Source organism: Notechis scutatus, chromosome 3, assembly GCF_049901735.1.
Source record: "Notechis scutatus isolate UNSWTSFEM ecotype Mainland chromosome 3, rNotScu1.2, whole genome shotgun sequence".
NCBI classification, from domain to species: Eukaryota; Metazoa; Chordata; class Lepidosauria; order Squamata; family Elapidae; genus Notechis; species Notechis scutatus.
In genome coordinates this window covers 87,465,316-87,609,494 of record NC_142011.1, presented here as the reverse complement: position 1 = coordinate 87,609,494, position 144,179 = coordinate 87,465,316, and the positions used below count along the sequence as shown (strand labels likewise).

The following is a 144,179-nucleotide window of genomic DNA, read 5'->3' as shown; positions in this document are numbered from 1 at the left end:
CCTTGGCTTCACTCTTAACACCTCAGTTTTGTTGCCCGAGATATAGTAGAACTATATAGCCTCACAGCTATTAACCAAACTTAATGAGTGATTCTATCCTTAATGGGTGATTCTATCATTTCTACACATTCTGTGGGTTGGGTAAGGCTGTCTTATTTCCTGTGTTGAAATACGCTGGCCAAAAATTGAAAAACATCAGACTCTGCCTCACTGGTTTGCAAAGGGGATTTGTAAAGCCCCACGGCCTGTACTGCATTCCACTACATTGGGATGTAGAGAAAAGCCTTGAACAAATTGAACAAAGTTGAAAAACCCACATTATGTATCTGATATTAACACAGTAGAGAAAGTCCAGAAATGCTTCACAAGAAGAGTTCTCCTCTACTCGTTGCAGAATACCTTATGCCACCAGACTTGAAATTCTAGACCTAGAAGACCTAGAACTACGCTGCCTTCAGTCCAATCTAAGTATGGTATATAAAATCATACATTGCAATGTCCTACCTGTCAATGAATACTTCAGCTTCAACCACAACAATACAAGAGTAAATAATAGATACAAGCTCAAGGTTAATCACACGAAACTTGATTGCAGGAAATACGACTTCAGCAACAGAGTGGTCAATGTCTGGAATACTCTATCTGATTCTGTGGTTTCTTCCCCAAACCCCAAAAACTTTAACCTTAGACTGTCTACTATTGACCTCACTCCTTTCCTAAGAAGTCTGTAGGGGGTGTGCATAAGCGCACCAACGTGCCTACCGTTCCTGTCCTATTGTTTCTTTTATTTTTCTTATATGTATGTTGTATTCATAACTATGTTTATACTTATACCTATTATCTTGTAAGCAATTGACAAATCAAATGAACTAAAAATAAATAAAAATAAATTAACTATTTTCATCATATCCCAAATGTTAGCCAGAAACAGAGTAAAGGATTAGTTGTTTTGGAGCACTAGTTTTTAACAAGTTACTGGTAATAAGAGGTGTGCCGGAAAAGAGCAGTATTTTAATAATGGCCTTGGTTACCTTTTAATGAAAGAGTCAGTTTGGTGTAATGGTGAAGGTGTTGGTTAGAAACCAGATATGGTGAGTTCTAGGCCTCCCTTAGACATGAAACCCCTGGATGACTTTGGCTCATTCACTCTCTCCAGCCCAACCCATCCCACAGGGTTGTTGTTGCGGGAAAAATAGCAGGTAATGGTATTAGGTAGGTTTTCCACCTTGCATTGAGGAGGGATAAAAATCTTATTTGTATGGTTCATTGCACAGTCAACCAGCTATTGAGACTGGAGTTGGCATTTTATTCACCTATGAAGCCCTTATCAAGGATAGGCAGATGATGTTGCTTGATGTTATTAAAGGTATCATTACATGATGTAAGCTATTCCAAGTAAAGTTTCCTTTTGCAACTGACTGGTGGTGATGATGATGATTTCTATTATTCCCCTGAAGATAAATGGACTTTACATTTAAAATATTAACTTGCTCACATCCAGAGAATTGGTACTGAAAAATTATCCACTTTTATTAGAAGAGAGAATAATCACTAGCATCATGGCATAAATATGTATTGCATGAAAAACAACTTCTTTGTTTGTTTGTTCTAGCCTGACCTGAACCTTGCAATATTCAACATCATTGAATGATCCTGCATTCTAATGTTGTGGCAGAGAGTGACAAGTCTTTCAACACACCTATATTCTTTTTTTCATTTTTTAAAATGAACTGAATACTTTCCCTGATTAAAAGAGTTCAGAAAAACAGCTATAAGTTTGCAACTTTTCCTCCATTCTCTCCTTGCTAACGAATTAATACTTATTTTTTGCAGTAAAGGTGGTATTAAACCAAAAGCCTTCCTGTTGCTTTCTATTTTAAGTAGTTAGATTGTTATGATAATTTATTTGTTCTAGATTTCTTATTTCAGATTTAACTAACACAATCCTGTTTCCTTGGCAGGGAATTTGTCTAATGCTTCATGTTCTAAAATCTCTAGCATGATCAAAAGCAGAAACAGTGTCATTTGTAAGAGTGCTGTGTGTCTAGTGCTAGCCACACAGTTAGTTATTGGACACAGATCATACTCACACATCATCTACAAAGCAGGGATAGGGCATTTGTTGCAGGTATATCCCTGAAGGCACATCAACATGGGTCTGGGTTTTGATGATCCCTTGCTCAATCATATCTTGCAGATAAGCAAACCCTCCCCAGATGTAGTGCAGATCATCCACTGGGTCAGCTCTTGGGCCAGGATCCCAGTACCTGTAGTTACAAAGCACAGATTTAGCCTTCAGACTAGTGGGGATTGTGATAGGGTGAAAGTATCAGTTATCAGACTCTGAGGGACAAACTATATGCTATGTTAATGGTTTGGTTGCCTCTCATCTGCAGTATCTTTTCTTCCTTTCACAAAAGCCAAGAGTGGCCCAATCCTGGTTGTGATGTTGTGGGAGAACCAAAAAATTCCAACCATTTTCTTGGACTGCAGTCCTAGTTTTTGCACACTGTGTTTGCAAGACAAAAGACAGGCATGAAAAAGCTTTCTGAACATCTAACTGATATCCTGGGTTTCCTGTTAGAACAGACTGATTCAAGGTAGAATTGGTTTAAAAACCAGATCCAAATTCTGTCACATTGGTTGCCTGTGATAGAAAAAAGCATGCCCTTAAGAAAAAACTGTCAGATTAATGGAGTTGTAATCCACTTCTTGTAGGTTGAATGTTACGGTATCTTACGGTATCTCTGGACACCTGCATAACTGGATAGAAGCATTCCTGTCAAACAGACAACAAATGGTCAAAATTGGGAGCGCTCTATCAAATTCTGTACCTGTCAACAGTGATGTCCCCCAAGGCAGTGTTCTAGGACCAGCTCTCTTCATACTCTACATAAATGACCTCTGTGATCATATCAAGAGCAACTGCGTTCTCTTCGCTGATGATGTAAAGCTATTCAACACCACAGACAATACTGCTACCCTTCAAAAAGACCTCAACTATGTATCAGAATGGTCAAACAAATGGCAACTTCAAATCTCAACAAATAAATGCTCTGTCTTACATATTGGCAAAAAAAATCAGAAAATAAAATACAGGCTGAATAGTCAAGACCTTGTTGATGATCCAAACTCTGTCAAGGATCTTGGAGTACTCATCTATAATGATCTAAATGCTAGAGCCCACTGTAACTACATAGCCAAAAAAGCGTTAAGAGTTGTTAACCTAATCTTACGTAGCTTTTTCTCTGGTAATATCACACTAATAACTAGAGCATACAAAACATTTGCGAGACCAAGACCCGAATACAGCTCATCAGTCTGGAACCCACATTACGTATCTGATATTAACACAGTTGAGAAAGTCCAGAAATATTTCACAAGAAGAGTTCTCCACTCCTCTTACTTGTTGCAGAATACCTTATGCACCAGACTTGAAATTCTAGACCTAGAAAACCTAGAACTACGCCGCCTTCGGTCCGATCTAAGTATAGTATATAAAATCATACATTGCAATGTCCTACCTGTCAATGAATACTTCAGCTTCAACCACAACAACACAAGAGTAAACAATAGATATAAGCTCAAGGTTAATCGTACCAAACTTGATTGCAGGAAGTACGACTTCAGCAACAGAGTAGTCTATGTCTGAAATATTCTACTTGACTCTGTGGTTCCTTCCCCAAACCCCAAAAACTTTAACCTTAGACTGTCTACTATTGACCTCACCCCTTTCCTAAGAGGTCTGTAGGGGGCGTGCATAAGCGTACCAACATGCCTACCGTCCCTGTCCTACTGTTTCCTTTATTTTTTTTTATTTTTCTTATATGTATCCATGTATTCATAACTATGTTTTTACTTATACCTATTATCTTGTAAGCAATTGACAAACCAAATAAAGAAATAAATAATGTTTTTTTCAACTTTCCAGTTTTGTCGACCATCCAGCGATTTCCCAATGGCCTTCCATCAGAATCTTTATCAGTTTAGCTTTTGACAAAAACAGCCAAGTGCTATCATCTTTGATTCAGTCCAATTAGACTTTATGGGCTGAAGAGTTTAGAAGTAATGGTTTAGATGCAATTTTCCTTTATCATTTACATAATAATCGCAGAATCAATCAGTGTTCTGACAAGCAAAGGGGCTACCATAAATCAAATCTCACAGATAAAATCATCAGATCAGCTTTTGTTGGAACACAGGAGGAATCTTGTGGCAACTTAAAGGCTATAAATATATCCTGTGCTCAACTTTCGCAGAAGCAATTTTCATGTCTATATGCTCAAGGACTTTAAAGCTCAATTGTTTAAAAGTCAGGTGGAAGCACTGAGAGTTCAGATAAGTTTATTCCCAAGTAACTCCCAGGCATAGGGTTGAATTTGTGTTCTAATAAAAAGGCATTATGCTTTGTCATGGTACGTGTGCTTTCTCATTCTCTCTCTCTAAGTGGTTGTATATGCACTCATGATAACATTTTATATTTACCAGCATACCATTGTTTGAGATACCTAAAGGTTACACTTTGGCCTGTAGTTAATAATTATATATATAATCCATTTACATTTACCAGCCTTCTTTCCTGTAAATATGATAAATTGCAGTTCTCGTTAGACCCCTTTGATGACTGGGGACATCCAACAGATATACAGGATGCCCTGTTGGGGAGAGCTTCTTTTGGCAATTCTGATTTATTTTGTCTCTCCAGTCACTGGTATCTCATGAGGCTCTGCTTGCATGCCTAAAGATTAGAAGCTGTCCTTACCTATCTTGGATTTTGTTTGTTTTTTCCACAGCATCAATATCCATGCGTATCTTGTATTTCACGTGAGGTGGCAGTTGAGTGGCCCTTGCATCCACATCAAGAAAGACAACAGCAGCCCAGAATTTGTTTTCCTCCAGAAGAGAGCGAGCACGAAGAATCAACTCAGTTTCATCAGCTAGGCCTTCAAACTTATCAAGGGTCAAGCACTGTGATAACAGAGACATAAGAGATACTTGAATGAGATAACAGTAGCATTCTACATGTATGTAAATCAAAATTTATTTATGATTTGGACACCAATATTGGTAGTTGTCTATATACAATTGAGGCCAACATTTCTGTTGCTAAGCAAGGCAGTTGCTAAATGAGTTTTAACCCATTTTACGACCGTTCTTGCCACAGTTGTTAAAAGTGAATCGCTGCAGTTGTGTTACGTTCGTAACACAGTTGTTAAGTGAATTCTGGCTTCCCGTCGATTTTGCTTGTCAGAAGGTTGCAAAAGGTGATCATGTGACCCCAGGACACTGCAACTGTCATAAATACGAGTCAGTTGCCAAGTGGCTGAATTTTGACTATATGACCATGGAGATGCTGTCATGTGAAAAATGATCATAAGTCACTTTTTTCAGGGCTGTTGAAACTGTGAGCGATCACTAAATGACCTGTTGTAATTCAAGGACAATCTGTGCTGTTGCTTAGTAGAGAAATGGGCAGCGTACAAATTTAACGAATAAATAACAAATAACAGAGAAACCTGTTCCTGCCAAAGTCTGCAGAACTTTGGTCAAAATTGATCAGTCTACATATCAACAATGCATGTGAATAAAGCCGAAGTGGTGGATTTTGTAAAATAGGAGGTGTTAAGCTGAGATTTGCATTCGGATCAGTATAATATAATGAAAATAATTTGAAATTTGCATAATCTGGGTGGACTATTATTCTTTCTATCCAGGTTGACTGTCCTTTTGCCCTGACTATAAGGCTTCAGAACCAATATACATGAGCAGTGAGCGAGTCGGACAATAACCGGTCTATCCATTCAATTAACAGAATCAATTCCGCTGATTAGTGGGATGATCAGTAGGTTTATTGCCATAGTTTCCTTCTACAATGATGTTAAAACATTACAGTATTTATACAGAGCAACCTCTGATCCCATACAGGAGTTTCTATTCCATGTTCCTTCTTGGCACCAAGTGCAAAAAAGAAATCTCTTTGAAATAGTTGTTACAGCAATGGATTCTTGCATGGGGCATGGATTGGAGTAGATAATTGCCAAATTTCTTTCAAATGTTTCTTTGGACAATAAAAAGGTAAAATTAAAAAAAAAACAATAACTGGGAAGGCTTTCTAGTTGTTGAGGGGCATAAGAAAGTTAAGAATTCATTCCAGCTCAGTTTGACTGTTGATGATGACATGGCTACTTCCACATTTTTTTTACCACAACGTAGAAGTGATTTGCTACAGCCATTGCTTTCTTCCAGGCTTTATTTTTAACTTTTCACTTTGCTATAGCTTTGAAATAAATGTACAGTGTTTCTGTATAATAAGAGTATGATGAAAAGATTTTTTTTCAAGAAAATTATTAATTCAGAGGAAAAATATTTAATACTTTGGCTGGGAAACAAAGCATGTATGCTAAATCATTTAATACCTCTAATGCTTTAAATCCACAGATGCACAGAATTTGTTGATTCTATTTTGATAACTTCCCGAATTAATATATAAATTGGAACACAATCATCTCCAGAAGAAACTATGCAGTTGTCTGAATTTTGAAATGCAGTATACAGTTGATAAGATTCTGTATTAAATGTGAGTTTGCTTCTTTCAGTTAGCCAAATGGTGTAGAAACTTGCCAGACCAGACTTACTTAACAGAAGCAGAGCTGAGATAGATCAGATTTATTTTCTCAGACTTTCCCTAATCCCATTCTCGGGTTAAAATGCATTATAAAATTGTAATTGAAAGAGGAGAGACCAAAAGCTGTCATAAGCATATTCCACTTCTGAGGTTTATAATAACTACCGTCCTTTAGTGCAGAGGCTGAATGGAGCAATTGTCTCTGGAAGATCAGTCAATAAAGAAGTGTCTCGCCAGCCAGATAACAACCCCCAAAGAAAAACAAAGTTGAAACCATCACAATAAATGAGGGTGGTGGGTAGGTGGAAAGCTAATGTGAACCTATCACCTGGAAAATAAGCCTGGGAGAGCAAAACAAAATTAGCTCAAAGGAGGGGAAAGTGATGGCCATAAACAGCAGGGAGAAAGAACACTGCACACACAGCAATGGGTACACAATTGTGAGAGCAGACTGGGAAACCCTTTTTCTTCTTTGTTTACAGTTTACAGACCAATAAAACAAAGTTTAAAATATAGGGAAATCAAACCTAAAACAATTAAGAACAAGAAGAGGAAGGAATGGAAGAGAATAGACATAAGCAATCAAGAGATGATAGCTGACCTACGAAGAAGGTCAAATCCAATTATCTTAAGAGATCATATCTTAATTTGCACACCATAAATGAGAATTGGCAAATTCCTCTTTCAAAATTCTTCATTTACCTTAGACTAGCATTAAAGTTACCTGACTGAAATTGGTATACAGGTAATCCTCAACTTATGACCACAACTGAGCCCAACATTTTTTGTTGCTAGGTGAGACATTTGTGAAGTGAATTTTGTCCCATTTTATGACATTTCTTGCCACATTTGTTAAGTGTATCACTGTAGTTGTTTAGTAACACAGTTGTTAAATGAATCTGTCTTCCCCATTGACTGTGCTTATTGGAATGGAATGGAATGAAATGGAATGGAATGGAATGGAATAGAATAGAATAGAATAGAATAGAATAGAATAGAATAGAATAGAATAGAATTCTTTATTGGTCAAGTGTGACTGGACACACAAGGAATTTGTTTTTGGTGCATAAGCTCTCAGTGTACATAAAGAAAAAACAAAATACATTCATAAGATACAAGAAGGCGGCAAAAGATGATCGCATGACCCCTGAGACACTGTAACTGTCATAAATATGAGTCAGTTACCAAGTATCTGAATTTGAATCACGTGACCATGGGGATACTGCAATAGTTGTAAATGTGAAAAACGGTCATGAATCACTTGTTTCTGTGCTGTTGTAACTTTCATCACTAAACAAACTGTTGTAAGTGGAGGACTACCTGTAATTCTGTATTCCTTTATCTTCCAACCTATGTGGGAATAATTGACAATAATTCTGCTCAACTCTGAAATCCCGCCACTCATGAAAGGCATGGGAAATAAAAAGGCATTGATGGATGAAAATGAAGATTGAGATTGCATAATTAATTTAAATATGCATGTGTGGAAATCAGAATTGGGACTGAACTGCATTGAGCTTACAACATTTCATTTGATGACCATTCAAAGTTATAACAGCACTAAAGATTATGGCTGTTTTTCACACTTACAACCATTGTAGCATCCCCATGGTCAAAATTCAGACTCTTGGCAACTGATTTATATTTAAGATAGTTGCAGTGTCCTAGGGCGATGTGATCACCCTTTTGCGACCTTCTGACAAGCAAAGTCAATGGGGAAGCCAAATTCACTTAACAACCATGTTACTAACTTAATAACTGCGCTGATTCGTGTAACTGTGGCAAGAATGATGTAAAATGTGACAAAACTCATGCAATGACTGTCCTGCTTAGCAATGGAAATGTTGGACCCAATTGTGGTCGTAACTCAAGACTACTTTATCAGACGTTGTTGCTTTGATCCCATCTTTTAACACTATCTGCTTCTTCGACCTTGCTATCAGACCTGGCCAAAGTCTCCTGTCAGCATCTGTCTCCTGACACAAGCACTATGTACTTTGCTGAAAGTTAGGGCAGCAGACTTCATGAGTGACATAATATTTAACCAAGCTCCAATGTATTCCTATTTTGGTATAGAGAGAAGGTTAAGTGCCAGAGCAGGGAACTGGGGAAACGATGAAGTCACCAAATATCTGTATGTATCTTGTGCTTCCTAACTCCAAAATGAAGGAATGTTTATCAGATTCTCAATGTTGGCAGCTATTGTAAGGAGATGACATTTTGTTTCTAAACTGACTGGGAAGAAATGTATTTAATTACTTCACTTCACTAAATGCCACAAAGCTAGTTTGTTTGATCTTATCAGCTTGATGGCCTCTTGCAGGCCAACAACCAATAATTATGTACATCAAAGTCCTCACAGGCAACTTGTTATTTAAGAGACAGATTTCTCTGAAATGTAAAGTCTCCTTTGTTTAGCCGTGTCATCTGAAGAACTGTTATCTATTCTAGTAAAAGAGAGAAGAGGGGAGGTCTGCAAGAGGATCAGGTTGCTGATGATATATCAAAATAAACTCTGGCATTTTAAATAGCATGTCAAGTAAGAACTGTATGATTTTTGTCATGGATGCAATAAGAGAAATGTATTTAAATCAAGAATATGCTACCTGTAACAAAAGTAAAGATGCCCTTAAGGTGACCTTGCTTTTTCTGTTGGCTTCATAGATACAACTCTGCAGTTTTCTCAGATGTATAGAAGTGATTTCTCCCATTGTTGTCTTCTAGGGTTTTTTTAAGCTTCCCAGTCTAGCTTACAACCCTAGCATTCCCATTCCATAGCAAGGCAGTATTCCCAAATCCATCTATGCTTACCTTCTGAACTTACTGTATGTGGAAGACAGTCTTGAAGGTACCTGAAGATATCTAATTATTAGAGCTAAAGGTCAAACTTACATGATTTTGTCACTAAATGATGCTTTTTCTTTTCGCATTCAGTAGTCTAGACTAGAAAATTAAGGCGAAAGGTTGCTTATCTCAATTCCTTGAAGGTTTGTTTTATGGGGAAAAAAACATGTATCCCTAAGCTGGTTTTGTTCTGTAGCGAAAATATCCTCCAGGTAAGTTTTCTAAGCAAGATATAAAAGGTATAAAACAGGGAAAGTTCTAATCTTGATACTGAAACCAGAAAGCTTTAGTATTTTATTATCAAGGTAACCTACCTTGTTTTTTTTCTTACACCACACATTTAATGCTAATATGCCTCCTCCTGCCCCGCCCCTAAAAAATCCGTGGAGTCAATTCAGTACTCTCAAGCACTCACTTTATATACACTTGGTAGAAAATCCAGGTTCAAATTAAATGAATATTATTTATTATTACAGGTGTGTGTGTGTCTGTGTTTGTGTCTGTGTGTATACATACATACATACATACATACATAAAAATCCAAAGATCTGAGTTTTATTATTCCTCAACAGTACAGAATTCCATGTTTACAGCATATGTGTTATGTATGTATTAAAAGGCAGTGGCTCAACACTAGTGCATTGCCACTAGTACAGTTGAGATATTTGATAAAATAATATAAAATGCAAGTGTTAGCATTACCAAACTGACCATTTACAAACAACTGCTCACTTTTCTCTAATTAGACCTCTGAAGTCTGCCTCACCTAGAGACCCCAGTTCAAAAGATGCCGAGTCATCACTGATGCTTGTCCAACTGCTTTTTCAAGCCCCAGGGAAGTAATTGACCCATTGTTTCAATGAGCAATCATCCTGCCCTTAGCCAAAAGGTTCATGTTTGTGCTATCCTTTTGCCAAATACATAACATCACTCTGCAAATCCAAGCACAGCCAAATGTAAATATTTATCTGAAAGACTATTGTGATTCCTTCATCACATTTTGTACCTCTTCAACTGAAGTATAAAATGGCACCGTTCCAAAATGTTATGAGAGGATATTCTCAGGGTAGCGAGTCATTCTGGAATTAAGATTTAGTTCAGTTTCCTGAGCCCTCCCACTCAAATGACACGGGCATCATATTTTTTAAATCTAAACCATGCTCCTAGACAAGATGTATTTGTAATGAGGTCATCTGAACTCTTTACTTCTCCTTTACTTCTCTTTACTCCCACCTGTGCGGTTGGAGATCTAAATTGCTTTTTATATATATGGCCTCGAAACCTGGAAAAACCTTTTCCAAAGAAAAACATATGGCAGGGAAAAAACCCCACTGCAACTTGAATTTGATTAAAGTAGTGCATAATGCCTGAAAAATGGCAAACCGCTGATTCAATATTCATTTTTAAATTAATTATTCAATTGTAACCATTGTTTTCATGATGAAGGCAGTCTGCTCTAAAATTATAAATAAAGATATTGGCATTAATACAATCCTCTATTGTATGTTGACTGGGGAGTTTGGAGAGCTCAAGTCAACACATCTTAAAATCTGAAAAACACTGATCTAAGATAATTTGCCCCAGTCTGAACATTTTCCACATTAGTGGATTTCAATTCCCAGAATTGTCCAGCCAGAATGAGTCATTAATGGGAATTCTGGGAACTGAAATCTATAAATGTGGTGCCTGGATAAGAGAGGGCTATACTTTGAAGATTACCTGAACAGCAGTAACTAGTAACAGAACTAGTAGTTGCAGTTTACTTTAAGAGAATCTGGACAAAAATTACTTGCTATACATTCCGCAATCAGATAAAGGCTCTGAGAATAATAAATCAGAAAAAATGTCTACCTCCAGGTATTGGTAAGCCATATAAAAAGTCTGATTGGCCATACTGAAAATATTCCTCCAATCAAAGTTCCTCATACCATCCTTTCTTTTCTCTGGGGGTCCGTTATAGAGAAAATTGATAGCATCTTCCACAGTTAGACCTTCATCACCAAATTGTTCATTTAAGAAACTTTTCACAGTAGGATTTTGCAAAGTGTCCTGTAGGTAAAAAAATATCAGCTTTAATTTCACAATCCAGCTGTGAAAGCGCATTGATTGCTTTTAATTGGAAGATGAATAGCACCTTTTCCAGATTTTACTTATTATGTAAACATAACATCAGGAGTAAATGGCATTTCCAGGGAAATGTTTGACCCCTTACACACCTGCTGGTTGCCCACTTTAAATGCTGTGCCTCAAAGCCAGTTCCCCTCCCAGTAGGACTTCTAGTTTCAGAGCAATTAAACACAGGGTAGCACATTTATTGCTAAAGGAAGCAGTAAAGATCTCCCTGCTGGCTACTTGCTTAGTCCCACCCTTCATGGATTAAGATGAATGGCAACAGTAAAGTGGCATTAATAGAATTTTGTTTCGGTCCTGGAACTGGAATTGCAACAACTCTAAATTATCAAGTATGGTCAATAAAAATCAATCATTAAGAACAGAAGCTCTTTTAGAAAAAAATACATGTTTTTGTTTTAAAGACCAGCATTTTAGATTTTAATTTATACCTCTCTGGGTGCTTTTTTCACCATGTGGGTTAGAAATCTTGTCCTTAGCTACTTTTGCTGACTGAGATAGTGCAAATTCAGAATTGGACAGCCCCAATTTTGGAAGGTTACTCTAGAAATTTGGTAGGTACTGTACATCCTGATAAATGCCTAGACTGAAAAAGAAGACTATTTGCATTTTATTAATATTCACACAGAGAGACCTTCACTTGGTACTTGTACTGGATTATTTTTTTTAGTGAAGATTTTCCATGCATGCAGTTTGGACTTTCTTGGTTCCTGGATTTCAAATGATTTTCAAACTTAGGAAAAAATAAAATAGACTTGCCCATTTGCCAACTGGTACATAAGTTATTGCAAAAAAAAAACACCTCAAAACAATCTAGTAATTTCTACTAGTGCAGCAATTCATTCCACTCAGTATATTCAGGAAGGAAAGTCTTGGTCATATGAAATAATCTTCCATGAAATGAATGAGTGTGAAGTGAACTATTATACAACCACCTGTTTAGAATCTTTGTATTACTAAAATATGTTTACAGAGAACAAGTATTTCAAAATCTAGTAATATTGCTAATCTTTCCAGTTCTAATATCAACTGAATTGAAGACACCATGGCTACACTAACCCCCTTTTGATTCCAGGGATGCATCATGGAAGCAGAAAGTTGAAAATAAGGTAGAACGTTCCTGTTTAGTCCAGAATTCGCAATCCAGAATGCAGAAGGAACAATCCATCCTTCTTCCAAAGGTGACTTCTGATCTCTTCAATTTTTAACCTACAATAAATTCTAGACTTGTTATCTGCAGCAGTGTTTCTCAATCAGTTTTAAGATGCATGGCTTTCAACTCCTACCCCATGGCTGGCTGGGGAATTCTGGCACTTGAAATCCATCGATCTTAAAGTTGTCAAGGTTGACAAACACTACTCTAGAATAACAGAGAACAAATCTGCTACATCTTTTCAGTGAGCATTTAATGAGAAGTGATCAATCTGGAGAGCACATGGACCAATGTTTATAGATCCTTAGATGCATTTGTTCTCAAAAGTTTTTTTTCAACTTTAATAATCCATGCTGAATTATTGTACTTTAGTTGCCTTTCCAGGCTAAGCAAAGTATCTACTCACTCGGATCATGTTCATCTGTACACCGTCATTGAAAAAATTCCACAGTTGAGGTCCCATTTCTTTCCATGCTTTAGTCAAGAATGTCAAGCGCTCAAGTTGTTCAAATGTGGAATTTGCCTGAAGAATTTAAAATATATTGAATGAGGAAAAGGAATATTTCGCAAATCAATCTTGTAAACAAAAGTGAGATTCTTTGAAATGAGATGAGTCCTCTACAGCTTCCCATGTTTGGAAGTACAAGTCAGTAAGTATTCTTTGAAATTTCTCCTGAAATTATCTGAACATTATGAGCCACTGAATTAGGAAGAATTAGGAAGGAAAATGTGTTTTCTTTACACCCCTAACTATTCATATCTCTCTCTCTCTCTCTCTCTCTCTCTCTCTCTCTCTCCCTCCTTCCTTCCTCCTCCTCTCTCTCTCTTCCTTCCCCTCTCCCTCCCTCTCTGTGTGTGTTTAAAGCAAGCAGTAGTAGAAAATGCTTTGACAATGAAATGTATTTTGGTGATAATAACTTAATTGCTTAGTTCAATAGATCTTTCTACTAAATTACTTTAAGATGGGAGGGAGATGGGCAGTCTAGAAACCTGAAATATAAACAAACAAACACAAAAATAATGTCCATAGAAATAATTAGAAAAGGATGAAGGAAGGGGGAAAAACTCTTACATTCTTCAGTATCTTCTGTACCGCAGGTGAATCAGGAGCAAAGAGGATTTTCCCCATCAGCAATGGTTTCATAGTTATCCAAATTACTTTGGTTAAAGTGTTTGATTCCATGGTTTGTATCAGCTGATTACAAAAGAGTGCTGTTAGAAGAGGATAAGGGGGAAAAAAACACAACTTACATTATATAATACTGAGCTACTCTCATTATTTAATGCATCCCGCAGAGTCTATTCTCCTGAAAGAATCTTTTCATATTACTAAAAGAAAATCACACTCCCTAGGGACTGAACAGACTGAGCAGAACAACTTGTTCTGTATTTGTATATCTGCCATGTTCCTGGTTACAAAAACAAGAATAAAAGTTGGGGAAGAGGAATACTACATTTATTGAGAGCACTGTACAGCAGACACGTTTTTCTTCCCTCTCGCTTTTTTTCTGTTCTTTTATATCTAACTCTTGAAATCTTGAAAGCTGGAATAGTAAACTCAAATTGGCCATGGCCAGGGCTATTTTTGTTTTGTTTTTAAAGTAAGAGAGAGAAATGAAGGGAAAATATGTTGGTTACTTTTTCCTAGGTTTTTTTTTATTTGTGCAAACTTTAAAAGAGAGTTCTGTCAATGAAGTGAATAAAAACTTTAATATTTACATAGCATTAAAACAAAAATAGAATAATCACACATCATACATTTCTGTAATCAAAACATTCTGCATTTCAAGACAGACTGGACTTCATTATAATAAAATGTGTTCTTATACAGAAATAATGTGAAGCATAATATCATATGACAAATGTTTTTCATGATTAGCTTTGGAGTCTCCAGCTCATATACATGTGACACACCCACAAAAGCAAAAGCTTTTTGTTCATTCCTATAGACCTGTATACGTTTCTGTAAAAAACTGGCCCTCACAATAACTTTGGGATACCTCAAATTCTATCTTCAAATATTCATTAAAAACTTCACCTTACTATTGGATCAATCCTATTTGCTCAAATTCTTTACAGATCAAGACCCTGAGAACAGAAAGAATTTAAGACAACTAGCTAGTTTGCTGATTATACAAAAATAAGTTATTCCTGAATTGCTCATAATTGTGAAGGTTATTGAAAAATAATAAAATCACATAAATTGCTGCTAACATCAAATGCAAAAGATGCCATTTAATGCAACTTATTTATAAGTTCATATGTAAAGGCCATCTACATTTCATACAATACTGAATAAACAGAGGAAGTTCAGTGAAAGCAAACCAAGCAGACCATTCTCATTAAATAGCACTTAATATAATGACAAATAGCATTTGGGGTTTTTTTGTATCTCACCTTTATTATTTTTACAAATAATTCAGTAGCTTAGGAATTCCATTCCCAGTTATTTAAACATAGGCGTGAGCTTTTTAGATCAAGCATTTTTTAACAAAAGAATTTTCTGCAAGAACCATTTTGCCAGTTCTACAGAAATCTTTTTTAATGGCTGGAAGTTCTACCACTGCCCACATCTGAGTCTTTGGTAGCTCTCTTTGAAGCACCTGGTGGTTCTCAAACTACCAGTCTCAGAGAAGACAGCACCTTTGCACTACCAGCAAAGATACACAGCTGTCAGATCCCTATCTTAATGGTTGCAGCTGCTTTTTGCCTTAACTCAGATGAAACACTAATTGTTCAGGCCAAACAGTCTAAATGGCTAATAGGGTAGGGACACTATTACTGTCTAGGGCTAGGCCAATCCATCAATCTCACATGAAGTCACAATCCAAATGGGAGACTTACTGGTTGAGTTGTCATAAAAATAAACGGATTCCTTTTCTTTAGCATCAATTCCAAGGAAGGCCTTGTAATTATTATCTTCATACCAGTTTAAAGATAGTATTCTGGATCCACCACCCTCTGGGTAACCACAGAACAGGTTGGATAAAATACTCAGCAACTGTGGTAAAGATGCTGGCTCTTCCTCTTGAAGAAGTGGCTGGAGTGTTGACAAAAGCACCCGAGTGCTTGGCCTGTGAATTAACTGGCACAAAAAAAGGCATCTTAATGATTTTTAAATGAAGAACCACTGCAGCCTCTGTGGATCAAAGAACGCTACTGTAAATATAGATAAGGAAATCTGCCCCCTTCTTGGTCAGAGGCTAAAAAGAAAATAAATAAACATGGTATTCTTATGGTGCTCCATTTTAACTGGTTCTACCATTAGGCAAAAGCATCTGACTGTGTTTTCTATAATTAATTATTAATTATTGTTGTGCCAAAAATTAGCAATGAGATAGGTTTTTAATTGCCTCAATGGGTGGGTGGGGAGAGTTAGAAGATTTTGCCAGCATAACATAAAGTAGCCGATAACGGTATCATTAGAAGAAAACACAAGCATTGCCACACTGTTTGTTATTTTAGTCATTTTAATCTTAGGAAAATTTCTGTCTCCGGGGCCAGAATAGCGTGGCCAGACCTGGGTAACATGTAGCTTCTACATTGGTCTTGAATAAGCCCATTTACTCTAATGACCAGATTGTACCCAACACAATCATCGCCTCCAACCAGATACCTTTTAGAGAAATTGAACTACAATATTTAAATTTTAAAACCATGCTCACTTACCTTTTGTACTGCTTGAGATATATTAGAAAATATTCGTCTCCAGAGCGCTAGGTCAGCACCTTGTGCATTATTGTCCCAAACAGTGGGAAGCTGCAATGGGAAGACAGATATGCTGGTGAGTCATTAATAGAACTTCACTCACGATAGACCATGGATGTTTGCTCCCAAGTCTAAAGACTCCAGCTTTGGAGTGATGGGATTGTAAAACCAGTTCAAATACAGTAACGGCAATAGTATCAAAAATAGCTGGGTATAAAGGTATGCATCTATCATCTTTGTTGTATGGAGTATTGGGTATTATATTTCAGAGGAAATATAAGTTCATGTTGACGAAGTATTTCTAAGAAGTGTTTGTGATGATATAAGAAGAGACGTAATCAAGGATGAGTGGGTAATAAATGGATGTTGGTTGAATACAAAGTGTGTAACCAGTACTAGGGAAGGTCACTGAGGTTTCATACAGAGAATAAATGTTGATCGCATTGCATATAACAAAGGAAGAATGAATAGGTCAAAGGGAAGGTGAAGATCAAGAAAGGCCTCATTGAATGAGGTTGATGAGATCCTTAGGAAAAGGGAGTTGAGAGGACTAAAAACAAAAGGCAATATACTGAGATAACTCAGTATGACTCAATGTGAATTAGATTTAACTGTTTCCTTTCCCCCTCCTGTTCTTTCAGGCCTTTAATTTTAGGGGCATGCTTTTTATTTTTCCTTTGCTACCCTTGCATAACATTGCTTACCCCAGAAGATAATATTTTGATGAGTTGCTATATTGTTCATGTTGTAGGACATACCCTGAAATCTTAATGGTCTTTGGGTGGTTTAGACAGAACCAAATCTTGGATTAGAGAAAAATAAAGCCATCTTGGGTTAGTAGCTTAAAGCTAACAGGGCTGCTTGAATGAAAAATCTGGACCAGGTTATCTTATGCATGTAAGAAAAGACCTTGAGGGCTCTTTCAATATATTCCTTCTGGACTAATCAGACCGGTCTCCCAGTTCCAAACATAGAATCCCTGGGAATAAGTTATCCTATTTAAGGTGAGCATGTGATATCATACCCTGTTTCTCCAACAATATGGCCTCCCCAATAGGAAGTCCTAGCATGTTTTATAGGCATGAAATGAAATTAAGCCCCTCCTCCCAAATTAAGGCCTATATTAAAACATGTGAAATGGGGGGAATGGTGGGGGCTTGCCGTTAGGAAGTACTTTTGTTGCACACCCAAATATGGTGCTGCCTGCGTTGACCCCAATATGAAGTGCCCCACCAACGCCGAGGTCAACATCCAAGCCATCACTGCTTGCCCACCCGAAGATGCAAGGGGGGAATTAAGTCACCCCGAAAAGACGGCCTAGCCATTTTTTCGGGGCTCAAAAAAAAATAAGACCCGGCCTTATTATATGAGAAACACGGTAGCTTTTCATGAGTAGTATTTTCTAAGTCATCGTTAGAAAAATATATGACACCTAAAAGCATACAATGCTTCAGGTAATATTCCGTGACATGGTACTCTCAACGTTTGTTGACACCATAAACCACAACAGTATACTTCTTTACACAATCCACTCACACAGTCATCCTTTTTATGTAAAGCAATAATGTTGTTGGTGTAACACAAAGGGCTTGAAACAACTTTGCTGATGACCAAGCATTTGTAGAACTCTGAAAGAATGCAGTTTTCTTTCCTGGGTGGTGAACTGAAGTGTACAAGACAAGTTGGAATGCATGGGCTGCGCTTCAGACTGTGGGAAACATATAATTCAAGTATGAAGATGATTCACTCCCTTTACCTTTTAGGTATCATCCTTCTGGCTTGTCGAAATTATTTCAGAAAACTTCACTCAGTGGGATAACACATACCGCAGATTACAGGACAGGCCTTTCTTGTTCATGGTCTGTCTATCACTTATATGAGAAAGTCCAGTGAAACAAGGAAATTGTAATCTGAGTAATTTTACAAGGCAAACAAGGGATTTTAAGAATTAATCTAAGCCACACTGCATTGCTCTCTGTTTATTTCCTTGTGCTACCACAACTTTCCATCAGTGATTTGGATTAGTTAAAATATTTAGCCATCCTTTTAGAATCTAGATCAGGCTGGATCGGATTCTTCATCTGACTTGCATTTCAACTTTTAACAGTCCTTGAGGTTTTCCCATTCTTTTGCCCAGAAAAGGCAAACACAGGTAGTCCTTGACTTACGACCACAATTGAGCCCAACATTTTTTGTTGCTAAGTGAGACATTTGTTAAGTGAATTTTGCCCCATTTTACGACCTTTCTTGCCACAGATGTTAAGTGAATGGCTGCGGTTGATAAGTTAGCAACAGGGTTGTTAAGTCAATCTGGCTTCTCCATTGACTTGGCTTGTTGGAAAGTTGCAAAAAGGGATCACAAGATGACACAACATTGCAACCGTCATAAATGTGAGTCAGTTGCCAGGGGTCTGAATTTTGATCACATGACCATGGGGATGCCTTAACGGCCGTAAGTGTGAAAAATGATCGTGTCACTTTTTTCAGAGTCGCTGTAACTTCGAACAGTCACTAAATGAAGTGTTGTAAGTCAAGGATTACCCGTAATAAATATATATTTATTAAAACTGCTCATACAATAAATGATGTGCCATTCTAGGTCTGCAACCTCCTGTGTCATCAGCTGAGTCTTCTTTCTGAGTCCATATAGGCTCCTATAAAGCCTTAGCAAGACCACACCAAGAGTACTACGTCCAATTTTGGTCACCACATTATGAAAAAGATGTTGAGACTCTAGAAAAAGTGCAGAGAAGAGCAACCAGGATGATTGGGGGACTGGAGGCTAAAACATATGAAGAAAGGTTGCAGGAACTGGGCTTGGCTAGTCTAGTAAAGAGAAGACCAGGGGAGACATGATAGAGGTCTTCCAATATTTGAGGGGCTGCCACAGAGAGGAGGGGGTCAAGCTATTTTCTAAAGCGCCTGTAGGCCAGACAAGGAACAATGGATAGAAACTGAACAAGGAGAGATTTAACCTGGAAATAAGGAGAAACTTTCTGACAGTGAGAACAATGAACCAATGGAACAGCTTGCCCTCAGAAGTTGTGGGAGCGCCATCACTTGAGACTTTCAAGAAAACATTGGACTGCCATTTGTCAGCAATGGTGTAGGGTCTCCCGCTTGGGTGGGGGGTTGGACTAGATGACCTATAAGGTCCCTTCCAACTCTAATTATCTGTTACATATGCCTAGGTTTGCATTGCCACTAATAAATGAGGTGAAAATAGTTTAAAAATTGCCCATATGGGACATTAAACCAAAAATACGAAGGGATGTTGCACCCTTTACTGGCCTTTACTGATAAAAAGAGAACGTTGTGGCACACAGTGCTATTAAGTACTGATAAAACGAATGCTTTATATTATAAGAAAAGAAGAAAAGACCACAATAAACATTTGCTATTTTGAGCCAGATTCTCCAGCTAACATCAATTTCCTCCTTAGTATCTTGATCTTAATCTTATGATTGCTTCATAAAATATAATCAAAAGCCTTAAAGCGGGGGTCCCCAACCGCCAGTCCATGGACTGGCATTGGTCCGCAGCATGCAACAACTGGGCCACGCAAACAAGTGAAGCCCCATCTGCAGGATGCAGGCAGAACACAAGTCACAACCCCTCTGGTCCTTGGAAAAACCTTTCTCCATGGAACTGTTCCCTGGTGCCCAAAAGGTTGGGAACCACTGTCTTAAAGCATCCTTATGCAAAATTCATATTACAGACACAGTATATGAGATTTCTATTCAGGTTATAAACATTGAAGTTCAATGTATCTGGAAACCAACACAGAAGAGAAGGTTATCTCTACCTGGATGTCATTTGGCCATAAACTGGAAGTCTCCAAGCCTCGTGTTTGCTGCTTCTCACTAAGAGCTCCAGGCTAATGGAGCTCTTTCTTTTCATGGCTTTTACATGCAGTTTTGACATACTTCCTGGACATTCCCTTCCCTTTAATCTTTGTCAGTCAATACAACCACTGACCATGAAGGCCGGGGAAACAGAGTTTGAAAACCAAATGCACCTAATGAAGGTATTAGTTTGTGGACAGCTGCTCTACATTATGAACAGTAAGGACAGGAAACCAATGCAGAACTCATTTTGTTGTTAAGAATTTGGGACAGAATGAAAGTCTTAAATCAAAAGACATGACTTTGGTCAGCTAATGATTCTAAAAAAAACAAGGTACAGATAGTTGTCATGCCCCTGTCAGAATCTGATTTGGAGAGGGAGGCCGAGCAGCTGACAGGGAGTGGGAGTGTGGCTCCGTTGGCTGTGAAAGAAACTGGGGAAGGGCAAAGTCCGGCTGGGCAGAAAAGGGGAGAGGTAGAGTAAGGGAGGGGGAATTCGGAGGAAGATCCAGGCCCACCCTCTCTTCATCCTAGGGCATGCAGGGAGGAACAGAAAAGGGAGCAACATACGGGGGAGGAAAGACCCCTGATTCCTTTCATTAGCTGCAGCTGGGAACGCAGTGTTTAAAAAGGGAAGTTGCACACAGCAAATTATCTGGTATTGTCAAGGCTTATCTGGTTCCTGGTGTCTTCCCAACTGTGTGTAGTTTTGTTGGCCTTTCAAGTCTGCAATTCCTTCTCCTGCCCTGTCAAGTTAATTACTGCAGCATGGTTTGTGTGGATTTTTATTTACAGTTTGTATGTACTTTGCTTTCGGATTGAATTTCGTCCACTTAAAGACTGTTCTTGGGAGAGTTTTTTCTCCAGACGAAGGTAACCTGGACACTGGGGGCAAAGTTGGAGGTACTAAAGGGAGTCTTCTTACTTATGTGACTGTGTTGCCTTTGTGCCACGCCCCGGGTCATCACAATACTCCTCAACTTATGACTGGTGGTTTAGCAACTGTTTGAAGCTACACCCAGGCTTCCAGGCTTGATGACAAAATCAAGTCCTTACCAAATCTCACCGGTGTGTCCAGACAATTCTGTTCTTTGGGGAAATGCTGTGCCAGAGGGCAAGCACCATCACAACAAAAAAGACTGTTTCCCTGGGTCCTGTGACATGACAGTCTCTAATGCAGGGCTGTCAAACTCCTGGCCCGTAGGCTGGATGCATCACACGCTGGCCATGCCCATGCCAGGTTTAGTGAAGGGGAAAAAAGTCCCAATGCCTCATGTGATGCCGCCATAATGACGTGAGTTTGACACCCCTGCTCTAATGGATGGGATCTGGAACATGCCTGTCCTGCTGGATCTAACAGGATAGACATACAGTTGGGGAGAGATGATCCTTTCTAGTAACATGGCCCCAATCCATGAACGGCTTTAGTGCCAGCACCACACACTGAAGCCAGAAGCAGAGTGGCAGCCAATACATCTCATGGAGCAGAGGTGTGACATGTACCGAACAACAGTATATTTTGGACCAATTGAAGATTGTGAATACTCTTCAAAGTCAGCCCCATGTAAAGCTCTTTGCAGTAGTCAAGCCCAACCAGGGAAGTGAACAAGGCATGATGACTTTAAGCACTGCTTCCCAGTCTAGGAAAGGGATAAATTACCCCACAACATAGAGCTTTGCAAAGGCCATCCTAGCCAAGCCTGCCACCTGCTCTTCAAGCGTGTTCAGGAGAACCACACAAATTCCTTCACAAATGGACAGATACCCCCCCCCTCTCTCCTTTCAGCAATGATCCTTTTTCAATTCAGATTTCGTTTCCTAAGGCAAAGTTGTAAAATGCAGCAACTCTCAACTGGGTTGCAGGTCAAAAGGCCTCTGAAGGAGCTAAGTGCCGCTAAGGGCATCATTCCATCCTGACAGCAAGCTGACATGAAAGCCAAGGAAGGCTTCTCCTGCACCAAAAATGTTTCAGCTGTCAGAAACCTAACACAAAAAAAAACCTGACAGCTTTAGGGAAAAAGGCATGCTGGTGTTTCGCACCAATTGTATACAGTAGAAGGGCCTGCAACCGAAAGTGCCCTGGGGCATTTAGGGTACTTCATCTGAACTTTCTACAGATACAATAGAAGAATAGAGAGACTGTGAGACTTGCTCTGGAAAGTTTCCAATCATAGGGTTAACTTAAAGGCAAAAGCTGATTCAAATATATCCTGGAATACTGCTGGGGGTCTCTTGCAGGCCCTTCTCCTCCTCCTCTTTCATTGCACCTTGACAGAGCCAGCCTGGCTTATTGCCTCTGCCCACATTATCCATTCCTGGTACTAGTCTGTGGTACCCTCCTGGAAGAAATCTAAAGAATGTGCTGACTCTGACAAGTATGAATGGTCCCTTCCCTCCTTCAGCTCTTCTTTTCTCGGCCAGACAAAACTCTCTTATTCTCTAATGAATGTGTCATGTAGCATCCACCATTTGACTCATGCTCCAAATCTTCCCCCCTTCATTCCTGGTATCTTTAATTTTAAAAAAAAAATTTTTTTTTCAAGGAAAAGATGTATTAGTGATTCTCCAGTTCACCCTCAATACATCTCATTATCTTCTGACTATAAATTGCTTCTCTTTTTGACCCCTAAACCACATGAATTCTTATCCATCGATCCATTTGTTCCGATGATACAACTTTTCTTTTTCCTTTGTATCCTGTGTTTTATTTTTATTTTTTTTTAATGTCCAGCAGCTCTTAAAACATGTTTTATATATCCCTTCCACTTATTTTGCTGGATTTGTGAAGAAAGGAGGGGAAAATCCACATCAGCTACGAATAATTTATCAGGTGTACTTATGGGGTGATCTAGGTGTAAGTTAGAGTGGTGAATGTAGCTACTTTTTCTGCATGAACCTGTAGAAGTATTCTTTTAATTAAAAAAAAACAAAAAGGCAGAGGAACTAGATCAGGAATAAGCAAATGAAATCCATTCTCAAAAACATCTAGAATACTTTATCCATCCAATTTATTTCTCCCCAATAATTTGAAGAATTAAAGTCCTTCTTTGAGGCAAACCAGTGTTATACAACTCTGTATTTATACAACATCTTAGATTGGACTAAAGTGAATGGATAGTTTGTGGCTCAGCATGTTGTGGGATCAACCAATTTATTTTCTTCGATCAAGAATATTAAGGAATTATATTTTGTTGATCCAAATTTAAACTTTAGTATGTTGTACAAACTGGAATTGCAGTGGAAGATTTTTAGACATTTCTTTTCTGGAAAGGTTTAAGAAACTTTTATGTTTCTCTATCCTAAATGATCTTTGAGCTATTCTATATCATGGCCCTTTCCAGCTTGATGCCTTCCAAATGTGTTGGACCAATTCTCAAAACTGCTTGCCAACCCAGATACAGAAGGTGAAGTCAGACATTTCCGGAAGGTTTGAAAATGAAGGCGGCAGCCATGCCTTTATTAAAATAATTAGAAATCCTAGATGCACATGGTACTCAGTCAAATCACTATGAACATAGAAATTGGAAGGAAGAAGAAAGTTTGGAGATATTGGCATGGAAAGGAAAAATATGCAAGAAGAAGGCTTGATATCTCTTTCTACTACACCTTAGAGTAAAACTTCTATCACTTTACGGGAAGAAGTGAGTTTAATGCATCAAGTGAATCACAATGCATCTAATTTAGTCCTCTGGACTCCCTCATCCTGGTATTCTTAGGATGCTTCCATCATCCATTGCAAGCCAATATATCTGTTTGAGCAAAGCTTCTGCCCTCATCTATGCGCAGACAAAGGGGAAAAAAGTGCCAATGAGGACTTTGTAGTGATTGTCCCACTTCTTTCCCTGCCTTATTCATCATCATCATCATCTTCTTCTTTTAGGAACATATGCTGTTATTGAGATAAGCCTTTAAGCTTCCTGTACAAAGGAAGCAAATAAATATTTCCTTTATTCTACTCATTAGGGTATTGGGTTAAAAAGTACCGTGAATGAAGATGCAGCTCAGGCTGTTCAAATTGTATTTATAAGATTAAATCACATATACACCACAGCAGGGGTCTCCAACCTTGGCAACTTTAAGACTTGTGGACTTCAACTCCCAGAGTTCCTCAGCCAGCAAAGCTGGCTGAGGAACTCTGGGAGTTGAAGTCCACAAGTCTTAAAGTTGCCAAGGTTGGAGACCCCTGCACCACAGAATTTGCAACAAATGCAACTAAGGAGTGTTTTAGTTATGACAGCATATTTCTCTAAACATTTTTTTAAAACTTCAGCAAACTTTGGGATTCCACACCTGTGCTATATGCCTCTGTTACATAGCCTCTCTGGCAATGCAAGGATCCAAATTCAGAGAAATGTGCACTATTAATATTACGAGAAAAAGTTGCCATGAGTGCCACAACATGAGTGCCTCCCAAAGCCTTTTCCCTTATGGCTGAAAGGTAGGTAGATTCCATTTGTTTCTTCATGAGTGATGGAATAAAATATAGTCCTCCAATCTCATTTTTCTCTCTGTTCTTCAATTGAGGTTTCTCTGGCATAGCTGCCAGGACTCTATAGTTCCTGATTATGCCTCTGACCCTGTCACACAATAACTATATCATGATTTTATTTAGTCACCTAAGAAAAATGTACTTTGTTGAACTTGGTATAAACAAAAGAACCATACCCCATTGTAATTCTCACTAGTAAAAAGATAAGCCTTTGGCTGGAACTTACCAAATGGAAAAGCTTAAAGAAGTCCACATTTGCATATAAAGAGTCTTCAATTTTTTGCAAGTTCTCCTGGGAAAGGGCACACATTGCACTATGCACAGCCTGAAAGCTACTTGGACTCCGGAAGATAATAAAGCGATTCAGCAAGGTCTGGCTGCAAGCTATATCTTTCAAAGTCAAGTCTGGGACACCAAAGGCAAACTGTGGACAAAGCACAAATTGTTAGTCACCCATTATTTTATTACGATATCATCTAAGAATGCCTTGGGAAGTCTCTGTGGAGGGCAGAGGCATTGTTGGAAATGCACGTTATATTGGAGGCCAATGTGTTCTTTGCAACATAGCAATAGCACTTAGATTTATATACTGCTTTTTAGTGCTTTACAGCCGTTGTGAACTAAGCAGTTCACAGAGTCAGCCTATTGCCCCCAACTATCCGGGTCCTCATTTTACCCACCTCAGAAGGATGGAAGGCTGAGTCAACCTTGAGCCTGGTGGGATTTGAAATGTCAAATTGTAGGCAGCTGGTTGTCAGCAGAAGTAGTTTGCAGCACTGCACTCTAACCACTGTACCACCGAGGCTCTTAACATGCTAGTGTCCCATTTTTAAAAAATTTAACTAAATATTTTAAAATACATAAAAAGGGAGCTTGGAAAGATGAGAAGATTGTGTTGGCAGGGATATGGTCACAAACTGCAGCACAAGCAGGTGAGAGGAGATAGAAGTCCAATCAAGAGACATTGTTCAACATTTTACCTGAGGGGTTGCCCATTTCCAAGAATCTCTGTCTGTCCAAACACATCTAGCAGATTGGCCATGCTGTAGATTCTGTTAGCCAAAGAGTATCGGCTGGCAGGGACTAGAAGATGGGCTTTTTCTGCAGTGGCCCCTGCTTTGTGGAACATCTCTTGGGAGATTAGAATGGCTCAACCCTGCTAGCCTTTCTTAAGATCATAAAACCTGGCTACATTCCTGAGTCTGGGGTGCTGAATGTGTTAAGGGCTCAGTGTCCTAGCTGTATTGCTAATTAACCAAATATCTCTGCTGCTATGTATATTTATTTTGGATGTTTCCATTGTTTTTATTCTTTTAAAATGTTTTTAGTATTGTATTTTTTTTTTAAATTGTAAGATGCCCAGAGTCTTTGACTGAGGTGGGTGGCTATAGAAATTGAATAAATAGATCATAGATAGATAGATAGATAGATAGATAGATAGATAGATAGATAGTTGTAGATATATAGATACATAGATATAGATATATAGAGACAGAGAGAGAGAGAGACAGAGAGAGAGAGAGACAGAGACACAGACAGAGACAGAGACAGAGAGAGAGAGAAACCCATAATTAAGAACGGGCTTATTATAGTAAAATCAAGTTAAATACATAGTGATTCAAGTTAATTACACAGTACTTGGGAATAGAACTTGTTCTTAAACTGGGGACTACTTGTGCCTTAGAACAACTTTTTCTCTCATCTTGAAGTAGATAATACTTTATTGGTAGTTTGTTGCTCCAATTGACCCAGATTCACCTATGTGGGAGCACTTGGTAAAATTACCATGCAGTTTAAGTCAATGTGAGAAATGGAATCTTGTCCAACACTGTTCATTTTTTACTTTTTTCAGAAATTAAGATTGTATCCTATCTCACATTTCTACAAGAAAATAGAATATGTGGCAGAATGATACTGTTCAGAGAAATTAATATCGTAATATTCTCACTTCTGATAAAGAAATAAAGCATCACATTCTTGTCAGCAGAAACAGATGCTTGAAAGAAATTACTAATGCAGTTACCACCAGAAGCTAGAATAGTACCTGTGTAACTGCCACAGTTGTCTTGCAAGCAAGTATTTTAGATTCCTACCAGTATCAAGAAATGAAGTTGCAACCAGGAAAAAATCTTTTTATTAGTTGGATGGGAGACAAACCGGAAATCCCAAAGTAGTAGACTGGACTAGGATGTCTAAAATACTTCCCAGAAGAAGTAAGGAATCATAATCCATAATAGTTGCCAAGAAAATGCTGACACAATCAGGATGTGTTCAAGCCATTGTAGAATTACTAGGTTATCTTGAGAATCTTTATTTTGTGATTTGTAGATGTTGTGGTACATTTCAAAACATTTTGTGGTACAAAAGTGGAAACAAAAGCATCAGTCTAAATACTACTCTATGGATATTCTTCATGGAACCAGGGCCAATAGAGGATTTAATATTAAAAAAAAACCTTAGTGAAACAGAGTATTAATATTGATTTGATGAAAGAGGTTACTAATTATTAAATGTCACTTCTACAGAGAATTTTAAATGAAGTCCCAATTCAAAAATGTTCTTCTTCAACTACCCATCTGGTTTTCTTTGCAGCCCAGCTTTTCCTATGAGTCAGAAACAGCCCCGTTATCTCTCTTGTAACCTGAAAGCAGCAGTTGGGAAATAAATTCCAGTAATTTTATCGGCGTGCCATTGTTCAGCAAGCACTTTTGAGAGGTGAAACAAAATATTTTCTCAGTTAGTTGGCCTCCAGATTAGGATGAGCTTTTATGTGTGAGTGTGTGTCATTTCCTGCGCTCCCAGGGTGCTTACGAGGTCAGCTCTTCAGCTGTGTGCAGTTCTCTACAGAAGACTGAAATACTTGTAAACAGCATTGCTGGGACTATCCATTCTTTTTCATAGTTTCCTTAGAATGACATTGGAAGAGGAAACAGGATATATTATTAGCCGTGGCAAAGAAGCATCAGAAAGTCCCATGACAATGGCAAAGTCTATTCTGTGGAGGAGCCATGCAGTTTGGCTTAACCGACCACAATTAAGATACTATTTTTCAAGCAGAAAGAGATTTGCAAAGCATACATGTTCCCAGATGGAATCTCAGTATATGTCAGTCAGTTGAAAAAAATAATCAGTGGGTTAAATAAGTTTGAGCATAAAGAAGAATACCCCCTCATACAACATCCAGCAGAGAAGCCAAAGTCAGAAATCACAAAGAAAAGTTTTTCTCCAGCCACATCTTAATATGAGCATCATCTATTCCTGTCAGAATTTGCCTAATCAATTATTAGATCTAGCAGGAAGAAACTGCTGTATTTTGGGAAGGTTTGGAGGGTTAAGGCACTGCCTAGCACTGCTTCTCTGTAGTAATGCCAGTGTTGTGGAAGATATTGTCTATCCTGATCTATAATCTGTATTAATAGCAGATATGGGATTTTATTCTAACAAGAACTGATAAACACTCTTCCCTACAGGTAGTCAACTTACGGCCACGATTGAGCCCAACATTTCTGTTGTCAAGTCAGACATTTGTTAAGTGAGTTTTGCCCCATTTTACAACCTTTCTTGTCCCAATTGTTAAGTGAATCACTACTGTTGATTAGTTAGTAACCCAGTTGTTAAGTGAAACTGACTTTCCCATTAACTTTGCTTGTCAGAAGGTTGCAGAAGGAGATCACATAACCTTGGGACACAGTAATGGTCATAAATAGGAATCAGTTGCTGAATTTTGATCACATGATCGTGGGGATGTGTTGTAGTTAGCCGGCAGCAGGTGCAGATGGCTGAGGAGAGCGAGGACTCAGATGAGGGGCCAGGACCATTAGGGAGTGGACTGCTGCCTTCAGAGATTGTGGGGGCTGGCAGCAGTGATGAGGAGGTTCCCGAGGAGCCTGTGTTTAGTGCACGCGCGCACAGAATTGCTTGTAGGAAAGAGCAGCTACAACAGCACAGGTGACTCGGGAGTAAGGCTGCCCCTCCTTCAAGAAGATAAAAGCCAGCTGTGAAAGGAACGTACTTTGCAGAAGGCAAAGACGTTTTGAAACTCCAGCCTCATGGATATTCCAGTATCCTGAATTTGTATTTGAAGATTCTTGTATTGCAAATTATTTCTTGTCTGTTATCTTTTGGTAAGTCTTGCACAGTTTGGCAAGGCTTGTGCTTATCACAGCTAATTATTTTGTAAAAGCATTACAAGCTTTCTGTTCTTTTTGAATTGTATTTGATTTGTTGAAAAAAGGGCGTGGGTCAGAACAGGATGCTGCAAAGTTGTAACCATGAAAAATGGACATAAGTCACTTTTATTAGTGCCGTTATAACTTTGAACAGTCAGTAAATGAACTGTTGTAAGCATAGCCCAGCATTTAAATACGGTAGGTTTCTCGAAGGATAACTGAGACTAAGTTCTTCATAAGAGGGAGATTGGATTTCATTGAAACTGTCTTACATGGATCACTGTTTCAAAGATTTTCAAAATATATTTAAAGATGATCAGAGGGACTCAAATGGGTATTTTTTTTCAAGGCGACTTAGCCATGTACCTACTTGTATTATTTTTTTAGAATGAGAAATCAAATGTGATTTACTGGACCAGTTTAGGCTGGCATAAATTGCTACTAACATTCCTGTTACACAGACCTTTTTTCCCCACTTCTGCACAAATAAAAGAGCTGCTAGGGAGTTTCCTACAGCACCGGTCAGAATCCAATCAACTGAACAGTTCAACAAAAGTCACACAAACCATCTATAATTTGGAAACAGAGTGAAAGGCAGGCTCATTAATTCCATCTCCTGCTGGCCATAAATAACCACACGCATTTCCCACTTCTGAGCATTATATAACAACAACAACAACAACAACAAAAAAGAAAAAATTATAAAGAGGAATTGTGCCATTCAGCCAGTGTCTTTCTCTTCTCCTCAGTAAGAAAGGCTTTAGTTCCACAGATCTGTTTCAGCAGACCTCAATTATTTGCACCGCATTCCTTTCCCAGTTCTGCAGCCACACAAGAGCCAATGCCTGAGTTACACACAAGTCAGCTATGAAGATAAGACGGGTGCAGAATAACCAGGGGCTGCAATTCTCTAGTAAAAGAATTAAAAAGAAGAAAACAAAATAGCTATTGTTTTGGTGTGAATTCAAGACAGGAGATCTATCTTTCAAGGGCCCAATCAATTCACCTGAGACAATGTCCCAGCAATGCCCTTTCACCTCTGCCCTGCTGACATGAAGAGCGGGGATTGTGAATTCTAGCATTCCTCCTACTGAAAGATTTGGGATCCATTCAGGGCCAGATCAAGGCATTTTACTGCTTGAGCTGAAAGACACGATAGCGCCTCCTTTCCCATTCAATTGTCCATCTGGTCAGCTCTTCCATCATGCCAACAACTGGTTTATGAGACCTTTCAACACACAAATAACTTTGTTCTCCAAGAGAAAGGAATGGTCTGGGCCATGATGTAATGGTGTTTGGGAATGACCTTGGAAGACCGGGGCGGGGGGGGGCACAGCCAGGGTAATGGTTGGATAGGGGACAACATAACCCACATCAGGAATGTGGGCATAGCAAACATCTCAAAAGGGAACCTCCCTAGTTTCTTGGTTTGTAAAGGTATCCGGAAGAAATGTACCTTCTAACCTGCAAGATTCTTTAATAAATCAGAACTTGTTCGTCTGGTTGTGCTTCCTGTCCTGTCTATCTCACAAGACTGACACAAACCTGGACTTCAAAAATTCAAAAGACCATTAGACCCCAAAGTCAGTGTTTTATATATCTTTTTTTTCCTGCCACCCTAGAGGTCCTCTCAGTTTTTGCAGACCAAACCACGTTACCTCTAAGAATGGACAGTCAATAGGCAGGCAGTGTTTGGAGTGCTTCTGCTCTAGTGCTTCTGCACTCTATTTAAGGAATCATCTGGTTCTGCTTGCATTCACAGTTCTGTTGAAAAAGAGCAGCATACCAGAAATTTTTGTGGAAAAAATATTTCCACAAAACAAAACAGAAACATTAAAATTTCCAGTAGCTTTAATGCATCTGTGAAAGCAAACTTCTCAGAACCTCCTTACTCAGGGGGAAAAAATGGGTGGAAACCTCTTGTTTCATTGCTTTGCCTTCCATCCAACTTCATCCCTTAACGAAAACAAATTAAAAGGAGTGGAAGTAGAATCATTCCTGACCCAGGAGGTTTCTCCCCATCAAAACATCGCTAAGGACTGATCAGAAATCTGGATGCAAAACTACAGAGTGAAGCAGGTTTCAAAGCATCCTACCTTTGATTAGGATTGTGTTATATTTGTTCTGGACAACTCCTAGCCAAGGTGTGGTTAAAAACATTTTCTCTCTTTGTTCCTCACTTAAAGCAGGTGGTATTCAATGTATTAGATTGTTGCCTAATTTTGTTTTCTATTACAGCAGGACTGTCAAACTTGCGGCCCGCAGACTGGATACGTCACGCACTGGCCACGCCCATGCCCAGTTTAGTGAAGGGGGAAAAAGTCCCGCTACGTCATGTGACGATGCCATAATGATGCGAGTTTGACACCTCTATATTACAGTATTATGCTTTAAGTTCTATTTGTTAGCAAAAATATTGTTGGATCCAAACAGTGGGAAAAAGCTGTAAATACCTGAACCCTTATAACACAGAAGCTTCCCGTTTTTCAGAAACTCGTCAACTCACTTGTTCAGGTCGCACTACGGCATTAATTAGGTGGTAGACCACGGTATCAGGAAGGCCTGCATCTTCAAGCAGAAACTTGGTTAAATTCTCTCTGTCTTTTAAGATATCCTGGATTCGTATTCCTCTTCCTAAGCAAAAAAAATAGTAAGAAAAATAGTAAAAAAAAATTGTAAGGAAAATATTTAAAAAAAATAGTAAGAAAAATAGTAAAAAAAAATAGTAAGAAAAAAATAGTAAGAAAAAATAGTTAGGCGTTGGTAGAGCAAAATCTATTTTTAAGCAAACCACAACGTCACACAAATTCACTTGCTCCTCATCCCATTCCTAGCTTTATGAAAGATGAAGTTAATGTCACTGGGCTATCTAACAGGATTGTGAATTGTCTGAGGAATGTGAAATTATGTATGAGAAAATCTTTCAACTCTATTTTAAAAAAACATTATAAATACAAAAAAAGTGATTCGACCTACACCAGCATTATATACATAACAATGAGAAACCACAGCTGTGTGTTGTTTAGCTGGTATTGACCTTCATGTGCATTGAGTTCTTTCCAGGAACCTAAGATGTCATAATGTATTGGTGTAGTATATGTGTGGATTCAAGCTGTGGGGCCTTTTGTAATTTACAGATGGACATTTTGTCAATGTGCTGATTTTCTAAGTGCCGTCCAATATTTTTTGGTATGGTATATTTGGTATGTCACATTAAAAAACCTTGATGAGGACTTAGAACAGTGTAGACAGAGCATAAGGATAAAGAATTAGCCTTTTCAAATCTGATGTATTGATCTATTGTTGCAAGAATTCCAAGCTGCGATAAAAACATAATTCAAGATACCAGAATGAGGAATACCAAGTGGCCCGTAGCAATAGCTCCAGAAACATATGAGTTATATATGAAGATTATTACATGTTATTAATGTGCAGTAAATCCCTTAGCAAAAGGTATTTATGGGCTATATAAAGAAGCAATAAAAGGCCAAAGGTAGCTGGAGTTTAATACAGGTAGTCCTCGATTTACAACAGTTCATTTAGTGACCATTCAAAGTTACAATTGCACTGAAAAAAAGTGACTTATGAATGTTTTCCACATTTATGACCATTGCAGCACCCCCCCGATCACGTGATCAAATTTCAGATGCTTGGCAATTGACTCATATTTATATATGGTTGCAACGTCCAGGGGTCTGACAAGCAAAGTCAATGGGAAATCCAGATTCACTTAACAGCAGCGTTACTAACTTGACAACTGTGACAAGAAAGGTCATCAAACGGGGCAAAATTCATTTAACAAACATCTCACTTAGCCACAAAAATGTGGGGCTCAATTATGATCGTAAGTCGAAGACTACCTGCAATGGAACATTCCAGAGGTTTGGGAAACACTCTTCAAAAAGAATTCCCTTCATTTAACAAGCAAGCAGCATTGAAGGCTTCAAGGACAATATCTGAATGCGAAATGACAGTTGTATTGCACATTACACAAAAAGCTTGGCATTTGGAACACAACTTATTTATTTTTCTGCACGCTGAAAAGAGTTGGCATGCTCAAAAGATGCAGACCAGAGATTTCAAAGGATGACCCAAAAGTTTCAAAGGCCTGGTGCTGTGAACTTCAAAGCTCAAGTGTTTTGTTGTTCCTGGTTACTGGGCCAGGGTGGGTGGGTTTCAGCTACTTAAGAATAAATAGTTCTGGAATCTCTTTCTCCAGTTTATTTGCCCAAAGAAAGTTGCAGTCACTTTAGATCCTGCCTTGTAGGGAGCCTTGAATCCTTCCAATTAGTTTCTCATGACCAAAGCTAGATTAATCATTATGCTAAATAAAGTAGATCTCTCATTAATCAAATGGAAGCGCCTGCTGTGGCTTAATTATTTGAAGTTTCCCTCTGTTTGTTCCTTTGAATAACTTAACCACAATTCAAAACTTAACCACTGCTTAACCACTGGGGAAAAAGAAATGTCCTTAAACTCATATAGAAGGTGATGACTGATAAGAAGCCATTCGTTTTCATCATTTGCCAGTGGCAAAGCTGACTGATTGCTATCATAAATTAAACATTACAGACCAAACAATTCTTATTCCTATATTCCAGTATTTCCCCGCGTTTAAAGTTGACATTACAAGAAGCATCACTTAATTCTGAGAGTAGCCCTGGTTTTTAGCTTTAAATTCCCTTTACCTCTTCATCTAAATGAAACAGTGGTTGTAGGTAGCCTCACAGAGGGCTAAGTTTGGTTTTAAACAGGCCAAATTTAATTATATCCCCATGCATTTTTAGAAATCTTCCAGAAACCTTGGGTTGCTTGTATGTTGGAGATATTTAAAGTATTTTCTTTTTTTCCCCTTTTGATATGGATCCATTTGTTTTGTTGCCAGCAGTCAACCTACCTGGTATGATTTTAGTTCTCAAGGGAGTTTTCCTCTCCTGTTTAATGTAATTCTCTGGTATTTGGGAGGGGCTGGGGGGGGGGCAGGAAAGAGAACAGAATTGACAGTTACCTGTAATCTTTTCAGGGTTGGTCCTCATTGTTTCCATAAACTGGGTCATGGTTCGTAGTTCTTCCCAGAATCTACCCAAGTCTCTTTCGTTGATTTCAAGCAATACCTCTTGAATGTCTTGATATACTCTTGCTAAACTGAAATGGACAATAGTAGAAAATTGCTTAAGACTATTCCCCATAGCTATCTTGTAGAAATCAGCCATTTTGCAGAGCACTGGGAGAATAAGGCTAAGGTAAAATTTGTTTTTTCCCCCTCCATATTTGCTTTTTGGAACTCATTGAAAATTCCTATTTATTTATATTTCATATTTCTAAACCACCCTTCTCCTTCAGTCAGTTTGCTCTCTGTTCATAAGTGGTGGCTTGTCCTATCTGTGTTAGTGGCAGTGTTCTTAGTGGTTAGATTAGATTAGTGGTTGGTTAGATTATTGTTTGGTGCATTTCTTAATAAGAATGAAAGAGAAATGAAGAAAAGGTTAGTAAGAAGCAAATAGAGGAATTTCATTGTAAATGGTTAAAAAACAAAACAAAATTAACACATTGAAATAGATGAAATGGACATGCTAAAGTCTGGAAATCAATGAACAAATAAATAATATTGGATATTATCTATTTAAATAATATTTAGATGAAGGACAGATCTTACATGGATGTCAGACTGCCACAGGTGAATCTTTTCTCCTCCTGCCTAAAAGACAAGGAGATCCTTTACTTACTTACATGGAATTATTATAGTTGGAGACGACACCTGGAGATTCTCCACGGGTGGGGCTTTTGAAACATGGGTTGTTCATGTTACAAAAGATGCCCTGTAACCACGGCAGAGTTCCTGCAGAAGGCATGGCTTTATTTGGAAAGTGACCTTCATATAAGAAACAAACACATGACATGAAACAGTAGCATTGAGAATCAAAGCCACTTGCAGTGAAAGTATTTTATTTATACAAACAATTTTTGCTTTGGGAGGGGGTGGGGATAAGATATAAACATATTCAATTTGACTGAAACTTAAATTTGACTTAGATATACATGGTGTAACATTTCAGTTACGAAGAATTTGAATACAGAAGTTAAATCTGTAACTAAATTGCTGACATAAACTCAGATGGCTAGAAATGGCTCAGCTTTTGGATGGGGTTGGAGTATTGACTGTTTACCTCTTCTCTTACAAGAGCCCAGCAAGCAAATCCATAAGTGGGGATGAGTGTAGATGCTGTTGAATAACTTTGTTTTTTCGGGACAAGATTTCTCACTACCCATTCACCAGTACCCCATGTAAACTTCAACATCTTGTGCGCTATCTCCCATTCAGGTATACCTCGTCTTACGACCATCACTGAGCCCAAAATTTCTGTTGCCAAGCGAGATAGTTCCTAGGTGAGTTTTGCCCCATTTTATGACTTTTCTTGCCACAGTTGTTAACTGCAATTGTTAAGTTAGCAACATGTTTCTTAAATGACTCTGGCTTCCCCATTGATTTTGCTTCTCCAAAGGTCACAACACGTGATCACATGACCCTGGAATATGACAATGTGACCATGGGGATGCTGCAAGAGTCATAAGTATGAAAAACAGTCATAAGTCACTTTTTTTAGTGCCATTGTAACTTCAGAGAGTCACTAACAGAGGTGGTATTCAGCAGGTTCTGACCAGTTCTAGAGAACCGGTAGCAGAAATTTTGAGTAGTTCGGAGAACCGGCAAATACCGCCTCTGACTGGACATTTTACATTATCCTTCCCATGCCATGCCCACCAAGCCACGCCCACAGAACCGGTAGTAAAAAAAATTGAATCCCACCACTGGTCACTAAGCAAATGATTGTAAGTCAAGGACTACCTGTATTAGAGCTGGAAAAAAAAAAAACAAAAACAGGATACCACTAGACAGGATCAAAGAGATATTTAAATTCTTTGTTGTACTCTGGTGATCATTTAATTTTAGAGTTTTGCAGTTCAGATATGATAATTCTAATTTGTAAATTCTTTAGACTGCATCATGTGGGGTCCTTGGTGCCCTCTGAGCATGGTTGTTTTGTTGCAGGTGTTTCATTACCAAACTATGATGTAATAGCATCATCAAGAATATATCATTCACGCTTCTCTACTCCAACTGATAGCAGTTATGCAACCATGGACTGAGAGAAGTCTGTCTGATGCAGACATGCTGACCTGCTTTCATTTCATCATCACTGCTGAGCAAGTGGTTTTATTCCTTGTATTTTTTTACTATAATAAGAGAGTTCGACTGTACATACATGAAGCTATACTATTATCTTTATTTTATTGCATTTATATTTGGAACACAAAAAAGTATAGGTGGTGCTTCCTCCAATTTTTCCTCATAACAACAAATGTGTGAATTAGATTGGACTGAGAGATAGTAACTGTCCCAAAGTTATCCCATGAGGGTGGACTAGAACCCATATGTCCCTTACATTGGACCTCAGTTATTTTATTTTAATCATGTTATCACTATAACAAGCCTGTGAGGAAGGCTGGGTTTAACTGCAACAGAAGAATAGCAGTCTAATGTCTTTCTAGCCATTTCTTTGTAACTGCTGCTTTTTCAGCTAAAAGTTTTTTTTTCTTCAGTGTGCATTGCAAACACAAGGGCATGCATATACATGTATTAGGGGACTGGTGGTGGGTGGGATGATTTTTTGGGCTTTCCATAACCTAGAGGAGCTGCAAGAGGGACATTTCTGCAGCAATATAGCTTTTGCACTTCTCTGTTTATCAGTTGCAGAAAGAGCACAGATTGAGACTTCTAGTTTTCTGTATCTTGTTCTCTGCATTGTGAAGAAAACAGAAAGTTAAGGTAAGCTTCAAATGGACTTGGGAAGAAGTGAGGAGTGAACCATGGCATGGCCAAGTTAAGGCCGGAAGTAAAGTATGATCTAAATCGGGAATATCTTTATGTTAGCATCTTCATGAATCCCCCAAGCAGCAACAAATCAAGCAGGGAAATGCTTTCTGGATGATGTCATCTCATATCCTTTTTCCATCTGGAGAGTCAAGGGCTGGTCAACCCTTGATTTCCCTTTCCCCTCAAATTTAAATTTGAGATTGAGAATAGCAGAAGCATTGACCTTCTACTTCCTTCTTAACTGACAGTACCAGATTCTGTTCGGTAGTAGTAGTAGTAAAGTAGAAAGAAACCAAACATCCTCTGAATACCCAGTTACTTTTGATTTGATTTAAATTTCACCAAGGAGGAGCCTATCCTTCCTTTAAAAAATGAATATAAATAATGTACTCTTACATTCATGTTTGTGGTAGACTGGAGTAACTTTCCTCAGCCATACTAAGACAAGAAATAAAGAAACCGGCCATAGAAGTTCAACCAGCAGACGAAGCTGAAAAGAAAAGGGGAAAAAAAAACACAAATTAGATGCATCAATTCCATACGCTGTTTTAGAAATGGCATTCATTCCATCTGACTAAGGTTTAGATCATCCACCAAAAGGAAGACATGTCCAGCTTTTTGTTCTCATGTTCTCTGTCTGGAAAACATAGCCTTAAAATCAAATATTGGCTGGCTTTTTAAGTATCTTATTTGGTGTTTTATTTTGGACTGTTTTTATAATGTCAGTCATTTAAGCTTTCATGTTTTCAATGCTAAAATCCTACACATTTCCAAATAAGTATGTGTAGGACAATGATGGCGAACCTCTTGGGCGTGGCATGTCAAAAATTCAGAAAATGTCTAACTTGACTCTACTAGTATATTACCCCCCACAAAAGAAACAATTCTCTATTTCTCTCCCCTCTCCCAATTTAGGCTGAACAGTGGCACTCAGAGGCAGTGGCAAGGCTGGGCCTAAAGTAGAAAGCTGGACCTTAACTTCGGCCCTACTGCCACCACGCTGCCACTCAAAAAGGCCACCTTCCACCATTCCCCAAAATACGCAAGCTATGAGGAATGGCGCTATTGCCCTCATGGCCCAGCACTCCCCAGGATCTGTTGTGCACTTCTTATCTTCAGGCAATGTTCTCTTTCTATTGATCGGCCCTTGAGGCCTACATGAGGCTGCTTTGGATTGCCTGAGGCCTTCGTTCTTGAAGTGACTTCAGAGAATGCTCTTTTGCAACTTCTGCAGCCTCCAAAAACCATGTGAAAGCACTGCCCATTCTTCCACCATTTTCAGAGGCTCCAGAGGCCTTGCAAGAGCGTGACCCTCTCACATGATTTCTGGAGGATACGGAGGCTGCCCATTCCTCATTCTTGCAGGGCTTCCACAGCCTCGGAAAATTGTGCACGCTTTCAAGAATAGCGACAGTTGTGTGTGGGTGAATGCTGGCATGTCACCCAAAATGTTATGGCATGTCACCTTTGACTTGTGTCGTAATCTGACCATCATTGGCAAAGCACCAAGTTGGGCATTCAGGGCATTTATTCTCCAATAACCATGAAGTTGAAGACAGTGACAATAAACATGCATAGGATGGCACTATTTATGTTTGGTTCCTTCAGCATTCTGTGTTCCAGAGTTGAAAATAACAATCTCGTATTTTAAAATGTTCTGCCGTTAATTTTCAGAGTAGGGTGGCTTATTACATTTGACTTAAAGGAAACCTAAGAAAGAGCATTAACATTGGCCTCAGGCTTTAATTTTCTCCACCCAACCCTTTAAAAAGCTTCTGGGTGTTTGGACTGTGGGACGGTGGTAGAAATATATGTAGATTGATTGAAAAAGTGGAAATGTCCAGTGTTATGTATTAGATAGATAGATAGATAGATAGATAGATAGATGATAGATAGATAGATAGATAGATAGATAGATAGATAGATAGATAGATAGATAGATAGATAGATAGATAGATAGATAGATAGATAGATAGATAGATAGATAGATAGATAGATAGAATCTAATTCTAAGCCTCCCTTCAAAATCAATTTCTTGGCTGTTGTAAATTGTCATATTACATAGTGTGTGTGTGTGTGTGTGTGTGTGTGTGTGTGTGTGCGTGTGTGTGTTAAGCCCTGCCAAATTGAAACTTAGCTTTAGATGATCCTAACTGTTAACTCCAACTGTTTTGGAGGGAAAATTAAAACATTCATATTTGGAGGGCTTTTTCGAGTATTATGATTGGTTAAGGCGTTGTGGGCCTAGAGTATAAATTACAGGCATTTGCCTACTGTTCCTTAGTTCCAGTTTTGAGTCAATAAATGTTGTTGCAACTATGCTGGTCTGCTTCTTGCCTACTGAAGCCCACTAGTACACAATATCCAGGATAATAAAAGAGCAGAGTTTTCAACTTGCCTCTCTTCAAAATTAATTTCTTGGCTGTTGTAAATTGTCATATTACAAATCCAGTAGATCAGAACAGCTTCAGTAGTAGTTAAAGGTACTGTCCTGACTAGTCTTATCTATGCCAAGGAAATATAATAACTAGCGAATTAGTTCTTCCATTAACTCCATCCCAATTTTAATCATTGTTCTATCACCAGTTTGTATTCAAAATTGAAGTGGGGTTTCTCTGTACCAACAAGGTGTGTAAAATTGCATAGCCTCATGGCCTCTTTTAAAAGTGAATTGGTGAAATGCTGTGTCTCTAAGGTATGGCCTCAGGTACGGGTATATCCAAAAGTATAGTCCCAACCCTCTTCCCTCTGGCTTGCCATTATTTATTTTCCAGATAGGATTTGCTAGTTCCATCATTCACTGCTTTGTTTGCTGTTTAAACATTGTTATTGTTTTTAAAGTTTTAATCTGTTTCATTTTATAGCTTTAATACAGTTTTATATGTTGTTTTAACTTTGATTGGGAGCTGCCCAGAAGATGGGGCAGCTATATAAATGTTTTAAATCAATCACTCAATCAAAAATAATATTTTGTCATTTAGTCCAAAACATGAATTCTTTTCCTTCTCCCAAGCCACTTTTCTCTTCCCTTCCCTCCAGTAAAAGTACAATAAACCACTGTAATGCACTTCTGCAGAGTATGAAATGTACAGTGCATTGAAAATATCCAAATATCCAAAGACTTTGTCAATTTCAAGATGAGTTTAATTCCTTCAAATCCTACAGTTTAATCTATAGCCTTCAAATGATCTGGTCTGGTATGCTTTGGACTAGAGACACTTGCATAACAAACTCCTGCTCTTTGAAGAACCACACCAGATGAAAAGATTGAAATCTTTGGACAGTTGCTTCCTGCAGGAAAAGTCCACTGGCTATTTTTATCTTCCAGCCATGTGTTCTATTAGAGTCAGTGTATAACAGGGCGTCAAGAGGAAATGAATCTCTCTAGAATTTTCTACATTGATGCACTGAAGTTGGGTAGGTTCAGCCTTCTTTCTCAGGGAGGCCTTCTGTAACAAATTAATTTAGTACATCAACTATTCCAAACTTCAAATTAAAATATTTCATCAGAACAGATTAATCACAAAAGCACATCTCATTTTACCTTTAAAACTTATGGAATACAGTCCTCAACTTACCACCACAACTGAGCTCAAAATTTATGTGGCCAAGTGAGAAATTTGTTAAATGAGTTTTGCCTCACAACTTTTCTTGTCACATTTGTTAAGTGAATCACTGCAGTTGTTAAATTAGTAAAACAATTGTTAAGTGAATCTGGTTTCCCCACTGACTTTACTTGTCAGAAGGTCACAGAAAGTGAGTACTCTGCAACTGTCATAAATGTGAGTCAGTTGTCAAGCATCCAAATGTAAATCATGTGACCATGGGAACTGTGTTCAACTGTCATAAGTGTGAAAAATGTCATAAGTCACTTTATTTCAGTGCCACTGTCACTTTGGTCAGTAAGTGAACTATTGTAAGTCGAGGACTACCTGTATGAAGGGTATTTGAATCTAATTATGCTTCTTTAAAAGAGTTTGAAGCATACATATCTGTTTTATCTTTTGTAGATATGCATTAAGTACTTACTTTTTGCCGTTTGCGGAGTATCCAGTTTTTCCATAGAAGAAGTCTAACCTTTCTGAAGAAACTCATTCTGAGGCAGTGACCACATCGCAAGGTTGAGGACCAAAAATCATTTGATGTCTGGAGACCAAAAATATGTTGCTATTATCTTCTCACATAAGCCTCTGAATCCTAAAAATAAATGAATTGATTAGCAGAGATTCCTATGTGGGTATGAAGCTGCTGAATTGAAATTTTTAAATGTGTTGCATATCTGCATCTGGACCCAGTCACAAAACTATAGGGTTTCAGAAGTGACTTGGTCTGTTTTTCCCCTCCATGAATTGCAAAATAGTTTATGCTATGTTTGGGGTAGGATTATTTTGTTCATCTGCCAGATGACCGCCCCCCCCTGCACCTCAGATGGACTACCTTCAACATGAGTTTGAGAGCAGCAGATTGCAGAATAATCAACTGGTTAGTAGGTTAACCTTCTTTTATGTTACAGTTTTCATTATGTACTAGGAAGGCCACTTACAGATCAACAAGGGAGAAGGAGAGAGAGAGAGAGAACAAAAGTATAAATATGCATATATTTTGCAACAATATTTTACAGGTACAGTTATACATGTCAAGATATTTGCTATAATTGAAATAGAAATACGCTTATCTCACCTTGTGGGAATGACTATGGCCAAGTAACCATATCTGCTCCATCTATTGTCAAGGTGTAAGATGCTGATGGGCGCATCAAGTGTTTTGCTTTCTTGATCCCTTTACGGTTTTTAAACTGGACTGTTTAATGTTTGAAACTGTGGCTCTTCAAAAATTATTGGCCTGCAACTTCCTGTCCACTGAGATTGATGATTGATGGAGTCCAACAAAATTCAGAAGGCAAATGATCCTCACTCCCTAAAATTTAGGGTACATTCAGTCAGGGGACTATCCTGTGTAAAGAAGTATATAACCATCTTATGGCATACCCTAAATGCGTCTCAGGAGACTAGTTGGTGTAATATACTCATCAAGGCAATGTTACAGCGATTTTCTAGGTAACCTCTAAGGCTCCCACATAAATTAATGTGTATGTTTGGAGTACAACTTGGCTTTGGTTGCATTTATCACATACTGTCAAACGTATGCCAAAATGGATTGGTAGTGTCCTTGCTGATACTTGGAAATTCTGCATTTGCCATAGGTATGGCTGATTACCTAATTTACATATTATCTGTAATATCAGGAAGCCTTATGTGAAAGCTTTGACTGACCAAAGCCATGATAGGCAGCAAAAAGTCATAGAGTATGGTGACAAGCATTATGTTGTTATGGAAGATTGTGACTTCTATGTACATGGAGTAAATATCGAAGAGCCTGAAGGAATAGCTTAGGTTGGCTTGGATAAGGGGGAAAGGAAAGGAAAAAGTGATTATGAACAAAGAGAAAAGGAAACAATAGATTTGAAAGAGGACAGCCTTATGGAATTATGACTGCAAAAGTTGTACTACAAGTGAAAAGGCTAAAATATATGGCAGAACTGATCGTAAGTATGAAAGTAAGATTCCTTAGGTTGGTGACATTTGAATGTCATACTCCAATGAATAGCAATAAAGGAAAAATCAGAGATGAACTTTGTGAGTATATAAATGCAGGTATGTACTAAAACTCATCGCTAGCAATATTTTCTCACTTTTTTAATGATAGCATTGCCATACAATGAAACCATCATAATAATTGTGTACCTGATGTCCATCTATAGGATTGTTACAGTATTTTTAGATTTTTTTTTCTTTGAAATTTCCAAAGACAAATTATAGATCATTAGACCATGGAAAAATGTATCCTCTTCCTGAACATCTTCCTAAGGATTGCATATCCAACAAAGAATAAATGCACTTTTGAAATGTAGATCTAAACAAATTAGAACATAATCCTTGCGTAATCCTCCACATGGCCATTCAAAATTAAATTCCACTCAGTGAAATGTTATTTACTTCCAGTAAGTGTGCGTGTAATTGCAATCCTATAGGCTGCAGTTTTATATACATTTACCTCTGGTATTCTATGCAGTTTTAAATTATTATACATAGGAATGCATTGTTAGCTAACTCAGAAATAAAGATTATTTTAGAAAGCTTCTTTTATGACAGGCTGTACCAACATCTGACTTGTGGATTACATTAAGTATAATCTTCTCTAATTAAATTATAAATCCCATTTGAAGACATGGGAACTGACTTGTTGCTATTCTTAACTACTCTTAACTAAGTTTGTGACCTACTTTTGCTTTGGGTAGGATTTCTACAATCAGCAGGCCATGGATCTTTTTAACTATCAAAACTGTAAACAAAACAAAAACAAGTGTGCTCCCTTTAAATTCCAGATATTGGCTAGTTACACAGTGGTAGAGATCTTGGCATTTTAAGGATGCTAACTATATTTTTGAAAAGGTATAAAACATTAATTGTACTTATATGTGCAAGCTTCCAAAATATTTACTGCAGCTATCACAATCCAATATCTAAATAGGATCAGTTTGCAATATTAGTTTTTAGAACCTGAGCGTGAACTAAATTTGTTCCAATGCAATATACAGTACAGAGACTCCAGTAAACATTTTTTCTATCACTGGAAGGGTGATTGGCTGTATGCATCAAAAATGTTATTCTGTTATGTCTGTGTCCATGTTTCATCTTTCCTGCTTAAATGTTTGCTTTAATAGAACACTTGAGATTTATCAAAATCATAGTTTGCACCATATTGTAGCCAGGATATTGTGGTGAGAAAAGAATTTTCCAGATGAGGGCCAACTCAAATCAAGCTGAGATTGGCAATTCTCATTAAGTTTGTTCAATCTAGTTTGTCACCTCAGTAGCAGAGTTTGTTGCAATCAAATGAATAACAAAACATTGAGATGAGGGAAGGAAAGGGAGAAGGAATGCATGAGCCAAATGCTTCCTGTTAATGCTCCAAACCAGTCAGCGAAGGGAGCTGTTCCCTCTTATTCTATATGTCAGCCTCTTAGCTTCCATTTTGAAATGATTATATGGACTATGATTTGGCTAAAATAGTGGCGTAGGGGACTGAAGGGTCTTATCAGATTCATTCCTGCATGCCATCACTGTCTCTTAGCCAGAGATCCTACACACGACATAGCAGGAATAACCTGAACTTTAAAAGCTGCATTGTTTGCACTGCTTCATCCATCCCAATGTATTCCAGGTGCTAAAAGTGTCATTCAATAAGGAGAAATAGTACATGTTGAGAAAGTGTATAAGTGTGCACACTGCATACAAATATTGTTACGATATGTTCTAGGATTGGTTATGGTTAGGTTTTGTTAACAGTTTTCTAGGTGGTTAAAAATGCAATGTCTCCTTTACGAAAAAGATAATTCGTGAGGCCCTAGCTAGAAGAAAGTTTTATATTAGATTGGACAGCTGAAGCAACACCAGCAGCATACATGACATTTATGAACTGGAATGTTAAGAGTCATTTTGTTTTCATGACCTAAGGGCACTATTTGTTGATAGTTATCCTGAAGATGTAGCTATCCAGCCAAATATGCCCGAGGATATGTATATATTAAGCACATGTATTTACTCTTCATTTAGGAGAAATATATACATTTTTAAATGATCAGCCACCATGATTAGTACACGTAAAGTTTCTCAATAGATAAGGTGTATTGGCCCAGGCCATCTGTGTTTCTAAGTCTGATGTGAGGAACTTTTCAAGATTTAAGTAAAGAAAAAATACTTTAAGGCCTACTGGAGGTAAAAGAATATTGGGAATTGTTCTTTGTATCATTCACTTGATATTTTACGAGAAATAAATGTGTATTTGTAGAATTGCTAAACATTTCATAAGCTAGGTAGGAAAATGTTGTAAAGGACTGGTGAGAAACACATTAGTAACATCAAAGATGAGATAATGAAGACAATTCTCTTATTGCAATGTTATTTGGAATTATATTCCCAAAATCAAGAATACTGTTGAACAACACTTCTATAGAGAACTACACCTCTATAAAATAATCAATTACCTCCAGACTATTACATACAATAGTTACCAATGGTGCCTCATACCTTGCATTTTAATTGATTAGTTATATTTGTTTATGCAAGCATCCTTTTAATTGGCTGCCAAAAAAAATCTTATGAATTGGTTTTGAAAAGTCTGTACCTTGCATTTACAATGATTATGTAATGCAAAATACTAGGTAATGCAAAAAATTGTTTTTAAATAAATCACTGCAATTTAAGTAGGGATATCTTCTATTTCACTGCAGAATTATCTAGAGGTTTAAAATTTCTGAGGTTTGTATCCAAATATATTCAATCTGATACTTGCCACATTACAAAACCAGCAACATTCCCACACTAAGACTTTTTTTAAAAGAGCAAAGGTTGCATCATTTAAGAATAACACTGAAAAAAAATCTTTGGCTTACCTCGTTTGCAGTGGTATCTACCACAAAAACATTGCACGGCTATGAGAATTGCAAGAGTTTCTGAAAGGAACTCCAGAGGAATGCCTTATCTCAGGAACAGTGAACACTTACCAAAGCTCAGTTGTAAGGAGATTTTTTTTTTAATCCTTCAATTTAATGTGGGGCAGCTTTGTTTTCAGAATGTAAGCCCCATCGCACGAAGGGAAAATTCTGCATTTAATACAACTGAAATTTATCAACTGATCTGCATGTCTGAAATGGTCAGAGTTCTTAAGTCCGTAGCAAAATCAAGCAGACATTGCAAATAATCGGGACAGCAACTGAAGATTTTAACTATTCATGGAAATACTTGATGCTGCTGTCTATATTTCAACAACGTGTAAATATTAGGATGTACTTAGAGTACAGAATAATGGAGTTGGAAGGGACCTTGGAGGTCTTCTAGTCCAACCCCCTGCTCAAGAAGGAGACCCTATAGCAGGGGTGTCGAACTCAATTTCATTGAGGGCCGCATCAGCATTACGGTTGCCCTCAAAGGGCCAGTTACATGTAAGACTATGACAACTCACAGTGGCCAGGTGGGCATGGCTGGATGGGCATGGCTGGATGGGCATGGCTGGCTCGATGCTGCTCACTCGGCACAGCTGACTTGGGATGGCTGGGTCGGGACAGAACAAGTTGCACCAGCTAAAGGAAGCACTTTGCCAGTGTTCCCTACTGGCAAAGCAGGAGGCAGAGGATGACAATGCTTCTGCATGTGGAAGCGTGGAGGAGAAAGCTTGCAGGAAGCAGTTTTCTAAATTCATCTGGGCTCACCTCGAATCCACTTTTATCCCTACTGCTTGCTAAAATATTGCAAGCTTATTTGTTATCGGAAAAATTATTGCGATTTATAGCCGCACTTACACAGCATTTTCCTTTTTAACGAATTATAATCACATGCCGGCTTCCACAATGACATAGGGCTATTTTTTTCTTTTAAAAAAGTGAGCAAAAAGTTGCCAAAGAAAATGATTAATTGCAGGTGATGCAATAACCTTTTAAAACTTGGATGCATCCCTATATTTACAATAACTTCTGTCCAAAGATCATCTAAACAAGTTAACACCGGGGTCTCCTCCGTATCACTGGATATCTCAAGCTAAGGCATTTTATATAGAAAATGAGTCTCGACCTTTAAAGCTGAGTGAAGTATTGCACCGAAGCTGAATCTGCTGCCTTTACTCTAGCAATCATTTCTGTTACCTGGGGAAGTGAGTTAAAATCTTTCTGAACTGATCAGGAATGTTTCCCTCCCACATCATGAAACACCGAATCCCCATTTCAGGGTCTTTTGCTACTACAGCTTACTGCTGGAATGAACCACCCGCAAGGCTGGCAATGTTACAGTTTGGAAATAGCATAGTCCTGGACGGGGTCTCAGGTAGCCAGGAGCTTGTCCTTGACATCTCTGAATGGAGACACAAATATTTCTACTTTGGGGGTTCCCATGGGACACTGGGACTACACCCGGGATTACACCCAAGCCCTAGGGAAGAACCCCATGCTTGTGGGAATTGTTTCTGCTGGACCTCTGGCTTGCCAGGGCTGGAAGGATCACATACTGCAGAGGGTGGCAGAGATAAGGATGGGTGAAAAGAAGGGGCGGGCACAGTAGAGCCGGACTGCTACTTTGTGGCAGAGTCGAAAGTGGCAACAAAAGGCATCTCCAGAGCCTGGGACTTCCCACCCTGCCACCTGTGGAGCCGCTTGGTTCTGCTCCAAACTGTGGGGAAATGGGTGGCAGCGCCTGCTGGTACTCCCGACTCTGCTGCTCCTTGGCAGGGGGAGTTGGGATGGGGTGAGGTGAGCCCAGGTGGGGGGGGGGCGAGGCAGAGGGGGTCAGCCCCTCGCTGTTTCTAACCACCTCACGGGCTGGATCTGGCCACGGGCCTTGAGTTTGAAATGTTTGCCCTATACCATTTCAGACAAAGCCTCCCATGATGAAGCACCCACAATGTCTGAAGGCAAGACCTTCCACTGGTTGATTGTTCATTTTTAGGAAATTTCTCTTTAGTTTTAGGTTGCTTCTCTCCTTGATTATAGTTTCCATCCATTGTTTCTTGTCTTGCCTTCTGGTGCTTTGGAAAATAAGGTTCATTCCCTTTTCTTTGTGGCAGCCCCTGAGATATTGGAGCGCTGTTATCATGTCACCCCTAGTCCTTCTTTTCTCTAGACTGGCCATACCCAATTCCTGGAACCATTCATGTTTTAGTCCCCAGGTCCGAAATCATCTTGTTGCTCTTTTCTGAACTCTTTTTAAAGTCTCAACATCTTTTTTATAATGTGACTAAAACTGGATGCATTATTCCAGATGTGGTCTTACTAAGGTTTTATAAAGCAGTACTAATACTTCTCATGATCATGACTTGATCCCTCTCTTTATGCAACCAAGGATTACATTAGCTTTTTTTGGCTGTTGTGGCACACTGCTAGCTCAGCAATTAAGTGATTGGTCCACTTGGACTCCAAGATCTGTACTCGTATAATTGTTTTTTCTTGCCTAAGTATAAAACCTTATTTTTCTCTACATTACATTTCATTTTGTTGGATAGGGCCCAGTGTTCAAATTTGTCAAGGTCCATTTGGATCCTGAGCTTATCTTCTGGGTTGTTGATCAAACATTTTACAAAATATACAGTTGCTCTAGTTTTTTTAGCCATTTATATATGACCATTGCTATAAGTAGCAATCATTGATGTCATTTTCCCTTCCAGAAATAACTCTATTGGTGCTTGATACATTAATTTTCAGATTCATATACCTTGCTGCATCAGATGTCTCTTTCCTATTTGAATTATTCAGGTTGTCAGGCAAAAATACAGCATTATCTATATGAAATAGTATTATACATTTATGTCTGCATCTAAAACACATCAAATGTTTGCACAATTATTCCTTAGGCATTGATTTATTAATGCATAAATAAACAAGAGGATATTGCACAACTTTGTCAAAATACTTTACTTCAGTCACTGGCCAGTATTACATATGGTACATATGGTAACATAAAACATAGGAATAAAAGATAAATGAAACAAAATGGAGTAAAAGAACACAACCAGCATAGGTGAAACTTTGTCAATTCATTGTGAACACTGAGACTCTTAAACTACTTCAGAAAAGAACATCATACAAGAAACAGATAAACAAGAAAGTGACACTTATTCCGGCTCCAAAGAGCTTGCTGCATACTTTCTCAGCCAAATTGACTATTAGTGTCAAATTATGCTTTCATATCCAGTACTTCGGTTTGTGACTTGTGACTTTGTTTCAGTGAACTGGAGAGCATTTTAATTGTCCAGAGTAGAGAAAAACTAAATACAGACCCTTAGAGCAATGCTTCAAGCTTTGGTTTATTCTTAAATTAAGTATCTATATTTCATAACTCTGCAGTCTTAATAAACAATTTATTCTTGGATATGGACTCTTTCACTGTTGCACTCTAACATAAGTAGCCTTCCATGAGAAAAAATACAATTGAACAAATGAAGTAGATTATAAGGTTTTTTTGAGTGCACTTCATATTAGCTGCTCATACATTTGGAATGCATTTAAATACTTTTTGAGAAAAATGAAATAATAATAACAATAAAAAATGAACTTCAATAGTCTTCACAGCTTTTTTCAATCAATGTTTTAAAATGCCTGTACAGATATTTATAAAAATAATTTCAATATGGCACAAAGATGAAATCCTCAAGAAAAAAAAAACCTGTTCCAGAAGTTTTGAGTGCCTTACACAAAATGAGCTTCCCTGTGCTCCAGTTCTTGCATCCGCTTTGGCCTTAATCTCTGATAAGCAGGCTTCAAGTCTGCAGGGGACGGGGTTTCAAAACTGGATTTTTGTTCCTTTCTATGTTGGCTAGAGGAATCCAAAAAGCTGTGATCAAGGCCAGGATTCACACCTAGTCCTGGCATGTCATTATGGATTATTGCTGCAGAACATTTGGATGCAGAACTCTCACCATTTGGTTTGGCATTATTGTTGGGTGATGATGGTTTATAAAATGTTTCTCCTGGTGGTTGAAAACATCTTGGCTTTTTCAAAGTAACAACAGGAGTAGAGGCTTCTTTTACAGTTGTGATCGGTCCTGTATATGGCTTACAAAGAAGTATGGCATTCATTGAATTGTTAACAAAGTTGCCAGATGCATTTAAGGCACATGTATTTACAGATTCTTGTGTTAGGTTTTCATGGATATTGGTCATAATCTTTGCTGTTTTTGATGTTATGTCATATTGTTTATATTGCTTGTCCCAAGTCTTTTTCTGAGTTTGTGGGTCATAATAAGAAATTCTAGAGCCAGCATTAACAGAGGGAAGTGCCTGTGTCTCAGAAATGTCTTCAATGACAGGACTTTTCCCAAGCTTGTCTGGGTTCAGACTTGCATTCTGGAAGTTTTGTTCGTTTAAAACACAAGAAGGAAGCATTGATCCTAAAGGTAAACTCACAGGACGTAAAAATGGCTTGAACTTTTGACAGCGCATCTGAACTTTGATTATTTGATGTTTAGATCTTATTAACTGATCACTGTTAACATCATCCTCAGTTTCAAGGTCATGCTTCCCATTGTCTTGATCTGAAACTGGAGTCGCTTTATTGTCTAGGAAGGAGAGAAATGTTTCAAGTGTCATCATCAAAATGTATTAATCTTGAATATTAACTAGAAAGGATACACATTTCAGAGAATCACATTTCTTGTTTCTGCCTCTTACACATTGTTGTTTTAAAACAATTATGCCTGAAAGACAGATTAGCCAACTCCAGAATCCCATTATATTTCTTGCATTTATTATGATTCACATTCCTCAACAATTTAAGAAGGAAGGAACTCTCCTACAACTGTTTTGCAAGAAGCTACCCACAATGGAATTTCATCTCTCCGGTTTGTTTTTGTTAGTAGAATGAACACAAACATTTTATATTTGTTTTTTTAACTTAAACTTCTCCAACTTTGCATTCTCCAGATGGAATCACTTGTTGGGAATTTCAAGTGGTTGAATTCCTAACATATCTGGACAGACAGCTCTCCATAGTTGAAAGTCAGGCTAATTGCAGAATTAACATGGTAAAACAATTCAAATGAAAGATTCTTACAACTAGACCCTACATAAAGATGTTCTCATAATTCAAATTTAGCACCATATTGGACGGGAACAGCCTACAATAATCTACCATAAATATTAGAGAACCACAATATTTAAAACATTTTTACTTATTTCATCATTATGAAAACTGAATATGATAATTAAGCTGCCAAAAATCAGATTGTCTTTCAGAAAGGACAAACAAGAGATAGCGTTTACAGACTTAGGGAACTCTCAGGCCAGACATCATGTTTAAGCACTATCTAGCAGCCTGCAAGCCTGCATAAATTGTGCTGTCTGCACAGTTAACCCTTATTCTGTTAGAGGAACAAGGCCAGTAAATAATGCTGTCCTTACAAATTTAATCTGGGGCACATATGGAAAGCAATTAGTGGATTTATCTGGCTTTCTCTTTCCTTCCACCAAGTATCACATGCCAATAGGAAAACCATTAGCTTTTTAAAAAATGTTGTAGGGCAGGGTAGAATTGGATGGTGGTGCTTGGAGATGGATTTATACGCCTGTTAAGTTGTCCAACTAACAGAAGACAAGTGCTTAAGGGGGGTGGGAGACGTGGAGTGAAAAAAAGAGGAAGCTTTCACAATGCTTTTATTTGATGCAACCTCTTCTCCACACTATGACTGTCAAGTGGGCTTTGAAGGAAGACTTAAATCCATGTTTAAAAATAGTCCAGATAAAAAGGTGTGAAGAGAAGCATGAGGTGAAATGAAAAAATAGGAAGCAAATAATCAACTAATGTAATGCTGCAAGCAAATCTTAGCATTGGCATTGAGTGATTTTGTAACCACTAACACTTGGAAAATGTATGTATGTATGTATGTATGTATGTATGTATGTATGTATGTATGTATGTATGTATGTATGTATCCTCCCTTTACTTTTATTATTTTTACAAATAACTCAAGGCAGAGAACATATACAACAAATCTTTCTCCTCCTATTTTCCCCACAACAACCCTGTAAGGTGAGTTGGGCTGGAAGAGTGACTGGCCCAAAGTTACCCAACCGGCTTTCATAGCTAAAGTGGAACTAGAGCTTACAGTATTCTGCTTTTTAGCCTCATGCCTTAACCAATAGTTGGTCCATGGCCATGGAGAATGCAACTAATATTTGCCTGCGTGAAATAACAATCATCAATATAGTACCCTGTGTCACCAAAACCAAAAGGCACCCCAACAGAAACATCCACCTGAACTGCAGATACAACTTTGTCGTAGTTATCAAAAAATACTCAGAAATGATAAAAAGTAATGAAAACAATGAAAAATGTGGCAAACAAAGTCCCTCGTTGGTGGCAGCAGTGGAAAATGTCTAATTAAAGCAATGACAACACAGCTGGCATATATCGATCTGATATTAGCCCATTCATATTTTTTAACACAAGTGTAATGTTAAAGACTCAAAAACCTGCATTCATGAGAAGATAGTACAGAACTAGTCAAGTACAAAACATAAGACTTGTTAGGCTGATGCCTCAATAGAAGTCAGGTGTCTGGAGTGTCCAGCAATCCAAAATGAAATGTCCATGTCAGTTCTCAAAAAACTAGAGTGCAGGGGATGTTCCTGCAGTAGTCTAAAGTGGCCAATAGATCCTAACACCACACCATACCAGCAACCACACTGTTGTTGAAGAATGCCAGATTGAATCTATAGAAAAAGTTGTGTAAGAAGAGTAAAAAAGCCTATAATGGTGGGAAAGGGAGAGGAAAAAAGAAGAGAATAAATAATAGCAAGGTAGATGGACTTAATTACAATGGTGGGGTGCCTCATTGGAAGATCTGAAGGACCAGGCTGAAGATAGATCATCCTGGAGAAGGTCTTTCTATATACCGTATTTATCGGCGTATAACACGCACAGGCGTATAACACGCATCTTCATTTTAAGAGGAAATTTCACCCCCACTCCCACCCCACGCGCGCTTCAATCCACAGTGTCCCATTCTGCCTGCCTGCCTGCCTGCCTTAGTTTCTGGTTGTTTGGGAGCAGCTTCGGCTGAGAATAATAACTATTCGCCTCTTTTACTCAGCCCGAAGCTGTTCCGATTCAACCATTAACGAAGGCAGGCAGGCAGGCAGAACGGAGCACTGCGGGCGGGTGGGCGGGCGGGCGGGCGGACGGGGTGGGGAGAAACGGGCGCTTCAGGAAGCTGCGGCGACAGGAAAAGCCCCCGCTTCTTTGAAGCAGTTTCTTCCTGTGCTGGTGGAGGAGCGAGAGAGCGACTGAGAGAGCTGACCCAGAGAGAAGGACAGGCTTGGTTGCTTCCTCCCTCCCCTTCTTTCATTTGTGTCCTTGATCCCGATCCCAGCAGCATTCACCCAAGGCTTCTTAACATTATATCGGCGTATAACACGCATACATCATTTGCCCCCTATTTTCAGGGGAAAAAGTGCGTGTTATACGCCCGATAAATCTGACTAGTTGCCACATGGTAGCTAAGAGTTGACTGTGAGTTAATGGTAGGCAATCAATCAAATTTGAGCTATTTTAATTTATGCACAGGATTTTGTTTTAGCAATATAAATAGTCCTTGACTTATGACCACAATAGAGCCCAATGTTTTTGTTGCTAAGTGAGACATTTTTAAGTGAGTCATGCCCCATTTTATGACCTTTCTTGCCAGAGTAGTTAAGTGAATCACTGAAATTGTTAAGTTAGTAATGTGGTTGTTAAGTGAATCAGACTTTCCCATTAACTTTGCATGTTAGAAGGTTGCAAAGCGGGATCACAGGACCCAAGGACAATGTAACTGTCATAAATGACTCAGTTGCCAAGCTTCTGGATTTTGACCATAGGGATGCTGCTACGGTCGTAAGTGTGAAAAATGGTCACGTCACTTTTCTTAATGTCCTTGTAACTTTGAACAGTCATGAAATGAACTGTTGTAAATCAAGGACTACTTCAACCTAATACGATACAAATGGGGAAAATGTTATTTTAAAAGCTATTAGTAAAGTATATATTTGTGTGGTTTTAAGTTGCAGATCTGTCAAAAAATTATATCAACTGTAGCTACAGTATGCAAAAAATAAGCTGTAGATGTACCACTTGAGAATGAATTATAATGCGCTTTTACCCTGAAATATCCTTTAAGTGTTAACTCAAGGTTTCAAGTGACCTTTTAATTTTTAAATATTTCCAATTACATTAACACCTTAAAAGTTGACATTTTTCATCAATACCTGGCACCAATTTAATCTAAATAAACAATTGCATCGGCTTTTAAACATATAATAATTCAAGAGTAACAAGAATAACTGTATAAAAATTCCACAGTTGTAAAACTAACCTGATTTTTTTATAGGTACAGTGTCATTTTCCAAAGCCAAGACGGAAGTAGATTCTGAAAGAGAATTTTGCTTGCCAAGACTGAGTTTTCTTTCAAGAGTACTGGTTGATTCTAAGAAAGAAACCAACAATGCAAGCATTTACTGTATATTTGCACACAAAAATCGAATATAATGTGGAAGTCATCCATGGAGATTGTTAGGATCTACCGTGTTTCTCACATAATAAGGCCGGGCCTTATTTTTTTGAGACCAAAAACGGCTGAGGCCGTCTTTTCGGGGTAACTTAATTTCCCCCTTTCATCCTCATCTAGAGCCCCGCGGGTCAGCCTCGCCACCAGCTGCTCTAAGGGCGATCATGCGGCAGAAGAGCTCCCTACTCCCACCAAACACCTTTGCTGCAGACCCAAGACCTTTGGCACCTGCCTCTGTTGCTTTCCTTCTGCCCATTCCACTGCCGTTTGGAGTGCCGTTGGAGCTGCTGCCGCCGTTTGGAGCTGCCTCTGCCGTTTGGAGCTGCCTCTGCCGTTTGGAGCCGCCGCCGCCGTTTGAAGCTGCCGCTTCCGCGTTTGGAGCACTACCGCTGTTTGAAGCACCACCGCCACTCCAAACACGGAGCGGCGCAGCTCCAAGCGTGACGGCGACTCAAGCGGCGCCGGCGGCTCAAGCGGCAGAAGCAGCTCAACAGAAGCGGAGCCACCGCCGCCATTTGGAGCTGCCTCTGCCGTTTGGAGCTGCCTCTGCCGTTTGGAGCTGCTGCCGCCGTTTGGAGCCACCGCCGCCGTTTGAAGCTGCCGCTTCGCGTTTGAAGCACTATCGCTGTTTGGAGCACCACCGCCACTCCAAACACGGCGGCAGCTCAAACACGGAGCAGCAGCTCCAAGCGTGACGGCGCACTCAAGCGGCGCCGGCGGCTCCAAGCGGCAGAGGCAGCTCAAACACGAAGCGGAGCCACCGCCGCCGTTTGGAGCTGCCGCCGTCGTTTGGAGCTGCCACTTCCGCGTTTGGAGCTGCCGCCGTGTTTGGAGTGGCGGTGGTGCTCCAAACAGCGGTAGTGCTCCAAAGCGGAAGCGGCAGCTCCAAGCGGCAGAGAGAGCAGCTCAAGCGGCAGAGGCAGCTCCAATGGTACTCAAACAGCGGCGGCAGCTCAAATGGCGGCGGTGGCTCCGCTTCCGTGTTTGGAGCTGCCTCTGCCGTTGGAGCCGCCGGCGCCGTTTGGAGTGCCGCCGTCACGTTTGGAGCTGCTGCTTCCGTGTTTGGAGCTGCCGCCGTGTTTGGAGTGGCGGTGGTGCTCCAAACAGCGGTAGTGCTCCAAGCGCGGCGGCAGCTTCAAGCGGCGACAGCGGCTCCAAACGGCGGCAGCAGCTCCAAGCGGCAGAGGCAGCTCCAAACGGCAGAGGCAGCTCCAAATGGCGGCAGCAGCTCCAAGGGCACTCCAAATGGCGGTGGTAGCTCAATGGCACTCCAAATGGCAAGTCCCCCACCCTTCCCCTATTTTGCATGTTTTAAACTAGGCCTAAATTTGGGGGAGGGGCTTAATTGATTTTATGCCTAGAAAACATGCTGGGTCTTCCTATTGGTGGAGGCCGTATTGTTGGAGAAACACGGTAAATACTAGAAAACAGGTTCAAACTGAACTATAGTAAGATTGAGCTACAGATGTATATTGAGATACCCCCTGTGTTGTGTTGCTCCTGAAGGAAGAGGTCCACAAATTGGGTTCCTCCTGGATTTGCAGTTGCAGCTGCATCAACAGGTAGACTATGGCCAGGGGTACCTTTGCCCAGCTTTGGCTGGTGTGCCAATGGTGGTCTTACTTCAGGTGAAATGACATGATTAGTGTGTCATGCCCTCATCACCACTCATCTAGACTAACCCTAACTTTAACTACAGGGGACTACCGTTGTTTTTCCTTAATGAGGTTGACCCTCTGGAATGGCCTTTCATATCACTAGTGATTCTAAAATAATTCACCTTCCGAAGCGCTCAAGATGGAGTTTTTCCAGATGGTCTTTTGGTATTGATTCCAGGTAGCAAATTTAGTCTAGTGGTTAAGGCATTAGACTACAAGCCAGGAGACTGTGAATTCTAATTCCACTTTAAGCATCAAAAGTCACCTGGGTACCTTTTTCAATCTCTCTCTCTCAGCCCAACTCACCTCATAGGGTTGTTGTTGTGGAGAAAATAGAAGGGAAAGGAGTGTTAGGTATGTTTGCCATCCTGAGTTATTGAAAACAACCATAAAGGTTTAAAAATAAAATATATAGCGTTTTTATTGCTACATTGTCTTTTGTTAACCGTTGAGAATCAATTTAGGATTGCAGTGGAATTTAAATTTGATAAATAAGATTATTTAAGGTCTAAAATATTTTAACACTGTTTTTTTCAATTTCACAGGGGCCATCTATATTTATCTCCACTAATTAAGAGACAGTTCTGGCTCACTGATGAATTTGTCAGTACAATGAAGACCCAGATTATTGGGGGGCAATATTTTTTGACTCTGTAAACTACTTAGAGAGGGCTATAAAACATTATGAAGCAGTATATAAGTTTAAATGCTATTGCTATCTATTGTAACATACAAACACTTACCTTTCACTAAAGAATCAGATTGGAAGGGAGAACGTTTGCTACCATCTGGTTCTTCAAAAGATATGCTTCTTTTAGTAGAATTCTTCCTCTTGACACTCTGTCAATAATAACAATAACAGTAGAATATATTTTCCTAAATGAAATACTACAAATATAATGGAATATTACAGATATGGTTCTTCGATAGAAACTCACTCCCTTCATAGCCAAGACTCCTCCTTTTCTTTCTTGAGATGCTTGTTTATCTTCTACTGATAAAATACTTTTAATAAAAAAAGAATTTTCATCAGATTCAGCTGCAGCTGATGAATGTTCCTGGGCAGTGTCAAAGATCTTCTCATAGTGAGTGATGAGAAGTTCTACCATCCGGGCTTGATATGGATAATCCACAAGTGAAGATAGTGAGAGTGTAGCATCTGTCTCACGTGGTCTGATCAAAGTTGGACCAAATATAATGCCAAGATTGCAGGCAGACATTTTATTTTCATCAGAATGTTCACTAACTCTGCATAAAAGAACAGACAATTCATAGAAGTTTTGAATGTACCAACAAATATTGCCAACTAACTTTAATCAAAACTTAATGTCTAGATATCTGAGGGACTACCTATCTCCAATTGTTTCTGGCTTCCCAATATATTCCAGGAGAGAAATGTGCCACTACTTCTCTCTGCCACCACCATTCCCTGCCTTTTGTGTATAACAGCCACTCTCCCCCACCCCCCCCCCAAAAAAAACAGACAGTGCCTTTTCTTCTCCTGGAGTTCTGAAAAGATCTCAATGCTTCAGGTAAGGGGTTAATGATGTGACTGACTGTTGTTATTATGATTGTTTTAATCCAAGCTTTGTTGTTTATGTTGTTAAAAAATGTTTTTATTGTTTTGGATTCTAAAAGTCACCCTGGGCCTTACAGGTTACCTACCATTGGGTAGTTATAACAATTTTAAACAAAAAACAAAAAAATGTATTGAATTTTATAATTGATGTTAATATAGTAAATATAACAATTCACTAAATAGAAAGGGATATTATTTTCATTACTACATTTATTTCTAGAAAAGTATATAGAAAAATCTAGTTGCCGGTTGATTCGGAATGCTCTTACCTGCGTAGATGAGCTAAGAGAAACTGCAGTGTGTTACGGTTTGCTGTAGGTAACAATTTCAGAAGATCTTTAATTTTAAGTATGATCCTATTCAATTCAATGCAAACTGGTTGTTGTTTGTTTAATTTTGGTCTCATCTGCTTCCTATCAAGTTCCTTATTAATATTCTGGCTTTCTTTTGCAAGTCCAATGAATTCATTATAAAATCGAGACAAAATCAAAGGTTCAGGGAGCTGAGGGAAAGAACACCAAAATCCATGTGAAATTTCATCTTAACTTTATGTCCTTCTTTTCATTTGTCCAATCCTTTTCTGGAAAGTTTCTGAATTTTTTTCTGCATAATTAGCATATTGTAAAAAATTCACATAGCACTGTTGATAGATTCCACTTCTTATAGCTTAGATTTTAACAACACTTCTATCTGTGTTTTTCAGTTTTACTTTGTTTAAATGACCAATTTTGTTTTATTTGTAAAAAGTTTCTAAAAATAAAAATCTGATAGTTGAGAGTTATTAATCTGGTTTATTACAGAACAAGAGAACAATTACAATATTTTGAATAGAAGGACTTTGTGAGTGGATTCATCCATTAAAGTCTATGACTTAGACCAAGGGTCTTCAAACTTGACAGCTTTAAGACTTGTGGACTTGAACTCCCAGAACTCCTGACTAACATAACTGGAGGAGGAATTCTGAGAGTTGAATCCACAAGTCTTAAAGCTGTCAAGTTTGAAGACCCCGACTTAGACCGTGATTTGACAAACAATAATCTCTGTTTCCCAGAAGAAAAGCAAGTACTATACAGGTGAATTCAGTTACCATGTGTATCAATCTGAGTAAGAGGAAAAGGCAAGTGAGAGCTTGCAGTTCAAGAGCTAAAAAGATAGTTAATTTAAGGAAGAGGTATAGAGTATCAAATATGAACCACAATGAATTCCCCATTCGGACTCATAGCCTGAGTTTGTATGATATATTTGAACCTATCAGCTGTTTACTAAACATGGATCACAGTGCACAATCATGACTTAATATTTCCCAGTTTTCATTAAAAAGAAGCTTTGCAACTGTTATGTTCAATACTGATGCTAATATGCAATCAGACACTACTGCAAGCTGTATTAGACTTTAGGAAATGATAGTAAGGGAATATGAAAGTCCAGGATATGTAAACATTAATGTAAGTAATCACTATTCACAAGAGTCGTATCTTTTTTCCTCCTCACAATATAGCCAATTCTCTTGCTTACAAAATATCATAACTTAAACAGTAACTTCCACTGTTTTGGTGCAAATAGTAAAAACTGAGGCATTTATTTTAAACATATTAACAGCTGCACCACAACGAACAGCAAAAAATAGTAAGAGGTATAATATTTGATCAAAGAAGCAGCTAAGAGATAAAGAGAAGAGATGGCATAATAGAATTTTGAACTGCAACAGAGGAGAATCAGGTTAATCACTAGGAATACACATGGAAATTTCATACTTATGTGTCACTAGAATGTAATGAAGCATTCGGATACTCAGTAATTTCAAAATGGACTTTTTATATTATTTTAGTATTATACTCTCACATTTATAGAGTTGCTGCATTAATAAAAATGACAATTCTTTTTTAAGAGTACGTTGTCAGCGTTAGCCTAAGCCCTATATTCTCACAGGGTACGTTTCACTTTTTTGAGCCATTTATTTCAAGCATGATTAGAGATATATTTTTTCTCCACGTGGGTATAGTAAAAAAAGATGTGTTTGGGTTTTTGTTATTGTCCAGAAATTTATTCCCTTTCATTTTCTTAATTTTTCCCATTTTTTTCCAGCTAATTTTCCCTGTCCACTTATTCTATGTTAATCATACTTAAAATACTTAAAATAGCTAATTTTAATTAACCTGACAAAAATCAGCAACTATGAAAAACCAATAGCAATCTAATTTTAAGAACGATTGTTTTCTATCCTTCCAACACAAGCAACAGAGCCAAAGGGCAAACCTCCCTGAATCACCTCAATACTGGAATTTTCACAAAACTCTACAAGGAAACATGTCCACGGTCCACCATAATAAATCTCTCAATATACAAATAAGAATAAAGAAGGCAATAATGTTTATTTACCTGGCGAAGAAATAATTTAAGGACATTACTTATATCATGCGCATTGAGTTCAGATAATTCTACCAAATCTTTCCCATTTTCAAATGATTGACAAAGTTTTTCAACTCTGGATTTGGCTCCATTCACACGGTATATCCCCTTAAATGTGAAACAAATGTCATTAATAATTGTAAAAACAAATTTTGAAGAAAAGCATTTGAAAACCAGTATGAATCTTTACCTTGACATTTAAGGCTCTGCTTTCAATTTCAGAGGTACACTTTCTTATGATGAAAGGGATACCATCTTGACTATTTTTAGAAACTTGAGTAAATTCTACCCCAAACAAATGAAGTTTTCCATGAAGCTTCTTATGCCCACACTGAATAGCTAAAGTCTCCAAACATTTTTTATGACAGGAAAGTGAGCACTAAAAGAAGCAGCAAAGAAATGAGATATTAAAAACAGGGTAAGGGCATATAGAACCTACTGTTCAGCTCATCATCTAACTTCATTTAACTTACTTAAAGCATTTAGCTTCTTTCAACTAGTTCACAGTGATTTGGTACTACTTTAAAAGCTTTTGAATAATTAACAGCTGCTTGACCATTTCTTTTATGAGCAAAAAGGCAGGCATATAAATGTACTATATATCCACTGTAAATGCAAGAGACAGGCAGCTATACGAGTATACCAGATCCAAAGTAGCTCTTAAACATGAGGCATAATGAATACTTCACCAACAAACCTTTCTGCTAAGCCTAATAAATCACTAGAAAGGAGAACCATTTATATTATCTAGGCAAATATACTGCCAAGCTGGTAAGATAGATAGACACTATCCTCTCTGGCACTTCAACCTTCCTATAGTAGCTTCACATCTCCATGCACCTCAGTCATGGAAACCATAAGGTATCAAATTATATGATGTGAATCTAATAACTTGTATCACCTACAACGCATTATAAGAAAGCCAAAAGGTGTTTGAATTTCCAACCTCTTCACATTCCGCTCCATGGAATACCACCAGACTATCACATTCTCTGCATTTGGATGGAGACCTCAGTTTCCGAAGTTTGTGTGTTTGTGCTGCCTTAGACAGGAGTGTGTTTCGAAAAGGTCCAGGAGTACTGGCAATTTCAACTGCTAGGTCATTTAAACCTTAGAATAAAAAAGTCTATTATTAGCTTTTCAGAGTGCAAGGAATACACACTAATATTTTCAATTATTATTTATCCTATGAAATGATATCCTATTAATGATGCATATAATGTGTTCAGTGAAGCAAATCTACCTATATATACCTATGTATGAGACCCTAATCCTGAGAAATTCTGTTTAGGATTCTTGTCTTATCATTTTATCATATAATGGGGGTGAAAGAAATTGCTCACAATTTCATATTTCTACTTTTGAAAAAGTAAAAGTAAAAAGTAAATCATACATTTCTATATATTTACTGAATCATTATTTATTGGTTTTGAAATATCCACTAGCATATCACCCCAAGCCAAAAGAACCCAAACAATAAAAATCCCTGCTTATTTAGTTCCAGCTCCTATCAAACATATGTCTAGCAGATGTATTACCCTTTTAAGCAGAACAGCTAAGCTTCATTTTTGCAGAATTCTTGTACTTACTGAAAAATGCTCTTTCAGCTCAACAAATATTATTTGTTGGCTTAGAAAAGATAAACATATCCACTATCTACCCTTCTGTTTCTAAGTTTAGGAATAAAAAAAATGGGGCTGCAAAATGTACTTAGAACAAAAGATGAACTCAGCTTAGAATTATATTACCACAGTCAGGTGAAGGTGCCTCTCTCTCATCGAGATCATCTGCAGATGACATGGTCCCAATAGATGGTGTACGAGGAAGTCTTTTAAAGTCACCTACTAAACAGCCAAGAAATTGACAATTTAAGCCCTTCTGTTGCATTTCTTTTGCTTCACTAACTTACAGCAATAATACTAGCATTGAAGAATAATATTTGTACCTGGGCTAGCAGATGGAGAATCCACAGATCGTGATTCACTGCTTCCTCCTGCACTTTCAGAATCACTGCACATTCCCCAACTTTGATTACCAACTGACCAGGATCTAAAAGGTGGTGTGTTCCGTATAGCTTTAAATGAGAAGGAGAAATAGGTTTAATGACTTCAGATTCTTCACATATAAAACAAATTTTATCCTGCTTCTCACAGCCCATATATAAATTGTAAAAATCAAAACTGGAGGCACCCTTCACCATACTACCGAAAGAACTATACATTCTCTGTGCTTGTACAAGCCACTGTTTTGGTTGTGCATGCTCTGCAAAGTGGTAGTTTTGCTGTATTCGTCCAATGGGATACTCTGAATCATAACTATGGCAGAACAAAGCAATCCAAGAAGCATTTGAATGCAAAACCTGAGCAGTAAATCAGAAATTTAGTTGTACAAATTTGCTCACAGGAAAGACATTAATTGACATCAAGTCTAACTTCTACATTCAGGTAGACCCCAATTATATACCTGGTGTACACCAATGAAAAGGCCTTGAAAACATGAGCTACCATTCTTGAACAACTAATCATTAGACGAAAATAGCCTCTATCATAATAGTGACAAACTTATCCTCAATAAACAAATTGAAATGGATAAATATTAAACACATATCTAATATTTATTATATTTAAAATATATGTTATTAACTTTCACATATTTCAACATTTTTCTACATTTACTGTTTGATCTTTGTTTCATTTCTTTGGAGAGGAATTATATTGTTCAGTTTCTATTCGTATTTCACTCTGGTTTCCTGACATTAATATTAATTGAAAAATTTTAAACTCTCACTTTCCAAAATTAAATTATGAGTCTTAATTATGTTTCATTTCCATTTATATATTGACTTATATAAAAATATTTTGTTGAAGGCAACAAAATTACAATATACAATAAAAATACTACATTAGAATATTGGCAGTTAAAATTGTTTACTTAACTACATAAATGATCAACTGAAGTATTACCAGAGATATCTGCACTGCTCAGAGATCTTTTGTCTCCAATCTTTTGAGAGCAAAGATAGGCTGAGTTTGTAGTATCATCTAGTAACTGAATAGGATAATCTCCTGAACATTGAGGTATGCGTACTGGGGATGCAGGAACATTGTTTGACTGTTCACCGAAAACTCTGTGAAAGGGGACAAATCATTATTTGGAATTGCACTGTTTTCCCAATTTATCCCAACAAATCAACATTTTACACTTCTCTTTAACATTTTAAATGCTTAAATATAGAGCTATAACCATAAATACTGAATCTTCCTTGATGACTTTCAGCAACCTGGCAAGCAGAGATTCAATCCAGAGATTATACAAGTAATTTAGCAACAATCTCTGCTCAATTTCTCAGGACCGTTAGCTTCAAAATAATCCTAAAATAGTCTCTGGCATCTCAGTTAAATTTATTTAAACAATTTCCAACTTGTAGTGAGTGTTGCTATAAGAATTCATCATAATGGCCAGCAGGCACTTTCAGCCTGGCATTCTCTAATGGGTTCTAGGTAACTTTAAACAATCCTGCTGGGCAGCTATTCAGAGTACACTTAGTGACTGAGATGTGTTACATGCAGGCCTCCCCCAAACTTGCACTCCTGTGGGAGCACTCCACTATTCTGCCGATTAATTTCCTGATCTTTCATCTCCAAAATCAAATCACTCACCAGGACTTCACTTCCCCAACTCTTTTGTTAATTAATTAAAATGTATTAAATACATTTAAATGTATTTAACTAATTTAACGTATCTTGATGACATACACTCAGCTTCCCTTAGATTGCTGATTCATATGCAAAGATCAGAATAAAGTAAAAAGAAGAACTATCCTCCAAACTTTAATGGACTCTGGGTAAAAACACTTACCAATGAAAATGTGAGAAAAATGGGTGGTTCCAAAATTAGATATAGATAGATAGATAGATAGATAGATAGATAGATAGATAGATAGATAGATAGATAGATAGATAGATAGACAGAAAACCAGACAGACGGACAGACAGACAAAGTAAAAGGTTTAAAATAAAAATGCAGTGTAAGCCAACTCTAAGTGCCCCTGTATATCGGGTTTTCTCCAAAATTGTATGATCCTATATACAGTATATTATACATCAAACAATTCAATCCATCTGTTTTATGTTTCCTTGACATTCAAAGTTCAATATTCTATGACTGAAATGAGCAAGCTAAATCTTCCATTATTACGTTTGTTTTTACAGTGGTTATGATTTTGAAATTTTTGGCAGACACTAGCTCTGTATTTAACACTGATGAGAATTATGAACATCTCCCGCCCTGCAACTGAGAAAAAAGTCATAATTGTCTGAGCAGTTTTAATCATGGACAAGAGGGAAATCTTTGAACAGGAGTTCAAAGATGTAGGAAATGAAGACTCCTCTAAACAGCAAAAAAACAGACAAATGTGATTTAAAATAACAAATAAAGAAATAGAACTGTAAAGAATCCTGCATATGACCAAGAAATCCAAATATTCCCAGATTTTTATATAAATCATTTATATAACAACCATATCCCTACAACATTATAGAATCAATAATTAAAACGTATTCTTCAATTATACTAATTAAATATGGGAAAGAAGACTTAGATATACTGATAAACCTAACCAAATGCAGAGTTTTGCTAAATTCAAAACATTAACTTAAGAATGCTTCTCGCCTGCTTTTAAGGCCCATTTCAATTTGTTTCCCCACCATTTAATAGGTATCCAACTAGTAATGCAACAAGTGATGCTTTTATTTCTTTATCTACATTTAATTTCTTTAGCTGAACTTTTGATTCCTATTTACTGTCAAATATGGAAGAATATATCTAATATCTCACCCTCCAAGCTGGGAAGTCTGAGTTTCAAAGCCAACAGACTCAGTAGGAACATCATATTTTGGTAAATTCTTCACATATTCAAATAACTTTTTTCCTGGATCATACAGTTTTGCCCGCTCACAAAGAAGCTGACAATTGACGGGCATAGAAACGCACTGGGCGTGTTGTAATTGGAACAGGTTAACCGTCGCCTACATGGAAGATAGGTTTGTCAAGACTTCATAGTACTTTTTAGAAACAGCAAAATACAAAGAAACTACAAAATCTTAGATACATGTAGTTTAATTAAAATAAAACCCAAACTCTACAAATAGTTCTAAGCCTACATTTTCTTTACAATTAACCTATTATAAAACAAAGCAGCTTTAAACTAAAGTTTAAACTGTAGCTGCATTTTCCATGCTTTTATTTTATTTCATTAAAGAAAATAAATATTACTTAGAAAATGTATATAGCCACCTACTTGGTCACAGGGACTCTAGGTCAGAGTTCCCCAACCTTTCTGGGTTGGCGGCCCAGAGTGGGGGGAAGGGGAAAGAGGGGATGGTTTTGTGGGAGGGGCAGGCACACACACCGGCCAGCTACTTATTTAGCCCAGTGGCCAATAGGCTGTGGCCCAGCAGTAGACGTTGGCCCACAGGTTGGGAACCCCTGCTCTAGGTGGCTTGCAAACAATAAAAATATAGTATAGAAATAGAAATAAAACAAATCAATAACGCCCACCCACCCACTTGTTGATCTTCTTTAACTTTTCAACGTTGTTTTAAAAGAAAGATAAACATGAGACCCTTTGCTTAATACCAGTGTATACAAAAAACAACAAAAGCAAGCATTGGTACTCTCATCAAATATTATGACAGAAGCTACACTGTTACACAAAGAGGTAGATATGGCAAAGATAACCTGATATAATCATACAGGAAATGAGGTTCTGGATCTGGGAGTTTTTTCATTTGCAGAGTTTTCTCTATAGCAGGAACACAAAAATATAGCTTACCAACATCCATTTTGCAGCATTCAAAGCCCCCCCCCCCAGATTTAGTGGGGCTCTCAACTTACCATGAAAACAGGGTATGACTTTTTAGCTAATGAAAGTTGTACAATTTCTCTTCAGCCAGGTTTTTCAAGTTTTACTTTAACTCAAGTGGGTCCAATTTTTTGGCCTGCCTGGCTGCGCTGAATGAAGAGGAACTGCCTTGGGCCACATATAAAATATATAATATAATCAATGTACGTAAATAATATACTTCCTTTATTATTTATATTTTTATTATGATTTTGTGCAGCCACATTACTAGCTGTCAGGGCCGCATGTGACCCATGGGTTGTGGGTTGGACATGCCTGGTTTAATGGAATTAACTGTGGATTTCATTGTTTTATGAGAGTGTGGGGTTTGTTTTGTTTTTTGTTATCTGGAGTGCGACAAACAGAACTACCATCATAAATCATAGCTTCCTGCCACTTTTTTCTCTCATATATTCCCCATTCAAATACTAGGAGGAGATATGAAGTTTACACTTTAAAAATTTAGCTGTGAGAGCAGTGGTTAGAATGAAATATTGTACTGAAGTACTGTACGTTAATTCAGCCCACTGGCAGCAGTTCGATTCTGACCAGCTGAAGATTGGCTCAGCCTTCCATCCTTCCAAGGTGGGTAAAATGAGGACCCAGATTGCTGGGGACAATATGCTGACTCTGTAAACCACTTAGAGAGGGCTGTAAAACACTATGGAATTGAATATAAGTAAGTGCTATTGCTATTTTAACTAAATGCCACTTTTTGTACCAGAAAATTATCTGAGATAACACAATGATTGTCTTATGCTAATGAGTTTCATGCTAATTAAAATAATAAGGAAAGTGTGAAATCATTTTCACACTACGGCAAAGTATTCAATGTTGTCATTTTAGAATTCACTAAAGGTTTTCGGATTTAAGATAAATTAAGTCATATATTCTTACAGCTTTGAGTGTGAGATCACATTGATAAATTTGTTCCCGTAGCTGTGTTAAAATGACACTTTTGAAATTTTCTACATTATTTCTCTTTTCTTCAAGTTCAGCCTTGCTGGTTTTGAAATGTTCATTGGCTTCTTCAGCCTATAACAAATGAAGGATAATAAATAAGTACTGATAAAAAAACATCCAGTTAATTCTAATCCCCTTCCATAAATAACCCATAATAAAAAGTAATATGATCCTAATATGATCCTAATATGATCCTAATATAATATAATATAATATAATAAATATAATATAATAATATAATAAATATAATATAATATAAATAATATAATATAATATAATATAATAAATATAATATAATATAATATAATATAATATAATATAATATAATATAATAAATATAATAATATAATAAATATAATATAATAAATATAATATAATAAATATAATATATAATATAATATAATATAATATAATTAATATAATATAATATAATATAATATAATAATATAATATAATATAATATAATATAATATAATATAATATAATATAATATAATATAATATAATATAATATAATATAATATAATATAATATAATATAATATAATATAATAATATATATAATATAATATAATATATAAAATAAAATATATATAAAAAAGCCAATGTCTACCTATTTGTCAAATAGTGACCTATTTAAAGAAGATACTTTACTTTTTGGAGAGCTTCCTCTTCCAGTTTACGTTTCTTTTCTATTTTGCTGGTATCTTTTGTAAAGCCCCAATTGGAGGTAATATAATCATCCTCAGCACGAAGAGTGGTTGATCTTGCCTTCTCATACTCCTCTTGCCGTTGAACATATAATTGCTTTGCTTTTCTTACACTAGATTCCAGTTCTTGCTGTACATTCCAAAGAAAAATCTTTTATACTAAGAAGTACACCTTGTGGTAGATTATTAATATGTTAAATCAATATGATTTTTTTAATTTCCAAGCATGTTTCTACTTATTAAAACAATGATTATGATAAAAGAAACTATTATCCTTATGTCACTAAGGGAAAAAGAAATGTGTAGGCAATTGCTTACAGGTAATCCTCAACTTAACAATCATATCACACGATCACATCCAAATTTACCACCTTTATTTGTCCTTAAGTGTATCACTGCAATTATTAATCAAGACATCACTTGACCAAGTTTGTTGCTGGCTTCCACACTGATTATGCTCGTTGGAAGGCAGCTGGAAAGGTTGCAAAAGGTGATCTTATGACAAGCAGGACACGCCAACCACTGTAAATGCACAACAGTTGCCAAGTGCCCAAATCACAATCACATATCCATGGGGACTCTACATGAGACTTGTCTTTTTCATACAATGTCACGATTTAAGCTCAGGAGGAAATTCAGAAGTTCAAATGAGTAAACACAATGTATAATAAACAATGATACTCACCATTTTTTTCTCTTCTCGTTGCCAAAGTTCCTTTATCTCTTTTCTTTGTCTATCCAATTCATTTTTTCTCCCAAGCAGTGGCTAAATAAGAAAAATGAACTGAGTAAAGAAGTATCAGTTATGTGTTAGCTGTTCACATAACAGTGAATTATTATTATAGTAATACTTCTTACAGAAAAAAAAATATTTACCTGTAAAAATTTATTAGTTTGAAGAGCTACTGCTGTCTGCTGCCAAAGCAGACTGTTCTCTATATCATTTTGAAATGCATTCATGAATATTGACTGGAATGGCATGTAGTCCTAAAAGCAAAAACACATAATGTAATGCTAGTATTTTTTCAAAATAATGTTAAGATTTAGATTTCCAATTATAAAAATCAAAAGTTGTTTAAACAGCTTTAATGCCAAATTAAACTGCTACAGAACACTTATTTAAAGTAATTTTAAAATGCTTATTTTTTTAAAGTGCTTAAATGATTGTTTAATTATCTGCACCTTTGAATGTCTGTTTAAATACTTGCATCTTACCATAGTTATGATATACTTCATTATAACAAATTATTCAGACTTTAAGATGCAAGATACAAACTACCAAATAACTAGGAACTTATAAAGTTAACCTGTAATTCAATTAATTTTGAATATCAAAATAGTAATGATTTACATAATACATTTAATATTCTTTTTTAATTGAATACACACCTGAGATACAATAATAGTCTTAGTGGTTTCTGCTACTTTTGCCAGGTTTTTAGCACACTCCATTTCTGTAGAAAAAAGTACTAGATATAGTTAAAAAAAGGACTTTTCTGTAATCTTAATTAGATACTATTTTATTACAATCTTCCAGGCATAGAAACCAACATTTGTTCCATTCATTTTAACAAATAGTTATTAACTTAGAAATCACACTGGCAATGGGTAGCGCAATTCAGACAATATAAAACTTACATGCCTACCTGACTCTGAATGACTGCAGGTGCCAGAACAAGGTACTCACCCAAATTAATCTTTTTCTCTACCCATACAATAATATCCTTTGCATATTTTGACCATGCTTTAGCATAGGATAGAGCAGATTTGATTCCATTGTCATTTCTTAGCAGAACGCTATCAATTTCTTCAGCATTAAGGTGTTCTGAAAATGAAGCATCAAATACAAACAGCACATTTTATACATTAGCTAACTGTGAACATTAAATCAGTTATAATCTTTTTAATGCTAGTTGACAACTGACAGAGCTTAGAGAACACATTAAAAGTTCACAGAATTGTATCTTAACAAACTGGAATTTTTGTAAAGGCATAACAGGAGAAAAATAATATGAGCAGCTTGTTCATTCTGATAGTAGTATAAACAATTTTTAAGACTGGATAAGACATAATAACAGTCAACTGCAAAAGGCAGCTTTACTTGAAACAGCTTACATCCTACAATGATAACTTCAACACTATCAAACAACATCTGCCTATCCGAAGTCTTTGGAAAGGACTCAGTAGGTGGATAAAAATGCCAAAGCTAGTCTAAACTTCTCCTGACTCTGTAATCAACCCTAATAATATGTTCAACTGTGGATTTATGATTGTTAAAACATTTAAAAACAAGGAATAATACAAAAAAAATGCAAAAACAGCACAAGAAAAAAGAGCAGTGATGAAGAGCCACATTTTTAAGATCCTTCATAATAGTAGTAGGCTCAGAACCTGAATTTGGGAGGGAATTCCATTCATAATAAAACAGGTATTTTAAAACACTAATAAAATAAAATAAACACCAATGCTTTTCCTCTAAATATTTAAATTAATATTTTTATACAGTATTTGTGTAGAAAATCTGTTTATAACTTTTTACTGTCTGTATTACAATTCACCTACAAAAAACATGGGGTACAAATTCATCATACATTTAAAAATGCTCACCTGTTGATTGAACACCTTCATGTAATGATACTCCAGAATCTGTACAAAGGTTTTCAAAAGACTGGCATACAAAAAAATATAACTTATTAGCATCAGCTAAAAAAAATTGAACACATAATATGCTACTTGATGAGATGGGGGGAATACAAAATCAGATAAAAACAAATTACCTAGTATTTATAGATAAATCATATTTAATTGGCCTTATTAATATTTTAAATTTTATTAAGCTGAATTAACAAAAATACAGTTTGTATGTAACCAAAGTAATATAACTGCAAAGGTATCTTCAATTCATAAAAAATAAACTAGATTCATAATAAACAATCTATTGATATCAACCCAAAGTTGATACTAATAGGCAAAACCAAGTCAAATGGGTTAACTTGTAACTCTTCACTTGGATCTCCAATATGAATGCAATTATAAGCAAAGCTGAAGTATTATTTGAGTGGACCAGCATTTGAAACAATTTTTTGCTGTCTTAACTTCTTAGAATCGTATAGTTGGGATTACGGACATCTTCTGGTCCAGCTTCCTCCCCAGGGCAAGAAATCTTCAACTATCCCAGACAAATGTCTGTTTAACTGATTTGGAAATCTCCAGCATTAAAGTAACTGTGACTCCAGGAAGCTTAACTTCATTAATAAAATATCACAGAATTAATGCTAATATTAAATTGAAGTGATCAAATAATGTAAACTTTTCATGGGTAAATGGATCACAATAATATCTTTACTCCAATATTTCCTATAAATTTCTTTGTAACATGTACAGATGTGCTCATAAATAAGAAATATAATACTAATCAAAATTTTAACAGGTTAACAACTTTTCAGTTTAGCCGTCAGAGGAGCTGAAATGTGAAATCTTACTCCAGATAGTGCAGATAAGTCCTTGACTTATTACTGTAATGGAATCAAAATGCAAAGTGAACCTGCTATTTGACTGTGCCATTTTTGCCAAAACCCAGAAGTAAATGCCATTTGTCGGCAAAATCATTTTAAAATGTGGTCATGTGGCTACAGGATACTGCAAACAGCCATCAATCAAGACCAACTGCTGAGCGCTTTATATGCAACTATGGGTCAGAACTTTGGAACCGGGTTGAAAGTACCCCCAGGGAGGTCTGTTGTAACTCTGATTGATTACTAAATGACTGGATTTTAAATGAAATATAGTCTCCATGGGGAATAAAATCAACTGCACAGATGATACATGTTTAGCACCACTAGCATATTTTTTCAGTTAACCAGGAAAACACTCAGTGTGACAGTAGGTAAAAAGATAATATATTAAGAGTTTACCTATAATCAAGGTCAGGTGTTATTTGTAGAGTACTGAGGCTAATACTACTGCTCTATTCATGTTATAAACATCATGGTTTCAGATGTATTAGTATTAAACAGTTCCCAAGGTTTTTTTTTAGCTGACAGGAACATTAGGAATCTGAGTACGCAGCAGGAATATTCTTAAAAAATGTCTTTTATTGAGGACTTAATCAGCTATGAAGCCTGATATAGGAGAATATTGTCCCCACTTGCTTAGTTTCCATCTAATATGCTATTATTCCTGCTTATGGTTTTTTTTTTCCTGGTGAAACAGATCTACTTCCAAGCAAAGCTCTAAAGAGCTATTTCTTTCCATATTTATTTTCTAAGAAAGCTAGTGGGGCTCATTTCAGAACCAGAACTCCCATTTAGATTTAGATTTTAGAACTAAGCTAGTTCGAGTACAAATTAACTACCATAGTTTCTACTAAAAGTTGGGTTCTTCTGTCGTTTTTAAATTTTAAATGGTTCTTGATCAGTAGTAAGGAAATCTATATTATCAATCACTGCACAAAGCTAAAACTTTCAAGAACATTGTCAACGTACTTGACTTTGCCGAGATACCTGATGACCCAGTCCTGAGCCATTATCCACATCTCCCATAAGGTAGTCTGAAACTCTGTCATGGGGGTCAGAATAAAAATTAAATTATGCTTTGGCATACCACACAGGCACAAATGTCTAACAAATATTCAGACCACATATATGGGAACAATCAGCATCTATTTTAAGATAGTCACAGCTATAAATGTAGCATTTTAAAATATATATTATGTTTAACTGCTGAAAACTGCTACTCTTTATGAAATTGTTGAACATCAGGTAACTTCAAAATTTGGGTAGAAGCCTAGATATAATCTGCTCTGTTCTCAAGTGTTAGAAAGCAGGATACAAAAGGCATTGTTAGACAAAACTGGTGGGACTCCAGTGTTGCCTCATAAATCAAAATTTTAATGGAGAACAGCTGCAAGAAAAGACTGGAAATACCGAACCTTCAAAATATAAGAGTATAAAAATTTACTCTTTCTTTTCAATTGCAAGAAAAGCTTGCTATATTAGGAGACCTAAAAAAAGAAGTAACATTAGGAAAGGAAAATTACAAATTAAATGAATGGTTGAAGAAACAGATCTTAGTAGTTCAGATACGTAGAGTCTAAAGTCTAAAAAACACAATTATATCTTTCTAAAACTTACGCGTTGCCAAAAGTGAATGCCAGTACATCAATAGAAGAGAATATTTCACTTAATACTTCTCGCTTTGCTTCATTAATTTCCTTAAAGTTCACAGCTAAGAGAGAAAACAAAGACACTCTGTAAATTAGCAGACTGAATTTTCATAGCTAAGTAATGCTCTCAAATCAAGCCATAAAGTGAGTACTATGTTGTATTTAAACTAAAGAAATAGGGCTAGGGAATATTTTATTCAGTTCATGCTAAATAATCTTTTCAAAAAAGGAGGGAGGGAGGCAGGCAGGCAGGCAGGCAGGCAGGCAGGAAGAGACACCATGCCTCCAGATAGGAGCTAAGCACTTCCCTATTGCACAAACTCCAGAGAGCCATTTTACATAATGCTATGTGCATGTGGAAATTGGAAGGCTAGAAACTTTCCTGAAAAAATGTTTATGGTAGTGATCATTCACTGGCACCAAGAAAAGTATTTTTTGCTTAATTAATGTTTCCTGTGATCATGTTAAGTGATCACACTATAGAGAAAGAGAAACAATAGTTTTTTAGTGACTCCTTGAAAAATCACTTTGCCAACTTTAATTGGCACTCAAGGTTCTGGAAACTAGATTCAGGACCCTGCCAAAATGAATAAAAACTGGCCACAGGTCTATCATTGCTCTCTATTGTCTGAATCAGTTTGTGATATAAGCCAAAATTTTTGTTTCTTCATTAAGCAGAAAAGTGTTTTCATGATGTAACTATGTTTTATCATAAACAGGGGCATACATGATTATCCTGGATTGTAAAAAAGCTGAACCTGCAAAAGGTAATAGAAAATTTTAAATCCAACTTCAAACAGAGCAGCAGGGAGTTAACTTCAGCAGTCTTAGAATTAAATCATGTCATTTTTCTTTCCTGAAAAGCTTTGCAGAGTGTACTCAGACGTTTAGAAAATTAGGAGATTATACCAGTTCCAGTCTCTGAAAGACTACCTCCTTCAATAATTTCCCTTCACAGAAGTACCTTCCCCATTACTCAATCTTCATATTTCACTGGTATTTAGAAACAAATTCCATTTAATCCTTTAACATCTTTTATACAATACATTATTTTTATTAAGAAACTAATGAAACCCTAATGTTTTAAAGAAAATAAATTAGAAAAATGTAAATGAGTTTAATTAGAAGTCAACTACATTTAAAATATCTTATGATCTTATTGACAAGTATTTAAACAAAGGAAATGAATTGAGTAACCAGATATTCCATCAGACTTCCTTTGTGACAAGGAAAGTTTCTAGTAGATTGATATAAATTAACTGTGTAATATTATATATTATAATAATCTATTCAATATATATATTATAATAATTTATTCAATATATATACTTCATTGCTCATAATATAAATTGAATATAAAGCTAGGAGTTTCCTTATAAAAACTCTGCTCTGAAAACTCTCTTCACAAACGATTGAAATATTTAAAACCAATTCCTCTATATTCTAAAATTTAACAATGCATTTATAGTCATACTAAATCAGTTGTGTAATATTAATTACATATATCATTTCCCCCCAGAATGAAATACGAAGAAATGCAAAGCCTGATACCATTAAGTAGTTTAAAAGTCCAGTAAAATCAAAGGCAGTGGCTAGCTCATCCTGTATGGCATAAAAGGGACAGTACTGTTAATTTGAGAAAAAAAAATCTAATGGCTCACAATAACATTGTAAATTACGTATGCAAGACATATATTGAAAATATTACTGGAAATTAAAAGAGGAAATAAGGAGGAAAACAATGAAGATAGCAGTAGCAAAAAAAATGTACAATTTGAACTGTTTTGAACAATGTTCCCCCAAGGAAATGCTATCAACTAAAGCAAACAAAATCTTTTCCTGTTTTACAAGCATGTCTTTGTTTCTTACTATTCCTATATAGTAATGATTTGGAAAATAAGTACTTAGTGATTTAAATATAAATTAATTTCTCCTACCTTATTTCCAAATGTTTCTACTTAAAGAACGCTAAAGCCTTCTTTCAACCATTATACTGATATTACTTATCATCAGCTTTAAACAGTCTTTCCCCAGGACATCCTGGCTGTACACAATAGTGCTGACAACAATTAGTAATACTGTTTCCATGTCTGGAAATGGCAGTTTCTATACAGCTACTCTTTCATGTCAGCATGCAACATAATAGAGATGGGAAAAATTAATGTAAACATTTGGTTCCAAGCATTATTATTAAAAACTGAAACCATCATCCCTGGATTTATAATAACATAATTTAGTAGCCTAATAAAATATAATTGTAACTTGAATTATATAATCGTGGCAAGCAGTGCAAAATCATGAAAATAGGATGGGATAAATTAAATGCCCAATGTAATAATTTTATCATAAATTGTGACAATGGTGTAAGATCATAAGATTGATTGAATATAATTAACAATTAGTATAATAGCATTATAATTAAAGGCAATACAATTACTCAAAGTCACTAGAAATACAATGGCATATATTTTGTAGTAATAAATAAAATGCAAAAAGACTTATCTACAACAAATACTCATCTGGGAATAAATGGATTATTTGTTGTCACAGAGAAATATATGAAAGCAATGAAGTCTATATTGAATAGTTTATTATAATATATAATATTAGACAGCTAATAAACAGAAAGTTTGCCTTCAAAAGATTGGAGTTTAGTTTAATAAGGTAAGTCAAGACTTTATTGAGATAAAAATCTGTAAATTAAATTTTTGAGAAAATAAAAATAGTAAAGCTTCCAATATAGACAACTTCATTAACAACTACTCATTCAACAACTGTTCAAACATTTGACAGCACTGAACAAATGGTATTTAAGGACAAATCCATAAAGTTCCAGCTGTTGCAGTGCCCTTGCAGGCATGTGGTCACAATTTGTGATCTTCTCTGTTGGCTTCCCACAACCAAAGTCAATGGGAAAGCTGGAAGGAAGTCAAAGTCATGTAAGGTTCTTGCTTAATGATTCATTCAACGATGTAACTGGGGACTGTTGGAACCGCCATCACTAAGCAGCACAATCACATCGTATCATCACTTAGTAATGAAATACTGGTCCCAATTGCCATAGTTAAATGAGAACTGCTTTGTACTAAATTACAAGCATCAAATAAGAGTGTAGTAGCTTGTACATGTAACAACTGAAAATGCCCACTGCCTGAAGCAGGCATTCTGGAGAAACCATGGAACTCTACTTCTTCTTCCTTTTTTTAGTTTGTATCGATTTGTATTTGCAATTGTAATTTTTAATTCTAATATAATTGTTCAAATCAATAACAAATATTTAAATTACCAATATATCATTGAATGAAATACGGTTATACTTCAAGTTAATATATTGATTAAAAATTGAAGCTAGAAATATAGTTTAGTTGGTCCTTTAAATCTTAGCTGAAGAATTATTCCAGTGGCACAATGATTACATATGGGAACAGACTGAGACTCAGCATCAAGTCTACTTTCAGTCATGAGAGTTCACTTAGTGACTTTGGGCCAGTTATTATCTCTCATCCTAAATTGCTTCAATGTTATTACTGTGAAGGGAAAATCTGAGGAGTGCTGTATATGCTGCCTTGAGCTTAGGGGGAAAAAAAGACAGGATATAAATCTCACAAAGAAAGTTGTAGCAATCTCCAAATTATTAGGACACTAAAAAAAGATCCCCTCCCAAAACTTTAAGAGCAAGCTATACTTTGCAATTCTAGTATAATACAGAAGTATTACAATAAAATTAAGAGCATGAGCAATGAAGAGAGGCATTTGTAGAATCTGATGGTTTCATCAGTTGCCATTCCCCTCCCCTCCATAGCTATTTCAAATAACTATGGCTGTGGTATCCTGATTAAAAACTAAATTCAGATATGAATATTTAATATGGTCTTTGTAAGATTATTTCCCCTAAATTTCAGTTTTAAATATGCAGTATAGAAAATAATACTGTTGTGTATCATGGGATGGTTATTCAATTTCTGAAAAAATATTATACCTTAAATACTTTAGCTATCTCCACCACCCACATACACCAGTTATTGAATTATTAAATGGAAAGAAAATGCTCATGACTATCTGATAAACACAGAAGTGCACAATAAAGAAGGTTAATAATTAATCCATTATTTTTTTAAAAAAATTAGCATTTAATTACTGAGGAATATAGATAAAAGAATCGCAATTAGTGTTAACTGATGCTATATTTTAAAGATTTTTTTTCCAATCCCAGTTTACAGTCACAATCAAATAATTGGATCATTTTTCTTACCTCTGACTTTTGCAATGACTGTACCTGCAGCACTTAGAACATCAACTGAATAAAGATTTGGATGTTTGTTGATTATTGCCTTTAATACACGAAGTACCTCACCCAAACGTTCATGAACAAATTGATGGAGACAGTTTTGATTTTCTGGAAAGAAAATTTTATAGTATTTAATAGATAAGCAGTATCCACATAAAGTGCTGCAAATATGATTTCCCTTGTTATCTGGGCTTAGTCACATGGAAGGCTTACAGGAGCTATTTTAAGAATATAAACTAGTTCATACTGTCAAAGAAAAAGAATGGTAGGAAAGTATTATGAGTTACAGCATTTAAAAACTGAGAGTAAACTTCCAGGACTATCAATAAATAATTAGACCATGACCATACTTTTCAATGGATGTTCACAGAGGCATCCTTGCCCCCATGTGGCAATGGAACATGCCCACTGCCTGTACAAGCAGGCATTCTGGAGAAACCATGGAAGACTTAAAATATTGCTTCTTGAGCAGACAATATTCCTTCTAACTATATTAATCTTGATGTAGTTTGATGTAGTTAAAACTTCAGAAAGTGCAGAAACAAAGAACTTGTCTATCCACTGTGTGCCATAGTTTCTGAGAGTATGGGAAATGTCAGATGTTCCACTATGGATTTTCTGTCTCCTCCAAATTAAAAGAATTTTTTGTCATGATCGTTCAGCAAAAAGATATTCAAATGAAACCAATTTTATTCCATTAAATCAAGAAGAATTAAAGACTTTTATTTCTTCACCTAGATAAATTTATTTCTTCAATAGGCAACCTTCTGTGAACCAAGAGCTGCACTTAAAAAATGTGAGCTTGACCAGAAAGAAATCAGCAAGCTGTTAATCAATAAAAACACTCTACCCAAAATATAAATTAAAATTTCATGAAGTAACTGTATGAACAAACAGAATGTTTTATCTCCAGAAGTGATCAATCAAGTACTTTTAAATGATCCTAAAGCCTGGTGCACAGCTCTGAGAAGAAATGATAGTACGCTTTTCACATAACTATTACCCTATATTTGCTTTTTCTGACATTGAAATAAACAGGACAATTCATTTAAGCACTTGGACTTTAATATTAAGTGGAACATTTGAAAACAATCCAAAATCTGATAGAATGCAAGCCCACTATGTATATTAAAAATCACCTCATGACCTACTATAATTCAGTGTCTAATTTATATACCACAAAAAACAAGAAAGAACATGATCTGTTTTACTGAAAATTTATTTCTAACAATGAAGCAGAAGCTAAAATATATTCTCATTGTTTTCTATGTTTTATAGAATCTATAGATAGGGTTCAAAATATCTAAAATCTAGCATCAAAATGATGATCACTGTTTAACAGGAAGACCTCAGATATGTCAATTTAATTCTTATAATAAAAAGTTAAGTAGATAGATGTGTACTTAATTTCATAAAATAACAGGTCACTTGGATATTGAAGGATTTCAAAATTATCAAGTTAAGCTTTCTCCTCTGCATAAATTTAAGATCCGGCTGCAGTACAAACAGGTACTAGTACCAAAACATTTTTAATAGCAATCTTGGTTTAATGCTATGGCCTCATCCTTATTTCATTTAATGGCTATCTTTCTTTATTTTAATACACTTTCATCTTTCTTGGAATATCACTATGAGTACTGTACTTTTTACTCAGTCATTTATTTCAATGGAAGATTTGTATTTCTTTAAATGATCCCAACCTACTCTAAAGTAGTATTATCCAACCCAGTCTCTATAACTGGATTCAGAAAAAGTGAACTTAATCTTCCATTGTTCTAATATGCAAAACATTAAAGCAAAGATTTTGTTTTTTACCAAAATGAAAACCATTTTTTGTTTTTACCAGGATGAAAGCCAGTAACAGCATTGTAAACACATCAAGCAATTAAAATTGATGCATGTGATTTTAAACTCCTTTAAAAAGGTGTTATGGCACTTTAAAAAGATGAACAAATATTATTAATTAAGCTATAGGCTTTAATCGTAATTGCCCTGAGCAAAAATCAACACTCAATTATAAAAGCCAGTCCACATGAATTCTGTACCAGCAATACCAATTTGAATGACAGTCTTACAACATTTATGTTGTAATTCACTTGAGATATGTATAACCAATACCAATTTCTTCACTACTACTAGCTTTCTTTAAAGAAACTATGTTCTCTTTCATAAAATAACTATCAAGCAAACCTCATGCTTGTGATAAACCTCTGTTAACTTATTTTTCTCTTCTGCAAATCGAGTGCCATCAAGCAGGTGAAGGAAGTGAAATATTTAGGAATTATCTTCTAATCATCTTCAACATGGAAACATGTAATAAAAGACTTTATCTTGGGTACCATTTTTGTGGTCAATTTTCAGTTACCTCTAAAAAGGTTGCAAAATTGTTATCAATAGCTATTAGAAGGCTAATAGAAGTTGTTCCTAATTGTTTCAGGCCTGTCCTGTATACTCATTCACTCATATGCTCTCTAAATCTGTGTTTTATGTGTGCTGTTTGATATATTTTAATTATTGGTCTGGGACTAAACAAACAAACTAATAAATCATGTATATACAAAATCCACCAACACATTACCTTAATTTGCAAGCTCCTGCACCAATAAAGCTCTTTAAGGCAAAGGTCCTAAGCCTAATGCTTTATGATGCAGAAGTCTGTCTGTATAAAGACTTAAGAGCATTAGAGATTGCCAACACAAAATGTGTAAGAGCAATGATTTATTTCACTTGTCTTCTAAATATTTCCACAAATTCAAAACAAGTATCCCTTCTGTAGAGGCCAATGGTGGGATTCAAATTTTTTAACTACCGGTTCTGTGGGCATGGCTTGGTGGGCGTGGCAGGGGAAGGATAATGTAAAATCTCCAGTCAGAGGTGGTATTTGCCGGTTCTCTGAACTACTCAAAATTTCCGCTACCGGTTCTCCAGAACTGGTCAGAACCTGCTGAATACCATCCCTGGTAGAGGCACTGTATTAAGATACTGGAAATCGTTCTTGTAGCCTTACTACTTATTGGCAAGTTAACGTCGTCAAAGAGAAATAACACAAGGAGAGCTTTAAATTATTGTAGCTTTTCACTTAGTGTTTAATTCTACAAAATGTCACTGGAATAAAGCAGTATATACCCAATTCCAACCTGCAGAGAGAAATTTGGCCCATACTCTTACAAGGATGCTCTTCTCAGAAAACTATTAGTATTAGACTTCTACTTTACTAACATTCTGTCTATTCCACAAATAATAGGTTTTTCCATGCTAGACATAATAATCTACTAATCTACAAATTTGTATCTACAAATCTGGAGGGCAGATATACCATATTTTTTGCTCCATAATACGCATTTCTGTTTAGAGGAGGAAAACAAGAAAAAAAAAAAAACCTTACCACAGATAGGTGCCAATTCTGCCTTTGAACTCCTGTACTGAGGAAAAGACAGAAGAGGCGGAGGTCAGTACTGTAAAAGGACCTCACAGACGTGGCCCAGCTGCTATTCACCAAAGGACTGACACCGGTCCACCACTGGGGACCCCTGAGGCAATACACTTCACGGGCTGTGATGCAATATTCGCTCCGTAAGATGCACAGACATTTCCATCCACTTTGGGAGGGGAGTGCATCTTACGGAGTGAAAAATACGGTAATAATGTCCCTTTGAAAGACCCTATTTGTTCCTGTTTGAAAGGATTAGTTATCAATACCACAGGTCTTAATGAATTATTTCATGTATCAATCTTTAAACTGGCTTTTCGAGTTTATTTTAAAAGGAAAACATTTCAACTTCATTTATAAGGGTTATCAAATGCAAATGGATATGAAAAACCTGTCAAGAAATATTTACTGCTTTTTTTCCCATTCCTTCCATAGATGTCCAAGTTTACTTTCCTTTTGTTTATGTTTCTATTTTTTGTGTGAACAATATAATTTATCTATTTTCTAATTTAAAACATATAATTTCTGAATGGAATCTTTACCACACATGCTATTTCACTCAAACATAGAATTTGGTCATACAGCTGCTAAAATGTGTTCTACAATCAAGTTTATCAGTTTCAAAACAATATCGTGACATTACATTACATGCAGAAAAGTATTTAAGTTGTATCAGCAGGGTGTTTTTTTTGTTAGGCACTATTTATGAGATTCAAATAATTGGTTTTATTAATTAACCTTAACCTTAATAATGAAAGTAAGTTTAATATTTGGTTTTAAAATATGCAGATTATTTTACTATCCATTTTTATCAAATGCTAAATATTCCTTTATTAGCATTTAATAATATTTTGATCCTATTTGAATTAAGTGTTTTAATGTTTTAAAGATAACGATTGTAACTATTTTTTTCTTTTAACGACTCTATAATACCTTGTATGGGGTGGAGTCGGGAGCAACTGAACAGTGCTCGAGTGTTTGCTAGGTGGATGCCCTTCCCTATATGAAGTTTGCAGCAATTACTCATTGCATCCAAAGAAAGAAATATCTGCCACTACCTAGGTTCGAACTCACAGCCTCCTGATTATAAGGTAAGAGCGCCACCTCTATGCCATCATGCCACTCAATTGATTGTAACTATAACAAAAATGAAAAATAAAATACAGCTGCTATTTATATAGCAAACCAAAAGATATCTAAAACATTTTAAGCTAAGCAAATCTTATACTGAATTTTATATGAAGACTTTCAAAATCCATTTTTCACTTTAATAAAATTAATTTGAGTTCTTTTTATGACTAACAAATTGCAGTAATCTGTAAATTAATTTTATGCATCATTTCTGTTTTGCTTTAAGCCTTTCTGTAATCACCAGTGCCTAAATCTTTAGAATACTGTTTATATTTTTTTAAAAGTTTTTTTTTCAATTTCCAACCATTTTTAAACAGTATAAAACAGAATGCAACACTGAAATCTATCTCATCAAGAATCCATGCAACAATTCCCAGAAATGTTACTCCCATTAATGCTACCTGAATATGCTATATACTGAAGTTTCATTTCAACAGCTTTGAACAGTTGGTTCATGGTTACTTCGTTTTAGCACACAAAGAATTGATAAAAATATTAAATATATTTTGATAAATATATTGCAAAAGTCTTCAAGGCATCTCATTCCGCAATTTGAGCAAGGTGTTCTAACCTCAGTCAAAATTGAGTGATACAGCCTCAAGTTTGATGGAGCATCGTTTTGTAGTCACTGATCCCAGTTTTGAAAAGTTTCAAAACATTCATTAATCTTCCCTACTGTTTTTCAGAGAGCAATGTTATGAGAATTGCAGACAGTGCAACAATACCCTTTTGTGAGAAATATATTGCATTATAGAAGATTACATACAGGAATTTGGAATTAGGCTATTTTAATTTCAGATTGTTGCCAAGAAGAAAACATATTCTTTCTGACTGTTTAAAAATGGAGGGCCTGTGACCTCCCTTTGCCCATACTGAAGAAGCAACATTTAAATTGTAGCAGCATTAATTCCCATCGAATTGTTTAAGAAAACTCATAATAAACTTAAATCAGATCACTTCACAGATGTCTTGCTTCATCTAATATAGCCACAGAATCAGTCTAAAGCAATCAATCAATCAAATAAATTCATTCTAATTCAGAATTTGACTGAATCTACTCTGCACCTGTATTGTATTTTTAGCCATTGCAATTTTGGAGATATAAAAAAATCAGAATGGACTACAATAATTAGCTACTTGGGGAAATAAAATTTGTAACTAAATAATTCTGAAATATTACTATGGAAGCAAATGATAAGCCACAAGCTTATCATTTTCAAAATATTATTATGGAAACAAATAAAAGCCATGAGCTTATCATTTCAAGCCAAGATCAAAGAGAAAATTCCCATAAAATTCAAAGATAACTATATAATATAGAAGATCTAGAGTTTCCAATGTCATAAATGTTTGTGCCAGGTCTTTCTTTTTTAGGTGATGATCTGTACACTACATTCTCATTTACTTTGAAATTATTTAATGAGCATCACAGTTAACACAATCCTGTAAGTCATGGATAAGCAGATGTGTTCATCTACTGCAAGCTAAAGTTCAATTTTCCTACAGTTACATCATTCCTCATTTGTTATTACAATGGTTAATTTCATTATCTTCCATTTCTGCCTATCTGAATGCTACAAATGACATACTTCATCTCATCTATAAACAGAGAAAAAAACTTTATGTAAAATGCCTTTTTCAGATTAAATTATAGTTTTTTAATTAATCTTTTTTCTTTTTAAATATGTAATGCATATTTAAAATATTAATATGAATGTGCCTTGGACAGGTCAATACACACAAACTGCAACATATCAAAATCATTATTATTTCCAAAGTATTATTATCTTCTGTTTCACTTCTAACCTTCAAAGGAAAGTATACATACTTACATAGTAAAAGAACAGCACACATAAGATGGAGTACAAAACTACTTTAGAACATTAAAATGTAAGACATAGAACTTCTTTCAAAAGCAATCTAAGAACCGAAGAACTTCAGTGAACACAAACTGGTTAAGGAAGGAAGCCAGAATTGCAATAATGATTGAATGGAATAGTAAAAAAATAAAGAGTTGGAAAAAGACAAAAATGTCAGAAGTATAGACAGAAACATCTTATTTTATGTCACTTCTGAAACTCCACTTAAGTTATAGGTGCTATATCCTCAAAGACAAATCAACAGAGAAATCAAGGAATGTTCATCCATATTCCTAAGCCCAAAGACAAAATAATTGTTCCTACTACTTCAAGATCAGTCAGTTTAGTAAAAACTTTAAGAAACAGGAAGTGGACTGAACTTGCAGGAGATGTTTATGAAACTTTGCTTCTCTATTCCTTTCTTTTACTTTAAATGTCAATTGCTGAAATATTTACTTAAGTACTGAATGAAAATAAACATTTTTAACCTACTTAAACATTTTATAATTAAAATGGTTATTCATATTCTGCTATATGTAGGTTGCAGGTGCTAATATTTTCAACCATACTGCTAGTACATTCAGCTGGAGGAAATAATTAGCTATATATCAAATGCTAAATCATCAAATAGATCGTATATAGCACTTGAAATGGAGCTGAACAGAAATTCTATGTTTATTTTTCCAAAGAAAAAAATATTTTAGAAATCACGGAAGCATTTGTATACAGGCCAATAGAAATGAAGTTTAGTTACTGAATCTTGTAAATTTCTTGCTTAAAATAAATCAGTTTTGGTGAGGCAAGCATTCCTCATGTGGAAAATGATGACAAATTAAAATATACTGGATGAGAAAGGTTTTCCTTTTTTCAAACTATAGTTATTGATTGTAGATTTACCACAAAAAAGCTTATGGACAGCTCAGTTTAAGTACTTGTTATCTCAGTTTGTTTATCTTCTACATTGATGCTTCTGATATTCTTGTATTTGTCAATGGTCATGAAAGAATTAACTTCTAAGCAACTTCATACCATTTTGAAGGAAGCAAATTAAACTGTTAAAGTTACTAATCACACAATTTTGAAATAACAAAACTGTTATTTCTAGTATCAAGCTGTTAAACTCTGGAAATTGTAGTTTGATTTAACTCAATCGATTTATTTCAATCAACTGAGATATTTGATCTCAAAATGTGATTAATACTACCACACTGTATGTTAAATAACAAGATCTTTTAAAAATATCCTACTAGGAGATATAGTTGGGGAAATTGCAGTATAAATTCACATGTTTTAAGTTGTCTGTGATATGGTTGTTAACATGAATTTAGTCCTATCTTTCTCAAAGACTTTAGTTGTACCTCACTAGTTAGAATTTAACAAACACACAGTATTATGGATTTTTAGGAAATGGACATTGCTAGAATTATAGAAGAGAAATAACAAAATACATGTGACTTACAAAAGATTGTTGATATATTTCTTTCTTAAAATTTGAAAATCTTTCTTTCATTGAAATCTGAGGAAAAGTACTTCCATGCTATATGGTCACATATCCTTTAGCTGTTTTGATCATAATATAAATTTATTGGCCTTTTTGTTTTGTTTTGTTTTAGAGAGTCGCCTGATATGTTGAAGGGGGATTACAAAGAACATTAAACATACAACTTGTCAAAGCAGTAATAAATTAATATGCTTAATATGCTTGCCTTATGCATTGCTTAAATTGTTACACTGCTAAAAGCAATTCTTACATTGCTAAAGGCATACCAATGAAAGATGAATCTGGGATTTTCCTTTTACATGACTATAAAATTAAAAAGTAAAATGAAAAAAATACCCTATTTCTCCAACAATACGGCCTCCCCCAATAGGAAGTCCCAGCATGTTTTATAGGCATGAAATGAAATTAAGCCCCTCCCCCCAAATTAAGGCCTATATTAAAACATGCGAAATGGGGGGAATGGTGGTGGGGGCTTGCCATTAGGAAGTACTTTTGTTGCACACCCGGATATGGTGCTGCCTGCATTGACCCCGATACGAAGTGCCCCACCAACGCCGAGGTCAACATCCAACCCGCCCGAAGATGCAAGGGGGGGGGGAATTAAGTCACCCCTGAAAAAACAGCCTAGCCATTTTTCCGGGGCTCAAAAAAAAAAAAAAGACCCGGCCTTATTATATGAGAAACACGGTATCAGGAGCAAAGCTATAGAACTCTACAACAGAACAGGCAATCCACAAATGATTGCCATAATTGAGCCTGGAATTATGGTTATAAGTCATGGTGGTCATTAAATAGGTTACCACATGACCATGCCAATTTGGTGACTTTTTTTCTGGCAGCTGTTAAGCAAACATGGCAACTGTTAAATGAACCCATTTTAGCCAACGAGCATTTTTTTAACCAGAAACTGGAAAAAGCAGCAGAAAGCTCTATCCTTTATTATGTCAATCATTCCCCCCCACCAGTCTTAAAATCAGTCTCATCTAGCCTAGCCACATTTGGGAAGACAGCAATATACCATATTTTTCTGTCTAAAAGACGCTCCAGACCATAAGGTGCACATTAGCTTTAGAGGAGGAAAACAAGGGGGGGGGGGGGGAAATCTGCCACTGCCTCCCAGCATCTATCCAGTATTCATCTGGCTAGTGTCCTTGCAGCAAATAGCAAACAGCCTGGTCAGCTTCAGTATGTTATCACAGCCCCAGCACATGGCTGTCAGAGCTCCGCTCTGTTGCACCCTCCACTGGTCAACTGAGTGACAGCTGGATCTCGGTCTCCCATAGCCCCATTGATCAGTGGGCTGGCTGACCGGAAACACTGCCATTGCTGCCTCCTCTGTGTCTGCTGCCACCGCCGGAACACTGGAGCCTTCGCTGCTGAGCAGCTGATTGGTGGTTGGATCGGCCTCCCAAAATACCGCCAATCAGCTGTTCTAGGAAGCAGAGATCGCTACTGCCTATCATTGCTGCCGCCATTCACTTAATGGCAGCAGTGGTGACAGACAATGGTGGCAAACTCTGCCACCGCACCAACCCCGTTCCTCCCTACCACAATATTCACTCCATAAGACGCATAGACATTTCCACCCAGTTTGGGGGGAGGGGAGTGCATCTTATAGACAGAAAAATACAGTAATCCACAGTTCTGCCTGTTAAAAACAGTGCTACTACAAGGCAGTGATTATTGTGTTTCAACTATTATGTTAGGAATTACAGCACGAAAGTGTTCTTAAGGGAGCAAGGTTCACTTTGGTTTCTGAATAAAATACTATCTGGCAGTGGTTCTTAAACTTTTTGCTTTCAGGGCCCCTTTACATTCTTACAAATTATTTAGGAATGCAAAAAGTCTTTGTTTACATGGGTTACATCTATCAATATATATTGTATTAGAAATTAAATATGTAGAGAGTAAAGAAGAGATAGCCAAGATTCATTATCAAAAATGAGGAAAACCATGATTTATATCCAAAACAAGTGGCAGGTATGCTCAGAGTTGATTTCTTGGTCTAGTCTGCATAGTGGATGGATCTAACAAAAGTGATAAATTGTTGAAATATTTTATTAATTTAAAATAATTAACTCATTGCGTTAACATAAATCATTTTTAATTTAAAGTAATGCTATTTCCCTTCACCCAAAATTATGAGAAGACTGGCATTGTTTTACATTTTTGCAAATCTCTTTAATGTCTAGCTTAATGGAAGGCAACTGGATTATCATATCTTCTGTATTCCATCTGTGGTGATATGTTGTTTTTGTTGAAATATATAGAAAGAAAACTGGTTTTATGGAGATATGTAGTTGGAAAAAAGATTATTTTAACAGGTAATTGGATATTTTTTAGGTAACTGAATACTGTTATTTGGTACTACACTAAAAGTCGATAAATGGTAGTTTATTAGAGGTTAGTTGTAATGTGGAATCTGAACTTTTCATAGTCTTGCATTAAAATCCATTGGTTTATCATGTGCTTTAAACGGATCTTTTATCCATGTATAATTCTGTAACATCATTCATTGGTCATCTGAAAAATATTGGTTCATTGAATTATGCAGATCTTCCAAATATCGGCTCATTTCATTACGCCAAAAAAATTCACATTCATTAATACCACCACTGATGTGATCAGAAAAGTCTTAAAATGTTGGGGAGCTGTCAAATTCATAGTGGCCAATACAAGCTTTTGTGAATTCTAATTTTCACTTAAAAGTTTAAATTTTAAATACTGTTGTTTTCTCTTAAGTGACAGGCCTCTTTTGATAAAATGTTTGGCAAATAACAAGTCTGGATAATCAGAGCTTGTCAGTTCTTCTTTCAATTAAAAATGCTTCATAAAAAGAAACCAGTGAGTTCAACTCACAATGCAAACATACATGCTTTTCCTCAGGGTAAGTATTGTACTTTGGTGTGCAGCAGAAGCACTCAATACATACTTTTCATTCCACCACATAGAATATTAAAAAGAAAAAAAAACATACTCAATGGTCAAGCTTTAATAAAATTAATAATTCTTACTGCTTTATCAAGGTCTTTTTAAAATAAAATTGCCTTTTTTCCCCTCCACAAGTGAGTGATGATGAAAAATACAATGACTACTAGTATACTTTAGGGCCACTGCTTTGAGTTTTTCCAGGATAAATAATGAAATTCAAAAAGTTATTCAAATCTTAAAATTATAATGTATTCTATTTTGCTTGTTGCAAACATTCATATAAAAGATCTTCTTTGATTAATTTGTTGCTGATGCCAAATAAATGCAAGCTAAATGGCAAGTCCAACCACAGCTGTAGGTTCTTCCATTTGTAAGGCAAACTAGATTTAAATCAGTTATGTTAGTTCAATTATTTGATTCATTATTTCTTTTCATCCAATAGGCATTCAGCAATGTCACCTTTACAAGATTTTCATGCTATTTTGTGTGCTTCTCTAACCAATACAACATGGTAACTTACTCTGTGAGAAGTGTTAATCGCTTCTTTAATTTCTAGTTTGAAATTTTTGGCTTTTAAAGAGCTCATCATGTCTGTTTAAAATATTTGATTTCCTTTTCTTTAAACTCTGAATGGTCTAACAATGACATGGCAATTTAACTGCATCTTAAGACTATTCAAAATGTTCTTTTGCCTGGTATAATGAGGTAAATTAACAGCAGCTATAAATATGAGGGAAAGATTGGTTTCATCATACTAGTTTCTTATTTACAGCTTTGCCCAGTTTCTTTGGAGTAGATTCCTTCCTTCCATGAGTCAGACATGTCAAGTTTCAACTTTTTCAGTATTTTCAGATGTAGACAGTACAACTGTAGTGCACTGTCATTACAAGACAACGAATCTTGTAATCTTGTTTTTTTAAAACCAATGATCCATTTTAAATATAAGAAAAATATATTATAAATTCTATTTTTGATAGAATAAAATACATTCTTAAATTATAAAAAAATTAGATAAAATTTTAAAAAATATTATTGCAAAATAAGAGAACAAGATATACTTACTTCCTAGATGCAAGGAAAACTTCAGGGTTATAAAACAACCATTTTTGGATGATAATGAAATTACACAGATTATAGCAGTATAACTGAAGGTACCTAATAAGTGTACACTAGGAATACTGAGAACAAACTGAGTTGCTTTCTGAAAATACATACATCTATAAACTAAATTTTCTACTACCACAAAAAATTCTAGGCAACATAAGAATACAGAAATACACATTCCATTAGCTGTGAGAGTTATGCCATCATTATATATCATGCAATCTTTGGAAAACTGTACACCTCAGACAATAAGAGTAAAAAGGCCAAACAACATCTTAATGTTATTTTGAAAATAGTTTTGACCACAGGGAACTTGAAAGGATCTCAGGGACGCCCACGGGGTCCAGAGACTACTCTTTGAGAAATGCTACTATGCAGCATTATGTTCATTCTACTATTATATCTATTTTGAAGGAACTCCATGACAGTCAATTATGGATATAGCATTTCCAAAGTCTCGAAAGTCCTATTCACTTTCTAAAAACAACATTTGGAAGGCTATATCTAACAAATTCAATTTTATGTTTGAATTGTACACCACCCAGAATCGCTCTGTGAAATGGGTGATTTCAAAATTTGATATATAAATACATAAATAAAATATTGCTGAATATGTTATAGCAAGCCCAGCATGGCCAATAGTGAGGGACTTCTGAAAGATGAGAGTTTGTAAAATGTGCTCCAAAGAGAGGCAGCTGTTAAGAAAATGCAGTTTGTGGCAAAGAATCAAAATACAGAAAAATAACTAAGCACTGATATCCATATCCTCCATACATCGAATCTCTTTCCTAGTAATTTCTTTACGAAGCTATGAAACAACAGCATCAAGCTACTTATGTGCATAACATGCACCTGCATCATTGATGCACAAAGAGGCAGAACAGGGATTAGCTTTTTTCAATTGGGAAAAAGGGTATTTTCCCCAACTTTATTAAATATATTTAAACGTATTATTTATTCCTTTCCTGCCTAAAAATGGCAGCATATCATATTACTGTTTCCCTCCCCCCCAAGAAACTAATTTTAAGGGTGCAGCTGACCATCCTGAAATATCCTGACAGATATTTCAGATTATGCTATATTTTATAGAAATTGCAAGTTCCATAGGTAACAATGCAACATTATTGACATTCTTTGGAACTGTAATATAGGTGATGTTCAATGCTACTTCATTAGTAGGAGAAGGGGAAAACCAATACCATCACCATCACTATTTGGTCCATTGTAAAATCAGAAACAGTTAAGTTTGATTTAAAAACATGTATTTTTCTGATCAACAAGCTATTTTAAATGCAGCAAAAATTAAACTTCCTTCACAGAATTTGATTTGAAGACTCGATAAACTTGCTCAAGAAACATACCCCTAACCAACTGTTGATCTTTGACACTATAGCAACAAGTGAACATTTGTTCTGAAGGAATGCAAAATATGTGGTGGGGAGGGGATATGGTCATAACTTTAAATCAGTTGGATAGACTTCACAAAAAAGTACAGATTATCATCTAAATGAAATTTAATTTACAGGATTTTGTTTTCATATACATTTACTGACCCACTGGAATACTGCACATTTTTTTACAATTTTGTGATAAAACTATGTTATAGTTGTTTAAATATCTGAATGTGCAATAATTTAATATGGTAGCATAGATATTTGCTGGGGTTAGGAAACAAATATCATCTTGGGTAGCCAGCAATATTTTATTATCACAGTTCAAAATTTCAAACTATAGTACCAGAATCCCACTACAAAATATAGACTGATGTCATTTTGAAATAGGTACTCCTTTGCTTTTTATTCTTTCTAATCAGAATTACATACACAGAAAAGTTGATATACTGAGGTTTTCTTAGTCTTAGATTTTCTGACAGCTAAAATCAACTGTAGAAAACATCCCGGATTCACATGTAGATTATTGCTAATAGGTAAGTCTCTTGACATCCAATAAATTCCCTGCTTCCCCTGACTTTAAATTTGGCATGCTGTAAAGCAGTATTTGAGGGGTTATCGTGTGCAAAGATTGTCTGCATATGCTGTGTATGTTTGTGCCTTTTGTTATTTTAATGCATTTTGGGAAAATGCACCTTTCTCTATCTTGGCATAAAAGACAATTTTGGCATGGATATTTTTCTCAGCACCCCATACATATTTTTAAAATTGAGTGTCATGTGTGAGTAGAAACCTGTGATCTTACATACTGCTCATTTCACAATAATGTATCTGATAGCTTGCAAAGGCCAGAAAACTTATTTACTTAGAATATAGGTGGGCAAACCATAGGTTATAAAGAATTCAAGATACCATCTCAGCAACTGCCACTAACTGTTGCATTTACTGTATGTCTACCATTCAGCAAACTGAGAGCCCCGCCAGTTTCCTGAAAAAGGTAGCAAGCACAAAGTGAGAATCTCTCCAAGAAATGTCAGATTACGGTATTTTAGCTATCACCAGCATAAACTAGGCTCATCTCCAACAAAATCCATTAGTGCTATGAAAATTGATTGTGGTAATACTGAATCAAATTAAAAATCAAATATCATTTATCAGTATTTTTCTTTTTTAGTAGAGGATGTTAATATACAGTAGTTAAACACAAACACAATACTGGGAGAAATATGCTAGTTATCATGTACACTCATTGATTCATTTGTTGTATGTTCAGTAGTATTAGGCTATACCAAGAAATCACTTATTATTTATTAAATTTATGTGCCGCCCATCTCGTGCTTTGAGGCAATCTGAATGGCTTATACAGTATAGGATTTTTAACTTGCTTCATATATTAAAATGAAAAGCATACTAATATTTTATTTAGTTTCACTAAAAAAAAATTTTTAATTTCAAACTGAATAGTTAAAGACATTGTAACATTGTTTTCTACCTGTATCAAATGTGATCAATTCAATCAAGATCCTAACAGGTAGCACTATATGCACCAGCCAAATAATTCACTTGAACAAAAAAAAAGCAATGTTGAATTCTTAGTTTATTTATGAATTTTTCTAAGTGGCCTCAGATAAATAATGTCATATATTCCATGTTAAATATACCTTATAAACCCATCAAACTGCAGAAGTGATTTTGAGCTGAGAAAAAAAACTGGAAATATAAATTCCAAATTACTTTTTCAAGCCTGAAAAAATACTGCTATTCATGAACCCACTAAATACACTCTCACAAATTGACCATTCTTTTATTTGCTTTATAAAAGCAATTGTTTCCATTATATAGTAAATTCTAATTTCAATACATATGATGTTGGTTATTTTTCGTTTAGTGATTAAGAAAGCACTCAGTGCTCCAATAAATGTTTTCATATTTTTAAGATAGGCAGCCGTATCAAACAAGATATTACCAAAATCATATACATAAGAATGTATCATTATATATATTTGAATATAAGCACAAAATAGGTAAATCTACCAAAGTAGTTTTTCCTACACTTCCATTAATAATGGATTTTTACAATGCAATTCTCAGTTCAAAATGCATAGCTCTAGGGATTTTTTTTGCATTTCAATTTTTTTAAAATGGCACTGCAAAATAAGGTTAAAAAATTACATCCAACCACAAACAAAATTTACAAATTAGGAAGAGAGTGTTATTACAAGTTTAGTATGTCTAGTAAGTCTTGTTGTTCATGGAAACAATGGTAGCTGTAGTCCAAAGTATTCAGAGGGATCCAAATGGAGAAATGTGTATTAATAACAAAACAATTTGATGCACTTTTCTTCATCTTTGCACACTCCCATTTTCTTATTCATTATAATGATATCTTCAGAAATGTTTGCTTCTATTTTTATTAATCGTAAGTGTCATTGTATTCATCTCACCAAATTATGCTTAATATTGTAGTTTACTTGAAATAAGCGTACCAAAAACGCTACTTGCAACTCAATCTCATATATCAGTATTAGCACAAAATCACTTTTTATATACTTCAAATTATTTCATGTATCATTATATTGTTGACTTTTTTCCATTAGTAAATCCAGAAGATAACCCCTTTTGTACTAATATATCTTTTAGGGGGATTTTTTAATAGATCTGAGTATATAGGATCATAATCAAACCATTCAAAATCCAAACCTTCATGGAAAGTAATACATAAAAATATTGCATAATATGTATGCAATATTCAGATTTGTCCAAAGGCTCTACTTTTCTCTAGGGAAAATTCATACTTGATTATGATTCTCACCTCAGCATGAAGACTTTTTCTCTTAAATGCAACATCTTCCAAATTGCAAGGTGCTTATTAGTTACAAGCCCCCCCCCCCAAAAGTAATATAGTCTCTTTAATTATAGTCTCTTTAACTATAGGCATAGTTAAAACTTATTAGAACTTTTGGTAGCAATTCCTCTATATTCAGTGACACAATTAATTATTTCACTAATATAAAATCTCTACAAAATTTTTAAGGATAGTGCCATCAATTTGCTTAAGGTGTATAGTATAATTTAAAAATACAGTCATCAATGTTCATCTAATATAGAGTAAGGCAAGAACTATAGTATGTAATTGATATCAAATGCTGTGATATGAATCACATATCAATTGAAGCCATAATGTGGATTTTATTTGCTTTGTTATTTGAACTCATCCACTGAGATTTAAAAGCTATTGGTTATAACTTAACAATGTGCAAATGTATTTTAAGATTGTATTTCTATTGACAATTTCTATTGACAATTGTATCAATAAATTAAATAGTCAATTTAATTGTTTACAGCTCAAAAGAAATCTTAGGTCACTGATAATTCTTTCAAAACTACAGAGGATCTATTATATATTTACCTGACCTTTTTATATATAATACCAGGCAGCAAACATATCTAATTGCCTCTATTTTCCCCACAACAACCCTATTAAGTCATACTACACAAAGTGGTTATATTCTTAGGAATATAAACTGCTCAGTTTAAAAGATTCATTAATTAGTTTGCAAAGAATATAAGGCATTTCAATCTGAAAGCCTCACAAATTGAGAGAGGCAGAGATTTATTCCTCAATAGCCTTTTTTATCTATTCATATAAAGATTGCATTTAACTAACCAACTTTCTTGACTCATTTGACAGGAAAACTACTGTTTTATCTCAGAACCCACAGATGTATTAACACATAATTTATTACAGTTTACATAAGACATATAGAAATAACTGGCGATAAATATTTTATATTGTTCAAAATTAAAAAAGTAATCTTCCTAACAATCCAGTCTATGCTATTAAACTACAACTTAGAATTATGCCCAAACTGTGTGAAATCCTTCCTTTCAAAATAATAAGCTACTCCCCCCTAAGAAGAAAGCACAATTAAAAGCCATTTGCTGTTTCTATATGATGGCAGTAAGTGGCAAAAATGTCTTACCCAGTTTTGATTTGAAAAGGTAGTTCATTTTAAGAAAGGAAGTTCAAGTAAACTGTCAAAGCTGTGACAAGGGAAAGCCATTCATACTTGAAAGTATTACTAAGCTAAAGAAGCAATGAGAAATTTATTTAAATCAAAATCTTCATTGCTGACTTTCAATTCCTATGCAATGTTTCACACAGGAAGGTAGCAAAGGTAGCCACAATTTCCTGTAAATGATAAACATACCCAAGAGAAGTTTACCACTGTTCCACCTTAACATTCCTAGAGTAATATTTTACTAAATACTTTGCTACAAGTACACATATAAAATGAAAAGTTACCAAGAAACATCTGACATACCTGAAGTAATGGCTTCTCTCAAATTCAGTAGAACATCTGCAAATTTTTGGACATCATTCACCAGCTGCATGATATAGTCTGCATCCACAATGTTGTCATAGCCGTCAAAGTTTGAGCTAATACTGTTCAGAGAACTACTTTTGGTATTGCGCCCCATCCCCCTGTTTCCTGTATTAGAGATGGGGAATAAATTGGAGGTAGACAGTTTAGTTAATCCTAAACCACGCTTGTTGCTGTCACTGTTCTGTCGCAACATCCCAGCTACTGCAGAGCTTTTGAAATTTCCAGAGCTAACATTCAGTGGTACTTAGGGTCTGTCTGCCAAGCAACAGAGATCTGAGAAAAGAAAAACAAAAACAAAATTGAGCCAGCTGTAAAAATAAAAATGATTCTGAACATTATTCAAAGGCTGTATTATTGATAAACTTTTAAAAGTAAAATATTTTTCAGTTCAAGGCAATGAGAGGTGCCATTTAAAATTTTGACAAAAATTGTTGGCATCCAACCTAGTAGTCATTTTAAACTTGTTTCCACATCTAAGTAAATATTTCTAAAATTACAATTTTAAAAAACATATCTCAGTTTAAGAAATTCTCATTCAAGTGGTAATTTGAAGCACCTGCAAAAGCCCAACATTGTAGATTTCATGAAAGAGAAAATTATAAATATTTAAACCATGATTTCTCCCATTCCCTATGTGATTCAATTCAATTCAATATGAACACCTTCAGGCATATAAATAGAATTTAAGACAACAACAACAACAACAACAACAACAACAATAATAATAATAATAATAATAATAGGTATTTTTTGTTTTTACTGTATAGCTATTTACAAATCTTATTTTAAGGCATTCAAGTTTGGGTTATAAAAAGTAACAAATTAAATGTAAGTATAATGAGTCAATATGCAACTCTCTCGATTTTATGAAGGTAGTATTTTAAATTACAATTCAGTTAAAATATTTAGGAGATATATAATACAGGGAAATGCTTAAATAGAAATTTCAAATACTTTGCAGCCAATACTTGAACATGTGTATTTGCATCTCTGAAAAAAAATTCTATGAACCTTTTGCACTTCTTTAAACTTCAGCATATGCATGATATCATATCCTAATTTGTCAACATCATATCCTGATGCACTGAACTCTATGGAAAGATGGTAGATAGGAGCTTTCTTTAAACTACATTGTGCAACAAAACTCTTAACTTCCTATGTGTGATTTCAAAGCCAGAATAATATTCTGCAATCTTATCCTTCCACTTAACTATTTCCTTCTTTTAAAACATAATGACTACTAGTGAGACAAGCAAAACTTGCTAAACACAGACAGCTCTTGTGGCTTTGCATCCTAAATATGCAGGTCATATTTAGAATCAGACTCATTTTAAAATATGTAAAATGTTTCCTCTCATATTTGTTAATTGAAACTTGCACTCAACCGTATGATAAAAGACAACTTTTTAAGATACACAAACACGCTTTAGAATTTTCTGTCCAGCTCATGCCTACATTACACATATTAGATAACTTTTTTTCTACAATTATCCAAGCAAGGCCAGCAACTACAATAAAATATTTTATTTTTTTTACACTCTAAGTCCTTTCCTTAGTTTGTTAAGGCCCTAAGGCACTGATCTGTATATTTTGGGAGGGAGGGGGGAAATCCCTCATATTTCATCATCCAGAAACACAACTACCGCCTCTGGGAGGGGAAGGGAAGCCTCCATTTCTTCCAAAGCCAATAAGGTCTTATCAGTTTATAGGACTCATTTATCTTGTATGTTTCCTTAGAATTAGCGTTCCTCCCGACGGGGCTCTGGGCCATTACCCACAAGCTCACTTCCCAGTTCTCGTAATCACAGTAACTTTTGAGAAAAGCAGAAGTGGAGGCAGATTTCCGAAGGCACCAAGGTTTCTTAAGATCAACGAGCCTACTACTACCCGGTAGGGTTTACAAGGAGGGGAGAATCGGCTTTTTAATCAAACGAAAGGCAAGCAAGGCAAGGAATCCGGCCGAAGAGTTATACTTGTTGACAAATTACACACGCAGGGAGCGAGGAGTAAAAACTCTCCCGGTTTGAGCAAGGGAAGGAGGCGCCTGGCTACACACCCGCCCCTTCAAAGAAATAGCTGGCATTCCTCGCGGGGCGGACGGGCACACACACACACTCGTTCGCCCTCCGAAATTCATTTCCCGTCCCCACCTCTTTCTTTTCTTTCTTTCTTTTTTTTTCTTTCTTCTTTTGGGCTTTTTTTTTCCCCCCTCAGGCCGTCTAGGGCTCTCTCCTTACCCAGCCCGTGCAAATGCAGTCAGCTGCCAAATCGCACGTTTCCTCTCCACCCACTGCGGTTCAAGCTCCGGATTTAAATACGACCGAAAGGGGACGCTGGGGCTACAAACAAGACAGGGGAGGGAGAGGGAGAGGAAGAGGGAGGGGAGGTCGAGGGGAAGAGCAAGAAACTTATCAGGTAAAACTCAACAGGCAGGGGCGGAAAAACCAGGGAACCGGGAAGACGCCCCCTTGCTTTCAACTCGGGCGAAAGGTGCTTTGAAAAAAGCAAGCCTCGAAACCAGCGACGGAAGGCTCTCAAAACCGGCTGCCGATCCGAAGAAGCGACGGACGGCCGACTCGGGAGACCAGAAGGTGGCCCGCTCCGTGTCAGACCTTCTCTCCGTCTGCGCTGCCGTTAAGGCGCCGCCGTTGAAAATAACCGTGAGAAGGGGACAGTTGACAGCAAAAGACGTTCGCGAACTCACCCGAACTTTTCTCTTCTCCACCCCCCACCCCCCACTCCCACCGCGCGCACCCCAGCCACGCGCCCACTCGGGTTCTACTGCTTACCCGGATAGACCGGCTGAGGCGTGGCGGGGAGAACGAGGCTACATAGCCGGCTCGGAAGGACCGGGCTCGTCGCCTTCGGAACTGCGGGCAAGGGAAGCAGCGTCAGGAGCCGCTGCATCCCCTCCGTCCATTGAACTCAACCCTCCCTTCACTCGACGCCCTTGCCGGACTGGCTAACACCGCTGCCACCCACCCTCCCCAATCTCTCTCCTCTCTCTCTCTCTCTCCTCCTCCCCAGTCCCGCCCCGCGCGGTGCACCCTCCCTGTCCCTCTCAAAGCGACGTCTCCCATTGGGTACTTTCCCCCGGGGGCGTGGCTTCTGCAAACGAGGCAGCAGGTACAGGGGGGGCGGGGACGTCAAATGCTTTTCGGGTTTTGGCCGGGAGGGTGGGTGAGGAGAGCGGTTGTCGGGTCTCCGAGTGGCGGGCGGGCGAGCGGCGACGGCGGCGTTTCCGTTCCTTGGTTCGCACTGTTGTCAGGACCCTCGTCAGTACGCGGGCCGAAAAAAGAGGCTGCCGCGTTATAAGTAACGAAAACCCCGCGGGTCGGGGTGAGGGGTGGGGTTTAAACTCTTGGGCGGCGACAGCGCGTTTCTGTGCTTCGGCTGCTGCAAAACCCACCCTGATCGTTTTGTGGTGCATCAACTTATTAAAGGAATGTTAATGTTAACTTTTGCTTACTATCTTCAAACTTCATCTCTTCCTCCCTCTCCCCCCACGCTTCCCCGCGTTTGGAAATTAAAATATCGTGATACAGTCATTTATTTAGTAGCTGTTTGTCTGAAATGGTATAGTTTCCTGCTTGACTAGAAGACCTCTAAGGCCCCTTCCAGCTCTATTCTGATTGATTGATTGATTGATTGATTGATTTGGAGAATGTCGAACACATCTTCCCTGCAGATCAGCTGGCTTGTTCAATCTGGCTCCCCAAAATCCAGAAATATTCTACCATCCATGGTCTAGAACTGCAATCCTGCATTTTAGTGCGTGGCAGATTTCTTGGTGGCAGATCAGAAATTTGGAATTAATAAGGCCTTCAAGTTCCACACCTTCATCTTTTATCTCCCCTCACTGGAGAACAAACGTCCCTTAATAACATTTTGTCTACCATGGCCTCATGACATTGGCTTTGACTAATCCCCTGCCTTGTATCTGAAGCAGCTTAAAGTCAGCCTGAGCTGTTTTTCTTTCTTTTCCTGTCACAGTATTGGCCTTGGGTTGCAATCTGACATGCTTCACTGACCATGTGGTTGCTGACTTGGTCAGAGATTGGGATCTGCCCCAGTTCCTATTTATCACTTTAAACTTTTCTGAACTTGCTGCTTCTCTCACCTTCCATGGCTATTTTGCATCAAAGATACAAAATCCACCTGGTTTTCCATAAAGGAGTCTCTATTTGCAAACTCCGATCAGCTCTTTCCAAAGCAGCTGTCGGGCTGCTTTCCAAAGGGTCCTTATAAAGATAATGCTCTTTTGAAAGAAGGCTACTTTTGATTTTTATGCACAGGTTTAGCACTAAGATTTATCTATTTAATCTACTTAAAAATCAGGATTAGGACTCTCTTCAAAGAGTACAAGGCTTGTGCTGTACAGAAGGTTGATTTAAACCAGGAAAGAGAGCTTGGTTCTGCCAGTGGTTAGAATGCAGTATTGCAGGCTAATTCTGCCGACTGCCAGAAGTTCAATTCTCACCAGCTCAAGGTTGACTCAGCCTTCCATCCTTCTGAGGTCAGTAAAATGAGGACCCAGATTGTTGGGGGAAATATGCTGACTCTATAAACTGCTTAGAGAGGACTGTAAAGCACTGTAAAGAATTATATAAGTCTTAGTGCTATTGCTGTTACTACCGCCAAACATCATAGATGTTTTCTATTCTACAAAATCTGAAGCTTTTATTAAAATAAAATTCTGCTTCAGCATGTACCCTATCTTCAGAAGAATACCAAATTTATGCTTAGAAGTAGCTGTGCTGACAAGTCAGAGTAGGGTTGTGGGAACAATGATTTTAACGAGGGTTGGAGTACACAGATTTCAAGGGAATATGCTGTTCTGCAAGATGGGCACACCAACTGAGAAGATGTATTAAACCCCACAAGAAAATAGGGTTTTAAGTCTGGAGCCTCTAACATTAGCTTAAGGAGGAAAAGACCATTTTAAAAACTATGCTGACAGGCATTCATAGGACAGAATTAAGTGCAATCAAAATGGTGTTCTCTGGAAATCATGCCATCCAACTGGAGAAAGGACCTGAAACTGGGTGCTTCCAGATAGGTTGAAGATATCTTCAACTGTTCCATTTTTTTTCCAGGCAACGCTCAGGATATAGAAAGATCCTGTAGATTGGGAATGGGTAAAATGAGATATTGTTCAACAGCATATCTCAACTCTCTAACTATCCGCCATGCTGGCTAGGATTTGGGGGGATTTAGATTTGCAACATCTGGAGGGCCACAAGGTCTCCATCTTTATATCCTTATTCCACCACAGCCTATACAGGACAGCTACCAAACAACAAAGACTATTTGAATACACTAACATGCAAATTTTAATTATTTGAAAGGATAGGTGACCCTGGCTATAAATATATTCCAAGAAATTATTTGAAAGTCAGCATTTTATTTTGCCATGAAAATTAAATAACCAGTGTATAGGTAAGCTTCATAGTAAAAGAGAAACTATATCAGATTAGGGTATTGTCCATCAAGTAAGACCGTTTGCTAATGCAAATATATAAATATGCTTACATTTAAAAAAAATGTCTACATTATGTGAGGATTATATTTGGAATGTTTAAGTTCCTGTTGCCATTTCTTTCACCACATTCTTCAAAAGTATTATCATATTTTGATTACACATTGAAGGCTGCAACCTGAGGATATGTTTGTCTTGAACATGGAGTTAGTCAATGGTTTTTTGGGTGTACCAGCCATTGCAGTAGGTAATGTCTAATTATAGTGCATGAAAGTTTGCCCAGACATCTGAGGAGGTCTCTGGATTTGCCCTCCCCAAAGCTGAACAATGACCAGATTTTCTGCTAAATTGAAGCTTTCAACCATAATTGGTTTTTTTTTTAAGTTACTGGTCTCATGAATCTGCTGCTTGTCAAGAACAATGCTTTATGTGCAGCACAGCAAGAAATATGAAAGGAATCTTCACTCTGCTTTTGCACAACAATTTGGTTTCACTTCCCAGAAGAATTATTCCAGTAAACATTTCCATTATTGTTGAGTTCTTTTGTAGTAGACTTTGCATAGTTCATTTTCTTTCCATGAAATTTGCTGTACAATCGAATCTATTCTGCAAGCTTTCATTAAGTGCATCTGATTTCTACTTTGCTATATTTTATCGTTAATTGGAACTAGGTACAGATATGAATAACTACTTGTTATTCATACCAATCCAGAGCTATATTTAAAAGAATATATTTCTATTTTCCACAACCAAGATTCTTCAGATTGGGGATCTCAACTCCCAAAGTTCCTAGTCAGTAGCACCATGGTTAAGGAAGGCAGCAGTAATTCATCTGTAGGCCTGCTGTGTCTCAAGATGCCAGGAAAACCCTTGCACATTACAATAACTTAAATGCCCAAGTCTGGACAGAGGGCAAAGACATTCAGAGTATCAGCATGAATTGAATGAAAGGGGCCTGTGGTGAAAGGTCAAAGGCTGAAACAGGCTGACCACCTAAGCAGTGAATAGTGGGACTGTTTAACAATAATAAAAGGAGTGTTTGTATTTGGAGGTTATTACATCACCATTGATGGCTGTGCTGGTCATGCATCTGTGGAGGTTGGGTAGGTAAAGATTGCTCCATAGTAGGTCTTGCTTGAAACAAGCCTGTCTGAAAATCTAGTCTTGGGATTCTCCAAGAGCTAATGGCAATTTAGAAAACAAAACACAAAAAAGCTAGCTACCAGGTCTTTCCTATAGCCAAAGAAGATAATTAGATATATTAAAGCACGCCTTTAGTATTAATATGGGTGAGTTAGCATACTGGTAGCCCTTGAATTATCAAGTTGCCAATGTTGGTCATGTGACTATGGGGATGCTGCAATGGTCATAGGTATGAAAAATGATAAGTCACTTTTTTCAGCGCCATTGTAACTTCAAATGGTCACTAAACGAACGGTTGTAAGTCAAGGACTACCTGTACATTTATTTAATCTAATTTATATGAACCCCTCATCTATCCAAGAAATTCTGAGGAAAATAAAAAGCAAGAGATTCTGTTGAAGCCACATATGACTGCATGGAAGCTGAGCAAAACTACTAATTAACATGCACCCATAAAAGAGCCTAACATCTTGTTAAGTATGTACCAGAGACAAATTCCTTGTGTATCCAATCACACTTAGCCAATAAAGAATTTCTACTCTACTCTATTCTACTCTAATCCAGACTATATCTACTTTATTCTATTCCATTCCATTCCAACCCATCCCATGATCCCATTCCATCCCATCCTACCCTATTCTCCTTGAAGCTAAATCTAACCTGTGAGTTTAGCCACTGCGGCTAAGAATTAGCCGTTGTGGCTAGTTTTACGCACTGTGGCTGGCTCCATATATCACACTAAGCCATAACCATACTTACAGTTTCATGGCTTCACCATACTGTTGACCAAGAAAATACAAGTACTATGTGAACTCAGAACTTTCTGATTTAATGTTCTCCTGAGCAAAGGATGTCCAGAAGATAGGTTTACTGGTTTTCTGATAAGGTTTTCTGATTTCTAATACGGTATCAGGATCATTCATCAAACTCCTTAATGAACTTCAAAAATGAAAAAAAGCCCAAGAATATCTAGGGATAAATTTCTGTGTGGAAGGACTGTGACTTTAGTGTTTTAGTGCTGATACTTAATGTGAAATGTGCTCAGGGGAATGCCAGAGCATCATCCTGTCTTCATGTCAAACCTGTACAGATAGTTCTTATTTACTGACCATTGTGATCATTCAGTTATGACTGTTTGAAAAAATAACTTTACAGCCCATTTATGACTACTTATTGAATTTATATTGCCACCTATTCGCCCATGGCGACTCAAGGCGGCTTACAGAACATAAAACCACATTTAAAACAATAAAAACTAACAAAAGGAATCAAATAAATGAATTAATTATTACCTCAGTCGCAGCATTACCATTACAGTCAGGGTCTGTTGTCCTATCAGCAGCAGGAAAGGGACAAAGGAGACACTGCTACATCACCACTACCACACAGAATAGAGAGATTATGAAAGGAAGAAATGTCAAGGGAGTACAGATAGTCCTTGATTTACAACAGCTCGTTTAGTGACCATTCAAAGTTACAACATCACTGAAAAAAGTGACTTATGACCATTTTTCATACTTACAACTCTTACAGCATCTCCATGGTCACAACATGATCAAAATTCAGATGTTTGGCTACTGACTCACATTTATGACGGCGGCAGTGTCCCCCTGGGTCCTGTGAACCTCTTTCGCGTCCTTTTGACGAGCAAAATTAATGGGGAAGCCTGATTCATTGAACAACCTTGTTACTTACTTAAAAACTGCAGTGATTCACTTAACAACTATGGCAAGGAAGGTCATAAAATGGGGCAAAACTCACTTAACAAATGTTTCGCTTAACAACAGAAATTTTGGGCTCAATTGTTGTCAAAGACTACCTGTACTGTGAGCTCTTTGTGTAGCACAACTGCAGATCCCAGCCCCCAGGCAGTTGGTGAGATTTCATTGCTTTCAATGTGTACAAGACAGTAAGCAGGCACTGGAGCATTCCCTCCTTAACAGGCAATGGTTAGGAGCAGGGGTGAGATTCAAATTTTTCAACCACCGGTTCTGTGGGCGTGGCTTAGTTGGTGGGTATGGCTTGGTGGTCATGTGACTGGGTGGACATGGCTTGGTGGTCATGTTATTGGCTGGGCATGGCCAACTCAATATCACTCACATCGAGGCATGCATCTCCTCACCTGACCTTTCATGACTGTGGGGATGCTGCAACAGTCGTAAGTGTGAAAAATGGTCATGTCACTTTTTTCAGTGCCATTGTAACTTTGAATGATTACTCCACACAAGCAAAGTACCAGCAAAGGAGGGGAAACAAACTCCAGAGAAGTTCCAGAGACAGGAAGTCTAGTCCTGCCAAGAATGTAATAAGGGTTAACGGAGAAGCAGTTTCTGTAAGCAACACCAGAATGTTTCCTTCCTGCCTTCCTTACAAGATTAGGCCGGTAATTTCTTCTAACAACCGGTTCTCCGAACTGCTTAGAATGTTAACAACCGGTTCTAGCAAATAGGTGCGAACTAGTAGAATCCCACCCCTGGTTAGGAGGCAAACAAATCACAAAAGTGTAAAACTAAGTGGTCTCATCTCTTTCCTAACCAGAAAGCACAAACACAATCGTGTGATTTCCCACTTAGCAACTGCTTCATTTAGCAGCAGAATTGCTGTTTCCAGGTAGCCTGGAATTAAGCCTGGATTACCTGGTACACAAGTCAGAAAGACCCAATATGGACAGAACATGATTAAGGAGACTGCTGTATTAAATTTCTTTTAATTGGACAGTTTTGTTCCTAACAGAGACCAGAATAATTAAAATGATCACACGTGGGTATTTCAACTACTTTTATACCCTTCCTGCCTTCCTCTTAGCCCACTGTGATAAGCAAGGAATTCTCCAGTTAAATATACATGGTGATCCTGTCTTCTTTTAAGGAGGAGTTTTTTCAAAGACCTTGAGAGAATTATTGGCAAAAATTAATTCAAGTATACCCTTTATTCCCATTGCACCTTATTTGTGTCTTCTTTGATGCTGAAATAACTCAGGATTATGTTTTAGTTAGGTACTATTTCTGCCTGAAAAGAAAAATATCCATTCCCTGATCATCTGAAATACTGAAGCATACTTTTGAATAGATCCTATCCATGCTCCAATAGCATTAATTATTTCAGTAGTAGGTCAGATATTGACAGTTTGTTGGAACATGATGGGTGATTTTGAATGAACAGCTGGGCTTTATTTCCAGGAAAACCCAGGGCTAAATAGTTCCCTGCCTTCTTTTCCTTGGCATGGGGAAAAAGGATACTCTCAGGAGGTGAGGCTTAATATCCTTGTTGATGACACTCTTCATCAGTGCTTCAGTCACTTCATATCACCTTTTCAGGCATGTCTGAATTAGGCTCCCAGATAAACTAGTTTTCTAGCCATAGTTTATGGGACAAGGCATGTGGGACAATTATGCATGGCAGCAGGGGTGGGATTCAAATTTCTTAACAACCAGTTCTGGGGCGTGGCCTAATTTGTGGGTGTGGCTTGGTGGTCATGTGACTGGGTGGGCATGGTTTGCTGACTGGGTGTAGTTTGGTGGTCACGTGACTGGCTGGGCATGGCTTCTATGTAATTATTGTAAATATTTATGTAAATATTTAATTTTTAATTTAAAAAAGAGCAAAAGCAGGCAAAGCAGGCAGGCAGATTGAGTTGGTCACAGAATCACAGATTCACTTAGAGATCTACCTTTCTGCAATCTGCTACTTGAGTCTGCACTGAAAAATAGAAGCTTCAGTCAGGGGTGGGATTCAATTTTTTTAACAACCGGTTCTGTGGTGTGGCTCAGTTTGTGGGCGTGGCTTGGTGGTCATGTGACTGGGTGGACGTGGCTTGGTGATCATGTTATTGGCTGGGTGTGGCCAACTCAATATCACTCACATCGAGGCATGCATCTCCTCGCCTGGCCTCTCATGACTGTGGGGATGCTGCAACAGTCGTAAGTGTGAAAAATGGTCATAAGTCACTTTTTTCAGTGCCATTGTAACTTTGAATGGTCACTCCACACAAGCAAAGTACCAACAAAGGAGGGGAAACAAACTCCAGAGAAGTTCCTGAGACAGGAAGTCTAGTCCTGCCAAGAATGTAATAAGGGTTAACGGAGAAGCAGTTTCTGTAAGCAACACCAGAATGTTTCCTTCCTGCCTTCCTTACAGGATTAGGCCAGTAATTTCTTCTAACAACCAGTTCTCTGAACTACTTAGAATGTTAACAACCAGTTCTAGTGAATAGGTGAGAACTGGTAGAATGGGGGGAGGAAAACTGGTAGACTGGGGGGGGAGGAAAAAAGGAACTTAGCAGGCAAGTTTGATGGTGCGCATACCATGGGTGGGGCAGGGAGGGCCAGGGCCAGCCAGTGGTGCAATTTGCCTGTTCTCCAAACTGGGCAGAATCATAACAACCATTTCTATGGAACTGGTCCCACCAGGTAGAATTCCACCCCTGCATGTCAACTAAGTTGCTTTGCTCCTGGTTAATCTGAAGCTAATTGCAGTCCGAATTGTATTGGTTGGTAACACAGCCAAGTTAGTATTTAGTTCAGTTATGGCCAATGCAGGCCAGGATTCCCTGCAGCCCTTCCTCCTGAATAGTAGAAGTCTTGCTTCAATCCTACAACGATTAATATGTGTCCAAACTTTACAGCAACGAAGAGCTGACGATTCAGGTTTATAGATGCAAATACCTAAGTAAGATTTTTGTAATTTCATTCTAACATGCCTATGTTGCCCCTTAATTTTAAAAGGGGAAGGCCTAATGGTGGAATGGAGATGTGCAAGAAGAGCAAATGGGAAAAACATGGTAGCCAGGGGACTTGAGTGGACTTCACGACTCTTATGGGCCATTGCCATTGGATCAACTGAGAAAATGACAAATTATTGACGCAACAGCCTAGGATGAAATGGCTGTACAGGATATAGGATATACTAGACAGGAGGGAAAGTACAAGCACTTGGAGTTGCAGATGTCCCCAGATTCAAATGAAGGGTGATTGTATAACCATTTGAAAGGATTTAAGGTGACACAGGATACCAAAAAAGTATTTTTAAGTGGCATTTCAAAGGCCACTTGGGGAGTGCATTTGTGGTGGACTGAGGGTTAGTACAAGTTGATTTTGTCAGTTCCTGGAAGAAATGTTTAGCCATATGTTGTTTGAAGTAGAGCCCAGCTGTTCCTTCAGAATGGGTCTTTTTTTCACCATGTACCACACTAATTATCAATATCTGCCTTTCTACTGAAATAATTGAAATAATGGATTGTTTGAACAGGCAACGGAGCAAACAGCAAGTATGGATCTGACCATGAAAAAAATAATCATCTGGCTAACCTTATGACATGGTTATTGTAAGGCATTTGAAGTTCTGTAACAGTCCAATTTACATACTCGTAGCCCGCGTCGCGATTGGTTAGAGCGCAGCGACCGGATTGGTCGAGCGAGCCGCACTGATTGGCCTGTATGCGAATCCCGCGATTGGTGGAAACTAATCGCGGGAGATTCGGGCGGGGGTGTCATTGGCCCGCGGCGCCATGCGGCTTTCGGAAATAAAAAGCCGCCGTTTTCCTTCCAAGTTTAAGCTGTTACAGGAGCCAATAAAGAGCTGAAACCAAGTCACTGACTCCGAGCTTCCTTTCTCGACGGACACGACACTGGCGACGAGGATGGGATCCAGAGAATAACCACCGAGCACGTGTCCCGAGGAAGACAAAGACCGACGAGATGGCCAGCATGACCCCACCAGCACCCTTCAACCCCGCTACCGAGGACTGGGAATCGTACACGGATAGATTCCTGATGTTCCTCAAAGTAGCAATTTGAAGGATGCGAACGGGCAGAAGAAAAGGGCCGTTTTCCTCACACACCTGCGGGCCCGCAGTGTTTAAGATGGCCAAAGCCCTCGCGAAGCCCGAGGACGTGAAGGCGATGGACTGGGCCGATCTCGAGCCACTCCTTCGGAACCACTACGCCCCGCTGTGCCCATCCTCATCCGGCGGGATGAGTTCTGTCGGCGAAACCAGCGGCTGGGCGAGAGCATTAGCGACTTTATAGCCGCCTATGCGAGACCTAGGGGGATGTGCGAGTTCAGGGACCTGGACGATATCCTCCGAGACCGCGTGGTCCTAGGCCTCAGGGATCAGGCACTAAAAAAGTCGACTGATGGCGAAAGGCAACATCGACCTCGGGACGCCTGGCCGAAGCTTCCGCGGCCGAAGCCACCCGGAAGTCAGCAGCCAGACTGGAGGGCAGACAACGGGGACCACACTGAAAACCCCGAGACAAGCCGACGAGAAACCACCACACACCACGGGGACCTGGACTCCACCTCCGAGACCACGGACGAGGAGGAAGACGTTCACCGACTACAAACAGGACGGGACCGGCGAGATCAACGGGGGTCGTAAGTCGGGAACCAGTGCGCCGGTGCGGGGAAATCACCTTCGATCAGAGTGCCGTTTATCGGCCGATCTGCCGGCATTGCAACAAGAAGGGCCACATCGCCCGAGTCTGCCAACTCAAAAAGACACACAGCCCCCGCGCCGGCGAGAACCAAGCAACCGGGACGAGGCGACACCCCCGAGAACCAGAGATCGCCAAGCCGACTATCGCTGGAACCGAGACAACCGAGGACGGCGGAGCGGAGAAGGCCGCCAGAGAGAAGAAACCCACAGACGGTCACCATCGGCCATGCCGAAACCACGGATGCCCGGAAGGTCTACGTGGAGGTGAGCATCGAGGGCGAGCCATGCCGGATGGAGGTAGACTCCGGATCCTACCTCTCCATGGTCGCCTGGAAAGAACTCAAGCGCCTGGTGCCGAACATCCAGAAAAGAGGACTGGAGAACCAGAAGCTGATCATCAAGGACTATCAGGGGAACCGCATCCCCGTCATTGGGACCGGACAGTTCGAGGTGACTTTCAAAACCGCACCGCGAAACTTCCCCCTGACTATCGTGGACCGGAACCGACCCAGCCTTTTAGGACTCCAATGGTTCGCGCCACTCGGGATCGAGGTCACGGAGTAAACCACACCACAGAGGCCGACTGGGAGCAGCAGCTGGCGAGGATTTCCAAGTATTCGACGGCACCTAGGCAAGTACAAGGGCCCCCTATCTCTTTTAGCCTAGACCCAAATGTCGCCCCCATACGCCTAAAACCCAGACGGGTGCCTTTTGCACTCCGGAAGAAAATAGACGAGCAGATTGACAAACTCGTCAAACAGGGGGTTTTGCAGCCAATCGACCACGCCCGGTGGGAGACCCTATAGTCACCCCAGTCAAACCAGATGGGTCAGTAAGGATCTGCGGGGACTATAAGGCCACCCTCACTGCGCCTGCAACAAAGCACCTACCCCGTCCCAGTAGTGCAACACCTATTACACTCGCTGGGGGCAAGGTCTTTATGGCTCGACCTGGCGCAAGCCTATCAGCAACTGCCGGTCGATGAAGAAACCGCCGAGGCGCAAACAATAGTCACCCACCGGGAGCGTTTCGTTGTAACCGACTCCAGTTTGGAGTCAGCGTAGCCCCAGGAATTTTCCAGAGCCTCATGGAGAGACTGCTGCGAGGAATCAAGGGGTGGTTCCCTATTTTGACGATGTATTGGTGTCAGCAGCCAACCAGGAGGAACTAGAGGGTCGCCTAAGGGAGGTACTAGAAAAATTCAAAGGGCCGGGCTAAAGGTGAAGAAAGAGAAATGCCAGCTATACACAGAGCAAGTCGAGTTTCTGGGGTACCTCCTAGACCGACATGGCATCCACCCAACCGGAAGCAAGGTCAAAGCCATAAAGGAAGCCCCCACACCCAAGAACAAAACAGAGCTGCAGGCATTTCTGGGACTGCTAAATTTTTACAATGTGTTCTTGCCCCAAAAGGCGACAGCGGCGGAGCCTTTGCATAGGCTCCTGGACAGGACGGCCAAATGGACCTGGGGAAAACGGGAGGACACCGCATTCAAGAATACCAAAGACCTGCTCACCTCGGATGCCGTTCTCATTCAGTATAATGAGACCCTACCCATCGCCGTCACATGCGACGCCTCACCATTTGGCGTCGGCGCTGTCCTCAGCCATACACTCCCAGACGGAAAAAGCACCCATCGCTTTCTTTTCAAGAACACTCAACAAACCCGAAAGAAACTACAGCCAATTAGATAAGGAGGCACTGGCCATCGTCGCAGCAGTAAAAAGTTCCACGAGTACCTCTACGGCCGCCATTCACCCTCATCACGGACCACAAGCCGCTGCTGGGCATCCTGGCGGGGAACAAGGCCACCCCGAACATCCTATCCCCCAGGATGACAAGGTGGTCTGAGTTCCTCGCCGCCCTACGACTACCGGCTCACACACAGACCCGGGAAGACGATCTCCCATGCAGACGCGTTGAGCCGCTCGCCGCTTCCCGACCTAGGCGCGATCCAGCTCCCACGCGGCCACCCTCAGCATAGAGACATTGCCGGACCTACCCATAACCGCGTCAGACATTGCCCGAGAGACTAATAAAGACAAGCGTCTGGCGCGGGTATTACATTGGTAGAAAAGGGATGGCCAGAGAAAGACAACGATGAAGCATTCAGGACATTCCAAACCGCAAACAGAACTGTCACTACAGAAAGGTTGTTTGCTATGGGGGACAGGGTGGTCATACCAGAAAAACTGCAAGGAAGGTATTAAAATTATTACACGAAGGGCACCGGGGATTGTGAGGACTAAAGCTTTGGCCAGAAGCTATGCTTGGTGGCCAGGTATGGACAAGGAGATCGAGGCCTGGGTAGCCAAGTGCTCGCGCTGCCAAGAAACCAGACCAAATCCCCCGCAGCACCAATATTAGAATGGGAAACGCCCAGGGGACCATGGTCGAGACTCCATATAGATTTTGCCGGGCCCACAAGGGAACACATTCCTCATCACGGTGGATGCTTACTCAACTGGCTGGAGGTAAGCAACATGAAGACCACCACAACAGATGCGGTAACCAAGGTCTTAAACAAACTCTTCGCAACCCACGGTCTCCCGGATGTCATCGTGTCAGACAACGGACCCCAGTTCACCTCGCTGGAATTCGAAGATTCCTAGCGGGCGAGGCATACGACACGCACTGACAGCGACGGCGCATCCGGCCAATGGTAGGGCAGAACGGATGGTTCAATTTACAAAAAGAACCCTCCAAAAGATCGAACACGGGGACATACAAGAAAAAATAAATAAAATGCTCCTAATACAACATATCACCCCAAACACAACGACTAACAAAAGCCCGGCAGAATTACTAATGGGGAGAAAACTAAGGTCACCACTCGACAGACTACACCCACATACAACCCGGAAAAACCCCGGACTCATCTAGCAAGCTTCCGGTTTTTGCACCAGGCGACTGCAGTCTATGCAAGAAACCTTACCGGAGACCCATTATGGATACCGGCAACTATAACCCAACTGACAGGACCCCACTCCTACCGGTTACAGACAACCGACGGACAAACATGGAAACGCCACATCGATCAAATAAGATCAAGAACAAAAACACAACCGACACGCAACCAAACACAGACGACCCCGACAACACAAACCAAGAGGGAGGGAAGATACAGGGGACCAAATAGGAAATAACCAGCAATACTCACCAGTCAACAGCCAGCCCGAGTCTCACCAGGAAGGAACAGCCAGGCCAGCTCAACCAGCCCGGAAAGACCAGGCAGGAGCGGCGAAAGTCGCAGCTTCGACCAACCCGGGTAGACCGGGAGGGAGCTGCAACAAGAGGCCCAGCGACACCTTCCAGGAGGTTCCATCGACAGGGCCAAGAGAAACAGAAGTCCCGACCGAACCGGCCGGGAACCAAACAACAACTAAGCTGCGCAAGTCAAGTAGACAAGTACGAAGCCCCGCCTACCTACGGGACTACGTTACGTAGGACCGAACCAAGAGGGGAGGGTGTTCTGTACGAGTCAATTTATACTGTAGCTCCCGCGTCGCGATTGGTTAGAGCGCGGCGACCGGATTGGTCGAGCGAGCCGCACTGATTGGCCCGTTAGCGAATCCCCGCGATTGGTGGAAACTAATCGCGGGAGATTCAGCGGTGTCATTGGCCGCGGCCGCCGCGGCTCGGAATAAAAAGCCGCCCGTTTTCCCTTCCAAGTTTAAGCTGTTACAGGAGCCAATAAAGAGCTGAAACCAAGTCACTGACTCCGAGCTTCCTTTCTCGACGGACACGACAATTTGAATGAGGGCAGACAAGCAATGAGGGTTTGGGGGAGGAGATAATCAAAACATGCCAACATCCCATACTGGATTTCAGAAATATTCCATCTCAATTTGATTTTCCGGTCATGGACAAATCTGGCTAGATATAGAAGCTTATTGCAGTACTTAAGATAGTAGCCCGTTAAGTAAGTAAAATATTAAGAAACAGGAATGATATTAGAAGCTGTGCTTGGTATTTAAAAAATGTTAAGGAGGAACTAATAGGAATTTCACTAAATTATTACAAAAATGCCAGTAAATCTCCATTTCCCATACTTTGGTTGTTGTTGTTTTTACTCTATGTTCCTTCTATGTCTGTTATCAGTCCATGATGCAACATTATCACTCTGGGTCTGTTTCCACCACCAGTAATGTGAGACTGAACAATGGGAAATACACTACACAATTATGTTATAGCAGAGGACAAGGGGAGGGGAAGATGTGAGATGAGGGAGTAGCATCACAAATTCAGTCTGTTCTGGAAACCAAATATCAAACACTTTGTAATCTCAAATATATATATATATATTCCTTTTTGACCATTTTTTTCAAAGTTAGCTTTCCTGTAGTGTAACCCACTATTCTGGTGGCAGATTTACTGCTCAATTGTACACTTGCTAATCCTGCTGCATTTATCTTTCAGGAAGAACTTCTAGCTCCTTCATCACATTCCTAAATCAAAAATAATGCTACTGGTATACACTTTAGATGCCTTTTTCATATTTTTTTTCTAAGAGGATCTCATGTTTGCCATCAATTATGAAATCTACTTGATTCAAGAAAGCAGTCCTTCCCACAGTAATAGGTTTCATACATTACATTAAGTCACAATATGGTTTGCTTAGTTATTGGCTTAATATGTCTTGTGTACCCAGCCATCATAGCTTGGGTACCATATCTTTTAATTTAACGCAACATGTGAACACAATGAAATAGGTCATGGTTCACTGCTATGTATGAATGAATCTTGACACTGAACCATTAATTCATGGGATTTGCTGTGACAAAATGAAATATGTCGAAGGGTTTTATACATGTTAATTAAAATATGCTCCCATAAAAATTATTCCTGATATGGTCAGATGTATTTTTAATATGTAACTCTCACGAATCATAAACCCTGACTCCTGGTATGTGCAGTTTTTCATTCTTTTTACATCCTACAGAGCTGATAAGGAATTCCAGCCTGAACTATAAACTAATCTCTGTTTGTAGAAAATGTTAAATATACTTCTGGGCCGTGAGTGTTAAGGAGCAGTTTTCCTCACTTGGCTGTGCAAGAAGAATTGTGATCAAAAGAAAAGACTAGAAAAAGCCCTTGCACAAAACTGTTGACTTCAGTTTTTCCACTCTGAATGCCCTCCATATTTTTTCCACAACAGGTGCCCTCCAGGTTTATGGGAAGTATAACTCCTTGAGTTCTGGGAATTCATAGCATATGAAGAGATTATAAAAGATGGTACACATAAGCAGGATATACTTATGTGTATCCTATAATTTTCACAAGATTTGTGCAAGAAAACTCCACAGTGGGTTTTACGGGATTGAATGTATTTTCCGTATATTATATAAATTATATATACAGTATATATGTGCTTGTTTCTGAAACAAAGATTCTTAAATAAAGATACCAAAAGCAAAAGAAAGAAAATCAGCATGGTATTTCGCTCTTCAAACCATGCACACTCCATTTTGCATCTATTTATTATTAATTTGAAGGCACCCAAATTCCCCTGTGCCTATTCTCTGTCAGAGTGAACGTGAAACCGCAAAAATGGGGAAAGCTGAAAGACAAATGCCCCCCCTCTCCTTTTTGTTCTTTTCTGTACACAGAGACACACAAACAAAACTGATTCATGAGAGCAGGGTGGGGGGAGGTCAAGACAAAACACGCAGTAAGAAGTCTTGTTTTTTTATGCCAATCTCAACTATTTTGTTTGGCATTCATCCTCAGATTCTTTGCCAGGATTCAATATTGTGCTGGAACGTGCACAAACAGAACAGTAACTAAGGAGCAGACCAGCATGTTAATATTTTTTTTCTGTTAGGCAAAAATAGCACGCCTATGACTTCAGTATATTAAAGTCTGAGTTGTACTTACAAACTAGTTAGTTTCATGTATGTATACGTAGCTTATGTGAGCTGCAAAACTGTAGACAATCCTTGGATAGTTTTCTCAATTCCTTTGCTGCCATCTAGATTTTTGCAACCCAACATTGCCTGATTTGTAGCACAAATAAATTTCAGTCTTAGCTTCAGGAGATCTGAATTCCTTTGTCATCTACAACTTGCTCCAGTCCCAGATGTGGAATACAGTAATAGAGCAATTAGTTCCAATGAAATATAAGCAATTTCCTACTTTATATACAGACTTAGTTATGCCTCACTTATGCACATAGTCCTTTGGCTTGCGACCACAACTGAGTCCACAATTTCTGTGACTAAGCAAGACATTTGTTAAGTGAGTTTTGTCCCATTTTATGACCTTGCTTGCCACAGTCGTTGAGTGAATCGCTGCAGGTGTTAAGTTAATAACACAGTTGTTAAGTAAATCTGGCTTCCCCATTGATTTTGCTTGTCAAGAAGGTCGCAAAAGGTGACCCCAGGAGACAATGCAACTGTCATAAATATAAGTCAGTTGCCAAGCGTCAGAATTTTGATCATGTGACCATGGAGATGCCACATTGGTTGTAAGTGTGAAAAATAGTCATAAGTCACTTTTTTTTTCAGTGCCATTGTAAATTTGAACCTAAATTTTAATTGTAAATGAACTCTTGTGAGTCAAGGACTACCGGTAGGGTGTGCTTAAATCCACACAGATCTTGCCTACAACCAGGGATGGGATTCTACAGGTTCACACCTATTCGCTAGAACTGGTTGTTAACATTCTAAGCAGTTCGGAGAACTGGTTGTTAGAAGAAATTATTGGCCTAATCCTGTAAGGAAGGCAGGAAGGAAACATTCTGGTGTTGCTTACAGAAACTGCCTCTCTGTTAACCCTTATTACATTCTTGGCAGGACTAGGCTTCCTGTCTCAGGAACTTCTCTGGAGTTTTTTTCCCCTCCTTTGCTGGTACTTTGCTTGTGTGGAGTGACCATTTAAAGTTACAATGGCACTGAAAAAAGTGACTTATGACCATTTTTCACACTTACGACTATTGCAGCATCCCCACAGTCACAAGAGGCCACTTAATGTGAGTGATGTTGAGTTGGCCATGCCCAGCCAGTCACATTACCACCAAGCCACACCCACCAACTAAACCACGCCTACAGAACCAGTTGTCAATGAAATTGAATCCCATCCCTGCCTATAACACTGTGTTGTTTCCACTGTCTCTTTACATGTCATTTTAAGCCTTACTTACTGTGGCATTTATTTATTTAATTAAACATATTATATCTGCCCATCTTGGGAGGCTTGTAAAATCCAGGTACAAGTTGTTGTTTTTGTTATGAACTAATAAAAACTATTTAATAAAACTTATCAACCGCATGATAAGCAGGCTTGTAATCCTGCACCTTTGATTGGCCCATGGATAGCGAACAAGGATTGGTCCGTACGGAGCAGCCTGATTGGCTATTAGTTGAACATCTCCCATTGGGCAAAAGTTAAGTATTTGGACACGGGTCATTGGTTAACGGGTCAGCAGCCAGCTCTATAAAAGAGCTGCTGCTGCCCAAGGGTTTTCGCTCTGTTCCTAATCCTTAATAAAGAGTTGAAGTTCACTAATTCTCTGACTCGTCTCCGTTCCTTGCACCCATGCCCAGAATTTAACAGTTTTTTTTAATTAAAATGTGGTGGTGGAGGAGAAAAGACTGCCATACTGAAATACAGTGAAATGAGCAAATAATCAGAAAAAGTTCAGTTGAGCATCCTTTTCAGAAAAAGCAAGGTCGTTGCAATTAAAGAAAGGATCTCATTATAGAGATATAATGGTATCAGGCGGTGCCAAATAATCAGATGCACAAATACAGTCTTTCTTCTTCCCCAAATAAAAAAGTGGAAGTCATCCCTAACCCATCATCGGGAGAGAATTGGAAAGAAAACACTCATTGAAAGGGCAAATATTGTAGAAGAGGCTGCCCAAACATACTTTTGTTTACACCTACTAGAGGCCATCAGACCCCCCCTCTCTAAGATGAGTGGTGATAGCATTATAGATTTGACACATCTTGAAACAGGGAGGGGGCAATGTCAAATTGAACAAGGAAAAATCCACACACATAAAGCATACGGTTATTTAACCCATGGCCTTGGGCAAGATGAAGTCAACATTACGTGATCCAAGGAAAGATGGAGATTGTCAAGCATGGTGGTGTTTTCCAAGCTGCAAGTTGATTGCGTGGCCACTGTCAAATCCATGGAAAATTTACAAGAGAACTATGTGCATCAATCTTGCACTAATAACAAGACAAATTAGTAGATGCTGTAAATATTAGGGATTATTGCATTGAGAAAAATCTGTGCATAAAGTAAAATATAGCGCTAAGAGCCACACACCCGACAACAAAGAACAATGTATTTCGTTGGTTTGCAAATCAATTTTTTTAAAGTGTTTGCTAGAATTCCTTTACAATTACCTCACCGCAAGGATAAAGTTGAACAGCTTTCCAAATAAAATGTAAACAATGTGTTAATCTATGATCTGTGGTTTGAATTTCAGTAGAGGTCAGGTAATACTTAAGAGAGAGAAAAAATGGGCTTTTCAATTGTGTAATATTACTGATGTTTTAGCATATTGCCTTAAAACATTTTTTTTTCTTAATCTGGAATCCAATTTTGTTTCTGTCAGGATTCCTAACCGAGCATTGGTTACTTTACTTTGATATACAAATCTAATTAGAAATGTTGGAGCTTAGAAAAGAAGGAACAAAAACACAAAAGCTTATACAACTTTGTTGCTCCAGTGCAAAATGGCAGCCAACTGATTTGCAGATTTCTTGTAAATATTGAATAAGATTTTGCTCAGCTTCTGATCTGAGACAAAGGACTCAATCTGATGGTATGGAAACTCTTGCCAGAGCAGAGAAGCTGAACTGCAATGTGAAATTAAATTTTGTAAAGTTTATTTATCTCAAACTAGTTCCTTGTATTGTTTAAATGCAGACAGAGGAGTTAGTCTAAGTTAACATTTAACTAGAATGCTGTGCAAATTAAGTTCACGTGGTTAATTTATGGTTCAGTGTATCATTGCAAACCAAGAAACCTAGGTAAGAAAATTGTAATTAAGTTAATCATGGATAAATTTATTCTCTATACATGGCCTATTGTTGGCAAAGGATACTAAACTCATTTATGAGAATGGAAACTGGGAAAGAGAAAAGGAAGTAAAGGTTTACACAGAACATTATCCTGAGGGTAGCCAGTTTTATTCCTTGATGTTTAGTTTCAATGCTTACCAAATACATATTCCCTTTCAACACAATTAGGAAATATTTTAGCATTATGAACACAGAGAGCCATATCAGTGATTCTTAATCTGTTTGACCAAATTGCTCCCTTTTTGATCTCAGATAATTCACACACATAAACCCAAATGCTATGTTGCTTTACACAAAGGTGTCAGAAGCAGCAGTCCTAAATTTACTCACAAATAAGCATTTACAAATAGCTCCATTATCCCCAGGATAAGAACCACTGTTACATACCACATGCTTACTTTTGCTATCAAACAATAGTCCAATATTTTCTCAAGACATCACTGACTCAGGTTTCTTTTTTGCAAGTTTCTATGTGCAAACATGATTCTTGATTATGATCAAAATAATTACAAATTATGGTAGAGTTCATTTGTCTTATACCAATACTTTAAAGACCCTCTAGCTTAAAACATAAAATTTAAAAAAAAGTTTAAGAGATTAAAGGGAATCAGTTCCACAGTATTGACTTTTACGAAAACAGAAATTAATTAAATCTGAAAGTTCTCAACAGAAATTGCAGCTATTTTTCAGTAAATTGAATTTGTTCCTCTATTTCTACTGATTCTTCTACTGTACCCAAGTTGATAAGTAATTAAACTAGTTGCACATTTGATTCTCAATTCAATTTATTTCCACGGAAATATTTTCTGCAGAAGTTTAAAGTTTGGTTTTTCTGACCTGCTATTGGACATAACTGTGAGGTTAAGAGACAATTTCAACCTCTTTTCCATGTTTAAAACACAGGAGGAATTAACTACCTCCTTTACTTTTACATGCAAAGCAGGAGCAGAGAACCTTCCAATATTGCTAGATTGCTTCCTCCGCGACCTAACAAAAGCCACAGGGAAAATTAGTGGAGTGCAATGCATGTAAATAGCAAACATTGTGATTAAGGTTGACTATACTGGACAATACTGAGCCATAATTGAAATCGCCACATTGAATTTAATGTCAATCCAGCCCATGCCTTTAGTGTATAGTTCAATCTGTCCAATGTGAAGCCAGAGAGCTGGGTTAAGTAAATAATTGTAACTTATCCATGGCGTTGTCTACGGAAGGAAAAGGAGGGAAAACTCTTGGCACAGAGGAGAGAAGGAAATGAAGTGAAGAAGTCATGGAAAGTTCCCAGTTTCTAAAGAAATCAAGTCTGTATGAGGCTTTAATAGTGCTAAGGACATAACATAATTGTCTTGTTCCTTTTTCCAGAGAAGAATTATAAGCTGGGGTGATATTCTTATAAAATAAATAAGGCATAGGTCTTTTGGAACAATAAGAACATAAGCAGTGCCCTGTTGCATTGAATCCCTAGTCCATGTAGTCTGTTTTCACAATGGCCAACCAAGTACACAAACCCTTCAGCCTCCCAGCCAATAGCTTTGTAATGATACAAACACGAAATGAATTCTTACTAGTTTATTAAGATGTTTTCCTCAGTAATACTTCTGGTGTAGATATTCTCTCATTTTAGGGAACTGAATTCTCACAATTTTGTCCAGTGGGGCAGGTGTCCACCACAACTGTCATAATGCATGTAAGAAAGAGTGGAGCTTTGATTGCAACGCTGTGGCTACCACCTCAACTTTTTAAACCCATGTAGTATACCCCTGATTTTGTCACTTTAAAGAAAAAAGGAATTTCTTCTTGTGTAATCTGGAAAATTGCTATGCAGAATCTATGCAGTTCCATGCAAACTTATTGAACAATAAGTTTGTGCTAAGTTGTACTTAGCCAACTCTTAACTCATACAACAACATATGGGTAAGCAAATCATGGTAAAATATAACTTGAAACAGCACTGTTTGACTCATGCAATGATTAAAAAAGACGGTTCTGATTTTCTTCTTTTTACATCCCAAGTGTATTCCCAATAGCAATGCAGCGATCCATTTTGAAGTCTAAAACCCAGCACGGTTAGCCCTGACTATTCCTGGTTTCTCATATTGCATTAAACTATAATCTAAGTCAGTTCCAGAGCCACAACATTCCAAAAAGTCCTTTTACACCATGCTCCTTTTTGCTTTTTCGGCCCCTCACGTCGTGAAGAACAACCCCAGCCTAATCCAGGAGGGTAGCACAAGAGATTTTTGGTGCACCGTGCAGCTTCCTTTTCGTTCCGTTTTGTTTTTGACTCACCAGAAGCAAGAAGATGGCAAAGGTCAGCTGGGGTGGTAGAACACAGAGCAACAGGGGTTTCAGTGTGCATGGTAGGGAGGGCAACTGTGACTGGGATTAGGCTGGGGCAGCTAAACTTCCTAGGCATGGCAAGCAGCCGAGAACCCTGTTCTGGTTTATGCAAAACAATGCAGCACACTCTAAGGGTAGAAATGGTGGGGTTGGAATTGGGTACAGTCTTACAGTCTCTTACCTTATTGAGGCATGGAGCTGAGAGGAAGCAGGCCTGGAATAACTTGGTTTTGTCCTTGGCTAATGACAGCAATGGGGATTGCCAGGATTGTGGTCGCTGAGTGATGCATCTTATTTTATGACTGCATTGCTTAGAAACAGAAATTCCGGTTCCAATTGTGGTTGTAAGTTGAGGATTACCTGTAATGAGCCTGAAGAACATTATGGTATTTATCTATTAATTATACTGAATTAATAAAGTGTCTTACTGTACACTGTGTATTGGTTTTAATCTAAAACTGTTAGATGAGGTTTTGTAATTTGCACTGAATTAGAACCATGCAACTATCTATATCCTGTACAGGGTGGGAAAAGGAAGTGATAATCTACAAAATTCAGAGGGTTGAAGATGTATATAATTTAACATTTAAAAAAAGATATTATAAGGACCAACCAAATGTAAGCGCCATTATGCAAAGTATTCCGAATACTTTGTTTTGATTTTTCTCTTTCTCCTGGGAATCTGTTCTGGGTATATGGTGGGTTAGTTCTCTTTCTGCTGTTTTATAAATTAGGAGCATTAAGGGCAGAGCCACAATCTATTGTGATTGGCGTGGTGCTTAACTCTTCCTGTTATGTTGCTTCCCTAGTTTGAATAGACTTCTCTAAAAGTCATTTCCATCTGACTTAACACAAAACCATAAATTTTCCGACTGCATCTTAGCCTATTGTGGTGTTTGAATGCTTCCCGTGTAGTTTAGTTAATAGTTGCGTATTATACAAATCCAGAAAAGTGGGTTAATTGAGTAAACCGAGGTTATGTTCATCACAAGTGTATTATACAAAGTATTTTCATATAGAGGCTAAATCACAAGACATCTTTAGTTCTTTCTTCTGCTGTAAATCTAGTAGGTGGCCTTCAGAAACTATTCAGCCCATCAGTTTTGAACAAGAGAATTAAAGGTCAGAAAAGGGGTTAAGTATCCCCTCCCACCTGCCAATTGTTCTCAGAAATCCTTTGGGTTGTTTAGTCAGCATTACCAGGAAAACCAAAGATCAGAAAACTCTGCTTTGTAATATGTAACTTTGCTCTCAGAAAGGCTGCCCGAAATAAACATTGTTTTAAAATTGTTTCGCTTATGCCATAGTTCTTTTTTTATATAGCTCTTAAAAGATACCAAAAGCCAGCTGATGAAAACACAGTTCCTGGGTGACAGGACCTTGCGGAGTAGCCAATAACAGGAAACGCGCTGAGGCTGCTCTGTGCTTTGCAATCAAGTTGCTGAGTTATGATTCAGCATGGTATGAAACAGCAGGTGTATTTCCCAGGAGGAAATGTGGGTGCCTGAGGCCCCGTGCTAGGACTTAATGTAAAGCAATTACAGCGTTTGCACCTGGGCCTTTTGGAACAGATGATTTTCACACTTTTTGTAACCACCTTGCTTCAAACAAGGCGATGAAAGGAGAAAGAAAGAAGAGGCGTCTAAGTGGCTACACTCAGATCTGTTTAAAAAAGTCGAAAACTGTTCCTGGATTTAGCTGGGTTCATACAGCCACAATGTGATTTGTATTACTGTTTTAACCTGTTGTGAGAAACTAGTCATTGTGGTTTGTAAATCATGGTTTAGGCTTATTTTATTTATTTATTGATTTGATTTGATTGGTCAATTGCTTACAAAATAATAGGTATAAGTATAAACATGAGTAAGAATACAGAAAATAGGTACGATTAAATGGGGACAATAGGATAGAGACAGGAAGCACGATGGTGCACTTATGCACGCCCCTTACAGACCTCTTAGGAATGGGATGAGGTCAATATTGGATAGTTTAAAGTTAAAGGAGTGGGAGGTTGGAGGATGTAACAACAGAGTCAGGTAGTGCATTCCAGGCATTGACCATTCTGTTGCTGAAGTCGTACTTTCTGCAATCAAGTTTGGAGCGGTTAATATTGAGTTTGTATCTGTTGTGTGCTCTTGTATTGTTGCAGTTGAAACTGAAGTAGTCATTGACTGGTAGGACATTTTAGCAGATAATTTTGTGTACTACGCTTAAGTCCAGTTATAGTCCAGTTACAGGTGTAAAGTCCAGTTACAGGTGTATAGAATGTATGGTCTGCCAGCATCCCTTTTGTTGTTCTCAAAATTAAAACTCGGACCACACGTTTTCTGAACAGTTTTTATCCCAGAGCTATAATTGCACTTAACAATGAACTTAAGGACCACCATCAGTGAGCTGTTGGACAGTATTACGTGGTCTGTTGTGTGGATGCTTGTGTGTGTTTCGGGGGTTGACAGGTGGGGGTGTGTTTGGGGATTGACATGTGTGTGTGTGAGTTGGGTCTGGTCTCTGGGTGTTATGTGAATTTCGTTGTATGTGTATATTGTGTATATTCGTACAATGACAATAAAGTATTGTTATTATTGTTGTTGTTGTTATTATTATACACAAAAAACTACAGTGTACACAGCAAACAAGATAACTATGCTAGGTTTCGTATCACAAATCACTAGTCGAACACTTCCCAAGCTTTTAGGACTGGTGATGTATCAGCGGATTAAGGTGGCCTTCTGCAGCTGACCAATGTGATTTTGTTAGCGCCAATTGTTTTTAAGTGCTTGCCTGGGTCTTTAGGCACAGCACCCTGTGTGCCGAGTACCACTGGAACCACCTGCACTGGCTTATGCCAGAGTCTCTGAAGTTTGATTCTCAAGTCCTGATATCTCGTGATTTTTTTCAGGTTGTTTCTTGTTGATTCTGCTATCACCAGGTATGGCAATGTCAATGATCCACACTTCTTCTTCTTCTTCTTCTTCTTCTTCTTCTTCTTCTTCTTCTTCTTCTTCTTCTTCTTCTTCTTCTTCTTCTTCTTCTTGCTCTTCTTCTTCTTGTTGTTGCTGCTGCTGCTGTTGTTGTTGTTGTTGTTGTTACTATTATTATTATTATTATTATTATTATTATTATTATTATTATTATTATTATTATTATTATTATGAGTGGGGTCAAACCTTTGGGTCCTTTTTAGCAGTTAGATTTACCCCTTAAAACATCTATCTTCAAATTCAGGTAGTCCTCGACATACAACCACAATTTAGCCCAAATTTACTGTTGCTAAAGTGAGACATGTGTTAAGTGATTTTTGCTTCATTTTACGACCTTTCTTGCCACAGTTGTTACGTGAATCACTTCAGTTAGGTTAGTAACACGGTTGTTAAATGAATCTGATTTTCCCATTGACTGTCAAAAATATAAATCACTTGTCAAGCATCTGAATTTTGATCACTTGACCAGAGGGATGCTGCAATGGTCATAAATGTGAAAAATGACCATAAGTCATTTTTTCAGTGCTGTTGTAATTTTGAATGGTCACTAAGTGAACTGTTGTAAATGGAGGACTGCCTAACTGTATAAGCCCACCCACGGGTGGAATGCAGCTCACGACATGGCTCCTGGTGTGGTCCTTGAGCCTATAGAAATTCCATAACCCTGGCTTAGTGTGTTACGCAAACCCAACCAACTCTGCTATCTGCGGTTATAACAGCTGTTGTTTAACGCAGTGTTTATCAACCTCGGCAGCTTGAAGACGTGTCAGATTCAACTCCCAGAATTCCCCATCCAGTTTTGCTTTGCTGGTTTGACTTGGCTTTGCTGGCTGGGAAATTCTAGGTGTTGGAAGTCCACATATCTTCCAGCCAACCTGGTTGAGAAACACTGGTTTGGTGTGAAGAGTGAATCCAGTCAATATAACTTGATTTTTAGTGGAGCAGAACGCAACCCTCTTTCCAGGGAAGGCGAAAGAGAAGTGTTATGAACTAATAAAAACTATTTAATAAAAACTCGTCAACCTTAAGAGAAAAGCAGGCTCGTAATCCTGCACCTTTGATTGGCCCATGGATAGCGAGCTGGGATTGGTCCTTACGGAGCAGCCTGATTGGCTATTAGCTGAACATCTCTCATTGGGTACCATTTAAATGGTTGAACGCAAATCATTGGTTAACGGGTCAGCAGCCAGCTCTATAAAAGAGCTGCTGCTGCCCAGGGTTTTTGCTCTGTTCCTAATCGTTAATAAAGAGTTGAAGTTCACTAGTTCTCTGCCTCATCTCCGTTCCTTGTGCCCATGCTCAGAACATAACAAGAAGTATGCATACTAACTCATGGCTAACTCCGGTAAGGGAAATCAGGGTGCCATTCTTCCTTTCTTATAACCAGTCAGTGATTGCTCCAAGCACATTCCACATTATCTGAGCTACTTTGTCTTTAGTTGGAGGATCTTAACAACATTCCTGTGAGATATTTTGATTCCTTTGGAGTGGAGCATGTTCTTCTTGTTTTTTTTTCCCCCAGTCTATCCCTGACCATCATGCTTCAGTTGGAATTGCCCATCATCTACATTATGCACAATTTTATGACTTGCTTAATTAATGATATGTAAACTGATAGTTTGGTAAACCCTTGGAGTGATAGTTTGGTAAACCCTTGGAATGATAGTTTCAGTTCAACCCAAACTTTTAAAATATTAAAACTGGTAACAAGGAAGAAGAGGATCTAAAGCTGTCACATGTTATGAAATTATTTTTAACTGTATGTTTTACAATGTGTCAGCAGGTGGCAACACCTGGCTCAACTTCTCAGTTCCAATAAGATAAGCCAAAGCAAGCTTGGTATGTATCTGGAGACAAAATTCTAGGGATGTTGGTTAGACTGGGAAGAAAACCATGTTGATACTCCTTCAGTATCATTGTTGAGAAATCTGAATGGCTGTGCCCATGAAGTCACCATGAGTGGATTCCAACTCAGAAACTTTACTTACTTATCTAAAATCAGAAATAGCCATTCCATGCAGGTTTGTCCAGCATTGTCTGCAGATTTGTTTAAACGAACTGTAGCTTGTTATAATCTCAAGTGCTCCAAAACATTTCCTACAAAGTGATTAATATGGAACAGCTCCAAAGTAAACTGTTTATAGGACTATAACCTTGGGATATGGGCAGGGCAGCTTGCTTGGAATGCACTACAATTTACAGGGCTCTTTTTTTCAATCTCCAAATAAGGATGGGAATGATTGGTACAATTTTCCCACCAGTAAACTTGATGTGTAATGATGATGATGATGATGATGATGATGATGATGATGATAACACGAAACAGAAGGCAACAAATGAGGAAAAGCATTCTTAGAAGCCGGATTTTGCCACAATTGTCCGCACTGAGAAAGTCTGCCGCAAAACAAACTTCTCCCCCATCCCATGTCTTTAGTTCATGTTTCACAAGCTAAAATGGAAAACAAAAGTCCCTCAGTAGGGCTGCCAAGGTTTTTAAAAAGGTTTAAACAACATTTTTTGCCATGGCTGTTCACTGCAACACCCCTGGTCGCTTGCTTCTCCTTGAATCAGGTGTTCTCTCTCCCTCCCTTCTGAAAATTCTGGTTTGAAAAAAATCAAAAAAAAAAAATCTAATCTGCTACCTCCCTACACCATTGCTTTCCTGCTGCCTTTCCCTCCTTCCACTATAATGGTAATGGCACCTCTTGCCCCAGCATTATACAGTATGTCCCAAGTCATGGTTTGTTTTATGTACAGTTTGTTGACAGTTGGTTTCTGAGAGCATCAATAAAGTACAGGTACATTATAGGTAATCCTTGACGTACAGCAATTTGTTTAGTGACAGTTCAAAGTTACAACAGCAGTTTAAAAAGTGACATGATCATTTTTCACACTGGTGGGCCGTGAGAAAATTTTGGTGGGCTGCAGAGAAATCTCACCCTCAGAGCACCCCCCAAAAGCCTGCTCTCTTAGCAAAAGAAATTTTGAGTTCAATTGTGGGTGCAATCTGGCAGGCCTGGCCTATCAGTGGGCAGAGTGAAACATAGACTGGAACGGGCAGCAAATTAAGTCAAGAAGCTCTCCTTCCATCAACACACAATTTCATCACATTGTACTCCTTGCACTTATGATACAGGTAGTCTTTGACGTACAACAATAATTGAGCCTAAAATTTCTGTTGCTAAGTGAGACAGCTGTTAAGTGAGTTTTGTCCCATTTTATGACCTTGCCACTGTTGTTAAGTGAAACAATGCAGTTGTTAAGTTAGCCACATGGTTGTTATCCAGTTTCCCCATTGACTTTTCTTGTGAGGTCACAAAAGGTGATCACATGACCCTGGAACACAGCAGCCATTATAACTATGAACCAGTTGTTGCCAAGCAACCAAATTTTGATCACATGATCATGAGGAGATGCTGCAATGGTCATGTGAAAAATGGTCCTAAGTCACTTTTTCCAGTGCCGTACTAACTAAACAAATTGTTGTAAGTCAATGACTACCTGTACATAGTTTCCTAACTGCCTTGATGCTCCTGATTGCTGCTCATATACACTGTCCTGGTGGTGTTTTTGGAAGTTGTGCTATCTACCTGCTCATGCATTTGCTGTGAGCAAGGCACGGAGTAATGGCTGAGAGGCACTAATAAGGTGGTTGGCTAGCCATAGTGTGACAGGCAGTGCTACTGCAGTCGTGAAATGGATGCACTGGAGGGAGTGTGCAAAAGGAGGGATGAATATTCCTTCGGACTCAATTGGTAATGTTTCCTCAGCAATCCTTATGCTGTAGAGACCTCTCTCTTGCTAGGCAACCGTGGTCTAACTCTGAATGTTCCAAATAGGTGGAACCACTCCAACTCTATGGTGCTTTATAATTCCAAACAGGATAAATATAAGCTGTGATAAAATGACTACAAAGAAGGATGTTTTGATAGCTATTTGTGCCTGACTGCGTGCTTAGGCAGACTATCCATCAAGCACTCTCTCTGCAAAGTTTTGATCCGAACCAAACGATATTATCTGAGTTATTTACTCATTCCCTACCCAATGTTTAAAATAGCACAGACTGTCAACAGTTATGAATATATATATTTTCAGGAAAGAAATATTGAAAACTTAAGAGTAGGATAGATGTTTTTTGGCAGGCCTTTCAAGAGAAGGCATTCCACAATGAACTCACGTGAGACTTCAAGCATTTGGTAATATGTGTGCTATTCTTCGAGCTCATAATTCCTAGAAACATCTTTCAGAGTGGAAATAATTTGATCAACAATACCTTCATAATTGGGGCTTCACAAATGGTTTCTTAAAGTAAACTCTCTCTCTCTCTCTGTGTATGTATGTGGTGTGTGTGCGTGTGTATATATACACACACACACACACACACATACATGACTATTTTAAAAGAGTCATAAAACTTAACATAAAACTTCTTGAATAGAGTAATTAAAGATATAATTATGTGGTTTTATAAGTGCATTTTTTTTCAATAGTATGTTTTTTCATAACAAGAAGTGTGGCAATAGGGATAAACAAAATGCCAATTACTTGTGTACCTAGAAAACAAATTAGGTCAACTATAGTTGGCCAGCAAATGTAAGTGAAGTTATTATAACTTCAAGGATACTAAGGAACAGCAAACATTTGCGTCATGAAAGAACCGGAATCTCAGTGTGCTTGAAACTATCACAGGGAATTTCAAGGCTGATAACTATTTATTAACCCTTAAATAAAAGTGAAGCAGTTCTATAGAATTAAAGACATTGCATTTCAAACAGATTGTGATGTCTACTTGTTTATTTTATTCTATTGAGTTGAAGCCACTGTGAGATAAAAAGACTATAAAGCAGATTGGCAACATAATTTGCTATACAAAAATCTTAACAAAAATGCTTAATATACAAATAAAATAAGAAACAATAGTGCAATGAATAAATCCTTGATTAAAATTGCAATTCATTAAAATAGACCAAATGCAGAATAGAATAACTGTCACTAATAAAAGAAATTCATTGGCAGAGTCGGCAGGAAAAAATAAAAAGGGCTATGGATAATTTTTTGGCAATATGTAAGGATAGTCCCAGATTTTAGGACAACCACTGAATAACTTGCCAATCTCCATGTTCCTATTGCTGAATTCAAAAGAAAGACTTTGAATCATTTAGGTTTAAATAACATTCTGATTATCCTTCAGATAACCTCATGGAATAGAATATTTGTAGTTCAGGTTGAACTGTGCACAATGTTATCTATTTCGGTAATGAAGCATAATGCATATGCATAAAAATAGAGACAAAAAAAGATATGCAAAACAACAACCAAGCTCAGAGAGTATCAAGTACCCTTCAGATAACCTAATTCTATGCCCCATAGAGGTTTAATAGGCAATATACCCAGTTTGTAATCTGAGCCCCTCCCTACGCCACCTCACACTTTTTTCTGATTGATGCAGGAAATTTCTGAATGTCTCCATTTCTGTAAAGGGTTTAATTGTTTTGAAGGGATTTAACAGCTTTGTTGTGCACTGGTTGTAATTTTAGGCAAAGGAAGACCCATATAAACCATGGTACATTAATTAAACTTGCTCATTATTAGACAGTTTTTAGGAGAGCATCGAGTTGGCAAATTCTGGTATAAGAATTATATGATACTTGTATAATTAAGGATATTTGTAATTCTGTGTGAACGCAGCTTGATAACTTGGTCATACTCTGGTCATTCTGAAAGAGAAGATTAGGGAGATTAGAACTGTTCTAATGAAGGGGTCCCCAACCACCGGGCCCCGGACCGGTACCGGTCCGTGGATCATTTTGTACTGGGCCGCAAAGAATGAAAGTAGGGCCTACTTTGCTTGGGCGCCGCCATCTTGTTTCGACAGCGCTTGAGAAAGTGCTTCCGGGTGAGCTTGTCGGTCGTTGGTTGGAAAGCGGCGTTTAGGTGCTGAAGGAATCCTCGCGCCTTAGCTTCGTCGAAGCGGGGGTGGCTTCGAACAAAGAGCCGTCCCAATGGCGATGGAGTCTCGCATTACTCAGGAGGAGATTAAGAAAGAGCCCGAAAAGCCCATCGACCATGAGAAGGTACAAAGGAGGAGTTGAAGGTGGCGGGGAGAAGTGGGGGATGGATGGCTGGCTGGCCGGTCGCTCGGCTCGCCTTGCCTTGGTCGTGCGTGCTGATGCCAGTACCGGTCCGTGGATCATTTTGTACCGGGCCGCAAAGAATGAATAATCGTGAAACTGGTCCCTGGTACAAAAAAGGTTGGGGACCACTGTTCTAATGGACATTTTTAATGGCCTCTAATAGGAGGGAATGAGGATGAAAAATTAACATTGTTTTCCAAAAAGGTGCCGCAGGATAAGAAACAATAAAGTTTTTCAGAAAACTGAAAGAAATCTAAGAGCTTTCTGACTTACATGATTTGGTCATTTCCAGCTATAATTGATTTTAAATGATAACATAAACTTAACCTTAAGCACAACATAGTAGTTCAAGATGTAAATGTGATGCTAAAGTACAGAATTTGCCTAAATATGGAATTTAATTTTATTAAGTTTGCTTGGGGGGGGTGTTTCTGCCTTGTAGTGAACATAGAACATATAAGGTTGCAAGTATTTTTGAAACCTAAAAACACAAAACCGGAACTAAACCAAGAAAAAATATTCCTGGGTTTGGGTAACGAGCTACAAAAAGGAAATGGTTTTGTGGGTAGCTAAAAACAAATTGTTGATAAACGCTTCTAGACAGACAGGAAGGAGAATGTTAGCTTGCTGTAAAACTATGTCCCTTCTTGCAAAAAAAGAAAACAGCAACAGGGAAATTGAAACTGGTGCAGAGTTAGCCAGGAATTGAGTAACTACCGGTATATGAATTATGCTGTATGTCCTTCAGATTTACTGTATTACCTTTCTCCACAAGGTCAAAGCAGTTTATTCAAGGGGATCTCCTTCAATAACAGGTAAGATTAGCTGAGACAATGACCTACCCTGGCTGAAGCTAAGCCTGGATCTCCTCAGGCCTAATTCAACATTTTTAATCACTGTATGTTACTCGTAGTAATTTCTCTCTTAGACTGTGACTTACTGTTACCTAAGAAGTTTGCATTGTTGTTGTGTTCTGTTGTGCCTATACAATAGCGTGCTACTTGTATCACATGCCACCATGACCGTTTTGGAAAAAGTTCAGCAAACATATATGCAAGTAGTCCTCGACTTAACAACAATTTGTTTAGTGGCTGTTCAAAGTTACAATGGCACTGAAAAATGTGACTTATGGCCATTTTTGCATAGTTACGACCTTTGTAGCATCCCCAAGGTGACGTGGTCAAAAATTCGAGCACTTGGCAACTAGTTCATATTCATGACTTTTGCTGCATCCCAGGGTCATGTTTTTGTGACCTTCAGACCTTTTGTGACCTTCAGACTAGCAATGGGGAAGCCAGATTCACTTAACAACCATGTTATTAAATTAACGACTGCAGTGATTCACTTAACAACTGTGGCAAGAAAAGTCATAAGATGAGGCAAAACTCACATAACAAATGTCTCACTTAAATACAGAAATTTCGGGCTCAATTGTGTTAGTAAGTTGAGGACTACCTACCTGTACAAGCTCCAGTTCTCAAAACATGGTTAACTAGTTTATAGTGAGGCAAGTGTTGTCACGCACACACTATAATAACCCAATTTGCAGTTGGGAAGTTTACAGTGAATTAGTATTAAACCCAAATAGTTCCAGAGCTGCCTTGGGCTAAACTAATGATGAGGTTGACGGAAGGTTAACCTTCTCTTCCTGATGCTGACAGAGCAAAAATAAAAAGGGCTCTGCAGTTGCCCTGCAAAGAAGTTCTCCAGAACTTCATAGCTCTCTGTTTTACTTTTCACCCCTTGCCACAACTACAGCTGTGAGGAAGCAGCCTCTCTCAGCTCTGCCCACAAAGGCGCTGATTCTGTTTAAGCTATTGCGGTTCTTTTCTCTCTATTTTTTTAAAACAATTTTTTAAAAAAAGAAAAAAAAAAGAAGAAGAAATGAAACATTTCAGTCATTTGGGTCAGCCAGAAGGTTAAGACCACTCTTAGGCTAGTTGGCCAAGGTATCCGTGATGATGTGCTGCTAGGGCAAGTAGACATTTATCCTAACAGAGTGGCCAAATGGTCAGCTGGTATAACAGGCTGAAGCAGTAACCTTGAGGAACAGGGGAAAGAGCTGCAAGAAAGATAATGATCAGATAAAAGAAATCTGAGTCAGGGCAGAAATGTAGTTAGAGAAAGCATCTCAGACATGACTGTCCTTAGTTCTCATGAAAAGGAAGGAAGGAAGGAAGGAAGGGAAGGAAGGAAGGAAGGAAGGAAGGAAGGAAGGAAGGAAGGAAGGAAGGAAGGAAGGAAGGAAGGAAGGAAGGAAGGAAGGACAGAAAGAAAAGAGGGAGGGAGGGAAAGGAGGGAGGAAGGAAGGAAGGAAAGACAGACAGAAAGAAAAGAGGGAGGGAAGGAAGAAGGAAGGAAGGAAGGAAGGAAAGACAGACAGACAGAAAGAAAAGAGGGAGGGAGGGAGGGAGGGAGGGAGGAAGGAAGGAAGGACAGAAAGAAAAGAGGGAGGGAGGGGAGGGAGGGAGGGAGGGAGGAAAGACAGACAGACAGACAGAAAGAAAAGAGGGAGGGAGGGAGGGAGGGAAGGGAGGGAAGAAGGAAGGAAGGAAGGACAGGCAGAAAGAAAAGAGGGAGGGAGGGAGGGAGGGAGGGAGGAAGGAAGGAAGGAAGGAAGGAAGGAAGGAAGGAAGGAAGGAAGGAAGGAAGGAAGGAAGGAAGGAAGGAAGGACACTCAGACTTGCAAGATTCTGTTGCAGTAACCTAGTGTTTCTCAACCTTGGCAACTTGAAGATGTGTCACACAAGGCAATTCACACATGTCTGGGGAATTCTGGGAGTTGAAGTCCACACACCTTCAAATTGCCAAGGTTGAGAAACACTTCATAGCCTTGTAATAAAAGTAGTATTACTATTCATAACTTTGGTTTCCTAGTCTGTTCTACCTTGAAGGGCTGATACCTGGGCTCGACGATTAAGTCCTGAGACTGGATTCCTATATTGCATGAGGTCATGTTGGCTCACAAGGGTAGAAAAGAAACCTGAGACCTCAGGGCCGTATATGGATTCCTTGCTGTAGGTGCCCATAAACATCTGTTGATTTGTGCTTTTAAATTCAGTGACAGAAATAGTAATTGCTTGAATGCTTGAGTGGAAGTCAGATAAATCATATTAAATACAATGTAGTGTTTCCCTTGGCCCCATCAATTTCTTTGACCCATGCCCATGTATATTTTCTTTCGGTTTGTTTTAGAAATGAAATGTCTTTCTGGACACAGCATACCACCCAAAGACAGAATGTAGCCTTTAACCTGAAAGAAAATTGTGGTGCCTTGATTTAAGACTTGAGCACTCCTTAGAAGGCAAGTTTCTACTGGCTCCTGCATAGATTACTAGACACAGTCTTTAAACATCAGTCTTCTATAACTTTCTCTGCGCAAAGTGAGCATCCTGATGTCTGATCATACCAATTATTCTTGTTGTACCATTACCTTTTGCCAGCATACCTATTTATTGGTAGACTCTGGTTAGGGATCAGATGGAGCTGCAACTTCCTTGATACTGGAGGACATCAGACGTGAGCTTTTGGGCTAATGTATTTTAGCTGTGCTAACTTGTAGGGTGGTCATTTAGAAGGAATGAACCAAACCCAGAGCACCTTAGGTTTCCTTTTACATATACAGGTACTGTAGTCCTTGACTTAACAACCATTTATTTTGCAACTGTTTGAAGTTACAAAGGCATTGAAATAAGCGACTTACGACCATTCCTCACACTTACAACCGTTGTAGCATCCCCATGGTTACATGATCAAAATGCAACCGCTGGGCAACCAGCATGCATTTATGATTTTTGCAGAGTCTCGGGGTTATCTGATCCCCATTTGCAACCTTCCCATCCAACTTCAATGAAGTCAATAAGGAAAGCTGGATTTGCTTAACGACTATGTGCTTTGCTTAACAACCGCAGTGATTTGATTTGCTTAACAACTGTGTCCCCCTCCCCAAAAAGGCCAATCTGGCATGACTCACTTAACAACCACCTTGCTTAACAATGGAAATTCCGATGTGAATTACGGATGTAAGTTGAGGACTACCTATACTGTATCTACATCCAGCTGGAGAAGAACTATTTCTCTGTGGTAGGTCTGTGAATAGATAACATTGCATTAGATCTTGCATTGTTTTTCTTCTAATGCCACTGAAAGAAAGAAAATCATTCATGACTCTCCGGCAGAAAACTTTTGCCTTCAGCAGTGTTTTTATAATGCACTGCTGAATGGATGCCTATATGCAGTGTTTTCTGCGGGTATAATAAATAAAACAGTCAATAGCAAAGCAAGTAACTCTGCTGGTGTCAACCAACATGCTTCAAAATAGCTGCAAGGATTTCTGTCGTCCTGATTTGACAATTACATTTTTTTTGGAAAAGTACTTCAATCTTTCCATTTAGAAAAACGTTTAGAAGAACTTGGAACGTTAACATATCAGTGTTCTGGTGCCATCCGCTGTCTAAACATGGAAACTGCCGTTTTCTGTAATGCCACCTTCAGCTGCTTGTGTCCTTGGTATACATTGGCTAGAAATGAAACTGGCTTAAGAAATGCATTTCCAGATTTCAGCCCCTTGCAGTAGAGTCTACAGGGCAGGCATGGTAAAAAAAAATCAAAATGGCAGCCTTGAGCCACGATTGAAGTCCTATCTTTTTGAATGTGTGTCACAGTGTTTTATACATGCGTGTTAAGCTACCGACTTAATTCTCAAGGATGCCTTTCACGTTGGCCACACTAGTGAACAGGTATTCTGTTAGATGGCAATTAACCTAGCCTTCAGTTGGTAGGTTTATTTTGTTTTGGAGCCTTGAAATCAGTCTTGATTATTACTGCCTGCCTGGAGAAGCCTCTGTATTTTTCTTGGCAATATTTTTACAAGTGCCCTTGCCTTCTTTTTAGGGTTGAGAGAAAGTAACTGCCCCCAAAGTCATCCTTCAGGCTTTGCACCTAAAGTAGGATTAGAACTCACTGTCTCCCAGTTTTCAGATCAGTTCTTTAACCACTAATGTATCAAACTCAGAGGGGGTATTCAGCAGATTCCGACCAGTTCTGGAGAACAGGTAGCAGAAATTTTGAGTAGTTCGGAGAACCGGCAAATACCACCTCTGACTGGAGATTTTACAGTATCCTTCCCCTGCCACGCCCACTAAGCCACGCCCACAGAACCGGTAGCAAAAAAAAAAATGAATCCCATCACTGATCAAACTCTTATTTGGCAGGAAAGTAAGTACCCACTGATAATGGCTTTTGAGGACTGTTTGGGGGTGGTGGTAATACTGCACTTTAACATTTTTTTTCTTATTTGGCTGAGAAGGGAAAACCTGGCAAACTGTTGTTACTTTTGTGAAGTTTTTTTTTAAAGCCTTTCTCTGCCAAATCTGTTTTAAACAAAAGGACACCAACAGAGACTGACTGCTTTGTTTGTTTCTTTCAATCTCATTTCTCCAATGGATCACAAATCAATAAATACAAAACAAAATACAAAACAATAGACACATATTATACAGGCGAAACTCGAAAAATTAGAATATCGTGCAAAAGTTCATTTATTTCAGTAATGCAACTGAAAAGGTGAAACTAATATATGAGATAGACTCATTGCATGCAAAGCAAGATAGTTCAAGCCGTGACTTGTCATAATTGTGGTGATGATGGCTTACAGCTCATGAAAACCCCAAATCCACAATCTCAGAAAATTAGAATATTACATGCAATCAATAAAACAAGGATTGTACATAGAACAATATCAGACCACTGAAAAATATAAGCATGCATATGTACTTAGCGCTTGGTTTGGGCCCCTTTTGCAGCAATTACTGCCTCAATGTGGCATGGCATGGAAGCTATCAGCCTGTGCCACTGCTGAGGTGTTATGGAAGACCAGGATGCTTCAATAGCGGCCTTCAGCTCTTCTGAATTGTTCGGTCTCATGTCTCTCATCTTTCTCTTGGCAACGCCCCATAGATTTTATATGGGGTTCAGGTCAGGTGAGTTTGCTGGCCAATCAAGCACAGTAATCCCATGGTCATTGAACCAGGTTTTGGTGCTTTGGCAGTGTGGGCAGGTGCCAAGTCCTGCTGGAAAATGAAGTCAGCATCCCCACAAAGCTCGTCTGCGGAAGGAAGCATGAAGTGCTCCAAAATCTCCTGGTAGACAGCTGCATTGATCCTGGACTTAATGAAGCACAGTGGACCAACACCAGCAGATGACATGGACTTCAAGCATCTTGCAGTGTGGGCCTCTCCATTCTTCCTCCAGACTCTGGGTCCTTGGTTCCCAAATGAGATGCAAAAGTTGCTCTCATCAGAAAAGAGGACTTTGGACCACTGAGCAACAGACCAGGTCTGTTTTTCTTTAGCCCAGGTAAGACGCTTCTGATGTTGTTTGTTTTTAGGAGAGCCTTGACAAGAGGAATTCGACATTTGAAGCCTATGTCCAGGATCCGTCTGTGTGTGGTGGCTCTTGATGCACTGACTCCAGCCTCAGTCCACTCCTTGTGAAAGTCCCCAACACTTTTGAATGGCCTTTTCCTGACAATCCTCTCCAGGCTGCGGTCATCCCTTCTGCTAGTGCACCTTTTTCTTCCACAGTTTCCCTTTCACATAACTTTCTATTCATGTGCTTTGATACAGCACTTTGGGAACATCCAACTTCTTTTGCAATTACCTTTTGAGGCTTTCCCTCTTATGGAGGGTGTCAATGATGGTTTTCTGCACAACTGTCAGGTCAGCAGTCTTTCCCATGATTGTGATTCCTACTGAACCAGACAGAGACCATTTAAAGGCTCAGAAACCCTTTGCAGATGTTATGGCTTAATTAGACACTTTGAGCCTAGAATATTGAACCTTTTCGCAATATTCTAATTTTCTGAGATTGTGGATTTGGGGTTTTCATGAGCTGTAAACCATAATCATCTCAATTATGACAAATCACGGCTTAAACTATCTTGCTTTGCATGTAATGAGTCTATCTCATATATTAGGTTCACCTTTTAAGTTGCATTACTGAAATAAATGAACTTTTGCACGATATTCTAATTTTTCGAGTTTCACCTGTATTAGTTAATAATCCGGCACCGATCACAAAGAAAGCAGAACAGAGAAGTAAAAACCTGTTAACAGAGCCTTGAACTTCTAAATTATGCTCCTTTTGGAGATTTAACTAATCCCCCATTTCATTCATTTTTCAGGAAGCTCTGTGTGTGTGTGTGTGTGTGTGTGTGTGTGTGTGTGTGTTCCCAATGTTTTCCTGCAAGGGGCAAAGTCTGTTGTTGATGGATTTTTTCCAATACTCAGTTGTTCCATTGATTGTAACAGAAATTGACAGACCAGTCCATTGACAAACCTCTCACACATCTGGACAGAATTCAATCTTGTTTTGTTGCAACCAATTCTTACACCATCCCGACATTGGGTAAGGAGTCCCACAATCTCCTGTTTAACTCTGGGTGGAATCATATAACCAGATATCATCAGCATATTGATGATGCCTCACCCTGAAATGACAGGTGACTTCTAAGAGCAAACACCAGTTCTAAGAGCAAACACCAAACTTTATGTAACCCCTAGCTAAGCCAAGATAATATCATCCAAGAACAACATAGGGTGTACCTTTGGAGGCAGGCAAACCATTGATTTATGATCAGATTTTGCTCGCAGCGTCTTGTAAAGGTGTGGGATCTGCACAAATAATCTGCCTGTGGTCCAGTTTTCCATCCATGTGATATTAGTCTTTTAAATCTCTTTGATTTTACCAAATTGGAAGAAGAGCTGAATGAATGTCCACCTTCATAATCAAGAACCACCACCATTCTAATATCTCGAGGAGGAGTGGGCAATTGGTACATATACTAATGACAATCAGAACATAAAAGTGGCTATACTATCAGTGTTTCATTTAGAAGCTTCCTCTATTACAAAGAAAGAACAATAATAACTTTAAAATTCATGAAGCAATGAATGAAGTAGGCATCACTATTTCTGCAATTTTGCAATAATATGTTTTGTAATGGTTTGTAATGTTGGAGAAAGCCTAATACAGGCTGTGAAACAAATAATTTGTAATCAATGGTGTTTACTAGTGCATAGTATATATACAGATTTATAGCCAATGCCAGTTTGTTACAGAGTATCAATTCTGCTTTCAGATGCCCCTATAAGAATGTATTCTGTTATGCCACATTGTGGCATAAAACAAAAGAGCCAAAATAAATTCCCACATGCTCACTATTCATTAGTATTATACACAAGTTATTTCTTGGACATGGCTAGGTAAAATTTAATGAAGTCTCCAAGTGCTGTTCAATGACATTGTCACAAGCCACAACGCTCTAGTTTAACTGAAGACTATAATCTTGCTTCAAACAACTACATTTGAATTGTCCTTTTTAATGGGATAAAAGGTGAAGTATTAAAAGTGTAACTAAATTAACAGTACTTAGTATGTTTTTGTTGAGATGTAAATTAAAGTTTTGTCCTGGCTTTTGATCACTTCTTGAGCATGGCTCCCAGTACAAAAAGTTCTCCGCTCCCAATAGGCTGCAGAATTCCACCTCCATTCTGTAATATTCCGGTTTTAACCAATTTAATTTCTGTTTATTTTAATATTTAATGTTTTAATGCTTAGTGCCTTGGTTTTTATGATGCTTGTAAGCTGCCCAGAGTGGCTTTACAATGAGGTGGACAGCATATAAATCAAATAGACAAAAAAAATCAGATAAATAAAAATCTTGCCTTATAAAGATATTTATTTCTCTTGACTATGTCTCCTTGTTGCTGGTTACATCATTCTGGTATTACTTCTTGTTTTATTTCTCATAAAAGTACTTTGGGTTCCCTTGTAATAAATTGATGATGGATTGTGTGCCCCCACTTCTAGTGACCTCATGGAGGTACCTTTTCCAAGATGGTCTTTCAGGTTTTTCAATGTACTGAAACTGAGTCCACCACACACCTTACTATTTATTAGCTGTCCTCATTTTCCCTTCCCTTCCACCTTTCCCAATATCATAGATTTCTCTAGAGAGCTGGGTCTTTCTATAATATGTCCAAAATATTTATTTATTTATTTATTTGATTTGTCAATCGCTTACAAAATAATAGGTATAAGTATAAACATAATACAGAAAATAGGTACGATTAAATGGGGACAATAGGACAGGGACGGGTGTGCTCTTGTATTGTTGCAGTTGAAGCTGAAGTAGTCATTGACTGGTAGGACATTATAGCAGATAATTCTGTGCATTACGCTTAAGTCCAACTGTAGGCAGCGTAGTTCAAAATTGTCCAAGTCCAACATTTCAAGTCTGGTGATATAGGGTATTCTGTTGCGAGCAGAGGAGTGTAGTACTCTTCTCGTTAAATACTTCTGGACTCGCTCAATTGTATTAATGTCTGATATACAGTGTGGATTCCAGACAGCTGAGCTGTATTTGAGTATCGGTCTAGCAAATGTTTTGTATGCCCTAGTTAGCAATTCAATATTTCCAGAGGAGAAGCTTCGTAAGATTAGATTTACAATTCTTAATGCCTTTTTGGCAATGCTGTTACAGTGAGCTCTGGTGCTTAGGTCATTACATATGAGTACTCCTAGGTCCTTGACAGAGTGAGAATCATCAATGAGGTCATATCCGCCTAGTTTGTATTTGGAGTACTGATTTTTTTAACCAATGTGTAGGACAGAGCCTTTTGGTTGAGATTTGGAGTTGCCAATTGTTTGACCATTCAGACACATAATCAAGATCACTTTGAAGAGCAGTAGCATTGTTGGTGGTGTTGAATAGTTTTACATCATCCGCGAAGAGGATGCAGTTGCTTATAAGGTGATCACAAAGGTCATTTATATAGAGTATAAAGAGTGTGGGTCCTAGACACTGCCTTGGGGGACACCGCTGTTAACTGGAGCAGGGTTTGATATAGCGCTCCCTATTTTTACTATTTGTTGCCTGTTTGACAGGAATGCAGTAATCCACTTATGAAGGGATCCGGAAATGCTGTACGAGTTTAGTTTTAACAGTAGTTTGTCATGTATCACTGAATCAAAGACTTTGCAGAAGTCTATGTAAAATGCGTCTATTGCTTTATCCTGGTCGAGTAGAGTAGTCCATATGTTTTTGCAGTGTAGGAGTTGTAGGTTGCAGGACAATTTTTTTCCTGAAACCAAATTGTTTTTTGGAGAGTTAAGTTGTTTGACTCTAAGTGCAGGGTGATGCATTGGTTAATGATTGATTCCATGACTTTGCATGTGACACAACACAGTGAGATTGCTCTGTAGTTTTCAACCAGGCTGGGGTCACCATTTTGAAGATAAGGATGACCATAGCTAAGGACCATAGGTTCGGTAAGGAGCTGGTTCTGAATGATATATCATATATAATGCTTAGGGGTTCTGCTATAGCAGAGGAAAGCTTTTTTAAGAAGTATGCACATAATCCATCGGGGCCAATAGATAGGGATGGTTTTAGATTACACAATGCCTTCTCTATGCTATCTTCTTTTTTTATATATAAAAATGTTATTTGGGTTTTCACAAAACATAATACAAGTAAAATTTCTTTTTTTGAGAATAGCATGGTTCCGGGTTATCATTTCTCCATACAGACACAAATTCAATTTCATATTCATCTTTGTGTTCTATTCCATATCTTATTACTATGTTAACATTTTCTCAATAATTTTTCCCTTCCCTTAGTTTTCTCAATCTTACTTTTAATTATCTCATTCCTTTCTAAATTCAATTATATATATCTTTTTCTAAGTTTGAATATTTTTCTAGTCATTATATTTATACTTTTGTCTGTCCTGTTTCAATTTCATATTTTATTTTCTCATTAAACAAAATTTTTCCTAGTTACTAATTGGAGTATGACACCTTTGGTTCTTTTAATTTTTATTCATTCAACTCTTATTTAAACTTCAATTTATGTCTTTACAATTATAACATTCAATATAACACATAACTTCCAGTCGAATTCTGCTTGGTACATTCTTAAAATACGCACTAAGTTCTTAAAGAGAATATATATATATATACTGTGTTTCTCATATAATAAGGCCGGGTCTTTTTTTTTTTTTTTTGAGCCCCGAAAAAATGGCTAGGCTGTCTTTTCGGGGGTGACTTAATTCCGCCCCCCCTTGCATCTTCGGGCAGGCGGCGACGGCTTGGATGTTGACCTCAGCATTGGTGGGGCACTTCGTATCGGGGTCAATGCAGGCAGCACCATATCCGGGTGTGCAACAAAAGTACTTCCTAATGGCAAGCCCCCCCCACCATTCACCCCATTTCGCATGTATTAATATAGGCCTTAATTTGGGGGGAGGGGCTTAATTTCATTTCATGCCTATAAAACATGCTGGGACTTCCTATTGGGGGAGGCCGTATTGTTGGAGAAACAGGGTATATAAAACAATAATAAATAAAATACTTATTCTATTCCAATTCAGCTCTATCATTAATGTTAGTTATAATCTTTGATATCTTTAACATTTCTTTTCAATAGGGTATCATACTTCTAGGAACACTTATAATATTTCCATAATTTTTTCATGTTTCTTTCATATTCCTCTTCACTTAAATTTTTATAACACATTTATAATAATTAAAATGTTCCCCTCCTTTCCTAATTTTGTTCTCTCATTTTCTTTATTTCATTTATTTATTAAACATTCCATTACATTACAATGACTATTTTATCTATCATTTTAATCACACTTGTTTTATATTTTCAAAGTTCATTTCTATTTCTAATATAACAATACTATCTTATGTATCCTTGCAGAATCCCCTTTCAATTAAGTTTTCACCCATTATCTCTGTGTCTTCTAAATAGGTTTATACCCTTAATCCTTGTATGTTTTCCCTGTTTCTCTGTGTCCTGTTTCTGTCCTTTATCATTTCTTTTCCTTTCCTTCATCCCCTTCTTCTTCTCCCTTCCCTTTTTGACCCTTCTCTCTCTAATTCTGATTTTCTCTTCTGTAATCCTCTCTTCTGTTTCTTCCTAATGTTATAATTACTTTTCAAACTATTCTTTTTGGGGGTTGTTTTTTCGGATCTTAAAAATTTTCACTCTCTTTCCCCCCTTTCCTTTCTTTTCCCCAAATAGAAATACTTGGTCATTGAAGATGGCTTCTTCTTTGTCCCGCCCTTCTTGTTCTACAGACATTTCGTGTTGTTTCTCATAGTTCAGGATCTCCATTTCTAAAAATTGAAATACAAAGCCAAAAGAACCTCTTCCTTCTTGTGCATCTTCTTTCTGTTTTTTAAGTTCCATTCTCAGTTCTTCCAAGAGTGATACCATTTTAAAAACTTTTAAACAACCACCCGATTAATGTTAGTCCTTTAGATCGAATAGCCAAAAATCCAAAAATCACCAAGTAATCCAAATAATCCAAAGTTGTTTCTTCTTGCTTCTTTTTTCCACTTTCTCTTCCTGGGGTTCTCTTATCTTGTTACAAAGTTAAAATGTATCTTTTAGGAATCTTGTTAAAGTTTCACTGTTAATTCCTTTCACTTCCAGGTAGTCTCCTCCCTTTTTCCAGATCCCACCCTTTTGTTTTTTTCCTTCTTTTAAAAGTTTTTGAGAATCCAGAAATCTTTATTATCCCTTTGACATTTTATTTTCAGCTTAAATTCCTGTTACTGTCAAAGTGGATTTTTGCCGATTTCTTGCTTAAATCTCTTAGTAGTCAATATAGGGAAGAAAAGAAAAAAAACCAAATCCTTTCCCTTCCCTCTCTCATTCGCAGCTTCAAAGTCTTCTTTGGGAACAATGTTGTTCTTTATAATTCAAATTCCAGGGTACCTTGTATTGTTGTTTTTCCAGTTCGACCTGGTCAGCCAAAAACGTTCTCTTCTTATCTTCCTCCTGCACATTCTTTTCCAGTTGAGTTCTTCTTTGAGGTGGCCATTTCTGACCACCGCTGCAACCACCTTCGGGAAAGGGAGTAATGGCCAGCTGGGGAGGAGAGATGCAGCTCTCATCGACCCTGCTGGCAGTCTCCCCCCTCTTCACCACCTCTATGGGGTGGCTTAGCCCCAAAACCAGCCAGCTCAGGGTGCTCCAGCGGCGAGCACAGATTGAAACTGCGCACAATTGCAGATTTCGGTCTGTCGCTGAAGAAGCTCAAACCAGAAGCTCTACATTATCTTCTGTAAAGTCAATATGTAGTAGATCATTGCAGTTAGTTGTGGTACGACTAGGAAATGTGGGGCATGAGCCATTGCTGTTAACAAAGACTGAGCTGAAGAATGTGTTGAAAACTTGGCCTAAGCAGCTTCGTCGCTGCAGTCTTTCCTATTTGGTCTCTTTAGAGGTGGGAGGGTTCTTGAGTCTTTAAGTTTGGTGTTTACAAAATTGTAGAAGGTGCGGGTAGATTTTGTACATAGGAGGTTTTCGTCCTGTTTGCAGTAATAATTTGTACATTCTGCCTTTATCTGTCGGCATAAGGTGTAGTATCGGTTTTTAAAGTTTGCTACATAGCTAGTTTTGTTTTTACTCCATAGTGATTTTTTTTAATTGGAGTTTTCTTATTGTTGTGGGTAATTTGTTTTTTTTTTAGGGGTTACTAATGGTACATATAGTTTAATGATTCTTTCAAGTTCAAGTAAGAATGCATTATAATGGTCTTCTGTAGTATTACAGTTAGAAAACAGAATGTGCCAATCAAGAGATGATAGGTCGGCATCTATGAGATCATAATTGGCTTTTTTGAAATTGTATTTTGGAGATCCATCATTATGATCTTCTTTGTGAGAGCATAAATTGAGACAAAAGTCAATCATATTGTGGTCACTGTTCGAAATGGGTTCTTGTATTTGTAGGCCATAAATTGAGTTTGAGCTGTTGCAGAAGATGAGGTTGAGGCAGTTGTTGAGTCTAGTGTCGTTAGTTACTAATTGATCCAGTCCCAGTGTAGTAGTGGCATTGTACAGGGTTGCAGGTACGGGTTCGGATGTACATTCATTTAGGGTCCAATCTATAAGAGGTAGATTGAGGTCACCAAGGAAAATAAGAGGGTGTGGACAAGAGGCAGCTCACATCAGCAGTGAAGTTAGTTTGTTTGCATGAACTATGTCATAATCAGGGGATCTGTAACATAGTAAGAAGCGGATAGTGGTATTTAAGGACAGTTCACAAACGATGGTCTCTGGAAGAGCAAGCTCTTGTGTAATTTGAATCTTTCTTAGATTTAGGGATTTTTTATAGAAGATAGCAACTCCACCTCCTTTACGGATTTCACGATCTGACCAATAAACATGATATTCTCTGATTGTGGTAATGGAGTCTGGAAAAGATGCATTCAACCACGTCTCACATACAAATATAACATTGAATGTGGCTGTGCTTAGTAAGATGAGGAATTCATGCATTTTGTTTGCGAGGCTTCTTGCATTGAGTAGTTTGCATTTTAGATATGTAGTAGTGGGTCTGGAGGAAGTAAGGAGCATTCATGCCTATTGTTAGATGTTGGGGTGATGGTTATTGGGATTTAAGTTGAAGGTCTTGCTTTTGATACATTCTGTGCGGTAGTCAATGTATAGGTTAGTATTTCCTTGTTCTTGTAGTCTTTTGAGTTCAGAGCGTAGTTCATGGGACCGTACACGTTGCTGTAAGGTTAGGTCAGGGCGAGAATGGAGATTCTTATGGTTGATGTTGCTCTTGGCAAGTGAGTTTATAGTGTAAATGAATTTTTGTTTGCTTAATTCATTTTTGCAAATGACCCTGCAGAAGCGTGGGGCCAATGAGTCATCACTCTGGGCCGATGCGGGAAATGTCGAGTGTTTCATCAGGGAAGATGCTTAATAGCCATTGATGATGTTGCGGACATTTGTGATGTCATCATTGTCATTGTTGTCTCCAAGACCAAATAAGATGGCATTGGGACATTTCCGTTGCACTTGACGGCTTTTTTTGATGAGGATTGGGATATCATTATTTGTTGGATTTGTGTTTTTTTGTGGAATGGGTTGTGGTTGCAGTTGTTGAGTAAAGATGTGGTTTGCAGCTATTGGATGTTCATTTTTTTTGTGTTGTGTCTTTTTTTTCAAGGTTAGTTAATCTTGTTTTTATAGCATGCAGGGATTCTACTACAGTGTCAAGGGATGTTATTCGTGTTTCTAAGGAATCAACTCTTTCGAACAGGGCAATATATTTGTCCAGTTTGGGTCTGCACAGTGGACAGAAATATGGAAAGCCATAGTTGGGTGATTCTAGGAATTGAGCCATTTGCTTGGGTAATCCCAAGCAGTCGTGGTGAGTGTAGTTGTCACATAGGGAACATTTGATGGAATTTTCATTCTCCTGTAAAGGTTCTTGACATATATGGCATGTGCAGGAGTCTTGTGGTTCATTGGTGGGGATTTCTTTCTTTTGGGGTTGTGGTTTGGCACTGGATTTTTTCCTAGCATTGTGGGTTTGTTGAGATGGTTCATTAGTTAAATTTTTCAATCAAACAAGATCAATAGCAATATTGCACCAATCAATTAATTACACTAATCATGCTAGTCAAGTAATTTCACCCTAATCAATTAATTACACTTATCACTAATCACACTGGTCAATTAATTTCACTAATAATTAATTTTACTAATCAATTAAATTACACTGATTGGCATTCACATTATTTGCACTAGACATTCTAATCACACTAATCAATCAAACAATCAATTGATCAATTATTTTAGAGAAATTATTATAGAGACATTATTTTATAGACATCATTATATAATCATTGATATATGTCTTGAGGTCATAAAGTTGTACATTTTTGAGGTAATGAAGCAATCAGTGTTGTAAGTATTGAAGAAATGAGGTAGTAAGTCAGCAAGTAAAGGGTTATTGCTTTGCTGGTGATTCCACTTGTATAGCTGACTCCGATTTCAGCTGGCAGGAAATCTCCGCTCAGGGAGTCTGCCCAGGGAATCTTGGTGTTGAAGGCATATGGTTTCTTTTTGTTCGAATGAATTCCAAGTGATTGATTTTTGGTGAGGTAGAGATTAGTAGTGAAAGAGTTTCCCCTTGGCTTATTCTTGAAGTTTTAAAACTCAGAGTTTAAAGTAAAGAGCCGCCTTCTAGCTCAGAATTGTGCTCCTCATCCACTTTCAGCTCAGAATTGAGTTTTCAGCCTGCTCTCAGCCCTCTTTCAGCTCAGAATCGTGCTGTTCTCAGTCTCTCAGACTCCACTGATTTCTCTCAAATTACGATCAGTCTCTCAGACCCCACCAATTTCTCTCAAATTATGGTGTCCCTGTCAGTTCTTTGCTATCTCTGCTGATCTCAGCCTTTCTCGGAGGTCTCGCAGCTT

General features: G+C 37.9%; 2 protein-coding genes across 13 annotated transcripts in view; both read right to left on the bottom strand.

Moving 5' to 3' along the window:
* ABCA4 (ATP binding cassette subfamily A member 4) overlaps positions 1–45,487 on the bottom strand; it is a 117,113-nt gene extending 71,626 nt beyond the window's left edge. For 5 of the 8 annotated variants that reach the window (XM_087960655.1, XM_087960659.1, XM_087960658.1 and 2 more), the window contains exons 1-15: positions 45,295–45,399; positions 41,520–41,791; positions 40,869–41,036; positions 37,236–37,329; positions 34,694–34,835; positions 33,972–34,108; positions 31,470–31,597; positions 25,021–25,218; positions 16,422–16,511; positions 15,597–15,837; positions 13,825–13,964; positions 13,159–13,275; positions 11,321–11,518; positions 4,763–4,968; positions 2,091–2,267 (exon numbers count right to left, since the gene is read on the bottom strand). In XM_087960655.1, the coding sequence (XP_087816781.1) occupies positions 2,091–2,267; positions 4,763–4,968; positions 11,321–11,518; positions 13,159–13,275; positions 13,825–13,964; positions 15,597–15,837; positions 16,422–16,511; positions 25,021–25,218; positions 31,470–31,597; positions 33,972–34,108; positions 34,694–34,835; positions 37,236–37,329; positions 40,869–40,934 (1,934 nt within the window). In that variant the 5' untranslated portion in view covers positions 40,935–41,036; positions 41,520–41,791; positions 45,295–45,399. The other 3 variants (XM_087960656.1, XM_087960657.1, XM_087960662.1) reach the window with 3 other exon arrangements.
* Positions 45,488–48,279: 2,792 nt separating this feature from the next.
* ARHGAP29 (Rho GTPase activating protein 29) lies at positions 48,280–97,365 on the bottom strand. 5 transcript variants are annotated; one of them, XM_026671838.2, is made up of 24 exons: positions 97,120–97,365; positions 94,268–94,603; positions 76,560–76,703; positions 72,276–72,369; positions 71,628–71,700; positions 69,751–69,811; positions 68,831–68,968; positions 68,533–68,597; positions 68,020–68,130; positions 67,829–67,909; positions 67,088–67,273; positions 66,370–66,507; positions 64,407–64,597; positions 62,534–62,697; positions 61,516–61,644; positions 61,319–61,414; positions 60,517–60,680; positions 59,761–59,949; positions 59,541–59,678; positions 57,431–57,663; positions 56,521–56,830; positions 56,326–56,422; positions 53,733–53,843; positions 48,280–49,940 (listed from the first exon to the last, which is right to left on the bottom strand). In XM_026671838.2, the coding sequence occupies exons 2-24, from the start codon at positions 94,521–94,523 to the stop codon at positions 49,072–49,074; spliced, it is 4,038 nt and encodes a 1,345-aa protein (XP_026527623.1). In that variant the 5' UTR covers positions 94,524–94,603; positions 97,120–97,365; the 3' UTR covers positions 48,280–49,071. The 5 variants fall into 5 exon arrangements, with proteins under 5 accessions (XP_026527623.1, XP_087816779.1, XP_026527624.1 ...); XM_087960653.1 differs by having other exon boundaries at positions 61,322–61,414; XM_026671839.2 differs by having other exon boundaries at positions 61,319–61,411.
* Positions 97,366–144,179: the final 46,814 nt, after the last annotated feature.

Coding starts and splice junctions, on each gene's coding strand:
- ARHGAP29 (XM_026671838.2), bottom strand. CDS start 94,523: ATGTTGCGACAGAACAGTGACAGCAACAAGCGTGGTTTAGGATTAACT. Junction 62,698..64,406: donor CAGACTTCCCAGCTTGGAGG/GTGAGATATTAG, acceptor CCCCTTTCACAG/AGTTTTCGGTGAACAGTCAA. Junction 60,681..61,318: donor GGCACCTTCACCTGACTGTG/GTAATATAATTC, acceptor TTTTATTCTAAG/GTTTAAATGACCTAGCAGTT.